The sequence below is a fragment of the Vipera ursinii genome (assembly GCF_947247035.1).
Source record: "Vipera ursinii genome assembly, chromosome: 1".
NCBI lineage: Eukaryota > Metazoa > Chordata > Lepidosauria > Squamata > Viperidae > Vipera > Vipera ursinii.
The window spans coordinates 9,696,232-9,840,410 of NC_139512.1; the positions used below are offsets into that span (position 1 = coordinate 9,696,232).

General features: G+C 45.7%; 3 protein-coding genes across 3 annotated transcripts in view; 2 read left to right on the forward strand and 1 right to left on the reverse strand.

Moving 5' to 3' along the window:
• Positions 1-20,701, forward strand: part of POLRMT (RNA polymerase mitochondrial) — a 70,338-nt gene extending 49,637 nt beyond the window's left edge. The window contains exons 18-21 of the mRNA XM_083363175.1: positions 3,745-3,817; positions 5,619-5,710; positions 10,043-10,137; positions 20,145-20,701. Of these exons, the coding sequence (XP_083219301.1) occupies positions 3,745-3,817; positions 5,619-5,710; positions 10,043-10,137; positions 20,145-20,194 (310 nt within the window). The 3' untranslated portion in view covers positions 20,195-20,701. The remainder of the gene's footprint in view (positions 1-3,744; positions 3,818-5,618; positions 5,711-10,042; positions 10,138-20,144) is intronic.
• Positions 20,702-34,307: 13,606 nt separating this feature from the next.
• Positions 34,308-116,098, forward strand: HCN2 (hyperpolarization activated cyclic nucleotide gated potassium and sodium channel 2; the record flags this gene model as incomplete). Its single annotated transcript, XM_083363396.1, has 8 exons — positions 34,308-34,684; positions 90,631-91,054; positions 104,092-104,253; positions 105,994-106,212; positions 110,643-110,789; positions 112,015-112,255; positions 112,738-112,902; positions 114,649-116,098. The coding sequence occupies 8 exons, from the start codon at positions 34,308-34,310 to the stop codon at positions 115,668-115,670; spliced, it is 2,757 nt and encodes a 918-aa protein (XP_083219522.1). The 3' UTR covers positions 115,671-116,098.
• Positions 116,099-141,171: 25,073 nt separating this feature from the next.
• BSG (basigin (Ok blood group)) overlaps positions 141,172-144,179 on the reverse strand; it is a 33,809-nt gene continuing 30,801 nt past the window's right edge. The window contains exons 7-8 of the mRNA XM_083364664.1: positions 144,054-144,123; positions 141,172-142,339 (exon numbers count right to left, since the gene is read on the reverse strand). Of these exons, the coding sequence (XP_083220790.1) occupies positions 144,066-144,123 (58 nt within the window). The 3' untranslated portion in view covers positions 141,172-142,339; positions 144,054-144,065. The remainder of the gene's footprint in view (positions 142,340-144,053; positions 144,124-144,179) is intronic.

Here is a 144,179-nt window from a genome sequence, read left to right on the forward strand (position 1 = left end):
ACCCGGTTACTAACTTATCAGCTGCAGTGATTCACTTAACAGACCTGGCAAGAAAAGTCTTAAAATGGGACAAAAACAAATTTCTTACTTAGCAACATAAATTTCGGGCTCAATTGTGGTCGTAAGGCGAGGACTTTCTGTATGTTCTGACACTTCTGGAACAGGAGCCGTCATTTTCTTTCACGTTTATAGTCCCTATTTTTCCCGCCCTCTTCTAAAAGAAGAATTAAGAGCAGGATTTTGAAGAGAGAGAGAGAGAGAGAGAGAGGGAGGGAGGGAGGGAGGGAGAGAGAGGGAGAGAGAGAGAGAGAGAGAGAGAGAGAGAGAGAGAGAACCAACCTTTATTGTCATTTTTTTCCTGTGGGCACAAAGGTACACATTAAAAATGAAATTTAGTTGCTTGCTCTCAAAGTATACACATAGATAACACACATTTAAAACATACTATATAGAACATATTAGGGACGCGGTGGCTCAGTGGGTTAGGACGCTGAGCTTGTCGATCGGAAGGCCGGCAGTTTGGCGGGTCGAATCCCGAGTGCCGCGTAACAGAGTGAGCGCCTGTTACTCGTCCCAGCTTCTGCCAACCTAGCAGTTCGAAAGCACGTAAAAATGCAAGTAGAAAAATAGGGACCACTCTGGTGGGAAGGTAACAGCGTTCTGTGCGCCTTTGGCGTCTAGTCATGCCGGCCACATGACCACAGAGACGTCCTCGGACAAGCGCTGGCTCTTCGGCTTTGAAACGGAGATGAGCACCGGCCCCTAGAGTCGGAAACGACTAGCACGCATGTGCGGGGGAAACTTTACCTTTACCTTTTTATATAGAACATATATATATAGACCTACACCCTTACATATAAGCATTAATCACTGGCCATCTTGAATACATAACGGAAGGAGGAAGCTTGAGAGTTCACAAGGTTAATATGGTATGGAACAAAATTGGGACTGAATCAGGATGTTCTGCTTCGGATACCACGGAGCCTCCTCATCCAAGAAGGTAACAAGATAAACAGGTCGTGAAGAGGATGTGTAGGGTCCCAGATAATCTTACGGACCCTGCTCAAGCAACACTTCTGTGCTATGTCCTGGATGGGAGGGAGGGAACTGCCAATGATTTTTTCTGCCGTCCTCATCACTCTCTGCACCGCCTTCCTGTCCGAAGCAGGGATGCTTCCAAACCAGACTGTGATGCCGTATGATGGGATGCTCTCCGTCATCTCCCTGTAGAAAGTGGTCAGGACAGGGGAAGGAAGATGGGCTTTTCTCATGCGAGGCAGAAAATGCCGGCGCTCCTGTGCCCGCTTCACCAGGGTCTCGCTGTTGAGCGACCAAACCAGCCTACTTGTTTATTTATTTATTTATTTTATTACATTTATATACCGCCCTTTCCCGAGGGACTCAGGGCGGTTTACAGGGTAATTAAAAACCAAAAATACAAAAGTTAAAAACCAAATTTAAAAAAGATTAAATTTATCCCTGTATAAATAAAACCCCAATTAAAATAAATTAGTCCTCAGCCTGGGCCCGAGAGCTCGAAGAGCCAGGTCTTCAGGCCCCGGCGGAACGAACGGAGGTCGGGGGCAGTCCTCAGCTCCACTGGCAGCTGGTTCCAGAGGGCAGGCGCCCCCACAGAGAAGGCCCTATCCCTGGGTGTTACCCGCTGGCAATCTCTTACCGGTGGCACCCTGAGCAGACCCTCCCTGTGGGAGCACACTGGGCGAAGGGAACTTGATGCCGGCAGCAGGTGTTCCCTCAGAGATCCCGGACCCAAGCCATGTAGGGCTTTATAGGTCATCACCAGCACCTTGAATCTCACCCGGAGGGCAACCGGAAGCCAATGCAGCTCGCGGAGAAGAGGTGTTACGTGGGAGTATCGGGAGACCCCCATCACAACTCGCGCGGCCGCATTCTGCACCAGTTGAAGCCTCGGAGTGGTCCTCGTATATACAGTTTATACAATCCTAGCAAAACAGCAGCCTTAATAACCATTGCGTATCAACATAGGAAAGAATGCAAGATCCGTGACCAGCCTTTGGCAAGGCAAGCTGATAAAGGCCCCTCGGGGTGGGTGGGATGTTCAGTAGCAATTCATTTCAATCGTGGATTTCCACGCTTATTTATCATCTTCCACTTTGCGCCCTCAGCCTGCAGCTAGCAGTAGCTAGTTCAGGGAAATTCAGTTGCCAACTCATCTGCTTAATTCTTTGTCTTTTCTGCTTATTTGAAAGCATTGAAAGAATAAATAACATAATTTTTTTTAAAAAAAAAAGAGAGAGAAAAAAAACATACGGCTTAACGACCACCGTTGGGATGAGAATCAACCAGCTGGTTCTGAAATGACTCGCGCGGCAGTTAATAAAATCTCTGCTGTTGTTCAGAGAGTCAGGTGGTCGTTAAATGAATCCAGCTTCCTCCCCTGACTTTGCTTGTCAGAAGGCAACTGCGAAGGTCGCAGATGGGGATCACATGACTCCGGGACAGTGCGACCGTCATAAATAGAGTCCTGTTGCCAAGCACCCAGACTTTGATCCTGCGACTCCGAGCATGCTGCGTCGGTCATAACTGTGCGGCCCACTTGCGAGTCACTATTTTCGGTGCCGTTGTAAATTCAAATGTCACTGAATGATTATAAGTCAGCATAGTTGCTGTATTAGCTGGAAAATAAAATAACAAGCGTTTTATAGGCCTCCTACAATTTAGAATCCATTATTTCATTGATTAGTTAATAGACTGTATCAAACTAAAGTCATCCCATCACCTTGAGAAACAATTGTAAATCTCTACAACGCCATAAACAGGGACCTATTGATGTCACCCCTGTTTAGCATGACTGTATTTTCTGGCATATAAGACTACTTTTTAACCCATGAAAATCTTCTCAAAAGTCAGGGGTCGTCTTATACGCTGGGTGCTGAAAATTTAGGGACAGGGCTGGCTGGAAAACCTGGAGCGGATCTCCCATTTAGTCTGCGCAGGGAAAGCGGGACCAATTGGAGAAGAAGCTGCAGTCTGTGATTTTTTACAGGGTTTATAGGGTTTCCTGCCTTAGCAGGGGGTTGGACTAGATGACCTCCAAGGTCCCCTCCAACTACTTCTTCTTCTTCTTCTTCTTCTTCTTCTTCTTCTTCTTCTTCTTCTTCTTATTATTATTATTATTATTATTATTATTATTATTATTATTATTATTATTTAATCCACTTGCACTGTTTTATGTTTACATGTTTGATGACAAACAGCCTTATGTTTATAAGTGACAGTTTTCCTACTAAGCACCTGCATGTCGTAAGCATTTGAATTAAAATTACCATATTAAAATCAAATCTGATGTTTTTTAATTTTTATTTAGTGTGCGTTGGAAGAGGGGTAGTCTTATACGGCGAGTATAGCCCAAACCCTATAATTTAACAGGAAATGTAGGGGGTCGTCTTATACGCCCAGTCGTCTTATACGCCGGAAAGTACGGTACATAAAATAAATCCCACTGATCCTATGTAAAGAAAGAAAAAGGACAAGAAAAGATGTAAACATACCAAAAGCAATTAGTCAAAACAATATTGTTCTAAATCTCATCCCATTGTACCGGACTGGTAACTACATCAAATTATTTATAAACACTGATCTTGTTTCTGGATACAGTACTGACTTTACATCAAATATTTCTCCCTTTAAAAAATGTTCTCTAAATACCGTATATAATTTTGCCTTATAGGGTGAAACTCATCTGTTTTTCTTCTTTTTCAGGGCCGGGATAACATTTGTCTCTGTGCATGACTGTTTCTGGACACACGCAGCAACGGTTGACTTAATGAATAAGGTAAGAATAATGGCATCCAAACACCTCTGCCTGTATCCTGCCTTGATGTAAGACAGGGCTCTTCAAACTTGGCCCTTTTATGACTTGTGGACTTCAACTCCCAGAATTCCTCGGCCAGACACACTGGCTGAGGAATTCTGGGAGTCCACAAGTCATAAAAGGGCCAAGTTTGAAGACCCGCTGGTCTAGGCCAGTGTTTCTCAACCTCGGCAACTTTGAGATGCGTGGACTTCAACTCCCAGAATTCCCCAGCCAGCCATGCTAGGCCGGGGAATTCAGGGATTTGAAGTCCACACGTCTTAAAGTTGCCAAGGAGGGGAAACACTGGCCTACATGACTGTAGCTCTCATCCTCAGATTCTTTTTATGTTAATTACATTTGCAAGTAGTCCTTGACTAACAGCCCTCATTTAGTGACTTCAAAGTTACAGTGGCACTGAAAAAAAGTGACTTATGACCAGTCCTCACACTTATGACCTTCGCAGCCTACCTGTTGTCATGTGATCAAAATTCAGGAGACCTTATACCAATGAGGCAAATAGTTGTGTGTGTGTGTGTGTGTGTGTGTGTGTGTGTGTGTGCCTTCAGCTTCTGGCGACTGCCTGGACTAGTCATTATACCAGGGGTCTTCAAACTTGGCCCTTTTATGACTTGTGGACTTCAACTCCCAGAATTCCTCAGCCAGCCTGGCTGAGGAATTCTGGGAGTTGAAGTCCACAAGTCATAAAAAGGCCAAGTTTGAAGACCCATGCCTTATACAGTTGTACCTTGCTTTGAAACTCATCGGATTTGGTACTCAACGCATTTTGATGCAAATTTTTTCTCCCAGTACTCATAGTTTGCTTGATTCACGATGCACAAGCTAGAACTAGTCGGTGTCTCTTGCCTTGTGACTCACTACATTAGTCCTTATGGGGAAAAAATTGGTTACAATTTTATTTCCAAGTCTGCTTTGGGAATCCCCACTGTCCTTTGAGAATGTTCCATTCTTGTTCTGATCGGAGACTCCCGAGTCCCATCAGCCTCCTCAAGCATGGCCAAGATTCGGGGTGTACAATCTGTGGAGCAGCTGGCTTGCACTTCTGCAGGCAGTCCTTGACTTAACCAGAATTGAGACCACAATTGTGGTTGCTAAGCAGGGTGGTTGTTAAGTGAGTTGTGCCCACGTTTACGACCACTTTTGCCATGGTTTTAAGTGAATCACTGCAGTTAAGTGACTCATACTGTCATTAAGTGAATCAGCCTTCCCTCTTAGACATTCTTGTTGAAATTAATAATAATAGTAACAACAACAGCTGGAGGGGACTTTGGAGGTCATGTAGTCCAACCCCCAGCTCAGGCAGGAAACCCTCCTATACCGTTTCAGACAAATGGCTGTCCAGTCTCTTCTTGAAAACTTCCAGTGTTGGAGCATTCACCACCTCTGGAGGCAGGTTGTTCCACTGGTTAATTGTTCTACCTGTCAGGAAGTTTCTCCTTAGTTCTAGGTTGCTTCTCTCCTTGACTAGTTTTCATCCATTGCTTCTTTTTCCTGCCTTCCGGCGCTTTGGAGAATAGCTTGGCTCCCTGGGAAGTTGGCTGAGAAGGTTGCAGATGTTGATCACATGACCATGGGGATGCTGCAGCGGTCAAAAGTGTGAAAATCGGTCATAAGTCACTTTTTTTTTTAGTGCTGTTGTAACTTCGAACGGTCACTAAACAAATGATTGTAAATCGAGGTCTGCTGTGTACTCTGTGGGGTTTTCCTACATGTTTCAGGAAGGACCAGAATGTCTTTAAGTGTTTTATTTTCTCAATCCTAGATATGCCGTGAACAGTTTGTAGCCCTACACAGCCAACCCATTTTGGAGGACCTTTCAAAGTTCATGTTGCAGAAATACTGTTCTGATACCACGTAAGTTTGTCGGGGCCTTTGGGATGTTTATTTTCTCTTTAGGTGAGATCAAAGGCATCTTTCCAGGGAGCCTCTGAAGCAAAATTAATCAACGGAACAATTAACCAGTGGAACAACCTGCCTCCAGAAGCTGTGAATGCTCCAACACTGGAAGTCTTTAAGAAGAGACTAGACAGGCATTTGTCTGAAATGGTACAGGGTTTCCTGCCTGAGCAGGGGGTTGGACTAGATGACCTCCAAGGTCCCTTCCAACTATAATAATAATAATAATAATAATAATAATAATAATAATAATAATAATAATAATAATAATAATAATTTTTATTTATTTTATTTTAATCCTATTTATATCCCGCCCTTCTCCGAAGACTCAGGGCGGCTTACACTCTAAGCACAAATCAATGTGCTTAGCAATAGCCTTCATTCTATGTATATGCCTGCTTATTATGGCATCATCATCATCATCATAATAATAATAATTAATAATAATAATAATGAATACCTGGTTGATACCTAGGATGCTGGCAACAACACGTGTCAACCATTAGTGCCAGTCAATTTGAGTGTTCAGTTGACTGAGTTTCATGTTTTATGAATAAAAGTTTTATAATAAAAAGATGGCCGTGTGAAACGCTGACTAGGATTCTGACTTTTCCCTATTCAGAAAACACCCCCCCCCCCCAAAAAAGGACTTTATGAGACAGCGGTGGCGCAGTGGTTAGAATCAGTACTGCAAGCTACTTTTGCTGACTGCCAGCAGTTCCGCAGTTCTAGTCTCACCAGCTCAAGGTTGACTCAGCCTTCCCTCCTTGTGAGGTCGATAAAATGAGGACCCAGATTATTGGGGCGGGGGGGGCGCAATATGCTGACTCTGTAAACCGCTTAGAGAGGGCTGTAAAGCACCGTGAAGCGGAATATAAGTCTAGGACTAGGTGCTATTCCTATTGCTATTTTTTCCTACACTGATGTGATGGAATGTAAGGGTCCAAATTCCCAGGAGGGATGGGTGCATTTCAGAGGACATGATATGTTGTGGGAGAGAGAGAGGGTGAAGACAGCCCCTCCCTAATAGGTCTCAGAATGCGGGCAGACCTTGGCTTACGACGGCAATCGTGGCCACAATTTCCATTGCTAAGCAAGGCAGTTAAGTGAATTGTGTTAATTTTACCTCTTTTTTTGCCGCTGTTGTTAAACGAATCACTTCTGTTGTTAAGCGAATCACGTGGCTGTTCAGTGACTCTGACCTCCCCCATTGACTTTGCTTGTCAGAGACCAGCTGGGAAGGTTTCAAGTGGCAATCATGTGACCTGGTAGACTGTAAAGCAGGGGTCTTCAAATTTGGCCCTTTTACGGCTTGTGGACTTCAACTCCCAGAATTCCTCAGCCAGCTTGCCTGGCTGAGGAATTCTGGGAGTTGAAGTCCACAAGTCGTAAAAGAGCCAAGTTTGAAGACCCCTGCACTAGAGCAATGTTTCTCAACCTGGAGGAACTTTTAAGATATGTGGACTTCAACTCCCAGAATTCCTCAGCCAGTGTGCCTGGCTGAGGAATTCTGGGAGTTGAAGTCCACAAGCCATAAAAGGGCCAAGTTTGAAGACCCCTGCTGTAAAGTCTTGAATATGTGAACAATTGCCAAAGCCGCAAAATTTGATCACTTGACCATGGGGATGCTGTGATAGTCTTAAGCGCGAGAACCAGTTTTAAGTCACTTTTTCCAGTGCCGTTATAGCTTTTGGCAGTCACTAAACAAATTGAGCACTTCAGTTTGGCTAGATTGATGTCGGGCACAAAACCCAAGAAAGACACGTGGTGATTCTTCCAAGCAGAATTGTTTAGATTCCCATAGCTATAGACAGAATTTTGCAACACTGAAAACTCTACTATATATATACTGTATATCAAGTAGTTCTTGACTTACAGCCCTTCATTAGTGACGATTCAAAGTTACAACAGCCCTGAAAAAAAAGACTTATGACCGTCTTTCACACTTACGACCATCACAGCATCCCCAGGGTCACATAACAAAAATTCAGATGCTCGCCAACCGACTCATATTTACGATGGTCGCAGCGTCCCGGGGTCATGCGATCCCCTTTGGCGACCTTCTGACAAGCAGAGTCAGTGGGGCAGACTTAACAACCGTGTTGCTAACTTAACAGCTGCGGAGATTCATTGAAGAAGTGTGGCAAGAAAGGTTGCAAGAAGGGGCAAAACTCACTTATCTTGCTTAGCAAGGGAAATTCTGGTCCCAGTTGTGGTCACAAGTCAAGAACTGCCTGTACTCTGAGAACTACTATATCTATCTATAACTATCATACGACATCACAGTCTGCTTTGGAAGCAACCCTGCTTCAGACAGGAAGGCGGTGCAGAGAGTGGTCAGGACGGCAGAAAAGATTATTGGCAGTTCCCTCGCTTCCATCCAAGACGTGGCACGTAAGCGCTGCTTAAGCAGGGTCCGCAAGATTGTCTGGCATGCTACACATCCTCTTCACAACCTGTTTTCCCTGTTACCTTCTGGGAGGAGGGGGCTCCGTGGTATCTGAAGCAGAACACGCAGATTCAGCCATAGTTTCATTCCATACAGCATTAACCTTGTGAACTGTCAGGCTTCCTCCTTCCATTATATATTCAAGATGGACAGCGATTAATATTTATATGTTACTTATATGTTTAAGGGGGTAGGTCTATACGTATGTTGTATATAGTATGTTTAAATGTGTGTTACGTATGGGTACGCTTTGAGAGATGCAAGTAAATTTCATTTTTAATGTGTGCCTTTGTGCCCACAGGAGAAAAAATGACAATAAAGGTTGTCTAATCTAATCTATCACGGAGGCACTGTCTTCACCCTCTTTCTCCCACAGGCAGCAAACATCCAGTCTGAGTTGCTCCTCAGAATTCACCCCCTTCTTCCTGGGAATCCAGATTACTACATTCCGTCATCACCTCTGCCAACGCAGCAGAGGTGGGGAACTGTGGCCATTTTATGACTTGTGGACTTCAACTCCCAGAATTCAACTCCCGGAATTCTGGGAGTTGAAGTCCACAAGTCATAAAGAGGTCCTATTTCTCCCCCTCTGCAATAGAGGGTTCTCCAAGCAGGAGTTCCCTCTGTGGATGCCTCATTTATTTATTTTTTCTTAATAAAAACAATGAGGCAAAAAGGGTTTTTTTGTGTGTTGTACGTTTATCCCTTCAACTTAGATAGATAGAAAGATAACCTTTACTGTCATTTTTCCCCCACTGTGGGCACAATGGCACACATTAAAAATGAAATGTAGTGGCTTGATCTCAAAGTGTGTACAAAATGTACAACTTCTGGCGACTGCCTGGACTAGTCCGTATAGCCAGGACTTGTCGATGTCGGCTGCCTTGTGACTCACTACATTATTCCTTGTGGGGGAAAAATGTTTGGTACTTATCGATTTTGGTACAGATAGTCCTCGACTTACAGCCACAGTTGAGCCCAAAGTGAAACATTTGTTAAGAGACTTTTGCTCCATTTTACAACTTCTTCCCACAGTTGTTAAGTGAATCGCTGAAGTTATTAAGTTAGTAACAGGATTGCTAAGCAAACCTGGCTTCCCCCTTTGGCTTTGCTTGTCAGAGGGTTACAGAAGGGGGTCACGTGACCCCAGGACGGTGCAACGGTTATAAATATGAATCAGTTCCTAAGCATCTGAATTTTGATCATGTGACCCTAGGGATGCTACAAAAAATTATCAGGGTGAAAAACGGTCATAAGTCACTTTTTTCAATGCTGTTGTAAACTTTGAACGGTCACTGAATGAACTGTTGTAGGTCAAGGACTACCGGTACAATCTTAACTCCAGTTTGCTCCAGAGTCAATTGTACTAAAAACAGGAAAGCTTATTCCATATTGCTTTTAGAGCAGGAGACATAGAAGCGTCCTTTTGCCTGAAAAAGAAGAAGAGGAACATTTTTTTTTTTAAGGTGATGCTTGCGCTCTGCAGTTTTTATAAACATTTAAAGATCGTCCTCGAGTTATGACCGATCACTTAACGACTGTTCAAAGTTGCAACTTACCTGTAATAACGGAGTTACGTAGTTCTGACGGTTATGTAGTTCAACTGGGCCCCTCACCTCACCCTTGCGGTCACATGAATACACTCCAGGTTCTTGGCAACCCCACTTCCATAATGGGTGTTACACTGCCCTGCGGTTAAACAGCCTCGTTTGATGAAGTTTTAACTCTTGGGCTAAAACGGCAGGTTGTCAGCTTCAATGAGAACCGATTGCATCCATGAGGTTGGGGGAAATTGGCATTGAGACCCTCTGTGGTTGACGTATTTCTTTCTCTTCCCAAAGTTCGTGTGAAAGCGATAAAAAGACCAAAGGCCAGAAAGCTGTCCAGGCCAGGATCCAGGAGCTGAAAGCTTTACTGCCTAATATCCCCAAGAAAGGTAAGAATAAAAAGCCCCTTGATTGGTGAGACCGAATATTTAGGCCAGGGGTAGGCAACCTTGGCTCTTTTATGACTGGTGGACTTCAACTCCCAGAATTCCTGAGCCAGCCATGCTGAGGGGAAAGGGAGAGGTTTCCAAGCTGAGCCATGCTGGCTCAGGAATTCTGGGAGTTGAAGTCCACGAGTCATGAAGGAGCCAAGGTTGCCTACCCCTGGCCTAGGGGATTCTGAAGGAAGGCCGTGCAAAACCTTGATGGATATCCCTGCTTAATTGTTTTAAAGATGAAAACCTTTACCAGTTGAAAACAATATTTGTAGCTCAGGGTCGAAATAAGGGGTCCTCAGTGCTGCCTGAGCTTGTTTTCTTTCAGACGTTTTATTACCCAACTAGGTAACATCATCAGTACTAGAAGGAAGTGGGTTTTGTGGAGTGGAGGAGGAGGAGGACTGTGGGGAATACTCCTGAGCTTGGTTTTTTCCTTGCAGACCTTTCGTTACCCAACTAGGTAACATCATCAGTGCTAAGAGTAATGATGTTACCAAGCTCAGAAGAAGGATCCCACAGTCCAACCTTGAAACTTTATTCAGCAGTAATCAACATTTTCATGGCAAATTGGATCCAGGTAGTCCTCAACTTACGCTCACAACTGGGACCAGAATTTCCATTGCGAAGCGAGGCAGTTGTTAAGTGAAACACGTGGCCGTTAAGCAAATCTGACCTCCCCCATTGACTTTGCTGTTGTTAAGTGAGTCGCGCTCAATTTTACAACCTTTTCTGCCACGGTAGTTAAATCAGGGCAGTGATCCCCTTACTCACTTTCTGTGCCACCCATCTGCCCTATAAGGCGATTCCGGGTGGCCTGCAGATTATAAAAAGACAAATAGGTAAATGATTAAAGCACTAAAACCATGCAATTGAAAAGTTGTAAAATGAGTCGTGGAGTCGTTAAGCGGATCTGGCTTTCCCCATTGACTTTGATTGTTGGAAGCTGGCCCGGAAGGTCACAACTAGCAATCACATGACCCTGGGACACTGCAGCCATCACAAATAGACGTTGGTTGCCAAGCACTCAAATTTTGAATTTCTTGACTGGGTCACTTGGAGGAATTAAGCTACTGATCGCGTGCAGCAACACACCAAAGTTGGCAGGAATCCAGGGTCAGTTCCTGGGACAGCCACCATGTTAATCCAGAGATGCTTCTCCTGGCATAACCAAATCAGAATCCACCTTGGAATCAGTTTTAGAACGGTGGCATTCCACACTGTAAGTACTGGTGTTTTTAGGAGAGAAATCCTCCTGCAGGCTGACGGGGCATCGCCACTTCTTCTGACCATCTCCAGTACTTTTTAATCTTATCTGCTTGCCTCTTCTATCACTGACGCTCTGTGGTTCTGCTTTGTTGATTGGTAACAGAGACTCACCTCTGGCTGTGTGATTAGTCAGATCCCAGCAACACTCAATTATTTCATGCTGCCCCAGACTTCAGTCCACCCGTCTAATCTCCAATAATTTTTCCAAAGAATAAGTTTTATAAAGGACACAAAACCTAACACAAACTAATAAAAAGAGAAAAGGAAAGAAAGTAAAGGTGTTGAAGCCACAGGAACCTTGGGAGGAAGTGATCATGCAATATTGGAATTCAACATTATGGAAGCACAAGCAATAGAATACAGTCAAACTAGACTGGACTTTAAGAGAGCTAATTTCAATAAACTTAAGAGAGAGCTTGGGAAGGATTCCATGGATGAGAATCCTCAAGGGGAAAACAACTCAAGAAGCTTGGGAAATTTTGAAAAGTGAGATAATAAAAGCCCAGTCTAGCACAATACCAACAAAGAGGAAAAACAACAGCTCTCAAAAGAACACTGGAAGTTTTTAAGAAGAGACTGGACAGCCATTTGTCTGGAATGGTATAGGGTTTCCTGCCTGAGCAGGGGGTTGGACTAGATGACCTACAAGGTCCCTTCCAACTTTACTATTATGATTATGATTAAGAAACCAGCACGGCTGCATAACGAACTCTGATAAATTGAAAGATAAAAAGGTCAAGTATAAAAAGTGGAAAGAGGGGCACATAACTAAGTCAGAATGTCAGCAAATAGCCCGTGCCTGCAAAGACGAAGTGAGGAACGCTAAGGCTCAAAATGAACTAAGGCTTGTGACCAAAGTCAAAAATAACCAAAAAAAGCTGCTTTCAACATGTAAAAAACAAAAAGTAAATGAAATGATTGGTCCAAGATCCTGGAGCACTGGGGAACTACCAGAGGACTGGAAAAGAATCCCACCAGAGGGATTCGTACCTGGCTGACAGGCCGTACTCAGCATGTGGTCCTCAATGGAACCGCATCTACATGGATGGAAGTGTGTAGTGGGGTGCCCCAGGGCTCTGTTCTGGGCCCAGTGCTCTTCAACATCTTCATCAATGATTTGGATGAGGGGATAGATGGGGAACTCATCAAATTTGCAGACGACACCAAGCTGGCAGGAATAGCCAATACTCCAGAAGATAGGCTTAAGATACAGGAGGATCTGGACAGACTCGAACACTGGGCGCTATCTAACAAAATGAAATTCAATGGTGAAAAAAGTAAGGCAAGAAAAACCAAATGTACAGGTATAGTAGTGGGTACCTTGCTCAATAGTAGCAACTGGGAGGGGGATCTCGGAGTCCTAGTGGACAATCACTTAAATAGGAGCCAGCCGTGTGCTGCAGCTGCCAAAAAAGCCAACACAGTGCTAGGCTGCATTAACAGAGGGATAGAATCAAGATCACGTGAAGTATTAATACCACTTTACAATGCCTTGGTAAGGCCACACTTGGAATACTGCATCCAGTTTTGGTCACCACGATGTAAAAAAGATGTTGAGACTCTGGAAAGAGTGCAGAGAAGAGCAACAAAGATGATCAGGGGACTGGAGGCTAAAACAGATAAGGAACGGCTGCTGGAATTGGTTATGTGTAGTTTAACGAAGAGAAGGGTGAGGGGTGACATGATAGCAGTCTTCCAGTATCTCAGGGGCTGCCTCAAAGAAGAGGGAGTCAAGCTATTCTCCAAAGCGCCTGAAAGCAGGACAAGAAGCAGCGGATGGAAACTAGTCAAGGAGAGAAGCAACCTAGAACTAAGGAGAAACTTCCTGACAGAACAATTAATCAGTGGAACAACCTGCCTCCAGAAGCAGCGAATGCTCCAACACTGGAAGTTTTTAAGAAGAGACTGGACAGCCATTTTTCTGAAATGGTATAGGTCCGTGGTGGCGAACCTATGGCACAGGTGCCACAGGTGGCACGCAGAGCCCTCTCTGTGGGCACGCGTGGTGTGGTGTTGCCCCAGTCCTAGGCCTTCAGCTGGGTTTTGTAAAACCTTTTCGCTTTAGGCCTCTGCTGCCATGTGCAAAAAACAAAAAAAGGTTCAATCAATCAATCAACTTCAACTTCTCGCGGGGGGAAAAAACGATCTCGCAAAGTTGGAATTGATGGATTGAACTTTTTAGTCCCACCCAGTCTGCCGTTACCACTGCAGCCACGCCCACCCAATGGGCCACGCCCACTCGGCACCCAATGATACATAAGTGGGTTTTGGGTTGCAGTTTGGGCACTCGGTCTCTAAAAGGTTCGCCGTCACTGGTGTAGGGTTTCCTGCCTGAGCAGGGGGTTGGACTAGATGACCTCCAAGGTCCCTTCCCACTTTACTTTTATGATTATGATTATAAATGGGTGAAGAAGGGAAGGGAAGAGAAAGGGGAGGGAAAGGAGGGGAAAGGGAAAGGAATGGGAAAGAATAGAATAGAAATAGAAATAGAAATAGAATAGAATAGAATAGAATAGAATAGAATAGAATAGAATAGAATAGAATAGAATAGAATAGAATAGAATAGAATAGAATAGAATAGAATAGAATAGTAGAACGGTAGAATAACTGAGATGGAAGGGACCTTGGAGGTCTTCTAGTCCAGCCCCCTGCTCAAGCAGGAGAACCTATACTGTCTTAGGGGAATGTCCAGTCTGTTCTTGAAAATCTCCAGTGATGGAGAAGAGGAAGGGAGAGGAAAGGAAAGGAAAAGAAAGGAAAGGAAAGGAATGTTAGATGTTTTGTGCCAGCCATGGCAGTTCCCCAAAAAGGTCATCAGATGGGAGCAAAGAGGCTTCTTTGCTCCCACTGGTGGGTCAGGGGTCCCCGGCCCCTGCAGCCCCATTGGCGAGAGAGTTTTATGGAAAGGGAGGGGCTGAGACCCCCCATAAATACCTCTGCTCAAGGGACTGCTCTTTGTCTAGCTATGCTTGCTTGCTCTCTGTTCTCCTTGTTCCCTCTTCTGCTAGCTTACAATCCAGGCATGGAGGCCTCCATGCCAGGAAACTCTTTCTATTTACTTTATCGCTAAATAAAGCTTTGAATGATTGCATCCCTGCGTGATGCCTTTTTACTTGGAAGCACCTTAACGATCCACAAGGAATACATAGAGAAGGGAGGGAAAGGGGGAAATGTAAAAAACGCTACCTGTGCCTTTTCCCCTTGAGAGCGAGAGCTCCTTCTATGCCTCATTGTTTGGAGAACTGACTGCAAAGTAGACCCTCTCCATTCATCAAGACTAATTAAGACCATTAATCAAAGCCTGGTTCTAGTCCCTTTTGTACAGGTACTCAACTTGCCATCACAACAGAGCCCAAAATTTCCCTTGCTAAGCAAGGCAATTGAGTTTTGCCCCGTATTGCAAACTTTCTTGCCGCCGCAGCTGTTAAACGAGTCGCCGCAGCTGTTAAGCGAAATCGTGCAGTCACTAAGTGAATCTAGCTCTCCGGCGCCCCCCCCATTGACTTTCTGGTCAGAGGCCAGCTGGGAAAAGTAGGAAAAGGGGATCGCATGGCCCCAGCGGGGACAATGCAACGGTCGGAAGTAGACGGGCCAGTTGCCAAGTGCCCAAATTTTGATCACAGGACTAGAGATAAGAGGCAGCTGAGCCCTCAGAAGGAAAATGAGGGTGAGAATCACCTCAGAAGGAACCCTCCCTAGTTTCCAGAAGTGGGTGGAGCTAACTGACTCATATTTACGACGGTTGCCGCGTCCCAGAGGTCACGCTATCCCCTTTGGTGACCTTCCGACGTGCAAAGTCAGTCCCAGATTCACTTAACAACCATCACACTAACTGAACAATTGCAGTGATTCAATTACGGCAAGAAAGGCCGTAAAAGAAAGAGGCCAAATTCACTTCACAAATGTGCCGCTTAAAGAATTTTTGGAATCCGTTGTGGTCGTAAGTTGAGGAATGTCAGGGGTGACATCCATTCGTGCAAATGTGACGAGCCTTGGTTACTTCCTTTTGCAAACGTTCATTTGGGGAGTTGACGGAGTTGTAGGAGATGCACAGTATGAAGGCGAGTATCTCAGTCCCTTTCGACTGTCGCCGGGGTGTCAAAAGCAGGTGAAAATTGATTGGTGAAAATTGATGGCGCTATATTGTTATTGTTTTTCAGTGGGAAATGCGTAAGAATTGTATCTGGAGCCTAAAATAGACACCACAACCAGCTGTGCTCACAAGCATGATGCCTTAACCCCCCCTTTTACAACCCCCCCCAATGTTAAGCGTGACTCGAATGATGCTCCTGTCCGCTGTACAACAGCAAGATTGAGCTTGGTGACTGAGCAATGAGTCATTGGCTTATCTCCTGTTGCTAAATTCCTTGGTCCAAGCCCATTGGCTTCTTACCTGCCTTAAGACTGAATTGATTGCATTGTTCTAGCACAGGGGTCTTCCAACCTGGCCACTTTCAGACTTGTGGACTTCAACTCCCAGAATTCCTCAGCCAGGCTGGGCTGGCTAAGGAATTCTGGGAGTTGAAGTCCACAAGTCTGAAAGTGGCCAAGTTGGAAGACCCCTGTTCTAGCAGTTCTAGCGTGGCTGGCTGAGGAATTCTGGGAGTTGAAGTCCACAAGTCTTAAAAGTGGCCAAGTTTGAAGACCCCTGTTCTAGCAGTTCTAGCGTGGCTGGCTGAGGAATTCTGGGAGTTGAAGTCCACAAGTCTTAAAAGTGGCCCAGGCGGCAGACCCCTGATTTAAGCAACAGAAAAGTAGAGTTATGGAGCGCAGATTATTTATTTATTTATTTATTTTAATTCCATTTATATCCCGCCCTTCTCCGAAGACTCAGGGCAGCTTACAAGCTTAGCAGTAGCCTTCATTCTATGTATATGCCTGCTTACTAGGGCTTTTTCACACACCCCCAAGCGGCATTATTACAAAGTCAGCTTAATTGCCCCCAACAATCTGGGTCCTCATTTTACCTACCTCGGAAGGATGGAAGGCTGAGTCAACCTTATGGTTGATTGCACAACCAGATGTTCAGACTGGATTCGGCCTGTTTATCTACCTATCGACCTGGAGTAGACAGAGGTGCTTTGCAACTATTTGATTATTATTTGCATTGATATGCTGCCAGCTTGTTTAAAACACGAGAACAAAAAAGGAGAAGCAAAAATGGATAGAGAGGGCAGGACAAAACTGGGTAGAGGTAAAACAAAATAAGCCGAGTTAAAAGGAGGTGTCGGTTGTCCTTACCCAAGGCCTCGGTGATCGTAGCCAGGGCTTCTTGCCCTTCCGAACAGCAACAGAGTGGATCCCCTTCAGAGGACAAGGGCTGCTTCTGAGGTCCCAATAGATGGCACTGTTTAATCATAAAAAGGGGCGAAACTCACTTAACAACTGTCTCGCTTAGCAACATAAATTTTGGGCTCAGTTGTGGTCGTAAGTCGAGGAGTACATTTTATCCTATTGCTATTATTTCTATAGCCCTAAGGCAGGGGTCTTCAAACCTGGCCCTTTCATGACTGGTGGACTTCAACTCCCAGAATTCCAGTTCGTTTACTGACTGTTCAAAGTTACAACGGCACTGAAAAAAGTGACTTATGGCCATTTTTCACAGTTACCACCTTTCCAGCATCCCCCGTGGCCATGGGATCAAAATTCAGATGCTTGGCACCTGGCTCATATTTATGACCGCTGCCGTGTCCCAAGGTCACGTGATCCCCTTTGGCGGCCGTCTGACAAGCAAAGTCCATGGGGGAAGCCGGATTCCTTGAACTACCGGGTTACAAACTTGTCAACTGCAGCGACTCGCTTTAACAACCGGGGCAAGAAAGGTTGTAAAAATGGGGCAAAATTCACTTTAATTTAATAATTTAATTTGTATACCGCCCTTCTCCCGAGGGACTCAGGGAGAAGGGCGGTATACAATGTCTCACTTTGTTGTTGTTAGTTGCGAAGTCGTGTCCGACCCATCGCGACCCTATGGACAATGTTCCTCCAGGCTTTCCTGTCCTCTACCATCTTCTGGAGTCCATTTAGGCTCACGCCTCCTGCTTCAGTTGGGCTCAATTGTGGTCATAAGCCAAGGGTTACCTGCAATTGCTATTAGTGGAACAATTTCACTTACTATACGCCGTTACAATTCAGTTACTACCACAATACTACACTCTGCAGTCATGCTAGTAGTGCATAACAATGCTTTCTTTCAGACCAACGTTGTTCTGCCTTAATTCCTCTCTCTGGCATTTCCTCTGCTTTTCTCTTCTCTGTTCCCGGCTGGCCTGCAGAGTATTTGTAAACTTCCACCTCTTGCTTTTATACCTCTCTTTTTCCTTCTTGCGTCTCTGTACATTTCCCCCTCCCCCATTCACTCCCACCGCTTTGTTTTACTCGGCGACTTTCTCCTGTTTGCTGGTGGCTGCAGTGCTTCCCAACCACATGTGGCTCCTGCAGTCTGCCGCTCCCACACCTGTGTCAAAGTTGCAGCTTTATTGGCAACTCTGCGGTGCTGACGCGGAAAAAGGCTTAAATGAGGAAGGAGGAGGAAAAGCAGCACAGGAGCCTGCAAATTTTCTCAGCAGCGTACTTGTCCACATAGCTCACCCTCCCACATTTCATTTCATTTCTTATTATATGTGTATGTACATAGATATACGTAGAATGAAGGCTACTGCTAAGCTTGTAAGCCGCCCTGAGTCTTCGGAGAAGGGCGGGATATAAATGGAATTAAAATAAAATAAAATAAAATATATCACCCTTATTTTTACAAATAACTTAAGGCCCCAAACATACCTAATATTCCTTCTTCCTGCCTCTTCCTCATTTCTCTACAACAACCCTTTGAGCCCAAAGTCACCCAGCCAAACTTTCATGGCTAAGGGTGGGACTAGAACTCACCATCTCCTGGTGATTGGCCCAAAGTGACCCACCCGGCTTTCATGCCTAAGGCAGAACTAGAACTCACTATCTCCTGGTTTCTAGGCCATCACCTTAAACAGTAGGCCCAACTGGCTCTCATTTATAGTAACAGTTCCAAACTTTATTTCAAGCTCTTTGCCCATCAAATCTAAGAAAAATAATTCTGGCTCCATTTTCATATTTATTGTAAGAATCTCCGGAATCAGAACAAAACTCTTATCCCAGTATTTCCCCTTTGGAAGGAGCAACGGTGTCCCAAAACGTTATCCAACCCTTGGCTTGTGTTGCAGTTGATCTCAGCAAAGCCTCGGGCACCAAACTCCTTCAGTTTGGGCCTGATGCCATATGATTTACCAGTTTGACCAACCGGCCACACCATGCTGCTCTCATCGCTTGTTTGCATTCTCTGCAAACCTGCTTTTGGCAGGGAAATTGCTTCTCAGTGTGTTCCGAATACCATCTCACCCAGTCCAGTCTGTGGCATTAAAGCAAGCCATGGGGGCCTTGTTGTTTGAAAGACAACGTTTGTGTCCTCCTAAGCATATCCTGTGGGGTCCCGGTGGTATTTCCGTTGGCAGACACGTACCCACCTGCAGAGAGAATCCGTGGCTCACTGCCAGAATCTGTCACTGATATATATATATATATATATATATTTGTCCCCGCTGGCTGAGGAATTCTGGGAGTTGAAGTCCACAAGTCTTAAAGTTGCCAAGGTTGAGGACCCCGGTCTAGTGATTAAAGCACCAGGTTAGAAACCAGGAAGGTGAGTTCTTTAGCCCTAGCTTAGCCACGAAAGCAGGCTGGGAAACCTTGGGCCAATCAACAGGACACTGTGAGTTCTAGTCCCGGCTTACGTATGAATGCCAGCTGGATCACCTTGGACTGGTCGTTCCCCCTCAGCCCAACTCAACTTCACAGGGTTGCTGTGGAGAAAATAGGAGGAGGAAGGAGGTTGAGTTATTTGTAAAAACAATAAAAGGCAATATAAATAAATAAAACTTTGAAACCAGGTGGTAAATAGCCATAGCTCCCTTCCCTTGTTCATTCATTCATTCATTCATACATTCATTCATTCATATATATCCAATAGCAATAGCACTTAGACTTATATACCGCTTCGCAATGCTTTAGAGCCCTCTCTAAGTGGTTTACAGAGTCAGCATGTCGCTCCTCAACAATCTGGGTCCTCGTTTAACCGACCTTGAAAGGATGGAAGGCTGAGTCAACCTTGAGCCAGTCAGGATCGAACTCCTGGCAGTGGGCAGAGTTAGCCTGCAATACAGGTAGTCCTCGACGTGTAACAGTTTCTTTAGTGACTGTTCAAAGTTACAACGGCACTGGAAAAAAAGTGACTTACAACCGTTTTTCAGAGTTACGACCTTTCCATGATCAAAATTCAAAAGTTTGGCAGCCGGTTCATATTTATGACCGTTGCTGTGTCCCAAGATCATTTTGCGGCCTGCTGACAAACAAAGTCCATGGGGGAAGCCAGACTCACTTAACAACCAGGTTACTAATTTATCAACTGCAGTGATTCACTTAACAACTGAGGCAAGAAAGGTCATTAAAAGGGGCCAAAAATCCACCGTACAGATGTCTCGATTAACCACAGGAATGTTGGGCTCAACTGCCTTAAGTCGAGGACCGCCTGTACTGCATTCTAGCCGCTGCATCACTAGGGCTCCATCCCACTCCCATTGATTGGACTCTTGTTGGCTTACATTTTTCCCAACCGGTATTCCTTCTTCACTTTTTCCTCAATCTCTCTTTTTTCTCCTCATCAGGTGACTTCAATCTAGAAAAGGTGAAGAGATCAGTCTACTTTTTCAACTGATTCTGCAAGGTCATCTTTGTCCTGATCCTCTCTACATTCGAACTTAGACCCGGCCGGGGTGTCCGGGGGGGCATATTGAGAAGGAGCAACTTCCCATTTTTCTTTCCAGTCTCTCTGAACGGGATTGAAAATGTACCCGGTTCCTTAAATTTGGTCCCTCTCTCAATGCTTCTGGAGGGAATCAGCCTGACAAGGAATTCCTTCCCCACAGAGGAGTTGGAAACGCGTCACCCCGAAAACCGGGTTTTTAGGCTTATCAGGGACACATGAGTGTGCCGACAGGATGTTTCTCCGTAGATCGTCTGGAGAAAGGACTCATTTTGGCCCCGCCTGTCTCTTCTGGAAGAAAATAGTTGTTGATATTGGTTTTCGCTCTTGGGGGTCCTCGGCTACCGAATCCAAGATTGCGTTCCTCTCCCCTTTTCAATTTTTATGCACTTTGTTCCTGTTGAGGGGACATCCCTCCATCCCGGCTATTTCCTCTGGCAATTGCAAATAAAGTAAGTATTTGAAATATAAGCCGAGCTTTTTGACTCGTCCTTCTAGGTTTCGCGACGAGGGGAAGTAAACTTAGGAAAAAGTCTTTGGCTGCAAAGTGTTGGTCACCACCATACCAAAAAAAAAAAAAAGACGCGGAGGCTCTAGTAAATGTTCAGAGAAGAGCAACAAAGATGATATAACGGCTCTGGAGGCTAAATCATATCATGATCGGTGGAGGGAGATAAGTATGTCTGCCTATCAAAGAGGAGAATTAGGGTTGACATGGCAACTGCCTTCCAGTACTTGAGGGGTGGTCACAAAGAAGAGGGGGGGGTCAATCTGTTCTCCAAAGCAGCTGAGAACAGAAGTAAAGAGAGAAGCAACCTAGAACTGAGGGAAAAGTTCACATCAGCGAGAACAGTGGAACGGCTTTTCTCCAGAAGTTGTGGGTGCTCCATCACTGGAGATTTTTAAGAAGAGACTAGACAGTCACTTGTCTGGAATGGTATAGGGCAGGGGTCTTCAAACGTGGCCCTTTTATGACTTGTGGACTTCAACTCCCAGAATTTCTCAGCCAGTGTGCCTGGCTGAGGAATTCTGGGACTCGAAGTCCACAAGTCATAAAAGGGCCACGTTTGAAGACCCTTGCGATACAGGGTTTCCTTCTTGAGAAGGAGGTTGGGGCTAGAAGACCTCCATGGTCCCTTCCAACTCTTGTTATTCTGTAATATTTATTTATTAAATATATATGCCACCCACAAGGCGACTCTGGGTGGCTTGCAAAAGATAAATACAAAACCAATTTAAATTTTTGAAAAAGCAACATGAGACCAAGGGGATGGTCTACATTTTTTTTTATATATCTGCTGCAGAATACCGACTCATACTCAGCTGGAGGTCTGTGGGTGACAGGACAGCAGTCTTGCAGTAATTGAAGGGTTGTCCTAGAGCAGGGGTAGGCAACCTTGGCTCTTTTGTGACTCGTGGAATTCAACTCCCAGAATTCCTGAGCCAGCATGGGGGAACTATGGCCCTTTCATGACTTGTGGACTTCAACTCCCAGAATTCCTGAGCCAGCATGGCTCAGCTTGGAAAGGGAGAGCCCTTTCCCCTCAGCACGGCTGGCTCAGGAATTCTGGGAGTTGAAGTCCACGAGTCATAAAGCGGCCTAGGCCTAGACCAGGGGTAGACAACCTTGGCTCTTTGATGACTCGTGGACTTCAACTCCCAGAATTCCTGAGCCAGCGTGGCTCAGCTTGGAAACCTCTCCCTTTCCCCTCAGCGTGGATGGCTCAGGAATTCTGGGAGGTGAAGTCCACGAGTCATAAAGCGGCCTAGGCCTAGACCAGGGGTAGGCAACCTTGGCTCTTCGATGACTCGTGGACTTCAACTCCCAGAATTCCTGAGCCAGCGTGGCTCAGCTTGGAAACCTCTCCCTTTCCCCTCAGCATGGATGGCTCAGGAATTCTGGGAGTTGAAGTCCACGAGTCATCAAAGAGCCCAGGTTCCCTACCTCTGTCCTAGAGAAAAGGAGGTTAACTTATTTTTCAAAGCACCTGAGAACAGAGCAGGAAGTAACAGATGGAAGATCATTAAAGAGAGAAGCAACCTAGAACTAAGGAAAAATTTCCTGACAGAACAATTACATCAATTGTTAATTAATCAATTAATCAAGAAACAGCCTTCCTCCCAAAGCAATGGGTTCTCCATCACTGGAGGTTTTCAAAAAATAGACCTGGCAACCATTTAACCAAAACGTTATAATCTCCTGCCTTGAAAAGGGGGTTGGGCTAGAAGACCTCTTGAGGTCCCTTCCAGCCCTACGATTATTATGTTCTAAAGAGGCTGCTACAGCAATGCAACATCCTCATAATAGCCCACCTCTTAAATATCGACAAAGAACAGGACAGTTTTCCTTCAGGGAGAAATGGGGATATTTTATGCTTTTCACACTCAAGTGGTAACTTTTTCTTGAAGGAAAGACTGAAAGAGACCTCCTCTTTGCAACACACAGAAACAAAGGGTGCCTCACCAAATGGATGCTTGGAAAACTTGACCTATCTATTAGATGGGGGGTGGGGTCCTCAACCTTGGCAACTTTGAGACTTGTGGACTTCCAACTCCCAGAAAGCTGGCTGAGGAATTCTGGGAGTTGAAGTCCACAAGTCTTAAAGTTGCCAAGGTTGGGGACCCTTGTATTAAATAATAGAATAACAGAATAAGGGAGTTGTAGGGACCTCGGAGGTCTAGTCCAACCCCCTTCTCAGGTAGGAAAACCCTATACCATTTCAGACAAGCGGTTTGTGGGCCTCCAGATGTTGACTCCACCATCCCAAAATCCAAACCAGAGTACAAGTAATTCAAATTAGCTGGTCTGGCCTGATGGGGGAATATGGGTTTTTAAAATTGTTGTTTTTATTATTGTATTATTGTTTTTATTTGGGCATTGGTTTAATCTTATTTTAACTTTTGTATCGTAATTATATATGCCCTGTGAACCGCCCTGAGTCCCTAGGGAGAAGGGCGGTATACAAATTAAATAAAACCTAAACCTAAACCTAAACCTCAGCCTACAACCACAATTGGGTCCGTAATTTTCACTTCTAAACAAGACAGTTGTTGTGAGTTTTGCCCCATTTTTGCGACCTTTCTTGACACAAGTTGTTAAGTGAATCGCCGCCATTGTTAAGTGAGAGCCAAGAGGGCTCCTTTCCAAGGGTTTTCCACCTGGCATCAGAAGATAAGCAAAGATCAGTGAATCTGGCTTCCCCCATTGAAGGTCGCAAAAGAGGATGACGTGACACCGCAACGGTCGTAAGTACCAACCAGTTGCCAAGCATCTGAATTTTGATCATGTGACCCTGGGGATGCTCCAACAGTCGTAAGTGTGAAAAAGTCAGTTATAAGTCAGTTTTTCCAGTGCCGTTGTAATTTTGAAAGATCGCTGAATGATGATAGGTTGAGAACTATCTGTAATACTTTTAAGGCAGAAAGCAAAAACTCTCCTTTCCTTTCCGGGTGGATGTGCATAGATGTGGAGGCAACATCTGCATGCTCTCAAGAGACTTCAAAATTAAGCGGCTTTGGAAAAGACCCATTTGGGTTCCATTTTGATGTATGCTGATAGGAATTTTACTCTTGTTCCGTGCCCCCAAATTCTCTCTACCTCTGCATGTTTTGATTCGGTAGTAGGGTCTCGATTTAGAATGCATCTGCTTAAAGGAAACACCCATTTGTTTGGGAAAATGAAATGATCTGAATGAACGTATCTTTCATACCATAATTAGATTTTTGCATGCAATTTAAATATATATATATATTTAAAAAAAACCAGCTGCTGCTACAGAAGTGGCAGCTTCTACATTGGCTTTCTCTGCAAGGGCCCACAGCTTAAAAGCAATTTAATTACTTATAGAGCTGTGCTTCCTAATACCGTTATACTCTTTATCTCTGCCAGTTGCTCAGATTCCTACAGCATGACCAAAAATAGGGTGGGAACAGGGAATTGAGCAGGTATTTGCAGTTCATTTATGATTTTTTTAAAAAAATGATGGAGTTTTTAACTCCCCAAGGAGAATCTGAAAGGCAATCAGCAAATGTAAGAACTACTATAAGAATAAATTGGATGGAGAAGGGATCAAGCTATTCTCCAAAGCACCTGAAGGCAGAACAAGAAACAATGGATGGAAACTTATCAAGGACAGAACCAACCTAGAAATAAGGAGAAATTTCCTGACAGTTAGGACAATTAAATCCGTGGAACAGCTTGCCTCCAGAACTTTTGAATGCTCTAACACTGGAAGAGTTTAAGAAGAGACTGGACAGCCACTTGTCTGGAATGGGATAAGGGTCTCCTGCTTGAGCAGGGGGTTGGACTAGATGACCTCCAAGGTCCCTTCCAACTCTGTTATTCTGTATTCCAGGCAATCAATCTCTCCTATTGATCTATCTCACAGAATTGTTACGATAGGTGTGGGAAGAAGAGGATAGCAAATCCTGTCTACATGCCGTGAGGAGTTTCTAGCAGCAATGACCAGGTGGAAATGGAATGATTAAAAATGCATGCTGTTGATGCGGCTGTGTAAGATTTATTTGCACTGCATATTATTAATGAATAATCATATATTGCTTTAAAGGCACTTGTCTCAAGTATCTTACCATCCATAGGTCTTAGCAGAAGAGAGTTCTGTTGGTGCATAAATGAAATAGAGGAGGGGAAACAGAACTGGGATTAAAAAGGGGGGGGGAATTTATTTCAGAGCTAGTGATAGTTGAGTACTGAATTCTTTCCTGAACTGATCTCATCCTTTATAAAGAGTAATCTCTCATCACATCACAGTTCCTCAAATTAACTTGCTGAGGAGGGGACAGAGCAGTGTTTCTCAACTTTAGCAGTTTTAAGAGAAGTGGACTTCAACTCCCAGAATTCCCTAGCCTGCATGGTTGGCTGGGGAATTCTGGGAGTTCAGGTCCACCTATCTTAAAAGTTGTCAAGTTTGAGAAACACTGGGTTAGGATTTCCTTTTATAAGTCCAAGATCACAGCTGACAATTCACAGAGAAGTGCAGGACTATCCGAGATGGTCAAGAAGATCATGCTCTGTCTGGGGGGGGGGGTTGGACTAGATGACCTCTATATTTCCTTCCTGGGACTCCAAAACCATCAATCCTTTTTAACTGCCCCCTGACACTTGTGCTTTCTAAATGAAACGCCTGCAGATTTACCTCAGCGATCTCCTCTCCCACCTCACTCAGATCCTGGCCCTTCTCTGCATCATCGACAGAAGCAATCTCTCCATTTCTCACAATCACACAGCCACAACCGTTACAGCCTCAGCCACACTACTCCCCTTGTCATTCGCCTCATTAGCCACTAGAAGCCTGGCTAAAACATGCACCAGGAGAGACAGTGCCCAAGGAAAGGCAGACAGCGGACGTGCCGAGCAAAGCCAAACAGATCCACTGCACTGCATATGCTGTTCGCAATTGAATGTGTCTTTTCTCACACAGAAGAAGGTTGTGGGAATCAGAGTTTGCTTGGCAATGGCTGTTTGGAAGTGAAATTAAGCCAGGGGGAAATCAAACTGTTAGCATAGCCTGGTAGAATTCACTGTCACAAAATGCAGGATCAGAAGGGAGATAATCTTATATGCTACAGGGGTAGGCAACCTCGGCTCTTTTATGACTCGTGGACTTCAGTTCCCAGAATTCCTGAGTCAGCATGGCTCAGCTTGAAAACCTCTCCCTTTCCCCTCAGCATGGCTGGCTCAGGAATTCTGGGAGTTGAAGTCCATGAGTCATAAAGTGGCCTAGGCCTAGGACAGGGGTAGGCAACCTTGGCTCTTTTATGACTCATGGACTTCAGCTCCCAGAATTCCTGAGACAGCTGACTCAGGAATTCTGGGAGCTGAAGTCCATGAGTCATAAAAGAGCCGAGATTACCTACCTGTCTTATCCTATCCTATCCGATCTGATGAGGCCTGAATTTAGGAATAGCGCTAGAAGGGACCTTGGAGGTCTTCTAGTCCAGCCCCGCCTTAAGCAGGAGAACCAACACCATCTCAGACAAGTGACTGTCTAGCCTCTTTTTTTAAAAAAACTCCAGTGATGGAGCACCCAGGATTTGCTTCACTGGTTAATTGTCCTCTCTGTTAGGAAGTTTTTCCTTAATTCCAGGTTGCTTCTCTCCATGTTCAGTTTCCAACCATTGTTTCTCGACATTCCCTCTGGTGCTCTGGAGAATAACGTGACCCCGTCTTCTTTGTGGCAGCCCCTCAGATATTGGAATATGGCTATCATGTCTCCCCTATTTCTTCTTTTCTTTAGACTGGCCAAACCCAAGCCCTACAGCCGTTCTTCGTATGTTTTAGTCTCCAGGCCTTGGATCATCTTAGTTGAATTTTTTCCAAACTCTCAACATCTTTTTTGTGATATGGTGACCAAAATTGGCTGCAGTATTCCAGGTGTGACCTTATTGGGGCTTTATAAAGCGGTACTAATACTTCCTGTGATCTTGATTCTATGCCTCTGTTTATGCAACCCGGGATTGTATTGGCATTTTTGGCTGCTGCTGCACACTGCTGGCTCATGCTTAAGTGATCGTCCACTTAAGAGATTGTCCACTTTGAGCATAATAGGATTCTGTCCAGAATGGGAACTTTTATTTCCATGTACAATCAGCTCAATGAAAACCCCAGCATAGCCTATGATCTGCAAGTTTACTCCTTATACAGGTAGTCTTCAACTTACGACAACTGGGCCCAAAATTTCTGTTGCTAAACAAGACAAGTATTCAGTGAGTTGCACATGACCCCAAGACAGTGAAACTGTCATAAATACATTTGCCGAACAGCTAAATTTGACTATTAACAGCTAAAGATATTTTTCCTGGGAGCTAAAAATGAAGTATAATATAGGCCAGGGGTCTTCAAACTTGGCCCTTTTATGACTTGTGGACTTCAACTCTCAGAATTCCTCAGACCCCTGATACAGGCAGTCCTTGACTTACAACCATTTGTTTAGTGACCATTCAAAGTTACAATGGCAATAAAGTCACTTTTGCTCATTTTTCACATACCGTTGCAGCATCCTTACGCTCATGTGATCAAAATTCAACTGCTTGGCAACAATTTATGATTGTTGCAGTGTCTCTGGGTCACATGATCATCATTTAGAACATTCCCCGCTAGATTCCAAAGTGAATGGGGGAAGCTGGATTGGCTTAACAACTGAATGTTTCACTTAACAACTGCAGTGATTCACTTAAAAAACAGAAAGTGGGACAACTTGTTACCTTTTGACAAGCAAAGTCAATGGGGAAAACAGATCCGCTTAACAGCCGTGTTACTAACTTAACAATTGCAGTGATTCACTTAACAACTGTGGCAAGAAAAGTCATAAAACGGGGCAAGACTCCTTAGCAAGTGTCTTGCTTAGCAACAGAAACGTTGGGCTCAATTGCAGCTGTAAATCAAGGTCTGCCTGTACACTTGTGGCATTTTGCATCTTCTGTTGTTGCAACCCTGGAAATCCAGAAAGAACCGCAAGGCAAGTTAGTGGAAGAACTGCAATTGTTACCTTCCTGCATCTCAGCTAAGGCATATAAGCCATTTACAAACCACAACAGCTGGATTCAATCGACCTGTTAAACCTTCACAGTCATAACCATGATTTAGGGAATTAAATCACAGGCCCTGGCTTTGCACCATACAACAAGCCAAAAACTGATCAACTTTGCCTCCCATTTTTGTAAATATAAAACCTATAACAAATCTTGGGAAATAACCTCAACTGTAAAGGTAAAGGTAAAGGTTCCCCCGCACATGCGTGCTAGTCGTTTCCGACTCTAGGGGCCGGTGCTCATCTCCGTTTCAAAGCCGAAGAGCCAGTGCTTTTCCGAGGACGTCTCCGTGGTCATGTGGCCGGCATGACTAGACGCCAAAGGCGCACGGAGCGCTGTTACCTTCCCACCGTAGTGGTCCCTATTTTTCTACTTGCATTTTTTACATGCTTTCGAACTGCTAGGTTGGCAGAAGCTGGGACGAGTAACAGGCGCTCACTCTGTTACGCGGCACTCGGGATTTAACACGCCAAACTGCTGACCTTCTGATCGACAAGAATTAAAGAGGAGATAAAAGGAAATTTCTGTGTGGTAAACATGGTAACGTTTTGGGAAATATGTAAACAAGAATAGAAACAAGAATAAGGAATAACACTTTCCCAAAATATATTAATGACTTAAGGCTGGCTTTTCTTTCGTTCTTTTTACTGTAAAATCAGAAAATGACTTCCCATTTGCATTTTAAATTTAGCTGGGTTTTCAGAGTATTATGGGTTATGACATTAACACAATTCTCGTTTGTCATCCCTGGGGCTGCCTAAATGAGAAGAGAACCATTTTTTTCCTTCTGGGGAGATATTAGCCAAGCCCTAAAAAGTCCACCATGGTTTTTGAGTACGAGAATGGTATATTCACTAAATCTGATCTCATGTTCATTTGCTCTCTCTGAACTTAATCCAATTTACCGACTTGCTATTTTTGGCACTGACTGCCCATTTAAGCTTCATTTTGGAACAAGGAGGAAAGAGGCAATTTCTCCCTAGGTTGGCTGTGGCTGATAGATGTGCTGGTCCAAACCTGAGTAATGCTTAATTCAGGGGTCTTCAAACTTGGCCCTTTTATAACTTGTGGACTTCAACTATTAGAGTTCCTCAGCTAGCGTGCCTGGCTGAAGAATTCTGGGAGTTGAAGTCCACAAATCATAAAAGGGCCAAGTTTGAAGACCCCTGGGTTAATTGAACCAATTACCTGAAGAAATGAGCTCCCTTTACTCTCAATGAGTAATCATGGTTAGTTGGCCTTAAGCTATTGGAATATCTTCCCTTCAGAAGTTATGAGTGCTCCATAACTGGAGGTTTTTACGAAGAGATTGGACAGCCATCTGTCTGAAATGGTATAGGACAGGGGTAGGCAACCTTGGCTCTTTGATGACTCGTGGACTTCAACTCCCAGAATTCCTGAGCCAGCATGGCTCAGCTTGGAAACCTCTCCGTTTCCCCTCAGCATGGCTGGCTCAGGAATTCTGGGAGTTGAAGTCCACGGGTCATAAAAGAGCCAAGGATCTCCTGCCTGAGCAAGGGGATGGACTAGAAGACCTCCAAAGTCCCTTCCAATTCTGTTATTCGGTTACAGGTACTCAACTTACAACATTTCCTTCTCTGAAGTTATAACAGCACCGAAAAGCAGAGTTATGACCTTTTTTCACACGACCATTGCACCATCTCCATGGCCATGTGATCAAAACCCAGACGCTTGGCAACTGACTCCTGTTTATGACCGTTGCTGTGTCCCAGGGTCATGTGATCACCTTGTTACCTTCTGACAAGCAAAGTCAACGAGGAAGCCAGATTCACTTAACAGCCATATTAGTAACTTAACAACTGCAGTGATTTGCTTTAAAAAGTGTGGCAAGAAAATGGAGCAAAAGTCCTTAACAACTACCTTGCTTAGCTACATAAATTTTGGGCTCAGTCGTGGTTGTTAAGTCAAGCATTACCTGTATTTGGGGAAATTGTCTGTTTTCATTTTTCTTCTTTCTATTCCCGTCCACCTATTTCCACAAATATTATCCCTTTTTAAGCTTCCTCCTTCTGGATCACTCCCTTGGTCCCTGCAATTTCATTTCCTTTATTAATTTATTCGCTTAAAACATTTCTATAGCCACCCACCCTTCAGGCCACTCCCAATCAAGTCACTTTAACAATTGTAAAACACAATCCATTAAAACATAATTGTGTTGCCATCTGTTTTTCGCTTCCTCTTCCTGCCTTCTTTTTTCAGCAATTGCTTCCTGCCTACTACCCTTTCTGGTGCATTCAGAAGAACCTCTAAAAACACTTGTCTAATGCAGTGGAATGTGTGGATGGCCTTGGGAGACAGGACGAACAACCACAGCCTAGCAACCATCATGCAAAAGGTCCTTTAGGCTCCAGAAGGAAAAGGGGGTGGTGGGTGGTGGGAAACATCTCACAAGCAAGCCTCCCCGTTTTTCTAGAAAGCAATAGTAAAGGAGGGCAGAGGTGTTTTCAGATGGACAAGATGCTGTTCATTGTAACCTTATAGTAAAGCTAGAGTTAGCACGCCACGTTCTGCTTCTCGTCTGGACTATCCCGGAAGGCTGACATCTGCCTTTTGGAGGTGATCATACAATGGTCTTTAATATCAGGGAGGGTTGGATAAGCCCCCTCCCAACCTGGAATTTACATGTTTCCGTGTTTTGGTTTTGCATTGTTCTTCTGTTACATGATCTCCTTAACGATTTGCTGCTGTTACTGATCACACACTGAGTGGGTGTGTGCCAAACAGGTGGCGGTATCATTAGTTTCAACAAACAAATGAAGGGGAAGCCTCCCAGTATTTCTCCTCTCATCCTTTTATTCCTTCTCTTTGCTCAGGGCTACCTTTTTCTCCTTCTGGCGCCTCTTCCCTGCCATTTCTTTTTCCCTCGACCTCCCTGTCCCCCCCACACACACACTCACACCTTCCTGATCCTGTTCTCTCTCTGTCCTTCACACCCACCTTTCCCTCCTTCCCTCAATCCTCCTCTCACTTTCCCCAGCTCTTTTCCCCCCCCCGCCCGTCTTCCTTCCCTCGCAGCAGCCATCGTCCCTTCTGTCTTTCCCAAAATTTCTCCCCCACTTCCGTGTGTGTGTGTGTGTGTGTGTGTGTGTGTGTGTGTGTGTGTGTGTGTTTGTGTGTGTCTCCCAAGAGATGCAGGCCACAGTTCCTCTGCGCTCCCCCCTCATTCAGGCTGGGGCTAAAATGCCTGCTGGGGCGAACCATGAGGAAACCAGAGGGGGAGTGAATGGTGAGCTGGCCTCCCCCTAAGTCTCCCTCTTGGGTCCCTTGACCTTTTTGTGCCCCTGGCCATCTCCCCCCTCTCTTTCCTCCCTCCCCTTTCATGTCCTCCTTTCTCCTTTAGAGTTGCCCCCTCCCCTCCCCTCCCCTCCCTTTTCCCCCTCATCCCCCCTCCCTCATTGCTTCTCTCCCTCCCACCCTGCTCTTCCCTCCCCCTCCTCCCCTCCCCTCCCTTTTCCCCCTCATCCCCCCTCCCTCATTGCTTCTCTCCCTCCCACCCTGCTCTTCCCTCCCCCTCTTCTCCTCTCCTCTCCTGCCTTTTCCCCCTCATCCCCCCTCAATTGCCCCCTCATCTCATCTCATCTCCCCTCCCCTATCTCCTTCTCTTCCTCCTGCTCCTCCCCCTCCCCTTTTCCCCCCTCCCCCTCAAACGGGAGTGCATGAGTGACTGTGCGCAAGGCATCCCGGTCCAGATAGGGCCGCAACTGACGCACCAGGCGAACCTGGGCGAAGGCCGCCCTAGTCACAGCTCCTATATGATCTTCCAAGGAGAGCTGTGAGTCTAGGAGGACACCCAAGTTGCGAGCCCTATCTATGGGGGGGGGTAATATCTCACCCCCCATCATCAACGGTGGAATATTCTGAATTTCCCGAGACGCTGGCACACACAGCCACTCAGTCTTGTCAGGGTTGAACCGAAGCCTGTTCCTCCCCATCCAGACCCGGACCGCCTCCAGGCAACGGGACATCATGTCGAGGGCATCACTGGGGTGATTTGGGGTAGAAATAAAAAGCTGGGTATCATCAGCATATTGATGGTACCCAACCCCAAAACCACGAATGATCTCACCCAGCGGCTTCATATAGATGTTGAACAGGAGAGGCGAGAGGACCGACCCCTGAGGAACTCCACAAACGAGAGGCCTCGAGGTCGACCTCTGCCCTCCTGCCAACACCGACTGCGAACGTCCCAGGAGGTAGCAGGAGAACCACCGTAAGACGGTGCCTCCCACTCCCAACCCCCGAAGACGCCGCAGTAAGATACCATGGTCGATGGTATCAAAAGCCGCTGAGAGGTCTAATAGGACTAGGACAGAGGAACAACCCCTGTCCCGAGCCCTCCAGAGATCATTCACCAGCGTGACCAATGCCGTCTCCATACTGTACCCGGGCCTAAAGCCCGATTGGTGCGGGTCCCCCCTCCCCCTCAATTGCCCCCTCATCTCCCCTCCCCTATCTCCTTCTCTCCCTCCCCCTCCTCCCTCCCCCCTCATCTCCCCTCCCCTATCTTCTTCTCTTCCTCCTGCTCCTCCCTCTCCCCCCTTTCCCCCGCATCCCCCCTCAATTGCCCCCTCATCTTCCATCTGCTTCTCTTCCTCCCCTCCCTTTCTTCCCTGCTCTCCCATCTCTGCCCCCTCCCTCCCCTCCCGCCTTTTCCCCCTCATGCCCCATTGCCCCCTCATCTCCCATCCCCTATCTCCTTCTCTCCCTCCGCCCCCTCCCTCCCCTATCCCCTCCCCCCTTTTCCCCCTCATGCCCCCTCATCTCCCCTCCCCTATCTCCTCTCCCTCTGCCCCTCCCTCCCCCTATCCCCTCCCCCCTTTTCCCCCTCATGCCCCCTCATCTCCCCTCCCCTATCTCCTTCTCTCCCTCCCCCATCCCCTTCCCCCTTTCCCCCCTCATCTCCCCTCCCCTATCTCCTCTCCCTCCGCCCCCTCCCTCTCCCTCTCCCTTCCCCCCTTTTCCCCCTCATGCCCCCTCATCTCCCCTCCCCTATCTCCTTCTCTCCCTCCCCCTATCCCCTTCCCCCTTTCCCCCCTCATCTCCCCTCCCCTATCTCCTCTCCCTCCGCCCCCTCCCTCTCCCTCTCCCTTCCCCCCTTTTCCCCCTCATGCCCCCTCATCTCCCCTCCCCTATCTCCTTCTCTCCCTCCCCCTATCCCCTCCCTTTTCCCCCCTCATCTCCCCTCCCCTATCTTCTTCTCTTCCTCCTGCTCCTCCCTCTCCCCCCTTTCCCCCCGCATCCCCCCTCAATTGCCCCCTCATCTTCCATCTGCTTCTCTTCCTCCCCTCCCCTCCCCTCCCTTTCTTCCCTGCTCTCCCATCTCCGCCCCCTCCCTCCCCTCCCGCCTTTTCCCCCTCATGCCCCATTGCCCCCTCATCTCCCCTCCCCTATCTCCTTCTCTCCCTCCGCCCCTCCCTCCCCTATCCCCTCCCCCCTTTTCCCCCTCATGCCCCCTCATCTCCCCTCCCCTATCTCCTTCTCTCCCTCCCCCTATCCCCTTCCCCCTTTTCCCCCTCATGCCCCCTCATCTCCCCTCCCCTATCTCCTTCTCTCCCTCCCCCTATCCCCTTCCCCCTTTCCCCCCTCATCTCCCCTCCCCTATCTCCTCTCCCTCCGCCCCCTCCCTCCCCCTATCCCCTCCCCCCTTTTCCCCCTCATGCCCCCTCATCTCCCCTCCCCTATCTCCTTCTCTCCCTCCCCCTATCCCCTTCCCCCTTTCCCCCCTCATCTCCCCTCCCCTATCTCCTCTCCCTCCGCCCCCTCCCTCTCCCTATCCCTTCCCCTTTCCCCCTCATGCCCCCTCATGCCCCCTCCCCTATCTCCTTCTCTCCCTCCCCCTATCCCCTCCCTTTTCCCCCTCATCTCCCCTCCCCTATCTTCTTCTCTTCCTCCTGCTCCTCCCTCTCCCCCCTTTCCCCCCGCATCCCCCCTCAATTGCCCCCTCCTCTTCCATCTGCTTCTCTTCCTCCCCTCCCCTCCCCTCCCTTTCTTCCCTGCTCTCCCATCTCCGCCCCCTCCCTCCCCTCCCGCCTTTTCCCCCTCACGCCCCCTCAGTTGTCCCCTCATCTCCCCTCGCTCAAGTGCTTCTCCCCTTGACCTTTGACTCCACACACACACACACACACACAGACACACACACACACAGACACACACACACACACACACACACACACAGACACAAACACCCGCTTCTCCCTCTCTCCCCCCTCCTCCTCAGCCCCTCCCCTCCAGGCGGCCGAGCTCCACCTCCGCCGCTGCCGCCGCCGCCGCCGCTGCCGCATCCCGGCGCGCAACCGGCTGCTCGTGTCGGGGCGCCTTCAGGTCCAGCATGCGGACGGGAGGCAGCGGCTCCGGCGGCGGCACGGCGGCCACTGCAACACCGCCGGGGGTCCCCGCCGCCCCCGGCCCGGCCGCCGCCGCGTCCTCGTCCGCTTCGCCGTCGCAAGAGGAGGGCGCCAAGGGGACGCTGCTCTCCCCGCAGCGCGGGTGCGCCATGGGCGGCCGCGCCGGCAAAGGGGGCTCCCCCAACGGGGAGTGCCGCCGCGGGGACGAAGGGGGTCCCGACCCGCCGCCGGGCCCGCCGCCGCCCTCGCAGCCCAAGGTCTCCTTCTCCTGCAGCCCCGAGGGCGGCGGCGGCTCCCCGAAAGCGGCCGAGGAAGGCGCCCCCGACGGGGCCGAGGCGGGGCCGGGCGGCGGAGAGCCCCGCGGCAGCCAGGCCAGTTTCATGCAGCGGCAGTTCAGCGCCATGCTCCAGCCGGGCGTCAACAAGTTCTCGCTGCGGATGTTCGGCTCGCAGAAGGCGGTGGAGCGCGAGCAGGAGCGGGTCAAGTCCGCCGGCGCCTGGATCATCCACCCGTACAGCGACTTCAGGCGAGGCTCGGCGCAGCGGCCGCGGGAGGGGTGGGCTGGGGGTCCGCGCCCGCCGCTGGCTTCTCCGCCGCTTTGGCTTTGCGGGCAGCTCCGGGGTTGGTGGAGGTGGGGGAGGAGGAGGACCGAAGGAACGGCCTGCGGTGATTTCCGACCAGAGAGAGAACTTCCCCCCCCTCCTTCCCAGAAGGTTTGACCTTTGGCCTTTCAGAAGGAGAAGAACATAAAAGAGATCCCGGAAGGGATCTCAGAGGTCTTCTAGTGACCAGCGTTTCTCAACCTTAGGAACTTGAAGATGCGTGGACTTCAACTCCCAGAATTCCCCAGCCAGCTATGCTGGCTGGGGAATTCTGGGAGTTGAAGTCCACGCATCTTCAAGTTCCTAAGGTTGGGAAACGCTGTATCTAGTCGAACCCCCTTGCTCAAGGAAAGAGACCGTATCGCAGCCCACAGTCCAGTCCAAAAAAGACAGGCAGTCCTCGACGGGCGACTTCAGCGGAGCCCAACCTTTATGTTGCTAAGTGAGAAATGGGTTAACGGCCCTAAGGGCCTTTCTTTCAGTGCCGCTGTGACTTCGAAGCAAACTGTTGTAAGCCGAGGACTACCTGTAGTTGCAGCAGCTTTGGAACAGGTGGAATTTTCTGATCCTGACCTTAAGGGACGTCTGGCCTCCCTCCCTCCCTCCCTTCTGCGGGATGTCTGGGGGGGGGGGGGAGAGGCGGGAGGTGAAACCGGGAGGCAGGATCAAACCCGGCTCCCAAAAGAGGGGAGTCCAGATTGACAGCCTGACATTGCATCTCCCCTTGGTTTCCAGCTAAGGGCAAGAGCCGCAGAGGGACGTCAGTTGCATCAAATCAATGCACCGTCTCCCTCTGGACATGGAGCGTGACAGGGAAAAATTGGAAGCGAATCTGTTCGGTCCGGTTGGGGCAAAGCAGAATTGCTCAGAAAGTGGGGAGAAAAACAGGGGTGGGAAGGATGAGTAGGAAAAGGTCCCCAACCTTTTGGGGCACCAGGGACCGGTTGCGTGGAGAGAGGTTTTTCCACGGACAGGAGACTGCGTGGTTTTGTGCGCTGCCTGCATCCCGCGGATGGGGCTTTGCTTGTTTGTGCGGACCGGTTGCTGGCATGCTGCGGCCCGGTCCTGGTCCCCAGATCTAGACTGGGGACAGTGACGGTTGGTCAGAGACGAAGGGAGGAAAAAACTCCTGGGATGAGTTTCAAAAGGGAAAGGCAGAGGAATCTTGGACAAAAGGAAGGGGAAAAATGTGTTTATTAGGAAGATGGTTGCACTGGTTTAACAGGTTGGCTGTTTTCCTTCGGACAGATATTTTAGGCAGAGGTCAAAAGCCTGTTGCTTTTGCCCAAGTCTTTTTGAACAATGGGATCGTTTTAATTTGTGTTTTGCATTTCGTGACTATTGTACGTCGTTAATGTTGTTTCCAAAAAAAGGCTCGGTTGTATCTTCAGAGAGCGGGAAGCATATTGCCTTTCTAAATAAATTATAGGTACAGGTTTCCAGAGCAACTTTCAGCTATTCCTGTGGGTGTTTTAATACAAGCCAAGAATGAAAGAAAATAACTGTCAGGACATCTAACTGGTGTTTGGCGCAAGTAATAGATCAGTGTTGAATGCTTTTAAGCTTTTTATCTCTAAAGGAACTTGAGAAATAACTGGGGTTGCAAAATGTCAGGTTCAGATTCACAATCGTAACTTAAGGGATGAATTTTTTTCCCCCCTTTGATCCTGGGAGTTATATATTCTTTGGATCGGGGCACGTGCAAAGGCCAGTTTTACTTCCAGAACTATTTACTAACTTGGAATGCATTGTACCATTTCGAGCTTGCTGTTTGTTTGTTTTTTTATTTAAAGAGTTTTACAAAAACAAGATTTTACAATATATCCCCAAATCCCCACCCCCACCCCAAACCCGCCCACTTCCCCCCCCCCACTTCCCAGAGCTAAATACAGGATTATAGTTATAATAATCATATTCTAAATAAAAATTATACATAATATACAATTAACCAAATTCATAATGTGCTTTAACTCCCCTTTAACATAAATACATACAAAGTACCAACACTAATATCAATAACAATATCCCTCTAAAATCTACTCATAAGCTAAATGGAACTTTTTAGTCCCATATTTATTCTGAATATAATCTATCCATCTCCTCCAAACTGAAATATATCTTTCTTGCGAGTGATCTTTCAAGTAAGCAGAAATCTTAGACATTCCTGCAAGATTCGAAACTTTAAACACCCATTCTTCTATAGTAGGCAAACTATCCTTCTTCCAATATTGTCCCACCAGTAACCGTGCTGGGCTTGCTGTTGTATAGTTTGGGTCAGGTTTCATGCACTGCATTCAACCATAGTTTGTTTTATTGAACGAACCTCCACTGAGCTGGCTTCCCAAAACAACTAAGCCATAAATCATGGTTTGCAGGCACGTTAAACTAGAACCAACGTCATGTGGCCCAGAACGGCAGGTGAACACAGTAACAGAAACTTTAAAAAGAGCATAAATCTAGATAGGATTAAAAAGAGTTTTTTTTAAAAAAATTCTGTTTTGAACTCAGGGCTGTGAATTTATGGGAGACCGAAAGTTGTTGAGATCTTGCCAGTTATCCTGATGGCTAGGTTGCAGTCAGTCTTCTGCATAGTGCTACTGAGTGCCGTAAATCTTGGGCATTAAGCTTGTTCGCTGTTGCTGGGTGGCAGACTTACAGCAAATCAAGCCTCAATTGGCAAGGTTCATTCCATAAGTATTCAAGCGAAGTGAAAAATAACCTTCTGGCATCTTAAAAATCAACACATATATTCCAAAGCACCTTTCTCCTTTCCGGTGCTCTTCAAACCTCCAAAGGATCCTTTGCTTTTGCAAAATCTGGGAATTATGGGGTCCAGAACATCTGAGAATAAGAAAAGGCTTTGGGGTACTGTAGTTAAGCTGTTAGGCAGGCTGGGGAATTCTGGGAGTTGAAGTCCACGAGTCTTAAAGTGGCCAAGTTTGGAGACCCCCGTTTTAGATGATTCTAAGGAAGCATTTTTAGCTGCTGATCAGAGTTTCTGAAGCTGGTCCAAAAGGAAAGCTGAGGATTTCTTTCGAGCCACATCTGGGGACGTGTATACTGACAAAAAGAGTTTGTGACCATTGTCCTCCTTTAGCTCAATTTTAGTCTGGGAAACATTAAACTTTGGCTTGCCTGGATGAGTCCCTGCAGTTTCCCTGGCAAGGTTTTAGGGGGTTATCCTTGCCTGCTTCTTCTTTCTGGGGCTGGCCCAAAATCACCCAGCCAGCTTTCACGCTTCAGGCAAGACTAGAATTCACAACCTCCTGGTGATTGGTCCAAATTTCCCCATCTGTCTTTCATGGCTAAGGCGGGACAAGAACTCACCATCTCCTGGTGATTGGCTCCAAGTCACCCAGCCCGCTTTTGTGCCTAAAGCACGGGTAGGCAACCTTGGCTCTTTGATGACTCGTGGACTTCAACTCCCAGAATTCCAGAGCCAGCCATGCTGAGGGAAAAGGGAGAGGTTTCCAAGCTGAGCCATGCTGGCTCAGGAATTCTGGGAGTTGAAGTCCACGAGTCCTAAAAGAGCCAAGGTTGCCTACCCCTGGTCTAGGCCTAGGCTGCTTTATGACTCGTGGACTTCAACTCCCAGAATTCCTGAGCCAGCCATGCTGAGGGAAAAGGGAGAGGTTTCCAAGCTGAGCCATGCTGGCTCAGGAATTCTGGGAGTTGAAGTCCACGAGTCATGAGGGAGCCAAGGTTGCCTACCCCTGGTCTAGGCCTAGGCTGCTTTATGACTCGTGGACTTCAACTCCCAGAATTCCTGAGCCAGCCATGCTGAGGGAAAAGGGAGAGGTTTCCAAGCTGAGCCATGCTGGCTCAGGAATTCTGGGAGTTGAAGTCCACGAGTCATCGAAGAGCCAAGTTTGGCTACCCCTGGTCTAGGCCTAGGCCGTTTTATGACTCATGGACTTCAACTCCCAGAATTCCTGAGCCAGCCGTGCTGAGGGAAAAGGGAGAGGTTTCCAAGCTGAGCCATGCTGGCTCAGGAATTCTGGGAGTTGAAGTCCACGAGTCCTAAAAGAGCCAAGGTTGCCTACCCCTGGCCTAAAGCAAGGCTTGAACTCACCGTCTCCTATTTATCAGCCTGGTGCTTTCACCACTACACCAAACTGTCTCCCTGCAGGAAGTTTACCTGCTTTGTTTTTCAGGTGCTTAATGCCCCCTTTTTCCAGCTGAGAAGCTGTTGGCTGGCATTTTTACAAATTGAAGCTCCAGTGCAAATAGATGTATGTTGCTTAGAATGTGGGTTAGAATTCCTATGCAGGTAGTCCTCGACTTGCAACAGTTTATTTAAGTGAACATTCAAAGTTACAGCAGCAGTAAGAAGTGACTTAAGACCTTTTTTTCACAGTTACGGCTTTTGCAGCATCCTCACGATCACGTGATCAAAATTCAGAAGCCTGGCAACTGGTTCATATTTATGACCGTTGCTGTGCCCCAAGGTCATGTGACACCCCCCCTTTTGCAATGGGGAATCCAGATTCACTTAACAACCGGGTGAGTAACTTATCAAGTTAAGTGATTCACTTAACAACTCAGGCAAGAAGGGTCGTAAAACGAGGCAAAACTCACTTAACTAACGTCTCACTTAACAGCAAAAATGTTGGGGTCAATTGTGATCGTAAGCTGAGGACTACCTGTACAGTTCAATTCTTCCCTTCATTGAACTGCCTCTCAGGTGTGTCGACAAGGGGGCCTACTGCTCAAAAGCCACATTGCCAATTTGCTGGCAAAGAACTATGGGAGAAGTAGTCCAAAGCTTTCAAGGCAAGGTAGATAGGTAGGGCTGTTTTCTGGTTGAAGCTGGAATTGTTAAGGTCGGTACAAGGTGACCTTATATGATAGGATGGGAATAAATGTGAAACTTACCCCTCTCAATGGGGTTCTGTGGCTGGCGGGGAAAGGATGTTAATTAAATGGATAGTTTTAAATGACACTCTGAGTGGTTACTGCAAAAAGCTGATTTGATGCAACTTTCAAATCAAATCTTTATTACTGCCGTAGACCAGCATATTAATGCAACTTTAATGTTTTAGTTATTATTGAACGGAAGTTGGTAATTTTATCATTAGGATGCACTGGAGTACTCAGAAGGCAGCATCACAAGAGGTAGTCTTGATTTTATCACCACAAAGGAGAATAGAAATAGGAAATGTATTTATTAAATGAGTCACATCCAATGTTATGCCTTTTAAAAAAAAAATATAGTCATTTAAGATGATGATGATGATGATGATGATGATGATGATGATAATAATAATAATAATAATAATAATAATAATAATAATAATAATAATAATAATAATAGTTGGAAGGGATCTTGGAGGTCATCTAGTCCAACTCCCTGCTCAGGCAGGAGCATTCACCGCTTCTGGAGGCAGGTTGTTCCACTGGTTAATTGTTCTCACTGTCAGGAAGTTTCTCCTTAGTTCTAGGTTGCTTCTCTCCTTGATTAGCTTCCATCCGTTGCTTCTTGTCCTGCCTTCAGGTGCTTTGGAGAATAGCTTGACTCCCTCTTCTTTGGGGCAACCCCTGAGATATTGGAACATGGCTATCCTGTCCCCCCTCGTCCTTCTCTTCATTAAACTAGACATACCCAATTCCAACAACCGTTCCTTATATGTTTTAGCCTCCAGACCTCTTATCATCTCTGTTGCTCTTCTCTGTACTCTTTCTAGAGTCTCGACATCTTTTTTACATTATGACCAAAACTGGATGCAGTATTCCAAGTGTGGCCTTACCAAGGCATTGTAAAGTGATATTAATGCCTCACGTGATCTTGATTCTATCCCTCTGTTAATGCAGCCTAGCACTGTGTTGGCTTTTTTGGCAGCTGCAGCACACGGCTGGCTCATATCTTATGCAATCCCTCGCCCAAAACAAGCCCTGATGGTTACAGGTAATCCTCCACTTACTGACTATTCAAAATTACAATAGTACTGGAAAAAGCAAATTGTGATTGATCCTGAGGCACTTTTGACCATCAGAGCATCCCACAGTTACGTGATGATAATTTGGGTGCTTGGCAACCAATATGTATTCACAATGTTTGCAGCATCACGAGATTGCCATTTGAGACCTTCTGGTGGTGGTGGTGGGTTTCCCCCCCAACAAATAGAGTCAATATAGCAAGCCAAATTCAGAGTGTCAAGCTATTCTCCAAAGCGCCTGAAGGCAGGACAAGAAGCATCGGATGGAAACTAACCAAGGAGAGAAGCAACCTAGAACTAAGGAGAAATTTCCTGACAGTGAGAACAATTAACCAGTGGAACAACCTGCCTCCAGAAGTGGTGAATGCTCCAACACTGTAAGTTTTTAAGAAGAGACTGGACAGCCATTTGTCTGAAATAGTATAGGGTTTCCTGCCTGAGCAGGGGGTTGGACTAGATGTCCTCCAAGGTCCCTTCCAACTTTATTATTATTACAAGGTGACTTCCTCAAAGTGTCCTTCAAGACGTATTGGATCCTGACTGGTATAATTTGCATCAAACAGAGCTGGAGACCTTTTAGGAGTTTGAACGAAATTCAGCAAAACTGAAATTGAAGTTCACAGCCTTTGAACTAAAAGTAGTCCTTGACTTAACACCCCGTTCATTTAGCAACTGTACAAGTTTACACCGGTGCTGGAAAAAATGACTTTCAGACTTAACAACCGTTGTAGCAGCCATGTAGTCCTGTGATAAAAATTCAGATGCTTGGCAACTGGCAGGTACCTATGAGTGTTTCACTGCCCTTGGGGGGGGGAGGGTTTGTCATGTAATCGCCATTTGTCAACTTTCCAGTTGGCTTCCGACAAGCCAAATCAATGTGGGAAGCCAGATTTGCTTAACGGCTGCATGATTCAGCTAAGAGTTGCAGTGTGATTACCTTAACAATTGTGGCAAGAAAGGTCTTAAAAAGAGGCACAACCCGTTTATTTATTTATTTTTATTTTTAATTCCATTTATATCCCGCCCTTCTCCGAAGACTCAGGGCGGCTTACAAGCTTAGCAGTAGCCTTCATTCTATGTATATGCCTGCTTATTAGGGCTTTCACACACACCCCAAGCGGCATTTTTACAAAGTCAGCTTAATTGCCCCCAACAATCTGGGTCCTTAGATTGTTGGTTTAAACAACCGTCTCGCTTAGCAGTGGAAATTTTGGGCTTAGTTGTGGCCATACATCGAGGACCTAACATGACATACGCTATCTAAAGTTTCTCTCAGCCCAAACCAGCTCACAGGACTGTTTTTGTGGGGCAAATGGGAGGAGGAAAGAGCATGAGATACGTTCAGTGCCTTGAGTGAAAATAAGCTTGATAAATAAACCTGAATTAAGCAAACACAGTTTTTCCGTATCACAGGCTAAAAAACTCAACCGTTAGTCTAGGTTAGCGTATTGGATGCATCCCGTCTTAATTTCATGCAAAAATCCATCCAATAATTACACTCAGAATAATTTCAGGCAAGCTTTAATCTGGTTAAGCACTCAATTCACTCCATGGATTGAAGACCTGATGGTACTTGACGCTTATGAGGGGATTGCCGATAAACAAAATACAATAGGTTAAAAAAAATGTGATTGTTATATAAGTGTCTTAGAAACACTTCAGTAATCTTTGCATTAGATAAGTATAGATAGCATTGTAACTTTTACTGTAATGATGTACATTATACTATGTACTCTATATTATTGATACATATTATGTTTTTTTTTTCTTTCTTTTTTCTTTGTTACATCTTTTTTGCTTTTTTGTTAAAGCACTTTTTTTGGTGTGTTTTTTTCCCCTCTTTGGCCAGGAATGTATGTATACGTCTATCCTAATTATCTTTACATTGGTCCTTTTCTTTTTTCTGTGTTACTTTTTAAAAGCATGAACTAAATAAATTAATTTTTTTAATCTGATTAAGCACTTTGGTAGTGGTTATGAGATACCCAATAAGTATTGGTGAATGTGGATGTACAGATATTGCTATACTTTGAGTAACTTAGCCCAGATTTGGGGTTTGGTTGAATTCTGAGCACCCTTTCCATATTCTGCCTGTCTGTCTGTCTGTCTGTCTGTCTCTGTCTGTCTGTCTATCCATCCCATCCCATCCCATCCCATCCATATCTCTCCATCCATCCATTCATCTATCTGTCTATCTGCCTGTCCTGTCTGTCCATCTCTCTCTCTCTCTCTCTCTCTCTCTCATCTCATCTATCTATTCCATCCATATCTGTCTCTGTCTGTCTGTCTGTCTATCTATCTATCTATCTATCTATCTATCTATCTATCTATCTATCTATCTATCTATCTCATCTATCTATTCTATCCATCTCTCTCTCTCTCCCATCCGTACTGCATGTCTGCCTCTATCAAATTTCTACATCACCCTTTTTCACTTCAGTGATTCTGTGTGGTTTACAAACAACATAATAAAATAATGTTAAAAAAAACCGGTTAAAAGCACAGTTAGAATTAAAATCAGGGTAATTTATACTAATGGGGGGAGGTGCTACATCCGCAGAATTGGTGAATCCTCCCTCGCAAAAAATTGAGACATGGGTTATCACTTGGGGAAATGAAGTACCTGCATTGGGAAAAAAAATGGAATAGTGCCACATCTGGACAGATGTCTGGAATAGTTTAATCTGCCAATTTTATTTCAAACGTCTAACCTGGGGTGTCCGTGAAAGGAAAACAGAGTTCAACAGAGTGCCAGGTTTTTCCAGCACCAGCAGCAGTGAGGGTCTACTAGCAAAAAAAAAAAAAAAAGCTTCAGCTTTGCCATTCTATTTTCTTTCCTTCCCCCCCCCCCACCTAAATAACTGGTTTGTGCCTAGGCGAACATTTTATCCTGAACGTTGGCAGATACTCGAGTAAACTTCAGGGGCCTGTTAGTGACATAACTCAGGCTGGCTGCTCGTGCAGAGCACAAGAGCCAAAAATATCCCAAGGGCGCCAACTTGGAGAAGTTGGGAAGAGTTCGGAACAGTTCTTGAGGCAGGACTAACCCTCTGACTTTGGATGAAGAGAAAATGCAGGCTGTTCTTTTTTAGGAAACCTTCAGAAAGCAGAGGGGGGGGGGAAGTGCCAGTTAAGTTACAGGGAGGACCACACGGTGGGAAAAGCGATGACTTGGATTAGCTGCTGAATAAAGTTGTTGTTGTTAGTTGCAAAGTCGTGTCCGATCCATCGTGACCCTATGGACAATGTTCCTCCAGGCCTTCCTGTCCTCTACCATCTTCTGGAGTCCATTTAAGCTCACGCCTACTGCTTCAGTGACTCCATCCAGCCACCTCATTCTCTGTCGTCCCCTTCTTCTCTTGCCCTCAACTTTTCCCAGCATTAGGCTCTTCTCCAGTGAGTCCTTCCTTCTCATTAGATGGCCAAAGTATTTGAGTTTTAGCTTCAGGATCTGGCCTTCTAAAGAGCAGTCAGGGTTGATCTCCTCTAGGACTGACCGGTTTGATCGCCTTGCAGTCTGAGGGACTCGCAGGTGTCTTCTCCAGCACCATAGTTCAAAGGCCTCCATTCTTTGGCGCTCAGCCTTTCTTATGGTCCCGCTTTCACAGCCATACATGGCAACTGGGAAGACCATAGCCTTGACTATACGCACTTTTGTTGACAGGGTGATGTCTCTGCTTTTTAGTGTGCTGTCTAGATTTGCCATGGCTTTCCTCCCCAGGAGCAAGCGTCTTTTAATTTCTTGGCTACAGTCCCCATTCTTTTTTAAAATAAATAAATAAATGACAGAAAGCACAATAAGGTCAAAGGTCTAAGAACTGTGTGCTTTCCTCCCCTCCCAATTGCAAAGCTGCGGTCCCACTGTCATCTGGCTATGTGTGTGGGGGGGCGGGGGGGGGGCGGGAATCATTGCAACCACCCTGGGGGAGGTGGATTATCCTCTCCCTCCCTCTATTGTTCTGCAAAAAAAAAAAACCGTTCAGCTGCGTCCCTGGCCTGGATTGCAAACCATCCCTTGACGATGGCAGTGCAAGCTTTGAGAGGATGGGTGCCCCTTTGAGGGGAGAAAAAGCAGGAATCCATTTTGAGGCGGCCTTGAAAGCAAGGACATTCCTCCCCCCCCCTTTCCCCCCCCCTCTTTCCATCCTTAGAAGGTGACAGAGCTGAGAGGCGGAGGAATAATGAGTAAGACTTTTGCTGCAAAGCAAATCAGAATTAGGGGTGGGGGGGGAGGAAGCTTGGCCTTGCTGTCAGTTTGGGGAGAAGAGCTGGGAGGCAAAGCGTGGTTCATTCTAAAATCAATTTATCTATCTATCTATCTATCTATCTATCTATCTATCTATCTATCTGTCTATCTGTCTGTCTATCATCTATCCATCTATCCGTCTATCCGTCTATCTGTCTATCTATCATCTATCTATCTATCTCCTCTCTTTTTCTCTCCTCTTTTTCTCTGTCTCCTCTGTGTGTGTGTGTGTCTCTCTCTCTCTTCCTCTCTCCTCTCTCTCCGTATCTCTCTCTTCTCTCTCCTCTCCTCTTTCTCTCTCTTTATCCCTCTCTGTCTTTGTGTGTCTCTCTCTTTCTTCCACTCTTCTCTCTCTTTCTCTTTCTGTCTCTTCCTCTCTGTTTTTCTCGTTCTGTCTTCCTTTCTCCTCTCATTTCTTTTTCTCTCTCTGTCTCTTTCTCTCTTTGTGTGCGTCTCTGTCTCTCCCTCTCTCTCTCTCTCTCTTTTCTTTCTCTCTCCTCTCTTTCTCTCTCTGTCTCTCTCTTCCTCTCTACTATCTACTTCTCTCTCTCTCTCTCTCTTCCTCTCTCTCTCTCTCCCATCTCTCCCCCTCCCTCCTTTCCCCCATCTTAAATTCTCCTCAACTGGCTGTAAATCAGGTTGGGTGCAGTTGGATTGATGGTTCTGATTGCCTCAGTTGCTATTTCTGTAGCAAAGGTACAGAAGTGCCAACTTTTTTGGCATCTGGAGCCCTTGTACATTCGCTGCACCTTTCAGCCGCAGCCACTGGGTTTTCTGGCCGGTAGGGAAGGGGGAGGAGAGAGGATTCTCCCAGGCCTACGGAAGTAGCCCCCCACTGACAGCCACAGTTGGGATCAGGATTTCCGTTGCTAAGCAAGGCAGTTGTTAAGTGAATTGCATTTGATTTTGTAGCCATTTTTGCCACGGTTTTTAAGCAAGTCACGGCAGTTGATTGCAGACCGTCCTGAGCCTATGACCACAGTTGAGCCCAAAATTTCTCTTGCTAAGTGAGACATTTGTTAAGTGAGTTTTGCCCCATTTTATGACCTTTTTCTGCCATTGTTAAGTGAATCACTGCCGTCGGCTGTTAAGTTCATCTGGCTTCCCCACTGACTTTCCTTTTCAGAAGGTCTGTAAAAAAGGATCACGCGACTCTGTGGACGCTGCAGCCGACGTAAATAGGAGTCGGTTGCCAAGCACCCAAATGTTTGATCACGTGACCGTGGGGATGCTGCAAAGGTTGTAAGTGTGAAGAAATGGTTGTAAGTCGCTTTTTTTCAGTACCGTTGTAACTGAACAGCTGTAAGTCAAGGACTATCTGTAATCACGTGGTCATTCAGCCAATCCTGCTTCCCCCATTTGACTTTATTTGTCAGATGCCAGCTGGGAAAGTCGCAAATGGGGATCACACGACCCCAGGGGGGTGCAACTCTAATAAACAGAGAAGAGCAACAAAGATGATTAGGGGACTGGAGGCTAAAACATATAAGGAACGGTTGCTGGAATTGGGTATGTGTAGTAGTTTAACGAAGAGAAGGACTAGGGGTGACATGATAGCAGCCTTCCAGTATCTCAGGGGCAGCCACAAAGAGGAGGGAGTCAAGCTATTCTCCAAAGCGCCTGAAGGCAGGATAAGAAGCAACGGATGGAAGCTAATCAAGGAGAGAAGCAACCTAGAACTAAGGAGAAATTTCCTGACAGGGAGAACAAATAACCATTGGAACAACCTGCCTCCAGAAGTGGTGAATGCTCCAACACGGGAAGTTTTTAAGAAGAGACTGGACAGCCATTTGTCTGAAATGGTGTAGGGTTTCCTGCCTGAGCAGGGGGTTGGACTAGATGACCTCCAAGGTCCCTTCCAACTTTATTGTTGTTGTTGTCGTTATATAAACATATGCCAGTTGCCAAGCGCCCAGATTTGGATCTCGTGACCATGGGGACACTGCAACAGTCATAAGTCTGAGGACCGGTCATGTCACACTTGCAAGTGCCGTTGTAACTTCAAACAGTCACTAAACAAATGGTTGTAAGTCACTCTAGGCCTAGGGCTACCTGTAACCAGCCCAAAAGTCTTGGGAAAGGACAAACTTTTGACTCAGCCTGGGTCATTTATTTCTTCATTGATTAAATTTATACGCCGCGCATCTCACAGTTCTGGATGCTCATACACTTTAATCTGAAAAAAAAATAGGGATGAAGCCAGTTCAAGGGAGCTGCTTCCCCCAGTTGTCTCCATCTTTGGGTCATCTGATCACCCCTCCACCACCACCCCCTTTGTGTTCTTCATCATCCCCTACTGTGCATCCTCTCTGCCTTGAATTTGGGGACCCTAAACAGGATATTTCGCACCTGGAGGGAGTTAGGGGTGAGTGATATTATCCGCCAAGGTTATTTGGCAGATCAAGAAACATCTCTGCCTTCCAGATTTAAATATTGCCAGTTTCCGAAGGGGTCCATGGGAAACTGCTCTGGGCCTGTCTATAAAATCAACCTTGACTTCAGACCGGCTTTAAAAAATTTGTTTTAAATAAACTCAGCCAGTTTAGAAAGAAATGAATATGGATTCTTATTTAAGTCAAAAATGATGGGGTGCCCTTGGGTCGGCGTGCCTTCCTTAGGGGGTTGTCGTGTGAGTAAATAAAGCCATCGTTCCTTCCTTCAGAAAAGAATTGGCAATAGTCACACCATTCCTTCTCATACAAATAGGGAAGGCGATGGTTAAATTGCCTTTGATCTTTTTTTCCTCTCAGAGATGAAGGAAAGCACCTTTTTATTTCTTTGAAATAGATGTCAAAGCCACTCTGCATGGGGTCAAGAATGCTCCCAAAGATGCATTTTTTTACGAGGCGAAAGTCCAGTTGCCGCATGAAAAAGCATCTTTGGGTTAACTATGACTTGGATGACTTGAGAATCTCCATAGAGATCAAGCATGCGCTTCCTTAATATTAATTTAGTATTGGGAAGTGGAGGTGTCGTGACTTCAAGATGGACACGCTCAATGTTTCTCAACCATAGCAAGTTTAAGATGTGTGGACTTCAACTCCCATGTTGGCTGGGGAATTCTGGGAGGTGAAGTCCACACATCTTAAACTTGGCCGTAGCTATAATCTCGATCCTGCATTCAGACAGGTGAAAGATTCAGCTGTGAAGCGTGGTCATTTGAAAAGAAAAAAAAAAGATTTGAGAATCACGGGGGTAAAACTATGAAGAAGGACATGCAGGCTAGTCATCAAAGGGATCTTTCGGATTGTAGGAGCCAGGGGAACTGTCTGCCACATGAAATAGCAATTTTCCCTTCACTGGAGAGGCTTCAGTGTAGCGTTTCTTGAACTTTTTCTTCCTTCTTGGGACACATTCCCACTTTTAAAAATTATGGAGCCGTCCAAAAGAGCTTTGGTTTGAATAGGTTACAGTTATCAATAATGTATCAAATGTAAAGGTATTAAAAATTAAAATGGATGCATTCAGTACTGCTGCTGCTTCTCACTATGGTTACATGGGATTTTAATACTATTTTTCCATATAGGCTGGCAGGTTATTTTCATTTTGTAGACCCCTGAGAAGGTGTTGGGGGATATACAGAGACCAAATATTAAGGAGCATGGCCCTAGGGCAGGGTTAGGCAACCTTGGCCCTTTTATGACTTGTGGACTTCAACTCCCAGAATTCCTGAGTCAGTATGGCTGGTTCAGGAATTCTGGGTATTGAAGTCCACAAGTCATAAAAGGGCCAAGGTTGCCTACCCCTGCCCTAGGGGATCCCACACTGGGTAGGGCTGGACTAAATGATCTCTAACATCTCATCCAGTTCTGAGCTTCTTGATGCTTTTTGCTGTACTGCAAACAAGAGATCAATAGAAGAAAATCTTTATAGCTCCTTGCAGATATTTCACTATCCAACTACTAGATAATACTCTAGACTCTAGAAAGGGTACAAAGAAGAGCAACAAAGATGACATGATAGCAGTCTTCCAGTATCTCAGGGGCTGCCACAAAGAAGAGGGAGCCAAGCTATTCTCCAAAGCACCTGAAGGCAGGACAAGAAGCAACGGATGGAAACTAACCAAAGAGAGACGCAACCTAGAACTAAGGAGAAACTTCCTGACAGTGAGAACAATTAACCAGTGGAACAACCTGCCTCCAGAAGCTGTGAATGCTCCAACACTGGAATTTTTTAAGAAGAGACTGGACAGCCATTTGTCTGAAATGGTATAGGGTTTCCTGCCTGAGCAGAGGATTGGACTAGATGACCTCCCAGGTCCCTTCAAACTTTCTTCTTCTTCTTCATTATTATTATTATTATTATATATTATAATAATATCATAATATAATATAATAATATCAGGGCTGGTAGGAAATAGAATTTGCACAAAGTTTATATACAAGTGGCTTCCCTGTCACCATTGCAGGAAGTTTTGTTTATATCTTGGTAATTCCTTGATTAGGCTGTTTGTTCACTGTTTGATTGTTTGTCCGAGCAAGCCACTTATATAAACAGAGAGCAAGCTCCAAGCTTCTAAGTGCTGAAAATGTTACCTACCGCAGGGCTTTTCAACCTTTTCACCCATTTTCACCCATTGTACCACTTTTAGGATATGGCAACATCCGAGTACCACCAGTCGCCTAGCAAGGTGTCAAAAACTTCATGACCCCCCCCCCCAAAAAAAGGAAAAAAGTGAAGTACAGGTAGTCCTCAACTTACAATAGTTCGCTTAGTGACTGTTCGAAGTTACATTGGCACTGAAAAAAGTGCCCCCCCAAGCTACAGCCAAGCAAGATATTTGCCTGCCCGCCCGGCAGCACTCTTCCTCCTGTCTGAGGTTTTCATTGTTTTGAGCATTTCTGTTGAGGATTGGCAGCGGGGGTGGGGTGGGGGAGTGTTTGGTTTTTATTCCCCCCTCCTAATCTGCTGGGTGGTTGCAGCAGATTTTGGTCACTTCACATGACCCTGGGACACTGTGACTGTCATAAATATGAATCAGTTGCCAAGCATCTGAATGTAAATCACAAGACCCTGGAGATGCTACAACATTCCAGCTGATCGGCGCTTCTTCTGGGCTCAGCAAAAGCACCGGGATCAGTGCCGAGCTCCAGGTGGATCCTGGCGCTGATCCTGGCGCTTCCGCTGAGCCCCGACAGCCCTGCAGCTCCAGCCGTCTCTCGCTCAGGCTTGTGCGGTGCTGCCACCGGTTCAGCTCATTCCCTTCCCCCACTACCACTTTTCTAGGATGGTCGTGTACCACCTGCCAGGTGCCAATGTACCACAGGTGGTACCCGTACCACTGGTTGAAAAGCCCTGACCTACCGTACTTGGTTAGTGAAACATCTTCAAGACAGCTATGCTGCGAGAGCACCAAGGATGCCACAAACAAGGGATCCTATTTGTACAATCAAGTTTCCCGATGCAGGAGACAAGATTTATATGCCAAGCCCAAGCTTTAAAACTTTTTCTTCTTTCTTCTCATGTTTGGAGCCTACAAATTCTTTGCTGTGCTTTTTTGCAGCCTTGGGAAAGGAAGATACTTGTGTTATTTTTACAGTGGGATCTGCTTGGCTGGAGCAGAGATTGTTCCCTTCTTGCTGCGTTCAGCCTTTAGGTGGGGAAAAAAATCCAGCCTTGTTGTATAAGTTGCTTAATTTATCCTCAGGGAAGACATCTTTTTTGGGGGGGTGGAACCCCACACACTTGTTTCTGTGGCTGTCATTGAGAGTCACATCCGTAAAATGGGCACAACATCGGGATGCTGAAGGGAGACCCCTTCGTTATCACATTTGAGAACCGTTGGATGCATTTGGCTTGTTTTCTCTTTCGGTTTATGAAAAAAAACAACCCAGTGTTTGGACCTGCAGATATTTATTGGTAGCCCTAAAAGCATTTATTGATGTTTTATGGACATTTCGGGAAAGACAGGAGATGCGTGCTTTTGATGGATGCAGCTTTCTCACAGAGATCACTTATGCAACAAACACAGTGCCTTCTCTGTGTTTTTTTTCTCTGTTTTTTTTTTATTTTATTTTACTGGCCGAGGGGAAAGTCAGAAAAGAGACAGTATCTCCAATATCTCAGGGGCTGCCCCAAAGAAGAGGGAGTCAAGCTATTCTCCAAAGCGCCTGAAGGGAGGACAAGAAGCATCGGATGGAAACTAACCAAGGAGAGAAGCAACCTAGAACTAAGGAGAAATTTCCTGACAGTTAGTTAGAACAATAAATCAGTGGAACAACCTGCCTCCAGACGCTGTTAATGCTCCAACACTGGAAGTTTTTAAGAAGAGACTGGACAGCCATTTGTCTGAAATGGTATAGGGCAGGGGTAGGCAACCTCGGCTGTTTTATGACTCATGGACTTCAACTCCCAGAATTCCTGAGTCAGCTATGTTGACTCAAGAATTCTGGGAGTTGAAGTCCATGAGTCATAAAAGAGCCAAGGTTGCCTACCTCTGGTATAGGGTCTCCCTGCCTGAGCAGGGGGTTGGACTAGATGACCTCAAAGGTCCCTTCCAACTCTGTTATTCTCTTATTCTGTTCTGTTAACAGCTTAGCCTGCAGTTGGATAATGGGCAAGGCAACAGGCTTGGACGGGACCATCCCTAGCTTCTGGGGCTCTAAAGGAGAAGGTGGGAAAACTTTATTTTCAGATTTGAAGGATTCTACCAATGTAGCCTTACAATAGAGCAGGGGTGTCAAACTCAATTTCATTGAGGGCCGCATCAGCATTGTGGTTGCCCTCAGGGGACCGGGTGGGTGTGGCCAGGGTGGGCGTGGCCTACTGGGTGGCCGTGGCTAGAGTGCATATGGCCTACTGGGTGGGCGTGGCCAGCTCTACATCGTTGGCATCAAGGGTACCTATGGGGGCCTGGGCAGGAATGGGACAGATCTGAGGGTCTCTGGCAGAAGGAGGGTCTCTGGGCCAGGGCCAAGGCAGTGGGGGCCGTTCCCTCACTGTTTCCAGGATGGCTTCGCGGGCCACATGAAACCATTTCGCGGGCCGCATCTGGCCCCCGGGCCTTGTGTTTGACATGTCTGCAATAGAGATAGTTCTCATCTTACAACAGTTGGCTTAGTGACGGTCCAAAGTTACCATGTCATGAAAAAAGTGACTTATGACCATTTTACACACTTGCAATCCTTGCAGCCTCCCCATGGTCGCGTGATCAAAAACTGGATGCTGGGCAGCTGGTTCCTGTTTATGAGGGTTGCAGTGCCTCGGGGTCGTGTGATCGCTTTTTTGTGATCTTTTGACAGGCAAAATCAATGGGGAAGCCAGATTCACTTAACAACCCTGTTATGGGTAGTCCTCAACGTACGACCACAATTGAGCCCAAAATGTATGTTGTTAAGTGAGAAATTTGTTAAGTGAGTTTTGCCCCATTTTGCGACTTTTCTTGCCACGTTGGTGAAGTGAAATCACTGAAGTTGTTAAATTAGTCACACGGCTGTTAAGCGAATCTGGCTTCCCCCATGGACTTTGCTTGTCAGAAGGTTGCCAAAGGGGATCATGTGACCCCGGGACACTGCAAACCGTCATAAACGTGAACCAGTTGCCAAGCGTTGAAATGTAAATCACTTGACCATGGGGATGCTGCGATGGTCATATGTATGAAGAAAAGGTCATTTTTCCCAGTGCCGTTGTAACTTTGAACGGTCACTAAATGAACTGCTGTAAGTCGAGGACTACCTGTACTAATTTAGCAGTTTATTTTATTTATTTTATTTATTATATTTTTATACCGCCCTTCTCCTGAAGGACTCAGGGCAATAAATACAAAACAGGATACAAAAGTTAAAAGCGATTAAATAATTGCCCAAGGTTAAAACAATAATTAAGACGTATTTAAAACCCCAACCCTAACCCATCAGACCAGGTCAGACTGCTCAAATAGATACGTTTTTAGATCGCGCCGGAAGGAGCGAAGGTTGGGGGCCGTTGCAGTGATTCACTTAACAACTGTGGCAAGAAAGGTCGGAAAACGGGGCAAAATTCACTTAACTGTCTCATTTAGCAACAGAAATTTAGGGCTCCATTATGGTCATAAGTCGAGGATAACCTGTAAAGTGGAACTAGCTCTCTCTCTCTCTCTCTTTCACAAGAGAAGATACATTTGCACACCAAAATGCACACCCGTAGGAATCATACAGGCACAGGGATTCGGAGAGCAATGTGCAAGGCCCAAACGGATGATCAAAAGCACACGGGGGTCTTGCACGAGGCAGCCACAGCACGATTACAACTCTGGGGCTGATCCTACGGAACGGTCATTTTGCTTCCTCCTTGGCTGGATGTGTGTGTTTGTGTGTGCGCGCGCGCACAAGGATGTGAGTATTGCCACACAACTGCCAATGGCCTGCTTCCTTCCAGGTCCCAAAAGAGCAGGGGTCTTCAAACTTGGCCCTTTTACGACTTGTGGACTTCAACTCCCAGAGTTCTTCAGCCAGTATGCCTGTCTGAGGAATTCTGGGAGTTGAAGTCCACAAGTCATAAAAGGGCCAGGTTTGAAGACTCCCTGCTCTAGAGCAATGTTTCTCAACCTGGAGGAACTTTTAAGATATGTGGACTTCAACTCCCAGAATTCCTCAGCCAGCGTGCCTGGCTGAGGAATTCTGGGAGTTGAAGTCCACAAGTCATAAAAGGGCCAAGTTTGAAGACCCCCCCCCTATTCTAGAGGTTGAAAAGATTACCTTCAAATAAGTAACAAACAGGGCACATGAAACTCTTTTTTAAAAACTGATTCTATCTCCCTTCCTCGATGTAAAGAGGAACAGATTGAGGATTTAGGCCGGGGAGAGATTGTACCATTTGAAACGGACAGATTTGAAAAGTGACACATTTGTGGGAAGGATTACAAGTCAGTTTTGGTGCTGTTTGTTGGCTCTGGGAAGCTAAAGTAATCTTTGAAAAAAATAAAAAAACCCACCAAATGAAGATTGACAGCCAAAATTGTTGGATATTCTTGGAAATCCATAGTCTCTCTCGAAAGTGGCTAAAATGAAACTCTCTACAGCGTTGGTCAGTGGTGAAGCATGTTTTAGCTCCCCACCTCTGCCCTTTCGCTAAAGCAGAGATAGGGAACTATGGCCCCTTTATGACTTGTGGACTTCAACTCCCAGAATTCCTGAGCCAACATGGGGAACTGGCCTCTTTATGACTTGTGGACTTCAACTCCCAGAATTCCATAGCCAGCATGGGAAATTATGGCTCCTTTATAACTTGTGAACTTCAACTCCCAGAATTCCTGAGCCAGCATGGGGAACTGGCCTCTTTATGACTTGTGGACTTCAACTCCCAGAATTCCTGAGCCAACATGGGGAACTGGCCTCTTTATGACTTGTGGACTTCAACTCCCAGAATTCCTGAGCCAACATGGGGAATTATGGCTCCTTTATAACTTGTGGACTTCAACTCCCAGAATTCCTGAGCCAACATGGCTGGCTCAGGAATTCTGGGAGTTGAAGTCCACAAGTCATGAAAGGGCCATAGTTCCTCACCCCTGCCCTAAAGCTTCAGAGGGTGCAATGCTAAGCAAGGAACCGTTGGTGGTGAGTCTGACTCTGTTGCTAGGAAGACATATACACACACACACATCACAGACCACGTTAGTCCCCTTTGTCACAGTTGTTCCTTCTGGCTGGCTGGGCTTTTCCACTAAAGTAGTTCACCCTAGGCTGGATTTGTCCCATGTTTTGCAGGGCTGGGGCAGTCTCCTGGGAGTCATCGGTTGAAGGACAGGAGTAGATGAGAGACTAGTTGGGGGACAATAGTAGGAGGACCTACTGGTGGTGATGGTGACCAATTGAGGAACAGGAATGGTGGAGAATTGGTGGTTGACCAACTGGAGGACAGGAGTGGGGAAATCTTCTGATGTCCAAGCTTGGGGACACTTGGGACAGGGGTGGTTGAGAATTCATGGTTGACCAATTGGGGGGACAGAAGTGAGAGGATCTTTTGGTGGCGATGGTGATCAATTGGAGAACACTTGGTGGTTGTCCAACTGAGTGACAGGGATGGAGGAATCCTTTGGTGGTGAAGGTCACCAGTTGGGGATATGAACGGTTGAGAATTCATAGTTGACCAACTGGGTGACAGGGATGGACAATTTCTTTAGTGGCGAAGATCACCACTTGGGGACATGAAGGGTTGAGAATTCACAGTTGACCAATTGAGGGACATGAGGAAGAGGATATTCTGGTGGGCGTGGTGATCGATTGGGGCACCAGAGTGTTGAGAATTTCTGGTTGACCAATTGGGGGACAAGGATGGAATCTTTTAGTGACCCTGGTCACAAATTGGGGGTCAGGAGTGGTTGAGAACTGGTAGTTGACCAATTGGGCAACAGGGATGGGGGAAATCCTCTGGTGGTGAAGGTCACCAATCAGGGACAGGAGTGGTTGAAAATTGCTGGTTGACCAACTGGAAGACAAGACCGGGGTGGTGGTGGAATTTTCTGCTAGCCATGGCCAATTGGAGGCCAGAAGCAGTTGAGAATTTAGTGGTTGACCGATTAGAACAGGGGTCTTCAAACTTGGCCCTTTTATGACCTGTGGACTTCAACTCCTAGAATTCCTCAGCCAGGCATGCCTGGCTGAGGAATTCTGGGAGTTGAAGTCCACAAGTCATGAAGGGGGCCATAGTTCCCCCATTCAGGCTGAGGAACTCTTAAGAGTTGAAGTCCACAGGTCATAAAAGGGCCAAGTTTGAAGACCCAAGGATTAGGGGACAGGGGTGGGGAAAATGTCTGGTAGCCAAGGTGGGGGGACAGAAGCGGCTGAGATCCCACTGCAATGTGGGGCAGGGCTGTTGGAAGAGGGGTGCCTTTTTCCTCTCCACTTTCTCTGGCGTGCTCATCGTTAGCCAGTTTCCTTCCTTCCCTCCCGCCCTTCTTGAGGCACCTATTTTAGAGCTCGCTTTACAGTGTTCATGTTTCCCCTCCTCAGCGTGACAGGTATTGTTAATTTTCAGCAGCTAAGGTCAGAGGAGCCTCCCTGATACTTTCACAGGGACTGCAATTAGCTGAGGAATGTTTGGAGCAAAGCAATGAATACAGGCCTTGAGGGAAGAAAGGAATGCCTGGGTGAGAACTGAATATTTTACCTGGAATGGTGAATCACAAAATCCTAGACTTGGAAGGGGTCCCAAAGAGCATCTAATCCAGGGCTCTTCAAACGTGGCCCTTTCATGACTGGTGGACTTCAACTCCCAGAATTCCTCAGCCACCGTGCCTGGCTGAGGAATTCTCCACCAGTCATAAAAGAGCCACGTTTGAAGAGCCCTGATCTAATCCAACCCTCTGCAAAAATCAATTAAATCAGCATTTCCCAACCTGAGCCATTTTAAGATGTGTGGACTTCAGCTCCCAGAATACCCCCAGCCAGCAATGCTGGCTGGGGGCATTCTGGGAGTTGAAGTCCACACATCTTAAAATGGCTCAGGTTGGGAAACGCTGAAGTAAATCTTCCTTGAAAAATGACTGTATAACCTTGTGACCTTTTCCAGCTGGCTTCCAACAAGCAAAATCATTAGGGAAGTCCAGATAATGACCGGTGATTTGCTTAAGGATGGCACAATCTGCTTAACAACCATGAGGATGTTACAATGGTCCTAAGTGCATTGATTGGAAGTCACTTTTTTTTTCAGTACTGTTGTAAGTTTTAACAGTCACTAAGTGGTCATAAGTCAAGGACTACTTGTACCATCATGAAGGTGGCTTGAGTTTAAAATAAATTTGAATTAACAATAGTTAGGTTCTGATATAAGAAACTGCTTTAAATCAAGCCAGATGGTCTGGGTCAGCGGTAGACAACCTTGGCTCTTTTATGACTCGTGGACTTCAACTCCCAGAATTCCTGAACCAGCATGGCTCAGCTTGGAAACCTCTCCCTTTCCCCTCCCCGTGGCTGGCTCAGGAATTCTGGGAGTTGAAGTCCATGAGTCATAAAAGCGCCAAGGCTGCCTATCCCTGGTCTGGGTTCTTACATTGTATTAAGCTGTAATATGGTTAGTGTAGCCCTGAGGTGTTCAGACCCATTTCCTGTGATTTACAATCATAACTTATGATTAATGTGCTATCTGCCCCAGATAACAGTGGTTCTTTCAACACACTATGATGAAATTGTGGCTCAGCTAATTGTCCAAATTTACTGAAATACTGAAGTAATTAAACACAGCTAACTGATCATTTCCCATGTATTTATTAATAATTCCCATTTTATCAGTTTTTTAAAAAATCTACTTTTGTGTGGCTTTTTGAAAGATGCCTGGGGAGGTTGGCCAAGACTTGAAAGTAAATTTAAAGACTTGAACCCTGGGCCCTCTCCAACAAAATGCAATTCACTGGTGAGAAGAGTAAGTTTCTTACACATAGGGAAGAAAAAACAAAATCACAGGTATAGGTGGTACCTTGCTCAATAGTAGCAGCTGTGAAAGGGATCTTGGAGTCCTAGTGGACAGTCACCTAAATATGAGCCAGCCGTGTGCTGCAGCTGTCAAAAAAAGGCAACGCAGTCCTAAGCTGCATCAACAGATGGACTGTTTCAAGAAAACAAGAAAATTGGCAATTATATGGTCTCCTTTATTTCAGATAACATATATAATAATAGATCTATTTGATGATCTAAAAGCACTGATATGGAAGCCTAGTTGGCAAAGGAAGAAAGCCAGAATAAGGTTGAAGAAAATTGGGGTTTTGACTTATTAGAGGGGATTTCATATTATTAATTAGAGGGTTAAAGGGAGATGTTGAGATAAGAAAACAAGAAGTGATATTACTGCTTTATACTTCATGGGGGAGACCATATTGGGAAAACCGTGTCCAGTTCTGGTCATCACATACAAAAAAGATTCAGAAACCCTAGAAAGAATGCAGAGAACAGCAACAAGGATGATAAAGGGTCTGGAGGCTAAATCGTATGGTCGATTGAGGGAACTAGGTATGTCTAGGGTTAGACTAGATGACCTCCAAGGTCCCTTCCAACTTTATTATTGTTGTTTGTTGTTGTTATTGTCATTATTATTAATTGTCCAGAGGTCCCCAACCTTTTGGGTACCAGGGATCGGTTCCATGGAGAGAGGTTTTTCCACAGACTGAAGTGTGCGTGGTTTTGTGTGCTGCCTGCATCTCGCAGATGAGGCTTTGCTTGTTTGTGCAGACTGGTTGCTGGCATGGCATGGTCCGGTACTGGTCCACGGACCGGGGGTTGAGGACCCCTGGTCTAGCCTAATGAAAAGAAGGGCTAGGGCAGGGGTAGGCAACCTTGGCTCTTTTATGACTCATGGACTTCAACTCCCAGAATTCCTGAGCCAGCATGGCTCAGCTTGGAAACCTCTCCCTTTCCCCTCAGCATGGCTGATTCAGGAATTCTGGGAGATGAAGTCCATGAGTCATAAAAGAGCTGAGGTTGCCTACCCCTGGGCTAGGGGGATGTCTGTGGAGATTCTCAGTCATCCAAATTATGGTTGTCCCAAAGGTTCATTTTTCAAGAGGCAACTGGGCTTTCTTTGTTGACACTTCTCTTCTTATCCCAGAAGCGTCTTCAGTTCTGCAAACTGAATGGCTGAACTGAAGAAGCTTCTTGGATGAGAAGCGAAATATCTTCAAGGAAAAACAGAAGAAGTCCAGTTGCCTCTTGAAAAAAAAAGCACCTTTGTGACAGGGACTAGTGGGCTGACATGATTGCTGTCTTCTAGTACTTGAGGGGTTCTCACCGAGAAAAGCGGGGGGTGGTGGGGTGGTGGAGGTGTCAGACCTATTCTCCAAAGCACAGGGCAAGAAAGAAAGATCCAACCTAGAACTAAGGAGAAATTTCATGACAGTGAGAACAATTAATCAGTGGAACTACCTGCCTCTGGAAGTTGTGAATGCTCCATTTGTGGAGGTTTTCAAGAAGAGATTGGACAGCCACTTGCCTGGCATGGTATAGGGTTTCCTGCTTGAGCAGAGGGTTGGACTAGAACAGGGTTAGGCAACCTTGGCTCTTTTATGACTCGTGGACTTCAACTCCCAGAATTCCTGAGCCAGCATGGCTCCGCTTGGAAACCTCTCCCTTTCCCCTCAGCGTGGCTGGCTGAGGAATTCTGGGAGTTGAAGTCCACGAGTCATAAAAGAGCCAAGGTTGCCTACCCCTGGGCTAGAAGATCTCCATGGTTCCAAACCATTTATTCTGTGTTTTCTGTTCTAATTTCCTTCTATCCCAAAGAGGTTGCTTTCTCCACGCTCACTTTCTGTGACAGAAAGAGATCTTCCTATTATCTGAATGCTGATTTTGAGTGAATTGTTAAGTCTGTGATTGCCAAACATCAGAAAGAGTTTGCTTTTCCATTTAACTTATTATATTAAAAAGCATAATCCTTCATCAGCAGCAACTTATGTCATAGAGCACATCTGGCTGAGCAGAAGTTGGATTTAAATTGGGAGAGTAGAGAGGCTGGCGATGCAGAAGATTTACCTTGCATGGAGGACAAAGGACAGTACTTTTTGAGTGAATAATTATGTAGTTGTTGTTTTAAAAAACATAATAGTTTGTTGAGGCCTGGGATAGCCTGAAGCTTGCTGATGTTGATGAATAAATAAAGCAATCTCTCGATCATGTTTCTGCTTTCCAAAATGGTTACTTATCCATGCATATGTGCATTCTGAACAGATTGTCTCTATTGTTCTATACCAGCCTGCTACCGGCCCTGCAGAAAAGGCAGGGACAACCCCTTTTACAAGAAGGCAAGAGGCTGGAATTAAGCCTGCCAAATTTATTGATACAAAAACAAACGGAACAAGACACGAACCAAGAAACAGGAGCTTTTCAAGCGGTTGCCTTCAGCAAACCAGCCCTCCCACGCATTCCCCTTTTATACAGTTCAGGGCGTGGCTTCTCTCTGCCTCCTTCCGAGGTGCCCCATTGCCTTCCTCTGTTTACTCCTGATTGACTGCCTCCTGCGTCGGGCGTCCTTGAACAGGGCCAGCTGTGGGTCATCTTCATCCACGCTGTCAGGCTCACACAGCTGGGTCTCCGTCGTGACCAGGTGGGAGGGGCCTGGCTGAGGGCTCTCATCAGCAAGCTCTTCAACACCCCCCTCCTCCTCTGAGTCGTCCGACCCAACTGCCGAACCCACAGGCTGACCCTGAATCACAACATCTATCTCCTTCAGTTTCTCCTCCAGCAAAGACCGGGTTGTCCTTTTAAATCAGTGTTTTCCAAAACTGACACTTTGAAGAGGGGTGGACTTCAGTTTTCAGAATTCTCCAGCCAGCCTGGCTGGCTGGAGAATTCTGGGAACTGAAGTCCACCCCTATTAAGGGGCCACGGCTGGAAAACACTGTTCTAAGCATTCTGTGTTGTTTTGGAATCAACGGTCTATTTTTGTTCAGAATTTGCAGAAAAATTTGGCTTATCGCTGATGAATTTTAAATGTGGTATTCTCTGCTGTCTACCAACTTGATGAATTAATCAAGAACAAACAAGATACATCAAAACTTCCATTCCCTCAGAATACGGCTCCTAGTTGTGGCCTGGCCAACAAACCAAGAATAGTAAACTAGGACGATTCAAGGAATGGAGAACACAGTTTGATATGGTGGTTAAGGCACCAGGATAGAAAGCAACAGACTGTGAGTTCAAGTCCTGCCTTAGCCATGGAAAGTCAGATGGGTGACTTCGGGCCCATCACCAAGAGTTGGTGAGTTCTAGTCTCGCCTTAGGCATGAAAGCTGACTGGGTGACTTTGGGTCAATCACCAGGAGTTGGTGAGTTCTAGTTTCGCCTTAGGCCTGAAAGCTGGCTGGGTGACTTTGGGCCAGGGGTCTTCAAACTTGGCCCTTTTATGACTTGTGGACTTCAACTCCCAGAATTCCTCAGCCAGGCATGCTGGATGAGGAATTCTGGGAGCTGAAGTCCACAAGTCATAAAAGGGCCAGGTTTGAAGACCCCTGCTTTGGGCCAATCATCAGGAGTTGGTGAGTTCTAGTTTCACCTTAGGCATGAAAGCTGGCTAGTACTTTGGGCTGATCACCAGGAGATGGTGAATTCTAATCGTGCCTTAGACATAAAAGCCATTTGGGGGTCAGTTTGGGCCAGTTCCTCCGTTTCAGCCCAACTTTTACCTCACAGGGTTGTAGGAGGAGGAAGGTATGTTGGATATATTCTCCGCCTTGAGCTATTTGTCAGAAATAATAAAAGTGGGATATAAAAATATATAAAGAGCAGGGGATGGGATTTGTTCGCTGGATTCATTTAGTCCAGGGGTAGGCAACCTCGGCTCTTTTATGACTCATGGACTTCAACTCCCAGAATTCCTGAGTCTGACTCAGGAATTCTGGGAGTTGAAGTCCATGAGTCATAAAAGAGCCGAGGTTGCCTACTCCTGATTTAGTCACACTCACTGTGGGAGGAGCCAAACAGGGTTAGATTGACTCCATTGCACGATCGCATTATTTCTGGCAAAGAAATCAGGCATTTTGGCTTGCAGTTGTCGTCCTGCACAACAGGCTGTAATAAAGAAGAAAGAAACGGGCTGTCCGGAAACAGAGTAATATTATGAGGCAGGCCTCAACAATCAGTAGTTGCCCCTTTGCAGCTAATTCTTTTCGGAATCTGAGCAGCATAATGGCACCTGGGATGTTTTTCATTCCTGCCCTTTAAAAAAAAATAAAAAGACAATAAAATTGGCATCCATGTTGTGCAGCCATTCAGAATCCTTACAGCGAGTGGCCTTGCTCATTCCCAGCATGGAATCAGGAGCTGTCCTTCTACCTCTCTCCAGGACTTAACATTTTCTGCCAAATGCAGCAAATTTAAACCTTAAAAAACAAACCGAACGCAGCATTATGAGCAAGCTGACAGATTAAGCAAGTATTATCATGCAGCAAGCTCTAAATCCAATTTGAAAGGGAGAAGGAGGGAGGGGATTCGATAATCACGATTATCACGAAGGGCTTCCTCGAGGGGATGCGACTGTAGGATTTTCGAGAGCATGTAAATAAATTTTAAAAAAGATGATCCAGCCCTATTTGATGCAGGAATTTTAAAAATGGGAGCATTTCCATCCGATGGCTACGCTGCTCCTTTCCTATCCACTTTCTTGTTCTGCAGAATGGAAAAATCCCCGAGTAATTGATTCGGTCAATGAAGGACATATAATCTGTCCTATAACTCATTTGCAGCACCAGAGATCAAAGGCTTGTCCTCTTCTGTCATGACCTTTTACAGCCATGCTTTTTTTTCAAACTTGGCCACTTTAAGAAAGATGGGACTTCAACTCCCAGAATTCCCCTAGCCAGCATGGCTGGCTGGGGAATTCTGGGAGTTGAAGTCCACCCTTTTTAAAGTGACCAACTTTCAAAAATGTTGCTTTAGTCACTTGTCCGAAATAGTATAAGATCTCCAGCTTGGGCAGAGAGTCGGACTAGAGTAGCACAGGGGTCCCCAACCCCCGGTCCATGGACCAGTACCAGGCTGCGGCATGCCAGCAACCAGTCCGCACAAACAACCAAAGCCCCCATCCGTGAGATGCAGTCAGCACACAAAACCACACACACTCCGGTCTGCGGAAAAACTTTTCTCCACAGAACCAGTCTCTGTTGCCCAAAAGGCTGGGGACCTCTGGACTAGAGGACCTCTAAGGTCCCTTCCATCTCTATTCTGATTGATTGAAGACCAGCGCTCCAAGGATTATGTTCTGTACCAGCCTGCTACCAGCCCAGCAGAAAAGGCAGGGACAACCCCTTTTTCAAGAAGGCAAGAGGCTGGAATTAAGCCTGCCAAATTTATTGATACAAAAACAAACAAGACACGAACCAAGAAACAGGAGCTATTCAAGCGGTTGCCTTCAGCAAACCAGCCCTCCCACGCATTCCCCTTTTATGCAGTTCAGGGCGTGGCTTCTCTCTGCCTCCTTCCAAGGTGCCCCATTGCCTTCCTCTGTTTACTCCTGATTGACTGCCTCCTGCGTCGGGCGTCCTTGAACAGGGCCAGCTGTGGGTCATCTTCATCCACACTGTCAGGCTCACACAGCTGGGTCTCCGTCGTGACCAGGTGGGAGGGGCCTGGCTGAGGGCTCTCATCAGCAAGCTCTCCAACACCCCCCTCCTCCTCCTCTGAGTCATCCGACCCAACTGCCGAACCCACAGGCTGATCCTGAATCACAACAGATTAAAGTCTAAAACTTGGTGGTGAAATGAAGCTTTGGCTACCGTTTCTAGTTCAGTTTTTGTGCCTTGTTCCCACTCTCATGGTCCTTAAAGGGAAAGACAAGCTTTTAAAAGAAGAAACAGCCATGGAGCAATTAGACATTATTGAAACTATGGCAGAGTATTTGATTTGTTAGTGTGTGCATCTGTGGAGCAGTTAAAAAGGCAGGAGGAAGGTGTCACACGCACACACACACACACACACACACACACACACACAGACCCCTCTTTCCCAGCGGAGGGAGGAAGCAAGTTTTCGGTGCCTCCTTCAGTGCTTTAAATGTTTCATTTGTCTGCAGCCTCAGCTTGATAGCTCTTATCCTTCCCAAGTTAATTTTAGAAAATGCACCTTTCCCAATTGGCAAATAGGAGACGGGCATAGTTTCTCCGCTCGGATGTCTTCTGATCTTCCTTGGCAGGCTTTCAACGCATAGATTTTTGTGTTCCATTAAGATGGGCTACAAAGAGGGTCTGCAGAGAGGTTTTATGCTGGACCCCGGAGCGCATTTGCCCAGGTAAATTTGACAACTTGTGGCTAAGAGTCATAAAATCGTCGGGTGGAGGGGAGGAATATCACAGCGGCTGACTCATCAAATCCCTCTACCACAATTTCTCTCACTCTGCCTGAATCTTACCAATGAAGGACAATTTATCACCTTGGAAGCAAAACTTTCCCCTGTCCTCACCACTTTCCACAGAGGGATGACGGAGAGCATCCTGTCATACGGCATCACAGTCTGGTTTGGAAGCAACCCTGCTTCAGACAGAAAGGCGGTGCAGAGAGTGGTGAGGACGGCCGAAAAGATCATTGGCAGTTCCCTCCCTCCCATCCAGGACATGGCACAGAAGCGATGCTTGAGCAGGGCCCGCAAGATTGTCTGAGACACTACTCATCCTCTTCACAACCTGTTTTCCTTGTTACCTTCTGGGAGGAGGCTTTGTGGTATCTGTAGCAGAACATCCAGATTCAGCCATAGTTTCATTCCTTGCAGCATTTCTTGTGAACTCACAAGCTTCCTCCTTCCGTTATATATTCAAGATGGACAGTGTTTAATATTTATATGTTATGCATATGTAGGGTGTAGGTCTATGCATATGTTGCATATAGCATGTATATGTTGTATATAGTATGTATAGTTGGGTGTCATGTATGTCTTTACTTTGAGAGCAGGCAACTAAATTTCATTTTTGATGTGTGCCGTTATGCCCACAGTAAAAAAAATGACAATAAAGGTTATCTTTTCTTTTATATATTGTCAGAAGACCCATATCATTATGGCTGTCCCACCATATCTGTCCCCAGTACACAAATACGGCCACTTTTGAGACCAAAATATCCATTGCTAAGCAAGGCAGTTGTTAAGTTGAGCTGTGCCTCATTGTATGATCTTTTTGACTCAGTCGTTAAGTGAATCACTGCAGTTGTTAAACGAATGTGCTCCCCCCCTTTGACTTTGCTTGTTGGAAGTTTACAAATGATGATCACATGACCCCAGGACAATGCAACTGTCATAAATTTACACCAGATGCCAAGTTTTTGATCATGCGACCAGGACGAGGCTGTCACGGCTGTAAGTGTGAGGACTGGCCACCACTCACTTTTTTCAGTGCCATTGTAACTTCGACCAGTCACTAAACAAATGGTTGTAAGTCAAGGATTACCTACACTTGCTCCACAGCTGAAACCCTATTTCTGTTGAAATTTCCTTCCTTGTGTTGCATTTGCCCAACATATCACAACCGTCAAGCAACTGAACCAGAATTTATTCAATGAATCTGGCTGCTTGGGTGCGTAGAACACACTTGAAATATCAAATACTGCAGGGTAGAATCAAAATGCAGGATACAAAGCGAATAATCAATGCTTACTGCAGCGATTCATTAGGCAGCACATCCCGGAGGGGGGGGTCTCCCCCAAGAGAATATTGGGAGATACACCCCTATAAACAAAGAGATGTACTTGTATTTAGAATAGAACAGAATAAAAACTTTGTCACTTTAAATGTACACTAATTAGCATACATTAAAATGAAATTTCGTTCCAGTCAGCTCAGGAAAAAAAAACCATTTTGCATATACTCATGTACACGTATGACACAGAGAAACATCACAGTCTAGTTCGAATGTATACATATAGATGGGGGGAAAAAATGAATCCTGCAAATTTACAAGACGGATGGCATAAGGAACAAAGCTGTTGCCGAATCTAGTACTTCTGCTATAAATACTTCAAATTTATAAGACGGGTGGCATAAGGAACGAAGCCGTTACAGAATTTAATAGTTCTGCTATAAATACTTTGAAACCTCCTCCCAGAGGGAAGCAACAGAAATAGACCATGAAGTGGTGTGTGTGTGTGTGTGTGTGTGTGTCTAACAATGCTCCGTGCTCTAAGCACATATAACTGAAATATTAATACCACTTTACAGTGCCTTGGTAAGGCACTTGGAATACTGCATCCAGTTTTGGTCACCACGATGTAAAAAAAGATGTTGAGACTCTAGAAAGAGTACAGAGAAGAGCAACAAAGATCATCAGGGGACTGTAGGCTAAAACATATAAAGAACGATTGCTGGAATTGGGTATGTCCAGTTTAATGAAGAGAAGGGCGAGGGGTGACATGGTAGCAGTCTTCCAATATCTCAGAGGCTGCCCCAAAGAAGAGGGAGTCAAGCTATTCTCCAAAGCACCTGAAGGCAAGACAAGAAGCAACGGATGGAAACTAACCAAAGAGAGAATCAACGTGGAACTAAGGAGAAACATCCTGACAGTCAGAACAATTAACCAGTGGAACAACCTGCCTCCAGAAGCGGTGAATGCTCCAACACTGGAAGTTTTTAAGAAGAGACCGGACAGCCATTTGTCTGAAATGGTATAGGGTTTCCTGCCTGAGCAGGGGGTTGGACTAGATGACCTCCAAGGTCCCTTCCAACTTTATTATTATTATTATTATTATTATTATTATTATTATTATTATTATTATTATTATTATTCAGTATCCTGAATCACAGGAAGTGAGCTTCCTATGATCTTCTTGGCTGTCCTCACCACTCTGTATGGACTTTCTGTTTGAGGCTCTGTTGCCACCAAAGCAGACAATGATGCAGTTTATTAACATGCTCTCAATTGTGCCTCTGTAAAAAGTGACCAGGACAGAAGGACAAAAGTCGTGCTCTCCTCATCTGACGCAAGAAATAAAAACACTGGCTTGCACGCTTCACTAAAGATAACGAATGAAGAGACCAAATCAGATTACTAGCAATCTGCACCCCCAGGTATTTAATACGATGGACCACTTCCATAACTTCAGCCTTGATGCAGAGTGGAGTATGATTGTGCCAGCTCTTTCTAAAATCAACAGTGATCTCCTTTCTTTTCTTAACATTCAAAACTAGCTTATTTTTTATTGCATGAGTCCAACAGTTCACCTCCTCCCTATAAGAATCTTCATGATCATCCCGGATAAGACCCATCTCTGCTGTGTCATCCGCCTACTTCTCATGATTCATAGCAAATTTATTAGAAGCAGTCACGGGTCATCAAGGTGAACCTGTGCTCAGAAAGATGGAATTGGAGACTTCTCTTCCAACTCGTACAGACGGGGGCCTATCAACATTTCGGCAAGAAAAACCAAATGCACAGGTATAGTATAGGTGGTACCTTGCTCAATAGTAGCAACTGTGAGAGGGATCTCGGAGTCCTAGTGGACAATCACTTCAATAGGAGCCAGCCGTGTGCTGCAGCTGCCAAAAAAGCCAACACAGTGCTAGGCTGCATTAACAGAGGAATAGAATCAAGATCACGTGAAGTGTTAATACCACTTTACAACGCCTTGGGAAGGCCACACTTGGAATACTGCATCCAGTTTTGGTCACCATGATTTAAAAAAGATGTTGAGACTCTAGAAAGAGTGCAGAGAACAGCAACAAAGATGATCAGGGGACTGGAGGCTAAAACATATAAGGAACGGTTGCTGGAATTGGGTATGTGTAGTTTAATGAAGAGAAGAACAAGGGGAGACAGGATAGCAGTCTTCCAATATCTCAGGGGCTGCCCCAAAGAAGAGGGAGTCAAGCTATTCTCCAAAGCACCTGAAGGAAGAACAAGAAGCAACGGATGAAAACTAACCAAAGAGAGAAGCAACCTAGAACTAAGGAGAAACTTCCTGACAGTTAGAACAATTAATCAGTGGAACAACCTCCCTCCAGAAGCTGGGAATGCTCCAACAGTGGAAGACTTTAAGAAGAGATTGGACAGCCATTTGTCTGAAATGGTATAGGGTTTCCTGCCTGAGCAGGGGGTTGGACTAGATGACTTCCAAGGTCCCTTCCAACTTTATTATTATTATTATTATTATTATTATTATTATTATTATTATTATTATTATTATTATTATTTATTATTAAACATTCATAAAACATGAAACTCAGTCAACTGAACACTCAAATTGACTGGCACTAATGGTTGTTGTTGTTGTTGTTGTTATTATTATTATTATTATTATTATTATTATTATTATTATTTCAAATATCCAGTTACGTAAGGAAGTATTAAAAACTAATAGACCCAGTTTGTTCACCAAATGCTGAGGGATGATTATGTTGAACCCTGAACTCATATCAACAAAGAGCATTTGTATGTGAGTATTCTCCTCCTCCAGGTGCACCAAACTAAGATGAAGCACGCAAGAAAGGGCACCATCTACAGAGCCCTTCTTCCGATAAGCAAACTAATGAGTCAAATGTAGTCGGTAGTACATTTGAAATACATACATTATACATTTCAGAAAGGAGGGGCAAATAAGGCATGCATAAATATTCATAAGTCATAACATAATATAAGGGTCTGCAAACTTGGGAATTGTAAGAGATGTGGATTTCAACTCCCAGAATTCGGGGAGTTGAAGTCCACAACTCTTAAAGTTGCCAAGTTTGCGGACCCTTGATGTGATAGATCTCGGGTTACTTCCTGCCCTTCTGTTAGCTACGATGATCTTAGTTAGAAGAAACATTTGCTTCTTGAGGCATCGGCGTTTAATATGGGAATGTTGTGACAAAATTTACCACGGGTCTCTTGTGATCTACAAGGATGCATCTCTTATGTCTGAATGTGTCTATGAAACAGTCCCATTGGTCCAACAACTGATTTTCCCCACCGTAGAAATGTAAACTGGGTTTGCTGAACACCCAAGCAAATGAGCCATCTCCACATTAGGCCTCCGTGTGAGCTGGAGTCCGCCATTGCTGGATCAAGAGAATCCATTTCTTCTGAATTCTCTTTCACATTTGAACATTAGAACAATTTTTGTTGTTAGCTGGGCAACTAAAGACAATACAGTATGTGATAGCCAGACCAAATCTTACTAGGGAGCAAAGGAAAGAAGGAAAGAAAGAAAGTGGAGATATTTTTTTTTGGATCATGATCTTTGTCCTATGGAACATGTTGATGAGTTAAGGATAGCGTTTTTCAACCTTGGCCACTTTAATATGTGTGAACATATTGTGTGAACTCCCAGAATTCCTCAGATAGTCGTGCTGGCTAAGGAATTCTGGGAGTTGAAGCCCATCCATCTTAAAAGTTGCTGAGATTGAGATACCCTGCCTGTGTGTATCAGTTTGCGTTCATTTGTTGTATTCTTGGACAAAAAAAAAAGTGCGCCACCTCTGAAATAATAGTAGTAGTAGTAGTAGTAGTAGATGATCAAGAAATTGCAGCTTCCTGCAATAACTCCAGCAAAGCTACAAAAAACTGCGCTACTTGGAACATCTTACATTTTAAGGAGATACCTGGTTGATACCTAGGATGTTGGCAGCAACCTGTGACAACCATTAGTGCCAGTCAATTTGAGTGTTCAGTTGACTGAGTTTCATGTTTTATGAATAAAAGTTTTGTAGTAGTAGTAGTAGTAGTAGTAGTAGTAGTAGTTGTAGTAGTAATGTTGGAAGGGACCTTGGAGGTCATCTAGTCCAACCCCCTGCTCAGGCAGGAAACCCCATACCATTTCAAAATGGCTGCAAGTGCTTTCTGAAGTGGCTTCCTGGTGGTGCTGGGAAATTCTGGGAGTTGAAGTCCACCTTTCTTAAAGGGGCCGAGGTTGAGAAATATTGCCATGTTAGAAGAAGGGAACTATGAATAACGTCGCCATCTTCACTTGCACGTCTGAATGAAGCTTCTAAGTCGGGTCTTGCTGCTCCTGCTTTAAATTCAAGATTGCTGTTTGTTCTAACTCACATTGTCTGCTAAATGACATGATTGAGTAAGAGTGCTGTGTTGGCTGCTGTGGTAGGATATGCACTATATATAGACCCATGTTGGCTTAACAAGACTTTATAAACAAATCCATCTCCTAGCCCCGTTTTGGCGGGGCGGGAGGATCTGGAGGACCTGAATTATTTTGCCTGCTCCACAACAGTCTCTATGCACAAACAGGCTGTGTGTCCCACAATGCAGCACCGTTCTCTTGTGGCTGAGTAATGCAAGGGGAGATTGTACTTAGACGCAAACTTGTGTGTCATTTCTAATCTCCGGAGCACCAGGATAGTTCCAAGAAACTCTCATGGGGCTGAATGTGATTTTGTAGGGGTTTTTTTAAATGCTTATCGAACACTCCGGAGAATATTTTAAAAGCGTAGTTAGCTGCTTTGTGCCAGAAATTTAACATGATAAAGGGAGCACTTATGCGTACGACATGGGGTCTGGTGTGCTATAATTCCATTTGGGTTTCAAATTCATATGTTTGTTAATATATAGCCAGTCCTCTTCTTATGACCATTGATTAACGACTGTTCAAAGTTATATCCGCGCTGACAAATATGTGACTTAAGACCATTCCTTGCACTTACAACCATAGCACTGTCCCCATGTTCATGTGATCAAAATTTGGAAACTTGTGAATCACATGTACAGATAATAATAATAATAATAATAATAATAATAATAATAATAATAATAATAATAGAAGAAGAAGAAGAAGAAGAAGAAGAAGAAGAAGAAGAAGAAGAAGAAGAAGAAGAAGAAGAAGAAGAAGAAGAGGAGGAGGAGGAGGAAGTTGGAAGGGGCTTTGGAGGTCATCTAGTCCAACCCCCTGCTCAGGCAGGAAACCCTATACCAGGGTTCTTCAAACCTGTCCCTTTTATGACTTGTGGACCAATTACCAGAATTCCTCAGCCAGTGTGCCTGGCTGAGGAATTCTGGGAGTTGTTCCACAAGTCATAAAAGGGCCAAGTTTGAAGACTCTTGCCCTATACCATTTCAGACAAGTGGCTGTCCAGTCTTTTCTTAAAAACTTCCAGTGTTGGAATATTCACAGCTTCTGGAGGCAGGTTGTTCCACTGGTCAATTGTTCTCACTGTCAGGAAATTTCTCCTTAGTTCCAGCTTGCTTCTCTCTTTGATTAGTGTCCATCCATTGCTTCTTGTCCTGCTTTCAGGCACTTTGGAGAATAGCTGACCCTCTTTTTCGGGTCAGCCCCTTAGACACTGGAACACGGCTATCATGTCCCCCCTCGTCCTTCTCTTCATTAAACTGGACATACCCAATTCCAGCAACTGTTCCTTGTATGTTTTAGCCTCCAGTCCCCTGATCATCTTTGTTGCTCTTCTCTGTCCTCAACTTAAGACCACAGTTGACCCCAAAATTTCGTTTCCTAAGCAAAGCAGTTGTTAAGCGAGTTTTCCCCGATGGGGAAAAAACTGTCATGAATACTGTCATTTGCTAAGTTCCTGAATTTTGAACATATGATCACGGCGATGCTGCAGTGGTCGTAACTGTGAAAAATGGCCATGTCACTTTTTTCCCCGGTCCCATTGTAAATTTGAACAGTCACCAAATGAATGGTTGTAAGTCCAGAATTCTGGGAGTTGAAGTCCACAAGTCATAAAAGGGCCACGTTTGAAGACCTCTGGACTGACTTTATTTATGGCAGTTGTGCTAGCTGGGGAATTCCGGAAGCTGAAATCCATAGGTCTTAAAGTGGCCAAGGTTGGAATGGACACCCCTGCTGTAGATGAAGCAGACATGGAAGATGGATCAATACCATTGTTTCTTCTTAGTATAATCACACATCTTTTGCATTTTTTTCTCTTTTGCCTTTGTTGCTGTTCTTCCTGAGTTTCCCCCCCCCCCCCCGTTAAGCTGAAGCCAGAGAAAAGCAGGCAAGTGTGCGTGCCTACAGTTTGGAGATTAAAAAATAATAATCCAGTTGCATCCTATGGAATTGGGGAGTTGTTAAGGCTTCCCAAACCTACAGATGTGGTCTTGATCAGCTGATGTGCACAGAGAAGTTGGGGGACCTGGACTTCGCATTTTCCCAAACTCATCTTTGTTTTCTGTATTTAGAAGTTTGGAAGCACGGTGAAACTCATTTCCCTTAAATAAATGAGGGGCTTAGCTCTGTGTTTCCCAACCCTGGCAACTTTAAGGCATGTGGACTTCAACTCCCAGAATTCCTCACCCGCATGCCAATGAAGCATACTTTTTTACTCCCTCAAAAAATAAAATAAACCAAGGCTCTGGTCCTCATGGAATAAAGGCAATTGCCTTGTCTTGGCATTGTCGGGAATAATCAGTGGAGTTCTTCAGGACATCAAAATGGGTCTCCTTCCTCCTCCCCCCCCCTCAGACTTGCTCAAAAATGCCTGCAAATCGAAGCTGGGAGCTGTTGAGGGATGACTGCATTTTTCCTGTGTGAAACATTTTGAGTTTGAACTGTCTGAGCTCAGGGTGAGCTGTTCCAATAAATCGGCAATGTTCTGAGCTTGTTAAGCTTGGGCATTTGTGTTGAAGCTGGAACAGCCTGTTTCAGAGCCACCGTGATTGTTGTTGCATCAGTCACTTTGCACCTTTTTCAGTGGTGGCTCTTTTTGAAAAAACTGAACAGCTCAAATTGCCCCAATCTAAATCTAAAGTACTTTGGTTTCTTAACCTCCTTTGTTAAGGGAAGGAAATAAAATTAAAGGGTATACCGTGCAGAGAGGCAACATGGAGACTCATTTAAGAGTAGGAGCTTTGGATTCACCCAAATTTCACATTTAACAGAATATCGGAGCTGGGACCTTGGTTGTCTTCTAGTGCAACCCCCTGATCAGAAAGGAGACCCTATACCAGGGGTCTTCAAACGTGGCCCTTTTATGACTTGTGGACTTCAACTCCCAGAATTCCTCAGCCAGGTCTGCTGGCTGAGGAATTCTGGGAGTTGAAGTCCACAAGTCATAAAAGGGCCACGTTTGAAGACCCCTGGGTTAATTGAACCAATTACCTGAAGAAATGAGCTCCCTTTACTCTTAATGAGGAATCATGGTTAGTTGGCCTTAAGCTATTGGAATATCTTTCCTTCAGAAGTTATGTGTGCTCCATAACTGGAGGTTTTTACGAAGAGATTGGACAGCCATCTGTCTGAGATGGTATAGGCAGGGGTAGGCAACCTTGGCTTTTTTATGACTTGTGGACTTCGACTCCCAGAATTCCTGAGCCAGCATGGCTCAGCTTGCAAACCTCTCCTCAAGTCATAAAAGGGCCAAGTTTGAAGACCCCTGTTCTAACTCCATTCTCCTTGTTGCATCATACAATCTATCTAACATTTGCTGCAAATTATATGGGTCCATAGCCAACAATATGCCACCATCTGTATGTTTTATTTCATCAGTCAACCCACTTCTAAACAATCTTTACATGTTTATCTGTCAATAAATTAAGCATTCAAAAGAAAATATTACATCCTTGGCTTAACTCCCAGCTCAATGCTTTCTAAGCATTCCATTTATTTCCATTCATGATTTACTTTGATTATATCCTGTTCTTACTGCATTCAGCAACTGAAGCTCAACTCTATATTCACACAAAACATTCCGATTTCCTTCAGGCCTATTCATTGTATCAAATATTATCTGTAAATCACCGAAGGATCAACTTTCATTTCTATGTCTTCATAGCCTCCTGTTTGTATGTGTGTGTTAGGAAATTGTATATACATCCAAATTAGAATGGTCCTCATTTAGTGACTGCCCCATTTAGCAACAATCTCATTTAGCAACCATTTCACTTAGCAACCTTATGCATGATGAAAAAGTAATTTTACAACCTCACGTTTATGACCTTCACAGGTCAGTAAAGCAAAGGAAAGCTGAAATGAGATCATAAGCGCAGTCGTGGTTTCACCTGGCAACTGCTTCGTTTAACGACCAAATTGCCAGTCCAAATTGTGGTCGCTAAGTGAGGATTGGTGAGATTCAAATACCAGTTCTTTGGCTTCCAGGATAAACTCTAGATTAGTTAGCTTGCACAGAGTAGTGTGAGCATGCACTACAATCTTAAAACACCTCTTATGGGTGAGTTCCAGTGAAGATAAATGCGGTAATTTATCTTTCAGGAAAAACTAGGACTGTCAACAAATAAATGAATGTTTGGGTTTTAATGGTTTCCGTTTTACTGCAAGCTTGCAGATCATTTTTGGGGCAAAAAATTAGAGCGGACACATACTTCTGCAAAAAAAAAAAAAAATGACCTCCATAAATGATTGGAAAAGAAACAGGTTTTGTAACGCCATTGAAATCTCTCCCGTGCAAAGTGGTTTTCTCCTTGTTATTCCAACACTATTGCAGAGGGAGCTGTCTGTGGTGCTGAAAACGGGTGAACCATTTTTCCTAGCAACGTTTGGCTCTGGTGCACTTTTTTTCAGCTTGTTGTTGTTAGTTGCGAAGTTGTGTCTGACTCATCGCGACCCCATGGACAATGTTCCTCCAGGCCTTCCTGTCCTCTACCATCTTCTGGAGTCCATTTAGGCTCACGCCTCCTGCTTCAGTGACTCCATCCAGCCACCTCATTCTCTGTCGTTCCCTTATTCTCTTGCCCTCAACTTTTCCCAGCATTAGGCTCTTCTCCAGTGAGTCCTTCCTTCTCATTAGGTGGCCAAAGTATTTGAGTTTCAACTTCAGGATCTGTCCTTCTAAAGAGCAGTCAGGGTTGATCTCCTCTAGGACTGACCTGTTTGATCGCCTTGCAGTCCAAGAGACTCTCAGGAGTCTTCTCCAGCACCATAGTTTAAAGGCGCTCAGCCTTTCTTATGGTCCAACTTTCACAGCCATACACGGCAACTGGGAAGATCATGGCCTTGACTATACACACTTTTGTTGGCAGGATGATGTCTCTGCTTTTTAGTGTGTTGTCTAGATTTGCCATGGCTTTCCTCCCCAGAAGCAAGCGTCTTTTAATTTCTTGGCTGCAATGTATTTGGTGACCTCCAAATACATTAACTGACACCTTTCAAAATTCCAGCAAGTTGGTCATGAAGCTCATGTGGAAGCATGTCACCAAACAGGAGGACTCTACATAACCTTTTTCTTTCTTCCAATACGCAGAATAGCGATAGCACTTAGATTTATAGAATGCTTCACAGTGCTTTACAACCTTCTCTTAAGTGGTTTATATTAGAATAGAATAGAGCTGGAAGGGACCTTGGAGGTCTTCTAGTCCAGCCCACCGCTCAAGCAGGAGAACCTATACCATCTTAGACAAGTGACTATCTAGCCTCTTCTTAAAAATGTCCAGTAATGGCGCACCTGTGATTTATAGATTCAGCATATTGCCCACAGCAATCTGGGTCCTCATTTTACTGACCTTGAAAAGATCAAAGGGTGAGTCAATCTTGAGCTGGTCAGAATTGAACTCCTGACAGTGAGCAATGAGTTAGCCTGCAATACTGTATTCTAATCACTGTGCCCCCACAGAATACGGTTACAGGTTGGTGATGTTACTCAGTTGGATAACAAAATGTCTGCAAAAAAACACACAACCAAGCTCAGAGAGCACCAAGGACCCCACAGTTTTTCTTCTTTCTCCCTTCTTTGTGTGTGCACGTGTGCATGAGAAGAAAAAAAGATGAGAGAAAAACAAAGCCCAACATGCTAAGCTTTAAACCAGGTTGATGAAGAATGACTTTTCAGTGTTTAATACTGAAACATGTTTGATGATGGCTTACTGTGAAGCTCTGCTGCACACAACATGCTAGAGCAGACATGTCAAACACAAGGCCCGGGGGCCGGATCCAGCCTGCTAAGTGGTTTCATGTGGTCCACCTGGAAATAGTGAGGGAACGGCCCTGGCCCAGAGACCCTCCTTCTGCCAGAGACCCTCAGATCTGTCCCACTCCTGCCCAGGCCCCCATAGGGACCCTTGATGCGAATGATGTAGAGCTGGCCATGCCCACCTAGTAGGCCATATGCACTCTAGCCATGCCCACCCAGTAGGCCACACCCACCCTGGCCACACCCACCCGGCCCCTTGAGGGCAACCGCAATGCTGATGCGGCCCTCAATGAAATTGAGTTTGACACCCCTGTGCTAGACCAATAGTTGGATTCCGGCCACAGGCAAAACCAAATTACCCAGCTTCATTTTAGCCTAATCTAGCAGATTGAGAGAACCTAGCTGGAGAATGAATGATGGTTTAGCTGAATTAGGGAGAAACTCCACTTTATCTGTTCATTTTCCACCAAAGGTTGTAACAAGCACTTAAAATAGAGTGGAGTGGAGTGGAGTGGAATGGAATGGAATGGAATGGAATGGAATGGACTAGAATAGAAATAGAATAGAAAAGAATAGAATTAATAGGATAGGATAGGATAGGATAGGATAGGATAGGATAGGATAGGATAGGATAGAATAGAATAGAATAGAGCTGGAAGGGGCCTTGGAGAACCTATACCATCTCAGACAGATGATTGTCCAGTCTCTTCTTAAAAATCTCCAGTGATGGAGCGCCCACGATTTCTGGTGGCAAGCTGTTCCACTGGATGATTCTCCTCACTGTCAGGAAGTTTCTCCTTAATTCCAGGTTGCTTCTCTCCTTGACCAGTTTCCAACCACTGTTTCCCGTCCTTCCCTCTGGTGCTCTGGTAAACAACCTGGCCCCCCTCTGCCTTGTGGCAGCCCCTCAGATACTGGGACACTGCTATCAACTTCTTTGACTTGAGAATTGCATTCACACAACAGGAGAATACCTCTTCAACGTGCAACGAAGTTGACAAGTGGTCTGGAGGTTACATCGTATGACAAACCACTAAGGGGGACAGCCTAACAAAGAGAAAGTTCAGGGGAGAAACGATAGCAGTCTTTGCACACCTGAAGGGCTATAACAGGGAAGAGGGTGTCGATTTATTCTCCATAGCACCAGAAGGCAGGACAGGAAGCAGGGAATGGATCTCAACCTAGAAATAAGGAAGAACATCCTGAGAGTAAGAACTGTTATGCAGTGGAGCAGCTTGCTATCCAAGGGTGCAATTTGTATCCTTTGGCAGCTTACAGCAGGGCTTTTCAACCTTTTCACCCATTGTACCACTTTTAGGATATGGCAACATCCGAGTACCACCAGTCGCCTAGCAAGGGGTCAAAAGCTTGATGACCAAAAAAAAAAAGAAAGAAAAAAGTGATGAAGTACAGGTAGTCCTCGACTTACAACAGTTCGCTTAGTGACTGTTCGAAGTTACAACGGCACTGAAAAAAGTGCCCCCCAAGCCAGAGCCGAGCAAGACACCTGCCTGCCCACCCGGTGGCGCTCTTCCTCCTGTCCGAGGCTTTCATTGTTGTGAGCATTTCTGTTGAGGATTGGCAGCGGGGGTGGGGGGGTGTTTGGTTTTTATTCCCCCCCTCCATCTGCTGGGTGGTTGCAGCAGGTTTTGGTCACTTCACATGACCCTGGGACACTGTGACCGTCATAAATATGAATCAGTTGCCAAGTATCTGAATGTAAATCACAAGACCCTGGAGACGCTGCAATATTCCAGCTGATTGGCGCTTCTTCTGGGCTCAGCGGAAGTGCCAGGATCAATGCGGAGCTCCAGCTGGAGACTGATGCTGATCCTGGCGCTTCCGCTGAGCCCTGACAGCCCTGCAGCTCCAGCCTCTCTCGCTCAGGCTTGTGCGGTGCTGCCACTGGTTCAGCTCATTCCCCTCCCCCGCTACCACTGCTCTTGGATGGTTGCGTACCATCTGCCAGGTGCCAATGTACCACAGGTGGTACCCGTACTACTGGTTGAAAAGCCCTGGCTTTACAGCACACTAGCTCTCCAAAATGTGGAAATGACTTCTCTGTGGAATGGTGACGGAATCCAAAGCCAATGACATTACTAGCAGTAGCCAAAACAAAAACAGTGTTAGGGTTGGCAAAAAGGCCATAGTTTAGCCTTGCAGATCTGGAGTTTAGCACCACCTGGTGCCTTCCCTACCTCGGGTAGCATCCAGATATGGTAGGACGATGACATCCAGAATTCCCAGCCAATCTCAAATTAGCCCCGGTGTGGAATTTGAGAAATTAGGGAAGACTGGAAAGCAAGCAAGAATCAGAGAAGAGGGTATAAAGGTAGCCTGACCTTTTGAAATTGGTCACATCCCAGACCAGTGTTTTTTTTTCAAACGTGGCCAATTTAGGTTGGGTGGCCTTCAACTCCCAGAATTCCCCAGCCAGCAAAGATCATTGGGGGCAATATGCTGACCTTGTAAAGCGCACAGAGAGGAATGTAAAGCACTATGGAGCAGCATATAAGTCTAATGTCTACTGCTGTTTATTTTATTACACTTATCCGTCACTCCTATCGCTTAGAGGTAACACTAGGGGACTTACAGTCATTAAAAAAAATACATTAAAACGAGAAATACTAAAACTAAAGTTATTCTTGGACGGAAGACCAACAAATACGTAAGATGTAGTCTCGACACCCTACTAAGAAGCTGTGGCAAACCACTTCCATAACATTTCCAAGACAACTGCACAGTTTGTCCCCTTTCGTTTCCTTAAGCCAAGCTGGACTTGGAGATTCCGAGTTTTTATCTTGATGGTGACCACTTTGCTTGCACTGCTAAGGCCACACTTGGAATACAGCATCCCGTTTTGGTCACTGTGATGTGAAAAAGATGTTGGGAGTCTGGAAAGAGTGCAGAGAAGAGCAACAAAGATGATTAAGGGGACTGGAGGCTAAAACATATGAAGAACGGTTGCAGAAATTGGGTACGCTAGTTTAATGAAAAGAAGAACTAGGGTAACACGATAACAATGTTTGAATATTTGAGGGGCTGCCACAAAGAAGAGGGGGATCCTCCAGAGCACCGGAAGGCAGGACAAGAAGCAACGGATGGAAACTTATTAAGGAGAGATCAACCTGGAACTAAGGAGAAATTTCCTGACAGTGAGAACAATTAACCAGTGGAACAGCTTGCCTCCAGAAGTTGTGGGTGCTCCATCACTGGATGTTTTTAAGAACAGATTGGACAGCCATTTGTCCAAAATGTTATAGGTCTCCTGCTTAAGCAGGGGGTTGGACTGGAAGACCTCCAAAGTCCCTTCCAATCCTATTATTCTGTATCCTGTAACTCGGATACCTATTGTAAGTGTCTAAAAGCAACATTGGCAATTTAACCCCTGATACGAACAGCGTTCCGTGCGCCTTTGGCGTCTAGTCATGCCGGCCACATGACCACGGAGACGTCCTCGGACAAGCGCTGGCTCTTTGGCTTTGAAACGGAGATGAGCACCGGCCCCTAGAGTCGGAAACGACTAGCACGCATGTTCGGGGGAACCTTTACCTTTACCTTTTTTATGATGTCTCCCACCACTTCTTGGCCTTGGGAGTTGAATCCTCTGGATTTCCTTGAGGTTTCGACTGGCAGCCTGGTTTTATAGGAGAGCCAAGAATCTTTTGCTCTCCCCGCCACCATCCTCTGCTTTAAGTGTCCTATTTTTATTTTCCTGAAATCTATATTCTGCTTCATGACGGTGATGGCTCTCTCTTTTCTCCTGGAGAAACGCCCGCCGGTTGGGAAGAAGCCAGAAAATAGCACAGTGAAACAAGAGATTTCTCAGCGGATTTGAGATGTCTGTCCCTGTAACTTGAAGGGAGATGCATTTTTAAGAGGAAATAAATTCGATCTTTTAGGCCCCTGTTCCCAGTCTTTTTCTGTCCCTTTGAATCTGGGCTTCCATCCTTCCCGGCTTACAGAAAAAGGCCGGGCAGCTGTTCTTTCATTTTCATGTCTTCCTCTGGAGCCAAGTGCGTGGGGGGCTTTGGGGTCATCAGAGCAGTTATATTTCTTGTGGGGTCTTCTGTGCTCTCTTAGTTTGCTGATAATTGATTGGAAAGTGGGCAAACCTAAAATCTCTGGTGAATCTCGCTCGGTCCAGGGGTGTCAAACTCAATTTCATTGAGGGCCGCATCAGCATTGCAGTTGCCCTCAGGGGGCCGGGTGGGTATGGCCAGGGTGGGCGTGGCCTACTGGGTGGGCGTGGCCAGCTCTCCATCGTTGGCAGGCCAGAGTGTGTATGGCCTACTGGGTGGGTGTGGCCAGCTCTACATTGTTCGCATCAAGGGTGCCTATGGGGGCCTGGGCAGGAGTGGGACAGATCTGGGGGTCTCTGGCAGAAGGAGGGTCTCTGGGCCAGGGCCAAGGCAGTGGGGGCCGTTCCCTCACTGTTTCCAGGATGGCTTCGCGGGCCGCATGAAACCACAGGCCGGATCTGGCCCCCAGGCCTTGTGTTTGACATGTCTGCCTTAGGAGGTGCTAGGCGCAGTTTTGACTGGCAGATCTTTAGAACCCAAACCCTGGTAGATTTGCACGTTCTTTACTATCTTGCCACATGGCTGGCTGTATCCCTTCCTCTCTCCATCTCCTTTCTCCCCCCCTCCCCCCTCCTCTTTCCTTCCTTGCTTCCTTCTTCCCTCCCTCCCTCCCATTTCATTTTTTTAAAAAAAAATTGTATTAATTTTTCTCGTACGTACATATGTTAATTTTTCAACCAGCGTGCCGTCTGGATTCAAAAGCGCTAATACAGAATCAATTCCTAATCCTTGGTTCGTTCCTCTCTAGCCATTTGTAGAATGACTCCCAGATTTGGTAATATTCTGTTTCTTCTTTATCTTTTAATCTCATAGTTAATCTGTCCCATTCCAATATTTTTTTAATTATTTTAATTTTAATTATTTTTAATTTTAATTATTTCTTCCTCGGGTGGTACTCCTTCATTTTTTTCCCAATATTGCGCAAAGATTATTCTTGCTGCTGTTGTGACGTGCAGGATCAAATATATAAGATTAATATCTTTTCTGGCATTCTACCTAATAAGAAAAGTTCAGGTTTCAATTCAACATAGTTTGCAATTGGGTTACCCTCCCTCCCATTTCCTTTGTCCTTCCCTCCCTCTCATTCATTTCCTCTCTCCCTCACATCTCTTTCTTTCCTTCCATCTCTTTCCTCCCTCCATTTCCTCCCTCTCATCTCCTTTCTTTCCACCAATCTCCTCCCTCCCTCTCTCCCATTCCTTCCTTCCTTCCTCTCTTCCTCTTTCTTCCTCTTGCATCTCCTCCCTCCCACTTTCTTCCTCCCTCCTAATGTCTTTCTCTTCCATCTTCCTTCCTTCCTTCCTTCCTTCCTTCCATCCTCCCTCCCTCCCTCCCTCCCTCCCTCCCTCCCTCCCTCCCTCCCTCCCTCTATCTCAGGGGTGTCAAACTCAATTTCATTGAGAGCCGCATCAGCATTGCGGTTTCCTTCAAGGGGCCGGGTGGGTGTGGCCAGGGTGGGTGTGGCCTACTGGGTGGGCGTGGCTAGAGTGCATATGGCCTACTGGGTGGGCGTGGCCAGCTCTACATTGTTTGCATCAAGGGTGCCAATGGGGGCCTGGGCAGGAGTGGGAGAGATCTGAGGGTCTCTGGCAGAAGGAGGGTCTCTGGGCCAGGGCCAAGGCAGTGGGAGCCGTTCCCTCCCTGTTTCCAGGATGGCTTCGCGGGCCACATGAAACCACGAGCCGGATCTGGCCACCGGGCCTTGTGTTTGACATGTCTGGCCTATCTGGTTCATTCGCCCAGTGGTCTGTCCAACACCAGCCTTTCTTTTCCATTCATTCTGTTTATCTGCAGGAATATATCTAACTAAGTGCCTGAAAGAAGGTGAGCTGGACAAACCAGGCTAAGTTTAAAGAAGGGAGCCAGCTGTATTTTGCAGCAACCCAAGGACAATTTGCAGCCATGACAGATGACTCTTATAAAAGAGCTTCTGACTTTTTTTCGCTTTGGTCTGATGCCGTGGGACATATTAAGTGACTCCTTGGGACCAGCTCATGTTCCCTTTGGGGAAGAGGCAGGGAAAGCAGAAAAGGAAGACAAAAAAGAGAGCGTAATGTACCTGTGGATTGGTGATAGTCAAATTCTGATTTAACCAGTGCTGGCACGGCTTGCTGGAATTGTTTGCGGTGCCTCAGTTTTCCTCATCTGTGAAATGGCATCCAAGGCAAGCATGCAGAGGCTTTGTAAAAAAAACCCTCCTAACTTAGAACAGGGGTAGACAACATTTCAGGGGGGGGCTACTGTGCCAGCTGAAAACTTTGCAACATTTCAGCTTGTTTTTTAAATTTTGAGAATTTCTGTTGTACAAGCTCAGGTTACATTTTGCCATCAGGAAAAGGTTGAGGGGTGGGTATAATGGGAGACATCCCACATAGGCTTCTTGCAATGTGTCCCCCTCCCAGTTTTTTTTTAGGGGGGGAAAACCCTGTAAAATGCAGTGAAGGCATGACAAATCTCAGTAAAGTGAAAGTGTTTTTTTTTAGAAACTTGGGGTTTTTTTTGGAAAAGATACTTTTTCTATTTCCTCCCAGCCCTCCCAAAACGGAATGATTTTGCATACAAAAACCAGCCCAGAATCAGTTGTTGTTCTTGTTGTTGTTAGCTGCGACGTCGTGTCTGACCCATCGCGACCCCATGGACAACGTTCCTCCAGGCCTTCCTGTCCTCTACCATCTTCTGGAGTCCATTTAAGCTCACGCCTACTGCTTCAGTGACTCCATCCAGCCACCTCATTCTCTGTCGTCCCCTTCTTCTCTTGCCCTCAACCTTTCCCAGCATTAGGCTCTTCTCCAGTGAGTCCTTCCTTCTCATTAGGTGGCCAAAGTATCTGAGTTTCAACCAGAATGAGTGGTAAGATTCAAATATGTGAACCACCGGTTCTCTGTCTGGATGCCGCTTCCCGAAGTCCATTGTGGGCCCGGGCAACAAAAAATTAGCTACCGGTTCTGCCAAACTGGTGCAAACTGGCTGAATCCCACCACTGGCCAGAATCCACCAGAAGAGGGAAGAGCCGAGATATTTCTCTGGAATTCAGACTGGAGAAGCACGCCACTCTCACTTATCAAGAGGGGGGGAAATAATGAAAACTGAAGGAATCAAGATGCCCTATGAAAATAACAAGAGTCTGGATGAAAGTGACTCCCTACAGATACCCGGGCATCCTTCAAACTGACCGCGTCACGCACACTGAAGTCAAGAAAAAAGGCTGCACCCCGCGAATGAAGAAGATCTTAAAAAGTCCAAACTCAGTGGAGGAAATGCCTTTTAAGGCAATTAACACTTGAGTAATTCCAGTCATTAGATACACAGCTGGAATAATGGACTGGACTGAAGCAGAACTAAAAGCCCTGGATAGGAAGGCCAGGGGAAAAAGAAATAGTGAGAATGAATCATACCCTTCATCCACGCAGCAGCAACGTTGACAGATTTGACTTACTCAGAGAAAAGGTGGGCGTGGAGTGTTGCAAAAGCACCAGACGGTTGAAGAATTTAAAAAAAGGCATTGGAAGAATATCCGAAGGGCAGTGAAGAAGATGCACTGAAGCGACTACATCTCGAAGGCTTGCCGAGTACCGGAGAGACCAAAGTGACCTACACGAATGGCCGAATGAAAAATACCAAACGGCAAGGCAAAGTATTAACACAGTCAGGATATAAAAAAAATAAATAAATCCAAAATTGAGAAGATAGCAACAGACAGCAAATAGCACTTAGACTTATATACCGCTTCGTAGTGCTTTACAGCCCTCCCTAAGCAGTATACAAAGGTCAACCTATTGCCCCCCAACAATCTGGGTCCTCATTTTCACGGCCCTCGGAAGGATGGAAGGCTGCGGTCAGGATCGAACGCCAGGCGGTAGGCAGAGTTAGCCTGCAGTACTGCATTCGAACCACTGAGTGGCATGGTGGCCTAGCAATGGAGAAACTCACTTCTTACTCAGAAGGTTGAAAGTTCAATCCTAGGTAGAGGCAGATATTTGTTTCCAAGGGTGCAAAGAAAAAAAAATATCTGCGGAAAACTCCGTGTGGCGTCAGGAGGGGCATCCGGCTAGCTAATTCTCAGCTCCATCCAGCGGCCCAAACTCTACCCTGAATTAAGGTACTTCAGAGTCAAAAAGAGAGTTACTGCATTTTAACCACTCTGCCACCACGGCCATCACCCGAAGCCAGTGCCGCCTCTGCAAAGAAGTTGAAGAAAGCAAGAATGGACCACCATTTTAGCTACTGCAAGAAGATCGCGCAGACGGACTACAAACAATGGCACGATGAAGTAACAACAATGGTGCATTGGAAGATCTGAGAGAAATACTATTTGCCAGTAAGGAAGAATTGGTGGGCCGCAAAAGAGACAAAAGTAATAGAAAATGAAGAAAGTAAGTTGCTCCGGGAATTCAAAGACAAGCACCTGCCTCACAACAACCCAGGAATAACAATTGTTTATTTATTTATTTATTTATTTATTATATTTTTATACCGCCCTTCTCCCGAAGGACTCAGGGCGGTGTACAGGGCAATAAATATAAAAAACAGAATACAAAAGTTAGAAAACGATTAAATATTTAGCCCAAGTTTAAAACAGTATTAAAAACATATTAAAACCCCAACCCTAACCCATCAGACCAGGCCGGCTTGTTCAAATAAATATGTTTTTAGGCCAAAAAAAAAAAGCCTGGATAGTGGACATGGCAGGACCCGAAGACAGCAGAAGAGAAGAAAAAGAACTGGAGAAAAAAAATCACAAAATACAAAGACCCGCAAACAGAAGCAAAATGACTGTGGCACAAGAAAAGCAGTGGTAGGACCAGGGCTTTTTTTGTCATAGAACGCTCAGAACGGAGTTCCGGCACCTTTTTTTAATGGAACCTTGTAGGGTAGGCAAGGCGGGTTGTATGACATGTGTGAGTTCCGGCACCTTTTTCTTTTACAAAAAAAGCACTGGGTAGGACCAATAGTGATAGACACCTTGGCTGAAATTCCAAAACAGCTGGAGCACCACTTGAACCCCATTGACAAAAATCTCCATCAGTCAATTGCAGAAGCTGAGATTCGGAACAGCTGATATCCTGCAACGAGACTTTCAACATCGTCAGACAAACAACATCTGCCTATCTCAGGGCCTTGGGAAGGACACGATAGGTGGATAAAAACACCAAACTCAGTCTAAACATCTGGCTGAATGTGCATCTAACCACAGTAATATATTACAAAAAATAACAACAAAGTTGCAACATGTCTCTATTTACTTCACTGCTTTGGCAGAATTCCTATCACAGGTAGTCCTCAATTTACAACTACCATTGAGACCAAAATTTCTGTTCCTAAGGGAGACAGTGGGTTAGGACGCTAAGCTTGTCAATCAGAAGGTTGGCAGTTTGGCGGGTCGAATCCCGAGTGCCGCATAACAGAGTGAGCGCCTGTTACTTGTCCCAGCTTCTGCCAACCTAGCAGTTCGAAAGCACACAAAAATGCAAGTAGAAAAATAGGGACCACTCCGGTGGGAAGGTAACAGCATTCCGTGCGCCTTTGGCGTCTAGTCATGTCGGCCACATGACCACAGAGGCGTCCTCGGACAAGCGCTGGCTCTTCGGCTTTGAAACGGAGATGAGCACCGGCCCCTAGAATCGGAAACGACTAGCACGCATGTGCGGGGGAACCTTTACCTTTACCTTTTTACGATCTCTTGCCACAAGCATGCAGTTGGAAAATTAGTGACATGGTTGTTAAGTAAATATGGTTTCCCCATTGACTTTGCTTGACAGAAGGTCACCAAAGGGGATCACGTGATTCCAGGACACTGTAGCTGTCATAAATATAACCCACTAAGTGCTTTTGCTATAAATCTCTTTTTTCAATGCTATCATAACTCCAAACGATCACTAAATGAACTGTTATACCGTGTTTCCCTGAAAATAAGACCAGGTATTATGATGATGATGATGATGATGATGATGATGATGATGCCTCCAAAAGAGGCACCAGGTCTTATTTTTGGGGTAGGCCTTACCTCCGGCACCAACAGCCCCACCCAGACAGTCCACTTCTTCTGGGGCCAAAGTTCTGCAGCTGCATTCGGGCCTGCATTTTGCAGTCTGGTCTTTCCAAAAGGCCTAAGCAGCTGAGTACCGAGCTATGGATTGAATCCATAGCACGGTTTCTTGGCTGCACAGGCCTTCCGGAAAGCCCTGTGACTGAGAAATGCAGGCCTGGCTGCAAAAGAGGCCTCAGAAGAAGAAGTAGGCCGGCAAGGAGAGTCCTGGCTGCAAGGTTAGCAGGTGTGGGGTGGGTGGGGCAGATCCACCCTCCACCCCTCACCCTAGCTTGTTTTTTAGGTGTGTGCCTCACCCCAAAACTAGGGCTTATTTTTGGGATAGGGCTTATATTATCCCCCCCCCCAAAAAAATCAAGCTAGGGCTTATTTTCGGGGTAGGCCTTACTTTCGGGAAGACACAGGTAAGTCAAGGACTACTTGTCTACCTGTAGCTATTGGGTTGATCTGAAGGGTATCCAGGACCCAACACAGCATTCCCTAAATCCTAATTTTCCTGTCTCTGAGATGACTGGCAGAATTTTCTCCTTCCACAGGCAGTCATTACAGGAAATCAAGTATGGCTGCTTCCCTTCATTGCTCCAGGCAAATATTTTATGCCCAACAGAGAAACAAACAGGAATGGCAATGGTGGGGGGTAAATAGAAAAACCACAAGCCACAGTTATTCCAATTGTGCATATTTCTTTCAACACCAGCAGCGGTGCCAGCTTGTTGGGGGGAAAAAAGCAACCGATGCCGCAAAAAAAATAAAAATTATAAACACTGGCGGGGAAATAAATTTTCCTCTCCTACAGAAATAAAAGACGGTCTTATTATAATGGCAGTGGGAGGGCGGTGCCAAAAGAAAAAAGTGAAAAGTCAGAGAATAAATAAATTATCATCTCTCTCGCTTTTCCCTCCGATTCATCCATATTTGTATTCTGTGCCTCTTGGGGTGGATTGAGGACAAGGGAGAAACTCTTGTTTTTGTTTTTAAAAAAATTCTGGCTGGAAAAATTGTGGAGCGACGCTAAAGAAGCTGTGGCTAAAGTGGAGCTCAAAAACCTTGGCTATCTGCTTTTGACCTTGCAGGCATCTGCAGAAGGTCACCCAGGCTTCCAGCAGGATGGAGAACTGGGACAGAATTCTGAAAATATACTTCCTGATTTGTGTGTGTTTGTGTGTGTGTGTGTGTGTGTGTGTGTGAGAGAGAGAGAGAGAGAGAGACAGAGAGAGAGACAGAGAGAGAGATTGAAAAGGGATTCAGGGTTGTTTTTTGCATTCCTCCTGTGAAAATCATCCATGGTAGTTTTGACCCCAGAAGATGTTTCTGTGTGGTGAGCTGCTGTCGTCTTTGGGATGACAAATATACCTGGGTTTATTTTATTGTACGTTTCTGTAGTTTAACATTTTGATAAGAAGCTTAGCCATAACGTCTATCTCTGAACCTCTAGATAGAGTATCCCAAGTCTTCGCTTTCTCCTGCATGCTTGCTATCTTGGGATTTAATAATAAAAAAAGAGGAAGGATCTGGGCTTCAAGTACCTTATAAAGATACCGATAGGAGAGAATATCTGTAGCTTGGGGTTGAAGTGTGGGGTCCTTGGTGCTCTCCAAGCTGGGTTATTTTTTTCTTGCGGATGCTTCATTAGCCAACTAGGTAACATCACCAGTGCTAGAAGGGAGTGGGGTTTGTGGGGGGGGGGAGGGAGGAGGGAGGGAAGAGGAGGAGGACTGTGGGGTCTTTGGTGCTCTGAGCTTGGTTGTTTTCTTGCAGATGTTTCATTACCCTGCTACAGGGGTCTTCAAACTTGGCCCTTGTATGACTTGTGGACTTCAACTCCCAGAATTCCTCAGCCAGGCATGTGTGCTGGCTCAGGAATTCTGGGAGTTGAAGTCCACAAGTCATACAAGGGCCAGGTTTGAAGACCCCTGCCCTATTAGGTAACATCATCAGTGTGTTCTGTACCAGCCTGCTACCGGCCTTGCAGAAAAGGCAACCCCTTTACAAACGGCAAGAGGCTGGAATAACGTCTGCCAAATTTATTACAAAAACAAACAAGACATGAACCAAGATACAGGAGCTTTGAAACACTATCTGAGCGGTTGCTTTCAGCAAACCAGCCCTCCCCACACATTCCCTTTATAAAGAGTTCAAGGCGTGGCTTCTCGCTGCCTCCTTCCAAGAAGCCCCATTGCCTTCCTCTGTTTACTCCTACTTGACTGCCTCCTGCGTCGGGCGTCCTTGAACAGGGCCAGCTGTGGGTCATCTTCATCCACACTGTCAGGCTCACACAGCTGGGTCTCCATGGTGACCAAGTGGGAGGGGCCTGCCTGAGGGCTATCATCAGCAAGATCTTCAACCCCCTCAGCAAGCTCTTCAACACCCCCCTCCTCCTCTGAATCGTCCAACCCAACTGCCGAACCCACAGGCTGACCCTGAATCACAACACAGTGCTAGAAGGGAGTGGGGTTTGCAGGGAGGAAGGAGGAGGATGAGGACGACAACTGTGGGGTCCTTGGTGCTCTCTGAGCTTGTTTGTTTCCTTGCAGACATTTCATTACCCAACTAGGTAACATCATCGGTGCAGTAATGAAACCTCTGCAAGAAAACCACCAAGCTCAGAGAGCACCAAGCTACAAATATCCTCTTCTATAAACAATAGGATTCTTCTCTCTTTTTTTAAAATGCCCCTGAACAGCAAAAGGAACATAGTAGGTCCTTGTTTGATCAGTTTGTATACAAGTGACTTGCTCTGACTCACCAGTGACAGGAAAGTCACTCGCACATCAACAGAGAGCAAAACCCCGCTCCCTTCTAGCGCTGATGATGTGGCCTAGTTGGGTAATGAGACGTCTGCAAGAAAACAACCCAGGCTCAGAGAGCACCAAGGTGCTTGAAGAAAAAGAAAGAAGAGTATAAACAAAAGATGGCTGCAAACCTTCACACCCTTGACCAGTTTGAACACCTTGCCCCCAGAAATTGTGGGCGCCCCATCACTGGAGGTTTTTAAGAAGAGACTAGACAGTCATTTATCTGAAATGGGATAGGGGGCTGGACTACAAGACCTCCAAGGTCCCTTCCAGATTCTATTCTATTCTATTCTATTCTATTCTATTCTATTCTATTCTATTCTATTCTATTCTATTCTATTCTATTCTATTCTATTCTATTCTATTCTATTCTATTCTATTCTATTCTTATTTCATTCTATTCTATTCTCCAAAGCACAAGAGGGAAGGACGAGAAACAGTGGTTGGAAACTGATCAAAGAGAGAAGCAACCTGGAATCAAGGAGTAACTTCCTGACAGTGAGGACAATCAACCAGTGGAACAGCTTTGCCTCCAGAAATCATGGATGCTCCAACTGTTGTGATTCAGGGTCAGCCTGTGGGTTCGGCAGTTGGGTCCGAGGACTCAGAGGAGGGGGGGGGGTGTTGAAGAGCTTGCTGATGATGGCCTTGAGGCTCCGCAGAGCCCTCAGCCGGGCCCCTCCAACTTGGTCACGACGAAGACCCAGCTGTGTGAGCCTGACAGCGTGGATGAAGATGACCCACAGCTGGCCCTGTTCAAGGATGCCCCACGCAGGAGGCAGTCAATCAGGAGTAAACAGAGGAAGACAATGGGGCACCTCGGAAGGAGGCAGAGAGAGGCCACGCCCTGAACTGTATTTAAGGGGAATGTGTGGGAGGGGTGGTTTGCTGAAGGCAACCGCTTGGATAGTTCCTGTTTCATAGCTCCTGTTTCATGGTTGGTGTCTTGTCTTGCTCTGTTTTATGTTAATAAATTTGGGAGGCTTTATTCCAGCCTCTTGACGTTTGTAAAGGGGTTGTCCCTGCTTTTGCTGCAGGGCCGGTAGCAGGCTGGTACAGAACACCAACACTGGAGATTTTTAAGAAGAGACTAGACCAGGGGTGTCAAACTCAATTTCATTGAGGGCCACATCAGCATTGCGGTTGCCCTCAGGGGGCCGGGTGGGCGTGGCCTGGGTGGGCGTGGCCTACTGGATGGGCATGTCTAGAGTGCATATGGCCTACTGGATGGGCGTGGCCAGCTCTACATCGTTCGCATCAAGGGTGCCTATGGGGGCTCGGGCAGGAGTGGGACAGATCTGAGGCTCTCTGGCAGGAGGAGGGTCTCTGGGCCAGGGCCAAGGCAGCGGGGGCCATTCCCTCACTGTTTCCAGGATGGCTTCGTGGGCCACATAAAACCACTTCGCGGGCCGGATCCGGCCCCCGGGCCTTGTGTTTGACATGTCTGGACTAGACAGTCTCTTGTTTGAAATGGTATAGGTTCTCCTGCTTGAGCAGGGGGTTGGACTAGAAGACCTCCAAGGTTCCTTCCAATTCTGTTACTATTCTGTTATTCAGTTTCCAACCAACGTGCTGCGTTCACACGACATGCGGAACTTGATGGTTTTAATCTGAGCTGGGCTTGGGGGAGGCCTTAGCATGTGCGAATGCAACCCAGTCAGCCAGGAATCCAGCAATTTTCCGACTGAACTCTGGGGATTTTAAGTTGCCCCTCCTGTCTAAAGTGAAGCATCTGGGAGCAAACATGATTTTCTGTGGGCAAAGTAGGCAGTCTTCTACTAATCAAGAGAAATATATGATCCTTTAGCCCAATTTTGCCCACTGTGGTAGAAGGGAATGGGGTTTTGAGCACTGTGGTGGATAAAGCTTTAATGAAAAGAAGGACTAGGGGTGATAATGATAGCAGTATTCCAGTATTTGAAAGGCTGCCACAAAGAAAGAGGGTCAACCTGTTCTCCAAAGCACCTGAAGGCAGGTGCAATGGATGGAAACAAATCAAGGAGAGAAGCAACCTAGAACTAAGGAGAAATTTCCTGACAGTGAAAACAATTAAATAGTGGAACTGCGGACGTTGTGGGTGTTCCATCATTGGAGGTTTGAAAGAAGAGACTGGACAGCCATTTGTCTGAAATGGCATGGGGTCTCTTGCTTGAATAGGGGTTGGACTAGAAGATCTCCAAGGTCCCTTCCAACTCTGATTATATTCCATGTTCTATGTTCTAACACAGGGCTCTTCAAACTTGGCCACTTTCAGACTTGTGGACTTCAACTTGGCTGGCTGAGGAATTCTGGGAGTTGAAGTCCACAAGTCTGAAAGTGGCCAAGTTTGAAGAGCCCTGTTCTAACACAAGACATAAACTATCATTCTTGGATTGCACAGTAAACCCTAGATCCTCTTGGGAAAAAAAGCAAACTTAAGGTAAATGCAGACTAAATTTAGTATACTACCCGAATACATCCACTCAGTGTCTTAAGTTTGTGGTGGGCAAAGACAGCAATAACCTAGCTTTGACCCGATAGGGCTTGTTCCGATGTTCTCCCACGTCTTGATTCCCACCTTTTTCCTTTCATTCTAGGTTCTACTGGGACTTCACCATGTTGCTTTTCATGGTGGGCAACCTGATCATCATTCCTGTGGGCATCACCTTCTTCAAAGAGGAGACCACAGCTCCCTGGATCGTCTTCAACGTGGTCTCGGACACCTTCTTCCTCATGGACCTGGTTTTGAACTTCCGGACGGGCATCGTCTTTGAGGACAATACGGAGATCATTCTGGATCCTGAGCGGATCAAGAAGAAGTACTTGAAGACCTGGTTTGTGGTGGACTTTGTCTCCTCTATCCCTGTGGATTATATCTTCCTCATTGTGGAGAAGGGCATGGATTCTGAGGTCTACAAGACCGCCCGGGCCTTGCGCATCGTCCGCTTCACCAAAATTTTGAGTCTCCTGCGACTGCTGCGTCTCTCCCGTCTTATCCGCTACATTCACCAGTGGGAAGAGGTAAGAGACATGCTGGAAGCTGTGGGAGATCCACCAAGGATGAAATTTTCATAGATCCTTCAAAGAAGAGCCTATGTTCCTTTTGCTGTTCAGGGGCATTTGAAAAAGAGAGAAACGTCCCTTTATTTATATTTGTAGCTGTGGAGTCCTTGGTGCTGTCTGAGCTTCGTGGTTTTCTTGCAGAGGTTTCATTACTGCACTGGTGATGTTACCCAGTTGGGTAATGAAATGTCTGCAAGGAAAAAAACGAGGTCAGAGAGCACCAAGGACCCCACAGTCCTCCTCCTCTTCCTTCTCCTCCTCCTCCTCCTTCCTCCCTCATCTCTGCAAACCCCACTCCCTTCTAGCACTGTTGATGTTACCTAGTAGGGGTCTTCAAACTCGGCCCTTTTATGGACTTCAACTTCCAGAATTCCTCAGCCAACGTGCCTGGCTGAGGAATTCTGGGAGTTGAAGTCCATGAGTCATAAAAGGGCTGAGTTTGAAGACCCCCATAGTAGGGTAATGAAACATCTGCAAGGAAACCACCAAGCTCAGAGAGCACCAAGGACCCAACAGTCTTCCTCCTCCTCCTCCTCTCACCCCATATAGTACTGATGACGTTACATAGTTCGGTAATGAAATGTCTGCAAGGAAACCACCAAGTTCAGAGAGCAGCAAGCACCCCAACATCCCATTATTCTTTTGTTTTGGGGGGTTTTTTTGAGTTGAGGGTCCTATCTGGAATTTGGCAAGCATGCAGTGGGCGTGTTCCCAAAATGGCCACCATAGTAGTTGGGGCCATTCAAGAGTGCATCGAATAGAACAGCATTTCTCAATCTTGGCAATTTTAAGGTGTGTGGACTTCAACTCCCAGAATTCCCAAGCCAACTTTAAGATTCATGAACTTCAACTCCCAGAATTCTAACTTTAGGGTGGGTGGGCTTCAACTCACAGAACTCCTAAGCCAAGATTAAGATGGGTGGGACTTCAACTCCTAGAATCCCCATGCCAACCTTAAGATAAGTGGACTCTCAAAATTCCCCAGTCAGCCATGCTGGGGAATTCTGGGAGTTGAAGTTCACCTATCTTAAAATGGTCAAGATTGAAAAACATTGTACTGGAAAAATCCTGTCATCTAGGATTCTGGCTCACGTCAGTGGGATATTTTGGGGACCCCAAAGCATTGCTGAAAACATGCGCAAAGGGAGAACCTGGGGGTTTGATTTTCAGCAGCTCCCCTTTGCTATTTTTTTATTTTTCTTCAAAATACTTTTTTTTTAAAAAAATCTGACTTTAACAGAGAATTAGGCAATCCTGTTCATTCACCACCATGCTCTTAGTCCTGTTGAGAAGGTTATCATTAAAAAACATCTCATTTCAAAAAGCACGTGAGTTGAGTGTGTTGAACTTGGGGAAACGAAGATGCAAGAAAAAGATTGGCCTGGCAAAAAAAATATTAAAAATAAATCAGGAGTTAGGAAGCACCTTTTCAAATTAACTTTAATGTGGTTAAAAGGTCTACGTTTTTGAAAGCTGCAACTACAATAACATGGGTGAGTCTGAAAAGTCGCTAAGAACCAATTCCTCCCGAATTGTTTATTCCTATTTACTGAAGTAGTTCCCATCGTCCAGTCTGTCCCCTTTTGTCAAAAGATGCTTCAAAAGATCGGAGTCTTTGAAGGATACAGCGGCAAAGAGAACAGAACAGAACAACAGAGTTGGAAGGGGCCCTGGAGGTCTTCTAGCCTGCCCCTCTGCTCAAGCAGAAGACCCTATATCATTTCAGGCAAATGGCTCTCCAGCCTCTTCTTAAAAAGGCTTTTTTTTCAGTGCCATTGTAACTTCAAACGGCATCTAAACAAATGGTTGTAAGTTGAGGACTGTCGTGCCCAGCTTGCTGCCAGATATAGATACTCCTCAACTTACGACCACAATTGGGACAGGGATCCTGCTCCTAAGTCACTGCAGTCGTAAGTCGAGGCACCGCACGAGCAGACCCAACTTTTCTGACCGTTTCGTAATGGCGGTTCTTAAGCAAATCTCGCAGCGGTTAAGTCTGAATCCACTCTCCCAAATGGGCATCGTTTTTTTACATTAAACAACTGGTCGTAAGTCGAGGATTCATTATATTGACCTTGACTTTCAGACTTTTAAACCGACCCAAGGAAATGAGCGGTGTACGCAGGAGACACTGTGCAAAAGCTGCAGCACGGGAGTTTTTAGGGACCCACAACGCTTGGCACTCCTGCTTCTGGCTGAAGAATGCGTGCAATGTGGTGCCTCCCACACCGATGGGGTTCGCAAAACACAGGCGGCTAGTTTTCAGTAGGGCTAGCTGAGTCTTGGGATAACTCCACCGTTGTTATGTTGTGTTGCGTTGAGTCACAGCTGAGGCTTATTTCCTTGAGCCAGCTTGTGGGATTTAACCTGCTGTACAAGGAAAGAGGAGGATTTAAGGTAGGGATCTTCAAACTTGGCTACTTTAAGACTTGTGGACTTCAACTCCCAGAATTCCCCAGCCAGCTATGGCTGGCTGGGGAATTCTGGGAGTTGAAGTCCACAAGTCTTAAAAGTGGCCAAGTTTGAGGACCCCTGTTCCAAAGACTGAAAAGATGTCCTCTCTTGCACCAACTGATCCCTATCAACTCGGCAGCCCACATCCTTGGCCCACAATCCCCCTGACTCTCAACAGATTTTACTATTTATTTATTTAATTTACACAGCCCCTCCCCCATTTCACATGAGTGGCAGCCTCCAATCAAATAGAGGTAGTCCTTGAGTTAAGATCACAAATGAGCCCGGAATTTACGTGGCTAAGTGAGGAATTCACGAAAGTGAGTTTTGCCCCATTTTTATGACTTTTCTTGCCACCTTCGTTAAGCGAATCACTGCAGTCGTTAAATCAGTAACACGGCTGTTAAGTGAATCTGGCTTCCCCCCCCCCCCCATTGACTTTGCTTGTCAGAAGGTCGCAAAAGGGGATCACGTGACTCTGGGACGCTGCGACCGTCATAAAGCCAGTTGTCAGGCATCCAAATGCAAATCACGTGACCGTGGGGATCCTGCAACGGTCGTTAAGTGTGAAAAATGCTCAAAAGTCATTTTTTTCCAGTGCCGTTGCAACTTCGAAGTTACCAAATGAACTGTTGCAAGCCGAGGACTAATTGTAGAGGAAAAACAAAATACAGTTTTTAAGAAGAGACTGGACAGCCGTTTGTCAGAAATGGTATAGGGTTTCCTGCCTGAGGGAGTTGGACTAGATGACCTCCAAGCTCCCTTCCATCATCATCATCATCATCATCATTATTATTACTATTATTATTATTAAAAGACATCCTAGGAAACAAAAACAGAGCAGCAGCTGTAAGACAGCACCATTTCCCCCTGAAACTTCTCAGATTTTTTTAAAGGTTGCAATAATTTTAACTTATTGTAAGAGTTGTGGGCATTTTGTTTAATCTCTTTTAATTTTTGTATTTTGTCTTTTAACATATACCGCCCTGTTCACCGCCCTGAGTCCTTCGGGAGAAGGGCGGTATACAAATAAAATTAATAAAAAATAAAATAAAATAATTGCCGAGGCTGCTCTGTGCAGAAGGCAGAAAACCTCCCAGTGAACTAGTTCTGTCATCACCCAGATTTTCCAGGAAATGAGGGTTTCAAAAAATTGGTCTTTTTCTACAAGGTTCAGTGAACTTCTCTTAGTGTAAAAAAAAAAAGTTTGCTCTGCGCTCTGCATTACTACCCAGAAAAAGGACAAGCAACAGATGGAAACTAGTCAAGGAGAGAAGCAACCTAGAACTAAGGAGAAACTTCCTGACAGTTGGAACAATTAACCAGTGGAACAACCTGCCTCCAGAAGCTGTGAATGCTCCAACACTGGAAGTTTTTAAGAAGAGACTGGACAGCCATTTGTCTGAAATGGTACAAGGCAGGGGTAGGCAACCTTGGCTCTTTTATGACTCGTGGACTTCAACTCCCAGAATTCCTGAGCCAGGCATGCTGAGGGGGAAAGGGAGAGGTTTCCAAGCTGAGCCTTGCTGGACTTCAACTCCCAGAATTCCTGAGCCAGCCATGCTGAGGGGAAAGGGAGAGGTTTCCAAGCTGAGCCATGCTGGACTTCAACTCCCAGAATTCCTGAGCCAGCCATGCTGAGGGGAAAGGGAGAGGTTTCCAAGCTGAGCCACAATGGCTCAGGAATTCTGGGAGTTGAAGTCCACGAGACATAAAAGAGCCAAGGTTGCCTACTCCTGGTATAGAGTTTCCTGCCTGAGCAGAGGATTGGACTAGATGACCTCAAAGGTTCCTTCCAACATCATCATCATCATCATCATCATTATTATTATTATTATTATTATTATTATTATTATTATTATTAATTATTAGGCTTGCTGGCTGCTGAGCTTACAGTTGCAACACCGGTAAATTGAAAGTAAAGTGGAGAGGAAACAGGCAGTTTTAACCCTAGCAGGGTGAGATCTGCTGGGCGGGAGGGACAGACAGGCTTCCTGCATGTTTACAGGCAGTTCTTGACTTACAACAGTTCATTTAGTGACCGCTTGAATTTACAACCCTGAAAAAAGTGACCTATGACCATTTTTCATACTTGTGACCATTGCAGCATCCCCATGGTCATGTGATCAAAATTTGGACACTTCATATTTATGACGGTTGCAGTGTTCCAGGATCATATGGTTGGTAGATAGATAGATAGATAGATAGATAGATAGATAGATAGATAGATAGATAGATAGACAGACAGACAGACAGACAGACAGACCTTTGTCATTTTTTTTACTGTGGGCACAATGGCACAGGTTAAAAATGAAATTTAGTTGCCTCTTTCAAAGTGTACCCATACATAACACACATTTAAACATACTATATACAACATGTATAGATCTACACTCTTAAACATATAAGCAACATATAAATATTAATCACTGCCCATCTTGAATACATAATTAAAGTTCACAAGGTTTATATTGTATGGAACAAAACTGGGACTGAATCTGGGGGTTCTGCTTCGGATACCACGGAGCCCCCTCCTCCCAGAAGGTAACAAGGAAAACAGCTTGTGAAGAGGATGTCTAGTGTCCCAGACAATCCTGCCGACCCTGGTCAGCTTCTGACAAAGTCAGTGGGGAAGCCTCGGTTGCAGCATCCCGAGGTCACGTGATCCCCTTTTGCGACCTTCTGACAAGCAAAGTCCATGGGGACCTCAGATTCACTTAACAGCCGTGTTACTAAGTTAACAACTGCAGGGACTCACTTAACAACTGTGGCAAGAAAAAATGTAAAATGGGGCAAAACTCACTTAGCAACTGTCTTGCTTAGCAACAGAGGTTTGGGGCTCAATTGAGGCCATACATCAAGGACAACCTGTACCTCTTGAGCAGGGGCCTTCAAACGTGGCCCTTTTATGACTTGTGGACTTCAACTCCCAGAATTCCTCAGCCAGGAATTCTGGGAGTTGAAGTCCACAAGTCATAAAAGGGCCGAGTTTGAAGGCCCCTGCTCTTGAGTATATATGGTGTGTGGTTCCTTGATTTGGCATCACAAGGCTCCTTCCGGCTTCGAACATCTGTGACGTTGATCCTGATGGAAAGGCTGCTTTTAAGAGCCTGGCGGGGTACATGTGAATTTAAACGTATGTCCAGTTTAATGAAGAGAAGGACGAGGGGGGACATGATAGCAGTGTTGCAATATCTCAGGGGCTGCCCCAAAGAAGAGGGAGTCAAGCTATTCTCCAAAGCGCCCGAAGGCAGGACAAGAAGCAACGGATTGAAACTAACCAAGGAGAGAAGCAACCTGGAACTAAGGAGAAATTTCCTGACAGTGAGAACAATTTATTTATTTTATTTTATTTTATTTTATTTATATTTAATTAATTTAATTAACCAGTGGAACAACCTGCCACCCAGAAGCTGTGGGTGCTCCAACACTGGACGTTTTTAAGAAGAGATGTTCTGTACCAGCCTGCTACTGGCCCTGCAGAAAAGGCAGGGACAACCCCTTTTACAAGAAGGCAAGAGGCTGGAATTAAGCCTGCCAAATTTATTGATACAAAAACAAACGGAACAAGACACGAACCAAGAAACAGGAGCTTTTCAAGCGGTTGCCTTCAGCAAACCAGCCCTCCCACGCATTCCCCTTTTATACAGTTCAGGGCGTGGCTTCTCTCTGCCTCCTTCCGAGGTGCCCCATTGCCTTCCTCTGTTTACTCCTGATTGACTGCCTCCTGCGTCGGGCGTCCTTGAACGGGGCCAGCTGTGGGTCATCTTCATCCACGCTGTCAGGCTCACACAGCTGGGTCTCCATCGTGACCAAGTGGGAGGGGCCTGGCTGAGGGCTCTCATCAGCAAGATCTTCAACCCCCTCAGCAAGCTCTTCAACACCCCCCTCCTCCTCTGAGTCGTCCGACCCAACTGCCAAACCCACAGGCTGACCCTGAATCACAACAAGAGACTGGACAGCCACTTGTCTGAAATGGTATAGGGTTTCCTGCCTGAGCAGGGGGTTGGACTAGATGACCTCCAAGATCCCTTCCATCTTTACTATTATGATTATGATTATGATTGGCAAATTTGGGACAGTTGTGGAATTTTAATAACCGGGTTTCAAAACAGCTGCTGGGTGGGAGGTTTGCTTACTCAGAAAAAAAAGACTGCTGTAGAATGTTGTTGTTGTTGTTAGCTGCGAAGTCGTGTCCGACCCATCGCGACCCTATGGACAACATTCCTCCAGGACTTCCTGTCCTCTACCATCTTCTGGAGTCCATTTAAGCTCACGCCTACTGCTTCAGTAACTCCATCCAGCCACCTCATTCTCTGTTGTCCCTTTCTTCTATTGCCCTCAATCTTTCCCAGCATTAGGCTCTTCTCCAGTGAGTCCTTCCTTCTCATTAGGTGGCCAAAGTATTTGAGTTTTAGCTTCAGGATCTGGCCTTCTAAAGAGCAGTCAGGATTGATCTCCTCTAGGACTGACCTGTTTGATCGCCTTGCAGTCCAAGGGACTCGCAGGAGTCTTCTCCAGCACCAGAGTTCAAAGGCCTCCATTCTTTGGCGCTCAGCCTTTCTTATGGTCCAACTTTCACTGCCATACATTGCAACTGGGAAGAGCACAGCCTTGACTATACACACTTTTGTTGGCAGGGTGATGTCTCTGCTTTTTAGTGTGCTGTCTAGATTTGCCATGGCTTTCCTCCCCAGGAGCAAGCGTCTTTTAATTTCTTGGCTACAGTCCCCATCTGCAGTGATCTTGGAGCCCAGGAAAATAAAATCTGTCACTACCTCCATTTCTTCCCCATCTATTTGCCAGGAATTGAGAGGGCCAGATGCCATGATCTTGGTTTTCTTAATGTTAAGTTTCAACCCAAGTTTTGCACTCTCCTTCTTCACCCGCAACAAGAGGCTCTTTAGTTCTTCTTCACTTTCTGCCATTAGAGTGGTATCATCTGCGTATCTTAGGTTGTTGATATTTCTTCCGGCAATCTTAATTCCAACTTTTGATTCATCTAGCCCTGCCTTTCTCATGATGTGCTCTGCTGTAGAATAGGAGTTTTCAAAACCATTGAGACTGAAAGTCTCAACGTTGCTGCCATCTAGTGGTGGGATTGAGTTTTTCAGTGAACATTGGTCCCCTGCAGCTGTTTTGCCTACTGCTGGTTAGGAGGTGATCCTCAATACAGGTAGTCCTCGTTTAATGACCACAACTGAGCCCAAAATTTCCCTTGCCAAGCATCAGTTGTTAAGTGAATTTTGCCCCATTTTATGACATTTCTTGCTAAGCAGGGCCTTAGTTAGTAATACGATTGTACAGCTAGTGCTCGGCTTAGAGCAGCAAATGAGGACCAAAATTCCTGTTGCTAAGTGAGACATTTGTTAAGTGAGTTTTGTCCCGTTGTACGACCTTTCTTGCCACAGTTGTTAAGCGAATCACTGCAGTTATTAAATTGTAATTTGGTTCTTAAGTGAGCCTGGCTTCCCTGTTGACTTTGCTTGTCAGAGGGTCGCAAAAGGGGATCACGCCACCCTAGGGACACAGCAACTGTCATAAATCTGAGTCAGGTGCCAAGCATCTGAATTTTGATTATATGACCACGGGAAGGCTGCAAAGGTCGTAAGTGTAAAAAAAAAGATATCATAACTCACTTTTTTCAATGCTGTTGTGATTTCAAATTGTCATTAAATGAACTGTCATAAGTCAAGGACTACCGGTAAAGTGAATCTGGTTACGCCATTGATTTTGCTTGTCATAAAGTTACAAAAGGACCCCGGGACTCCGCAAGGGTCATAAATACAAGCCAGTTGCCAAGCATCCAAACTTTGATTATATGACCATGGGGATGCTGCAACGGTCTTAAGTGTGGAAAACAGTCATAAGTCTTTCTTTTTTTTCAATGCTTTAACTTCAGTCACTTAATAAACGGTTGTAAATTGAACTATACTTGTATCATTGTGCAAGATCTGGGCTGCCTGGGAATCTCACAGCAAACTCTGCAGGAAAGCAAGAACAATCTAATCGTTGTCAGGAGTAATAAAGCACCCAAATTACACAGCCAAAGCAGCCCAATTGCTTCTTCATTTAAGCCCCTTGAAGGCTCCATTCAATCAAAAGAAACATTTTGTGCTTGCAGCTGACTTGTAAAGGTGATAAATTATAATTATAGGAAGTTAATGCGTCTAGAGTCAATATACAAGGACAGATGTAAATCGGCAGGGAATATTTTTCTTTCCCCCCCAGGAGATTACAAAAAAAAAACGGAGTGTAGGGGGATGAAAATATAAATCGAAAATAGGAAGGCAATGTTAATTTTCATTATCGATTTTTATTTTTGGAGACCTTTGTACTTTAGCATCGTATGCTTGAGATCAATTGTTGACGTTTTTTACTGTTAACTGATATCCTTCTTCCATCCACTGAGTCAATAAATCAGAAGGTTAGAATTGAGCTTTCTCCGTTTATCACCAGGCATGAATTTAACTGCCAGGTAGAAAAATAGTTAAATTGCACCGTTCAATGGTTATTCTCAGCCTTTAGCAGAGTTTTCAATTGTCGGCAGTAGAGTTTAATTGGCCATAGATCTTGCTTCTGGGAATTGGCTTTTTTTTTTAAAAAAACAACACAATCCTTCTGGCCCTTGAGTTTTCTACAGATAGTCCTTGATTTATGACCACGTTTGGGACTGGAGCCCCTGTTGCTAAGTCAAGTGGACATAAGTAAGTTGGACTTGGATTAATTAACTATTTTGCCAAGATCGTTAAGGGAATCCAGCTTTCCCCATTGACTTTGCTGGCTGGGAATATCCCATATGGAGATCACGTCACACACACACACACACACACACACACACACACACACACACACACACACCGGGTTTCTGCAACCGTCATAAATACATGCTGGTTGCCACTGCCTGAATTTTGGTCATGTGATCACGGCGACATTGGGATGGTTGTAAGTATGAGGACCGGTCACAAGTCACTTTTTTCAGCCAGGTCGTAAGTTTGAACGGCTGTTAAACCAACGGTCATAACTTGAGGACTGCCTGTACAGGCGGTTTCTTCTCCTAAGATGTGATCCTAGAAGCGCGATGCTCTTTTGCTCCACCACATACAGGTAGTCCTCAACTTACAACAGTACATTTAGCGACCGTTCAAAGTTACAATGGCACTGACAAAAGTGACTTGTGATTCTTTTTCTCACTTTTAACTTGAGCATGCTCACGGTTATGTTATCAAAATTCAGATGCTGGGCAACTGGCATGTGCTTAGGACAATCGTAGCGTCTGTGGCAACATGATCCCCTTTTGTGTCTTTCTGACAAGCAAAGTCAATATTTTGCTAACTTAACAACCGCAGTGATTCTTGCCACTTTTCAGTTGTGGCAAGGAAGGTCACCAAACGGGACAAAATTCATATGACAGTTGTCTCACTTAGCAACAAAAATGTTGGGCTCAGTAGTCCTCCATAAGTCGAGGACTACCTGTATCCAGTTGAAACAGCCTTGGTGGAGCAGTGGGCTAATGCCTCCTTAAGTAACACCAGCTGCCTGCAATTAGTGCAGCTTCGCATCCCACCAGGCTCAAGGTTAACTCAGCCTTCCATCCTTCCAGGTAGGTAAAATGAGGACCCAGATTGTTGGGGGCAATTAAGCTGACTTTGTAATAATGCTGCTTGGGTGTGTGTGTGTGAAAGCCCTAATAAGCAGGCATATACATAGAATGAAGGCTACTGCTAAGCTTGTAAGCCGCCCTGAGTCTTCGGAGAAGGGCGGGATATAAATGGAATAAAAATAAAAATAAATAAAAATATCCCTCAACCAAAGATCCTGGCTTTGAAATTCTCCAGTCACGGATGGATGCCTGCAGTGTGCCGTCTGCAGATGTGCTTCGCATTTCTCCAGGCAGCTTAAGGGAGGCAGAAGAGAGAAAAAAAATTTTTTTTTCCTCTTCCAAATCACTGAGGTGACCATTTCAAATTTGGCTTCAGCTTCTGCGTAGGGAGGTAAACAACCTCTTTTCCGATGGGATTGGTGAGCAAGCTGCAGACGGATTGTGACTCTCTGACTTTGGTTTTTGGTCTTTTTTTTAAATTACGGTAGTTCCAGAGCTTACAACATTATGCTGCTAAATTACGGAAGCGTATTTTTTTTCCCCCATTGTTGTTGCTGAAAATAAGACGCGTTAGGCTCAGCCTTCGAAGTGCGGTGGGTTTCTTGCTTTGAAAATGCTTCAGTTCCTGATTGGTATCCTCCAATTTAAAACGAGCGAAATAAAATTATCTCGTCGTTTCTGCTTTAGGGACATTTTGCAATATTTTAGTGGGATTTGCAAGTTGCTCATCGGAAGCACCAGGAAAGGCTTCTGTGCATGGTGCAAGAGATCTTTTCATGTCCTGGATGAAAACGGTCACAGAAGGAATGCAAAATGCATTATCATTTTGTATCAGTCTGGCGAATCATTTTTGCTTTTAAGTGCCCATTGTCTTACCCCGTTGCAAGAATAAAAAAGGATGTTTCATTAAATCACAATGCTTTAATGTTTTAAAGAGATTTAAAACTTAAGAATCAGTTTGGCCTAGTCAAGTGGTTAGGGCCCTAGAAACCAGGAAACTCTTGAGTTCTAGTCCTGCCTCAGACATGAAAGATGTTTGGGTGACTTTGGGCCAATCACCAGGCGACAGTGAATTCTAGTCCCGCCTCAGGCATGAAAGATGGTTGGGTGACTTTGGGCTAATCATCAAGATACGGTGAATTCTAGTTCCGCCTCAGGCATGAAAGATGGTTGGGTGACTTTCAGCCAATCACCAGGAGACAGTGAATTCTAGTCCCGCCTCAGGCATGAAAGATGGTTGGGTGACTTTGGGCCAATCACCAGGAGATTGTGAGTTCTAGTTCCGCCTCAGGCATGAAAGATGGTTGGGTGACTTTCAGCCAATCACCAGGAGACAGTGAATTCTAGTCCCGCCTCAGGCATGAAAGATGGTTGGGTGACTTTGGGCCAATCACCAGGAGATTGTGAGTTCTAGTTCCGCCTCAGGCATGAAAGATGGTTGAGTGACTTTGGCCCAGTTCCTCTCTCAGCTCAGTCCACCTCACAGGGTTGTTGTGGGGAAAATAGGTGGAAGAACAAATATTAGGTATGTTCCCTACCTTGAGTTATTATTATTTTTATAAAATATACAATAAATAACATAAATAAGCAATATATATAAAAATATTTATAAATGATAATAAATAATAATGTATCTAACAAGTATCTAGCTCAGGGATGTCAAATGGCTGGCCCGCGGGCTGGACGCTTCATGACGAAAGCACACGGCTCCGATACGTCGCGTAACGTCACGTGACGTTGCGAGTTTGACATGTCTGATCTAGCTAATCTTACAAGTGATTTGCCCTGGCCACTTGTGGCTAGTTAAAATTTGGGTGAAAATTAATCAGTAATGGAGAGGAGAAAATATAAGTGGGCTTATAATTGTTGGAAAGGAAATCAGAAGCCATTCCTTTAGATCTTTTTTTCTTTTATTTCTTATTAACTTCTCTTTATTTTTACTTTCTTTTGTCTTTAAATTTGAACTGGCTTCATCCTGTACAATTTTTTAAAATAAAAACTAATAATTAAAAATCCAGTTTCGGTTCTCACCAAAACTGGAAAATGAAGGGGAAAAAAGACATCTGAACACAAGCCAATCCCAAATCTTCCCCTTAGCGGTACCAAACAAATACCATGAAATCCTGAAGAGCAAGCCTTGGCTCAGAGTTGGAAGGGACCCCGGAGGTCTTCTAGTCCAACCCCCTGCTCAGACAGGAGACCCTATACCATTTCAGACAAATGTTTGTCCAGTCTCTTCTTAAAAACCTCCAATGCTGGAGCACCCACAACATCTGGAGGCAAGTCGTTCCACTGGTTAATTGTTCTCACTGTCAGGAAATTTCTTCTTAGTTCTAGGTTGCTTCTCTCCTTGGTTAGTTTCTATCCGTTGCTTCTTGTCCTGCCTTCAGGTGCTTTGGAGAATAGCTTGACTCCCTCTTTTGGGGGGCAACCCCTTAGATATTGCATGACTCCTATTATGTCACCCCCAGTCCTTCTTTCCAGCAGACTAGAGGAGAATGGACTTTTCTTCAACCCAAATTTGGGGTTCAAAACAACAAAAGAAAGATATGTTTTAAAACCTACCCCACTTCCCATCCTACCATCTAATTCCTGGCTTCTACAGTATGACCCTTGCAGTTTTAATAAAGGAATAAGAGTGCCTCATAGCAGCCTAGAAGCTTCTCTTCATCCTATTCTTGGACTGTAATATTAATTTATTGTAATAATGTGGGTACTCTCTCAGCTTGGTTGTTTGCTTGCAGATGTTTCATTACCCGGTTAGGTAACATCATCAGCGCTAGTGAGTGTTTGCAGAAACTGTAATAACAATTCATTAAACCTGCATGACTCTCAAATCTGGGTGGTTCATAGCAATCTCAAAGAAATTTACAGTGCTTTGCTTTCTCGAAAACGGGAATTCTTTGCAATTTGACGTGTTTCTCTTTTCCCGCCGCAGATATTCCACATGACGTACGACCTGGCTAGTGCGGTGATGCGCATCATTAATCTCATCGCGATGATGCTGCTTCTCTGCCACTGGGATGGCTGCCTCCAGTTCCTCGTTCCAATGCTGCAGGATTTCCCTAGTGACTGCTGGGTCTCCATCAATGGGATGGTGGTGAGTCAGGAGGAAAGAGGAGATGGTGTCCTGGTCACTGTGAAGACCGCTATTATTAGAAACAGGGGAGACATGATAGCAGTAATTCAGTATCTGGGGGGCTGCCACAAGGCAGAGGGGCCAGGTTGTTCACCAAAGCACCAGAGGGAAAGACGAGAAGCAATGGTTGGAAACTGATCAAAGAGAGAAGCAGCCTGGAACTAAGGAAAAACTTCCTGACTGTGAGGACAATCAGCCAGTGGAACTGCCTGCCTCCAGAAATCGTGGGTGCTCCATCACTGGAGATTTTCAAGAAGAAACTGGACAGTCATCTGTCTGAGATGGTGTAGGTTCTCCTGCTTAAGTGGGGGGCTGGACTAGAAGACCTCCAAGGTCCCTTCCAGCTCTATTCTATTCTAAACAACAACAACAACGACAACGACAACAACGACAACAACAACAACAACAACAACAACAATAATAATAATAATAATAATAATAATATATTATTAACAATCTTCCTGGAGGGCCTCCAACAAGCAAAGTCAATGGGGGAAGCTGGATTCGCTTAATGACTGCATGATTCACTTAACAACTGCAGTGATTTGCTTAACGGCCATTGCAAAAAAAGGTCAAACTCTGCCTCAGTTCTGACTTACAATTGTGGTTGTAAGTCGAAGACTATCTGTGGGTTGCAGCGTTTGTAACTTCACACAGTCGTTTGTGTATGGGCTTTTCAAGTGACTGAGGCACTGTTTACCTTAAAAGTCCTTTATTTAGCCTAATACACCGGCAAATGCTTGCTTGAAGGAAGCTGGAATCTGAAATCTCCGCCCCCTTGCACAATATATTAAACGCAATTCTCCACCTTTCTAATTTTGTCATTAATCATATTCTCCAATTAATTGAAAGAATCAGTTTCCCTTCCGTTAGAAAACCCGCCAAGGTCTTATCTTCTTTAGTTAGAGATGGCCTTGAAGGTCCAATCCTCCTCTTTCCCCCTCCCAACCTTAAACTCAATCTCTTAAAGCAATACACAAGTTTAACATACCGTATTTTCCGGCGTATAAGACGACTGGGCGTATAAGACGACCCCCAACTTTTGAGAAGATTTTCATGCTTTAAAAAGTCGTCTTATACGCCGGAAAATACGGTATGAAATGGCTACTTCTGCATCTCTTGTCAAGCAAGAACATTCGATGTTAGCAGCGTTGACACGTTAAGCAAATGGTTGCAAGTTGAGGACTCCCTCTATTTTACTGTTTTGCCTAAAGGAGAAAAGGTATAATGAGAAACGGCTGCCTTATCCAAAGTTATGTTTCAGATGTGCTCAGAAACTAAGGGTAAATATCTGTTCCCTGAGAATGGCATGGACAGCATTCCAGAAATTGGGCAAATTTGGGAAATATGCATTCATTGTCATAGTAAAGGTGCTGAGCTAGAAACCTAGAGAGCATCAGTACCAAATTTTCTTTACACATGAAAGCTGTCTGGGTGACTTTGGAACAATCGCCAGGAGACTGTGAGTTCTAGTCCCACCTTAGAAATGAAAGCCCAGCTTCCCGCTTTCCTTCAGTTCCTTTGATCTCCGATGTCACCCTTCCTGACCCATCTTCAGAATTTTGGATCTTAATAAAAAGAAAGATTCAACGTCGAAATAACATTGGCTTAGAATGAATTTTTTTAGAAAAACGGGCATGGACCTAATTCTCTTTGCAGGACAGTCTTTGTAACCGGAGTTGTGTCCTTTCTCTGTTGTAGAACGATTCCTGGAGTGAGCTGTACTCTTTTGCGCTCTTCAAGTCCATGAGCCACATGCTTTGCATCGGATACGGGCGCCAGGCGCCGGAAAGCATGACAGACATATGGCTGACGATGCTGAGCATGATCGTGGGAGCCACTTGCTATGCCATGTTCATTGGCCACGCCACGGCCCTCATCCAGTCTCTGGATTCCTCTCGGCGCCAGTATCAAGAAAAGGTACAAGAGGCTTGGGGAGTTGTCTGCTTTTTTAAGTAATTTCTTTTCATTTTCCTCCTTTTTCCCTTCTCTTTGGTTCCTTTTTCTTTCCCAACCTGTATTCCCCCCCCCCCTTCTATTCAGTCGTGTCCTATTCTCGGATACTGCCTGGATAAGTCCCTGCAGTCTTCTTGGCAAGGTTTTTCAGAAGTGGTTTGCTATTGCCTGTTTCCTAGGACTGGAAAAGGGTGACTGGTCCAACAACAGCCAACTGGCTTTTAAGCCTAAGGCAGGACTGGAACTCACCATCTATTGGTGATTAGCCCCAAAACACTCAGCCTGCTTTCGTGCCTAAGGCGGGACTAGAACTCACCATCTCCTGGTGATTGGCCCCAAATCACTCAGCCTGCTTTCGTGCCTAAGGCGAGACTAGAACTCAGCATCTCCTGGTGATTGGCCCCAAAACACTCAGCCTGCTTTCATGCCTAAGGCGGGACTAGAACTCACCATCTCCTGGTGATTGGCCCCAAAACACTCAGCCTGCTTTCATGCCTAAGGCGAGACTAGAACTCAGCATCTCCTGGTGATTGGCCCCAAATCACTCAGCCTGCTTTCGTGCCTAAGGCGGGACTAGAACTCACCATCTCCTGGTGATTGGCCCCAAAACACTCAGCCTGCTTTCGTGCCTAAGGCAGGACTGGAACTTACCATCTATTGGTGATTAGCCCCAAAACACTCAGGCTGCTTTCATGCCTAAGGCGGGACTAGAACTCACCATCTCCTGGTGATTGGCCCCAAATCACTCAGCCTGCTTTCGTGCCTAAGGCGAGACTAGAACTCAGCATCTCCTGGTGATTGGCCCCAAATCACTCAGCCTGCTTTCGTGCCTAAGGCAGGACTGGAACTTACCATCTATTGGTGATTAGCCCCAAAACACTCAGCCTGCTTTCGTGCCTAAGGCGGGACTAGAACTCACCATCTCCTGGTGATTGGCCCCAAAACACTCAGCCTGCTTTCGTGCCTAAGGCAGGACTAGAACTCAGCATCTCCTGGTGATTGGCCCCAAAACACTCAGCCTGCTTTCATGCCTAAGGCGAGACTAGAACTCAGCATCTCCTGGTGATTGGCCCCAAATCACTCAGCCTGCTTTCGTGCCTAAGGCGAGACTAGAACTCAGCATCTCCTGGTGATTGGCCCCAAATCACTCAGCCTGCTTTCATGCCTAAGGCGGGACTAGAACTCAGCATCTCCTGGTTATTGGCCCCAAATCACTCAGCCTGCTTTCATGCCTAAGGTGGGAGTAGAACTCACTGTTCTTAGATAATTGGCCTAAAGTTAGCTGGTCTACTTTCATGCCTAAGATGAAACTAGAACTCACAGTTTCCCAGTTTCTAGTGTGGTGCCTTAACCACTACAACAAACTGGGTCTCTGTACTGTGTATAGACACCAACAATATAATGGAGATTTTTAAAATGTACAGTTTAAGTAACTTCATGGCCATTAATATAAACTACACCCACCCCCAATATATCTTAAAAGGTTTAAGTTATCTAAATCATGATCGTGTTAAGAATCAGGTTAATATTATAAAGTATAATTTGTTTACTTTACTTATTTATATTTCACATTTCTAAATAATTACTGCTACACCCAAATAATATAATGTATAACCTATAATACAGGTAGTTCTCAACTTACGACACTTCATTTAGTGACCATTCGAAGTTACAACAGCACTGAAAAAAGGGACTTATGACCATTTTTCACACGTACGACCACTGCAGCATCCCCATGGTCATGTGATTTACATACGGATGCTTGACAAATGACTCATATTTATGGCAGTTACAGTGTTCCGAGGTCATGTGACCACTTTTTGCGAACTTCTGGCAAGCAAAGTCAATGGGGGAAGCCAGATTCAGTTAGCAACTGTGATGCAAACTTAACAACTGGTGTGATTCACTTAACAACTGTGGCAAGATGGGGCAGTTTCTACCTGGGAAGGATAAGCGAGAAACTTAAGATGTGGACAGCATTCTTGATTTGCCATTTTTCTCCAAATCAAATCTCCCTCCTTTCCTTTTTTTGGACATCATTTTGCAATTATTTGAGAATTTCGGGTAATCTTATTTGAAGCAAGGGTCACCTAACTTTGTCTCTGACCACTCCCCTCCCCAATTAAAATTAACAGACCTTGGGAGATGAGTGGGGGATTGCCTAGAGCAGGGGCTTCCAAACTCGGCAATTTTAAGGCTTGTGGACTTCAATTCCCAGAATTCCTCAGCCAGCCATGCTGAGGAATTCTGGGAGTTGAAGTCCAGAAGTCTTAAAGTTGCCAAATTTGGAGGCCAAACCGGCCTTAGAGAACAATCAGATTAAGAGAAGAGGAGGGGGAGCCCAAAGCTGCATAACAGGCAGAGAAAGAAACTCAGAAGGAATCCTCCCTAATAATTTATCAGGCTGTGAAAAGGGACTGTGGGAGATTTACACTTACAGACTTGAAAGATTCTGTTAATGTAGTCATGCAATAAAGCAGAATTAGCTTATGTGGTCAAGTTTCCTGTCTGCTCTACCTGGGAAGGCTGATGTTTGGTAATACTCTGCGTAATCTTTTTTCTTTTCCTTATCTGTTTAATTAGTAGTAATTGTTCCCCTTTTCACTTGGATGGCCCATGGATTAAAATATTCTTTCCCCCCCCCCCCACGACACACACCTAGATCAGGGGTAGGCAACCTTGGCTCTTTTATGACTCGTGGACTTCAGCTCCCAGAATTCCTGAGCCAGCGTGGCTCAGCTTGGAAACCTCTCCCTTTCCCCTCAGCATGGCTGGCTCAGGAATTCTGGGAGTTGAAGTCCACGAGTCATAAAGCGGCCTAGGCCTAGACCAGGGGTAGGCAACCTTGGCTCCCTCATGACTCGTGGACTTCAGCTCCCAGAATTCCTGAGCCAGCATGGCTCAGCTTGGAAACCTCTCCCTTTCCCCTCAGCATGGCTGGCTCAGGAATTCTGGGAGTTGAAGTCCACGAGTCATAAAGCAGCCTAGGCCTAGACCAGGGGTAGGCAACCTTGGCTCCCTCATGACTCGTGGACTTCAACTCCCAGAATTCCTGAGCCAGCATGGCTCAGCTTGGAAACCTCTCCCTTTCCCCTCAGCATGGCTGGCTCAGGAATTTTGGGAGTTGAAGTCCACGAGTCATAAAAGAGCCAAGTTGGCCTACCCCTGCCCTAGAGGTTTGAGTAGGGGGTAGTCCTCAATGTACGGCCACAGTTGAGCCCAAAATTTCCATTGCTAAGCAAGACCGTTGTTGAGTTTTGCCCGCTACAGCTTTTCTAGCCACAGTTGTCAAGTGAATCAGTTAGCAACAGGGTTGTTATGCGAATCTGCCTTCTCCCATGGACTTTGCCTCTTAGAAGGTCGCAAGAGAAGATCGTATGATCACGGGACGCTGCAATCATCATAAATATGAAACAGTTGCCAAGCATCTGACTTTTGGTCACGTGATCAAACGGTCCTAAGTCACTTTTTTCAGTGCCCTTGTAACTTCAAATGGTCACTTAAACAAATGGCTGTAAGGCAAGGTCTGCCTGTATCTTGGATTCCAACTCTTATAATTACCTGATTTGGCCTCTCGTTTTCTCTTTTAAGGTAGCTACTTTTCCCTGAAAAGGGACGCGGTGGCTCAGTGGGTTAGGACGCTGAGCTTGTCGATCAGAAGGTCGGCAGGCAGTTTGGCGGGTCAAATCCCGAGTGCCGCATAACAGAGTGAGCGCCTGTTACTCGTCCCAGCTTCTGCCAACCTAGCGGTTCGAAAGCACGTAAAAATGCAAGTAGAAAAATAGGGACCACTCCGGTGGGAAGGTAACAGCGTTCTGTGCGCCTTTGGCGTCTAGTCATGCCGGCCACATGACCACGGAGACGTCCTCGGACAAGCGCTGGCTCTTCGGCTTTGAAACGGAGATGAGCACCGGCCCCTAGAGTCGGAAACGACTAGCACGCATGTGCGGGGGAACCTTTACCTTTACCTTTTACCGTACTTTTCCCTGTCTTTAGTTTTTTGGCAGAAGTCTCTTTTCCTGAGTCTGCTCCCTTTTCTCCTTGGCTCCTGAGCAGCCAGGGAAGCAGCTGTTGCCAGCTGTGATGCAATAGACCAGAGGTCCCCAACCTTTTGGGGCACCACGGTTGCGTGGAGAAATGTTTTTCCACGGACAGGAGACTGCGTGGTTTCGTGCGCTGCCCGCATCCCACGGATGGGGCTTTGCTTGTTTGTGCGGAATCTGTTGCTGGCATGCCGCGGCCCGGTACAGGTCCACAAACCGAGGGTTGGGGACCTCTGCAACAGACCTTTCTCCAACTTGGTTTGATTTCCCTCTTCTTTGCATTCCTCAAGTGAGACATTCTGCTTAAACTCTCCCACTTTATTTCTCCTCTCCACCTTCTGCCTCCTGCAGTACAAGCAAGTGGAACAGTACATGTCCTTCCACAAGCTGCCCGCTGACTTCCGGCAGAAGATCCATGACTACTATGAACATCGCTACCAGGGCAAAATGTTTGATGAGGACAGCATCCTTGAGGAGCTGAACGAGCCTCTGCGAGAGGTAAGACTCAGCCATGCACCGTAAGGGGATGGACCATGAGAAGGTGGACAAGCAAGGGGTAGATCTTGGCTGAAGGTTGTCAAAGTCCAATCGCAGAGTTTAACAGAAAAACAGAGTGGGAAGGGACCTTGGAGGTCTTCTAGAATTTAGTCCAACCTCCTGCTCAAGCAGGAGTCCTTGTATCATTTGAGACAAATGGCGGTCCAATCTGTTCTTAAAACCCTCCAGTGTTGGAGCACCTGCAACTTCTGGAGATAAGTTGTTCCACTGATTAATTGTTCTCACTGTCAGGAAATTTCTCCTTAGTTCCAGGTTGCTTCTCTCCTTGATTAGTTTCCATCCGTTGCTTCTTGTCCTGCCTTCGGGTGCTTTGGAGAATAGCTTGACTCCCTCTTCTTTGGGGCAGCCCCTGAGATATTGGAACACTGCTACTCCTTCTCTTTGTTAGACTAGACTTATCCAATCCCCACAATGGTTCATCAGACTGAACTTGAAAACAGAGCCTCCATATTTAGGCATCGCGTAGCAGAGTGAGTGCCTGTTACTCGTCCCAGCTTCTGCCAACGTAGCAGTTCGAAAGCATGTAAAAAAAATGCAAGTAGAAAAATTGGGACCACTACGGTGGGAAGGTAACAGTGTTCCGTGTGCCTTTGGCATCTAGTCATGCCGGCCACATGACCACGGAGACGTCCTCGGACAAGCGCTGGCTCTTCGGCTTTGAAACGGAGATGAGCACCGGCCCCTAGAGTCAGAAACGACTAGCACGCATGTGCGGGGGAAGCTTTACCTTTACCTTACCTTAGGCAACCTTGGTATGTCATTTCATGGGTTATCTCTTTCTGGGATCTGCTAACTAAGGTTGGTTGGTCTAAATCAGTGTTTCTGAATCTTGGCAATTTTAAGATCTGTGGACTTTCAATTCCCAGAATTCCCCAGCCAACAGCAATTCCATACAACGTAAAATTACAAGGTTGAGAAACACCGATTTAAGATTCCAACTTCCTATCTTAAAAGGACCCCAAACTTCAAAAAATTGGGGGGGGGGGTTTAACACAAAAGTCTGAGCCCGCCCTTTTTTAAGAGAACATGGAGGTCCCACAAACAGCACTGTGGCTTATTAATGAACAGTTGTCCTCTCTTGACACAAAGGAACGTGTAAGAAAAAGCTGAGCGATTTTTGCAATAAATCATGTTAAGACATTTTTTTTTGTCTGTCGCTCTTCAGGAGATCGTCAACTTCAACTGTCGCAAACTGGTGGCCTCCATGCCACTCTTTGCCAACGCCGACCCCAATTTTGTCACAGCTATGCTCACCAAACTGAGATTTGAAGTATTTCAACCAGGGGACTACATCATCAGAGAAGGGACCATCGGGAAAAAGATGTACTTCATCCAGCATGGGGTGGTCAGTGTCCTTACAAAAGGCAATAAAGAGATGAAGCTTTCAGATGGTTCCTACTTTGGAGGTGAGATAAATCAAGGCCATCTTCATTCATTTACATATCTGTGGCATTCTAAGGACAGGTTTCGTTGCCTTCCTAAAATGAGGTACCGTTGGCATGTGGAGAACATAAGTTTGGTGCGGTTTCAAAATGGCTGCCACAGAGGACTTGACCATTCCCAAAATGGCTGTCAAGATAGGCATGAGCAAGTCTCAAACTGCCCAGAGGACAAAATGGCCGCAAAGAATTTTTTTGATCTTCGGGTTGAGGAAAGAAAAAGATAACTTAATTTAAAATTATGGCACTTATAGCAACCGGCTTGACTGGAAATAGTTGAAGGGGGAAAAAAGACAACATTGGATCCGGTAAATATCTAGGTAGGCTTTGTGCACAACAGGAAGAAGTTGGGTTTAACCCTACGGGGAATGTATTCCTCTATCATTAAGGGGAAAGTCATTGGGAATCTAATTTGTGGATTTGAATTCACTTTTTCATCTTTTCTCCAGAGATTTGCCTCCTGACCAGAGGGCGTCGCACAGCGAGTGTTCGCGCGGACACCTATTGTCGCTTGTATTCCCTCTCTGTGGACAATTTTAATGAGGTCCTAGAGGAATACCCCATGATGAGGCGGGCTTTCGAAACCGTTGCTCTGGATCGCCTGGATCGCATTGGTATGCTGGGAGAATTGGCATGGGGAGGGAATGGGCGGGGCTGATGGGCCATAGTGTCCCAGCTGAACACTCTGAAAAAAAGGCATCCAGATTTTATTTGGAAACTATGAGCTGCCCATTAGAGGTACGATATAGGTCAGGGGTCTTCAAACATGGCCCTTTCATGACTTGTGGACTTTGACTCCCAGAATTCCTCAGCCAGGCACGCTGGCTGAGGAATTCTGGGAGTCGAAGTCCACAAGTCATCAGAGGGCCAGGTTTGAAGACCCCTGACATATATAGTCCTCAACTTATGACCGCAATTGAGCCCAAAATTTCCGCTGCTCAGCGAGACATTTGTTAAATTACTTTTGTCCATTTTACAACCTTTCTTGCCACTGTTATTACATGAATCACAGCAGTTGTTAAGTCAGACAGTTGTTAAATGAATCCAGCTTCCCCCTTGATTTTGCTTGTCAGAAGATCGCAAAAGGGGAATCACGTGACCCCAGGACACGGCAACCATCATAAATATGACTCAGTTGCCAAGTGCCTGAATTTTGATCATGTGACCCTGGGGATGCTGTAACAGTTGTAAGTGTGAAAAATGGATATAAGTCCCTTTTTTCAATGATATTGTAACTTTGAATGGTCACTAAATGAATGTGTGTAAGTTGAAGACTACCTGCATTCAAGATGTTTCAGGTATTTGAGCCTAACTCTTCCATGAAATGTCCCATCTCATGTAGGAAACCCACTTAGTTCAAGCGCTTTGTTTCAAGTGCTTTGAAAATATTTATTTTCATTGGTTGATTGATTGCTTGGTTCGTTCGTTCGTTCATTCGTTCATTCTGCTTCTCATCTCCCAAAGTGACCCTGGGCAGCTTGAATATCTCAAAAGTCAGAGCTGCAATTTAAACAACCTTTTTCGTAGTGGTCGTTAAGCGGATACCACCGTCATTAAATGAACCCATGGTTTGCTATGGGTGCAGTTGTGTCGAGAACTGGAAGTAAATGTCGGTTTGCGGCAAAACCATCTTAAAACACAAGTCATGTGACCGCGGGATGCTGCAAACAGCCTTAAATGCAGCCCAGCTGGTGAGCGTCCGAAGTGTGGTCATGTGACTGGGGAGCAACCATTGGAACTTTGAAACTGGATTGTAAGTACCTTCCCCCCAGGTAGATCCATTGTAACTTCGAACAGTCCCCAAGCAACTGGTCGTAAGTTGAGGACTATCTGTAGTTTTCCATGGGTACGGGAGGTGCTATGCAAAGACGTCAGTGGACCTGCCTATCTATGGAGGTTCCCAGTCATCCCGGTCATGGTTGTCCCAAAGTTGCTTTTTCTAAAGGCAACTGGACTTTGTTTTTTCCTTGAAGACGTTTCTCTTCTCATCCCAAGAAGCTTCTTCAGTTCTGAGTGAATGGGGGAGAATGGAAGGATTTATTTTCCTTTGCAGTCATCTGGTCGTTCGCGTTCTCTCTGAGGACTGACCTTTCAGCAGTTCCCTGAGGGCACAGATTAAACCTCCAAGTGTCCTCAACGATTCTCAGAGAGAGCGCGAATGACCAGATGACTGCAAAGGAATATAAGTCCTTCCATTCTCCCCCATTCAGTCAGAACTGAAGAAGCTTCTTGGGATGAGAAGCGAAACGTCTTCAAGGAAAAAAAAACAAAAAAAGTCCAGTTGGCCTTTGGGAAAAGCAGCTTTGGAAGGGTGGACCTGGACTGCAAGGAAGCCATTGTCTTCTGCTCTTCTCTTGCAGGGAAGAAAAACTCCATTCTCCTGCACAAGGTGCAGCACGACCTCAATTCCGGCGTCTTCAACAACCAGGAGAACGAGATTATCCAGGAGATTGTCAAGTACGACCGGGAGATGGTTCAGCAGGCCGAGTTCCATCAGCACACCGCCGTGTACACCCCCGCTCAGCCCCAGGTCACTTCGGCGATCGCCACCCTCCAGCAGGCTGTGGCTATGAGCTTCTGCCCGCAGATGGCCAACCCACTAGTCGGCCCAATCAGCCTCGGCTCCCCACGGATGGTCCGCCGGCTCCAGTACCAAGGCGGTCTCCCAGGGGCCTTTGCCATCTCACCAGCCTTGCTTCAGCAGCATCACCAGCAACAGCTGAGCCTACAGCAGCAGCAACAACTGGGTGGCCCTGTGCTCCAGAACGTGCCGCGGCCCCTGCAGCCCAACGTCCCACTCCAGCAGCAGCACCCCCCTCCCCAGCCTCCGCTGGCCTCTTCCACCGGCCCCTTCCCCTCTGTGGTGTCCAGTCCCTCTTCCCAAAGCCCTCACACTAGCCGGACGTTCCCATACGGGGGTGCCAAGGGTCAGTCAGGGTCCCAGCTCTCGCTAACTCAGCAGAAGCCGCCCGGGTCGCCGCAGCGGCTGGCGGCTCACAAAAGCACCCAGGCCCTTCACACGAGGAGTCTCAGCCAGGAGACTCGGCCTCTTTCAGCCTCCCAGCCCTCCCTCCCCCACGGCGCTCCTCAGACGCCGGGCCAGAGCCCGCCGTCCTCGGCTCACGAGTCCACCGCTTCGATCACCCCTGGGCAGGGGGCCACACCGTCGTCGCCTGCCACTTCGACCCAGAATGCTGGTAACACCCCGCCAGCCACATTGCGGCCGGCAGCCCGGGTGCCCCACCAGATAACCATGGCCGCCGCATACCCTGGGACAGCCGCCTCAGGCATTCAGCAGGACTCAGGCACTGCCCGCAAGGATTCCATCATTAGCGCCCCTGATACGGACTCAGCAAAATCTAGACTTCCGTCCAATTTGTGACCCTCGATTTAATCTGCAGGAGGCAGGGGGATCTGGTCGGGCCAGGAGGATAGGACGCCCCTCGCGCTAGCTGTGGGGCAGCGTGAACTGGCAAAGGGGCAGTTCTGTGGTACTTCTCTCGGCTCTTTTTCTGTCATGCTGACCATCACTTGCTCTGCAATATTAGCGGGGAAGAAGGGCCCGCACAGTCGTGTGCTTAACCAAGTGGGGCTGGGGCACATGGGATACGGCGTCAGGGAAGCTTGGCGGGACTTCTGCCTCTGCAGGAGGAGCAGTGCGCTTGGGGTGGTTTTCCCTAGCCAGGAGACAGGGTGCCAGGGACGAAGGAGCCGCCCTCTTCCTCCCCCAAAGTTTGGCTCCTGTGTGGCTGTTCATTCTTCATCCCGCCTCGCCCTGCTGTGTCCATTCCGTGAAAAGCCATATCTAGATTCTCATGCAATTTAATCCAGTGTGTGTAAAATATATACATACTTATATATATAGATATATATATATATACATATATATAAAATACAGAGAGAAAAATTATATATATTTAGGAGTTAAACCGCATACGCAATGCCTTATATGCCACGCACCGTGCTGAACCCAAAGGGGAGAGGCCTGTTGAGGGGACATCAGGAAGAATGGGGGTCAGTCTTTCAGGCCCATCTTTGCTCATCCCTAGGACAGTGTTTCTTAACCTTGGTCGTTTAAACTGTGTGGACTTCAACTCCCAGAAATCCCCAGCCAGCAGGGGGAAATCAACAGGCGGAATTCTGGGAGTTGAAGTCCACACATATGAGTTGGGGAATTCTGGGAGTTGAAGTCCAGACAACATAAAACCATGTGCAATGTGAAACATTGCCACGAAGGACCAAAAGTGTGTTGGCGCTCAGGATTAAAGCCGCCATTTTGTGGAATTCTCTTTATTTCAGACTGATTTCTATTAAGTGACAGATCAGTTTGCATTTTGCTTCCCTGGAGCAATGACTTAGGGATAGTCCTTGACTTACGATTATTTGTATAAAATGAAGGTTCAAAGTTACAGTGACCTCAGAAAAAGTGGCTAATGACCTGTCCCTGACATTATGACCTGCATTACGTCATCCCCATGGTCGTATGATTGCTATTCAGGCACTTGTCAACCAGCTCGCAAGTATGATGAATGCGACATCTTGCGATTACGTGATTTGATTTACGACCTCCCCAGATGGCTTCTGACAAGAAAAATGTCAGTTGGGAAGACTGGATTCACATGATTCACTGAATAGCTGCAGTTAAAATACTGCCCCCCCTCAAAAAAAATGGATCCAGTGACATGATGACTCACTTTATGACTGCCTGTGATTTTCCCCCCTCCCTTTTCCCTATGGTGCCTTCTTCTGTGGATCCTTGGGGGGAATCGGGGTAGAGTTGCAGAGATCATTAATCACAGATCCCGTGCCTTTAGGTCAACCAGTGAGACACAGAAAAGCAACTGTGAATACTTTAGTCCAGGGGTAGGCAACCTTGGCTCTTTGATGACTGGTGGACTTCAACTCCCAGAATTCCTGAGCCAGCCATGCTGAGGGGAAAGGGAGAGGTTTCTAAGCTGAGCCAGGCTGGCTCAGGAATTCTGGGAGTTGAAGTCCACGAGTCATTAAAGAGCCAAGGTTGCCTCCTCCTGCTTTAGTCAGAGGTTTTTGTTGTTTTTTTAACAACGAAGGAAATGTGCTTTCTGGGCTGGCAGCTCTCTTGCATTGCTCTGATGATCCTTTTGAGGATTAGCGTCGTTTTTAAAGCGTTAGACCTGGTTTTTCCCCCCACCAAGCCGTGGCTTGGCCTGAGAGGGAGAGATGGGCCCAAAATCAACCAGTGAGTTCTGGTGGCTGATGAGGCCCAGGAACCGGCGTCTCTGTCCACCTCTAATCCAGCACCACTACACCACTCAGCCACCAAGCACCCTTAGGCAGAACCTCCTGTCTTTTCATTCTCCAGGGTCTGGGAAAGCACCCAGCCAGGCTTCTCCCTATGAAAAGGCTGGTTAGGAAGCAGACTAAACAACATCTGTTGTGTTTAGTCTGTGGTCTCGTTGTGCCCCTCTTTATCACTTTACGGGGCGTTGTATGGGGTCAATTGGAAGGTGGATGGATTCTGTAATGGAGATTGCATGGTGGGCATGCAGTCATTCAGGCTATAACTTTCCAGTGATTCCCAGCAGATCGTAAGAGTCGATGCTGGGGCCCTGATCGTCTTGAATATATACCTTGGGTATATATATTGGGTATATATATTGGCACAAGTAGTTCTTGCCTTACAGCCACAATGGAGCCCCAAATTTGAGTAGGGGACTGGAAGCTAAAACATACAAAGAACGGTTGCTTGCTGGCTTGGGTATGTCTAGTGGTGAGTTAAGGACTATTTGCATTGCACTCTAGGGAGTAGGCAACCTTGGCTCCTTTATGACTCGTGGACTTCAACTCCCAGAATTCCTGAGCCAGCCGTCCTGAGGGGAAAGGGAGAGGTTTCCAAGCTGAGCCATGGCGGCTCAGGAATTCTGGGAGTTGAAGTCCACGAGTCATAAAAGAGCCAAGGTTGCCCACCCCTGGTCTAGTTTAATGAAAAGAAGGACTAGTAGTGACATGATAGCAGTCTTCCAATATCTCAGGGCCTGCCCCAAAGAAAAGGGAGTCAACCTATTCTCCAAAGCACCAGAAGGCAGGACAAGAAGCGATGGATGAAAATTAATCAAGGAGAAAACCAAGCTGGAACTAAAATAAAATTTACTGACTGAACAATTAATCAGTGGAACGACTTGCCTCCAGAAGTTGTGGGCACTCCATCGCTGCAGGGTTTTAACAAGAGATTAGACAGTCTGGGATGGTACAGGGTTTCCTGCTTGAGCAGGGAGGTGGACTAGAAGACCTCCAAGGTCCTGTTGTGATTCAGGGTCAGCCTGTGGGTTCGGCAGTTGGGTCGGACGACTCAGAGGAGGAGGAGGGGGGTGTTGAAGACCTTGCTGAGGGGGTTGAAGATCTTGCTGATGATAGCCCTCAGCCAGGCCCCTCCCACTTGGTCCCCACGGAGACCCAGCTGTGTGAGCCTGACAGCCTGGATGAAGATGACCCACAGCTGGCCCTGTTCAAGGACGCCCGACGCAGGAGGCAGTCAATCAGGAGTAAACAGAGGAAGGCAATGGGGCTTCTCGGAAGGAGGCAGAGAGAAGCCACGCCCTGAACTCTATATAAGGGGAATGTCTGGGAGGGCTGGTTTGCTGAAGGCAACTGCTGGGATGGTTCATGTTTCTTTAAGCTTCTGTTTCTTGGTTGTGTCTTGTTTGTTTTTGTTGCAACAAATTTGGCAAGCGTATTCCAGCCTCTTGCCGTTTGTGGAGGGGTTGTCCCTGCCTTTTCTGCAGGGCCGGTAGCAGGCTGGTACAGAACAGGTCCCTTCCATCTCTGTTATTCTGTTATTTCCATTGCTAAGAAAGACAGTTAAGTGAGTTTTGCCTCACTTTACGAGTTTTCTTGCCACAGTTGTTTATTGACTAACACATTAAGGGAATCTACTTTCCTCCTTTAACTTTGGCTGAAAGAAGATCGCAAAAGGCACTCATAGGACTCTGGATCACTGCAGCCGTCATAAATGTGAGTCAGTTGCCAAGCATCCAAGTTTTGATCATGGCATTGGTCATAAGTGTGAAAAAATGGTCATTAGTCACTTTTTTCAGTGCCGTAACTTGAGCGGTCACTAAATGAATGGCGTAAGTTGAGGACTACCTGTATTGCAGAAAAGTAGGCAGACACTAGGCCAGGGGTAGGCAACCTGGGCTCTTTTATGACTCGTGGACTTCAACTCCCAGAATTCCTGAGCCAGCCATGCTGAGGGGAAAGGGAGAGGTTTCCAAGCTGAGCCATGCTGGCTCAGGAATTCTGGGAGTTGAAGTCCACGAGTCATAAAAGAGCCGAGGTTGCCTACCCCTGCACTAGGCAAAGTAAAGAAAGAAATTTTTATCTACCACCCAGAGTCTAGTGGATTCTGAATGGTATGTAAAACTCCCTTTACTATTTTGCTGCAGCCACTGGCTGCCTACTTTTTTGGGCAGCCAGTAATCTTTAAATAGTAATACAGGTTGTCCTCCTTTAGTGACCACCATCAGGACAAGCAGTTTGGGTTATTAAGCAAAATGGTGGCTGAGTAAAACTGGCCGTGTTTATCGTCTCGTTCAACTTTGCTTTACAGACTTGCGCAAGTTATAAAACCAAGGATTGGTTGTAAAGTTACTTTTTCATCCCAGTTGTAACTGCAAATGGTCGGTAAGCAAGGCAGTCGCTAAATGAGGACTGTAATAACGATTACTCTTTGCTGCTGTGAATGGATTTGAGCATCAGTGGCTGGAACACAGGGTTTCCTAGGTACGTGTGAAAAGTCCTGTTCATTTTGGCAGCTGCGACTCTCAGTAACATTTTGTAGGGGGAAAAGACCATTAAGCAACCCTGAAACTTGAATCGGGAAGGATAGGAAAACCCAACTTTTGCAGGCAGGCCTCAAGTTACAACAGGTCATTTAGTGACCAAAGCTACAACGGCACTGAAAAAAGTGACATGTCAATTTTTCACACTTAAGACCGTTGCAGCATCCCCATGGTCACATGATGAATAGAATAGAATAGAATAGAATAGAATAGAATAGAATAGAATAGAATAGAATAGAATAGAATAGAATAGAATAGAATAGAACTGGAAGGGACCTTGGAGGTCTTCTAGTCCAGCCCCCTGCTCAGGAAGGAGAACCTGTACCATCTCAGACAGGTGAATGTCTAGTCTCTTCTTAAAAATCTCCAGTGATGGAGCGCCCACGATTTCTGGAGGCAAAGCTGTTCCACTGGTTGATGGTCCTCAGGAAGTTTCTCCTTAATTCCAGGTTGCTTCTCTCCTTGACCAGTTTCCAACCACTGTTTCTCGTCCTTCCCTCTGGTGCTTTGGTGAACAACCTGGCCCCTCTGACTTGTGGCAGCCCCTCAGATACTGGAAGACTGCTATCATGTCTCCCGCAGCCGTTCTTTGTATGTTTTAGTCTCCAGGCCTTTGATCACCTTAGATGCTCTTCTCTGAATTTTTTCCAAACTCTCAACATCTGATCGATTCAGACACTTGGCAACTGGTTCATATTTATGACGGTCGCAGTGTCCCAGGGTTACGCAATCCCCTTTTGCGACCTTCTGACAAGCAAAGTCAAGGGGAAGTCAGATTCACTTAACAACCGCGTTACTAACTGTAATGATTCACTTAACAATTGTGGCAAGAAAGGTGGTCGTATGGGCCCCAACTAACAAATTTTGAACTCGGTTGTGATTGTAAGTCAAGGACTGCCAATACTGATCAGAATCGAGCTTCGTTTTTCCCCCCTCCCGCAAATATAACGATCATCGTGGATGCCTTTGTCTTTAGAAGATTATTTGACAATCTTTCATCAGTGATCCCAGTTTGAACAGTCCTGGGTGCCGTGCATGAGCAGTCCACAGACGTGCCATGAAGGTAGTCCTCGTTGAGGGACTGTGGCCGTTTTCCGTTTTCATTGAAGGTAGTGAAAAAGTAACTTTGCGACCAATCCTCACATTTGTGACCCTCGCCGGCTGGTAGAAGCTGTAGTATGATCTCAAGTACACGCATGGTTTTCACTAGCTACTGTTTTGCTTAACAGCCAAGTTGCCAGTCCCAATTGTGGTTGCTAAATGAGGATGACACATACAGAACTGATGGAAATAGGCTGTTCTTTTCATATGCCACCTTGGAGGTGGTGCCAAGACAGCATTTTTTTAGGTTCTTGCAGAAGAAAGTTTGAATAAATCTTGAGTTTGTGTTGGAAGCCATAAAAATGGCTGTACGCATGGTCCCCGGCTTACAACCATTCATTTAGTGACCGTTCAAAATTACAACAGTACTGAAAAAAGTGACACGATCGTTTTTCACACGATCGTTGCAGCCTCCCCAGGGTCAAGTGATCAAAATTCAGAGACTTGGCAACTGGCTCCTATTTAGGACCGTTGCAGCATCCCGGGATCACGTGATCCCCTTTGGCAACTTTCTGACAAGCAAGGTCAATGGGCGAAGCCAGATTCACTTAACAACTGAACAACTGCAGTGATTCACTTAACGACTCTGGCAAGAAAAGTCGTAAAAATGGGGTGAGACTCATTTAACAATGGAAACTTTGGGCTCCGTTGTGGCTGTAAGGACTAGCTGTGATTGAAAGGATGCCCAAAGGCCCTATATCCAGTTCTTTATTCCTGCTCTAAAAATGATGGAAGCAGAGAAAAGATTTCCGGAAATAAGTTGGCACAATCAAAGAGGAACCCCTTCCTCTTCCTTTGTAACTTTGGATTAAAAAAAAACATGTTACGGGAATATTTCAGGTGCAAAGTCTACAAGCCCCTGGCTTTCCTGCAGTAAACTTGTCAAGTTAAATAGGGGTAGGAGGCAGAAAATCTTTTCAGGCAAAGTTTGCAATAACCTTGATTTGCTCGAAAATTCTGCCTCTGCAAAAAAAAAAAAAACAGAAGAAAATTCCCCAGGAAATAAAAGGAAAAAAAAGCCAAATAACTGACAAGGGAGAGAACCAACTTAATTGTGCAGCAATAATGGGTTATTATTATTATTTATTATATTTTTATAATAGCAGTTAGCAGTTAATCCTGGCTGAAGCTTGTGAGTTTTGCACCGGGAATGGGCAAGGGAGAAAATCAGGATTGTTGTGTAAGACGACTTGGGATTTATATAAGTGTGTGGAGGAAGTTTACTCATTGAATCAATTGGTTCATGGCAATCAGTCTCACTATTGCAATTCTGGATGGTGAACAAGAAATTAGAAGACAGAACAGTTCAGTTAATTACCGGGAAATTACATTCTCAGTCAGAGAATGTATGAATGTATGACATGGTAGAGAGCTGAAAGAAATTACCTTACAGTCTATGAATAGACATCAGAGAGACAGACAGACAACTAAGGAACGGTTAATGAATTATCCAGAGATAGATAGTAGAAGATGATTGATAGATGATTAGGTAGATGGGTGGATAGACAGAAATAGATAGATAGATGATAGACAGAAAGACAGATGATGGATGGAGTGAGTATAGATGATAGATAGATAGATAGATAGATAGATAGATAGATGATAGATAGATAGATAGATAGATAGATAGATAGATAGATGATAGACAGACAGACAGAGACAGATAGACACAGACAGACAGGGTGAATGGATGGAGTGAGTAGAGGGATAGATTGATAGATATAGATGATTGGACGGAGTGAGTAGAGGAATCAATTGATATAGATAGAAGATAGATGATGGGATGGATAGACTGAGTAGAGAGATAGATGGATAGATATAGATCAGACATGTCAAACCCAAGGCCCGGGGGCCGGATTTGGCCCGCGAACTGGTTTCATGCGGCCCGCGAAGCCATCCTGGAAACAGTGAGGGAATGGCCCCCACTGCCTTGGCCCTGGCCCAGAAACCCTCCTTCTGCCAGAGACCCTCAGATCTGTCCCACTCCTGCCCAGGCCCCCATAGGCACCCTTGATGCGAACGATGTAGAGCTGGCCACGCCCACCCAGTAGACCATATGCACTTTAGCCATGCCCACCCAGTAGGCCACGCCCACCCAGGCCACACCTACCTGGCCCCCTGAGGGCAACTGCAATGCTGATGTGGCCCTCAATGAAATTGAGTTTGACACCCCTGATATAGATGATTGGAGGGGTGGATGGAGTGAGTAGAGGGATAGATTGATATAGATAGAAGATAGATGATGGATAGACTGAGTAGAGGGATAGATGGATATATATAGATAGATGATTGGAGGGGTGGATGGAGTGAGTAGAGGGATAGATTGATATAGATAGAAGATAGATGATGGATAGACTGAGTAGAGGGATAGATGGATATATATAGATAGATGATTGGAGGGGTGGATGGAGTGAGTAGAGGGATAGATTGATATAGATAGAAGATAGATGATGGATAGACTGAGTAGAGGGATAGATGGATATATATAGATAGATGATTGGAGGGGTGGATGGAGTGAGTAGAGGGATAGATTGATATAGATAGAAGATAGATGATGAATAGACTAGTAGAGGGATAGATGGATAGATATAGACGGGATTGGAGGGGTGGATGGAGTGAGTAGAGGGATAGATTGATATAGATAGATGATTGGATGGAGTGAGTAGAGGGATAGTTTGATATAGATAGAAGATAGATGGTGGGATGGATAGACTGAGTAGAGGGATAGTTGGATAGATATAGATAGAAGATAGTTGATGAGTGATTGACAGACAGAGTGGATGGATGGATGGATGGATTGGATTGGATAGAAAGATAGGAACTTCTACTAGTTCCTTAGTAGTAGGTCCTGGGTAGTTTAATCCAGACCTGAGTTATTTGCTTATTTATTTATTTAGATTTCTATGGTTGCCCATCCGCTCTGGGTGGCCAAACAGAACTACTTTGGGAATATCTCTCCTACAATTCGTAGTTTCCAGGTTCTCCTAATTTCACATATTTCTCCAGGCCTCCCCATTTTCTCTCTCTTCTCCAGGGGCTCACAAGAAATGCCAATCAGGGTTTTCCCTAAAGTATAAATCCCCTCTTTACTATTCCTCCTGTAGTCTGAATCCATTTCACACCAATCTTCCATTGGGCAGGATTGTAGCAGAAACAGCAAAGAAGCCACAATTAAACCCTCTTCCTGCTTCTCTTAAGTATCTCCCCTCCCCCCAATCTTCCCTCAAGAAAAAGGAGTCTGATTGGGCTGCATGTGAATTAAAACATCTTTCCAGGATGTTGTCTATAGTTCAGGGGGAAAAAAAGAGATCTATTTATTTATGAAAGGGTTCTATTTTTCCAATGGCTTTCCCTTAAAAGATTTTTTTTAAGTATAATTGTTTCTATTTTATTCTCCCAACAACTCTAGAGGTGGGCTTAACTGAGGGATGAGCCCCTTTCTCAGGTTTTCATGAACTTGGAGTTCTGTAGTGCAATAAATTAATCCAGTGTTTCTTAACCTTGAGCACTTTTAAGATGGGTAGGCCTCAGTTCACTGGCTGGGGAATTCTGGGAGTTGAAGTCTACACCTCTTAAAGTTCGCACGGTTGAGAAACTGTGTGTTAATCATAGCATCCCTTTGCTGATTGTTCTTCGGCAGGGGTCTTCAAACTTGGCCCTTTCGTGACTTGTGGACTTCAACTCCCAGAATTCCTCAGCCACATGCCTGGCTGAGAATTCTGGGAGTTGAAGTCCACAAGTTGTAAAAGGGCCAAGTTTGAAGACCCCTGCTCTTTTGGGACCTGGAAGGAAACAGGCCATTGGCAGTTGTGTGGCAATACTCACATCTTTGCACGCGTGCGCGCCCACACACACACACACACACACACACATATATCCAGCCAGGGAGGAAGCAAAATGATGGTTCTGTAGGATCAGCCCCAGAGTTGTAATCGTGCTGTGGGTGCCTCGTGCAAGACCCCCGTGTGCTTTTGATCATCCGTTTGGGCCTTGCACATTGCTCTCCGAATCCCTGTGCCTGTATGATTCCTACGGGTGTGCATTTTGGTGTGCAAATGTATCTTCTCTTGTGTGTCCTACTGTTTTGCAGCTTTGGAATTGCGGATGTGGTTTTTGTAAGTGGAACAAGGGGTATTTTTGTGGGGGTTTGAGAGAAGATTTATAATGGATGGAATTTATTTATTTATTAAATTTATAAGCCCACCTCGCTGTCCACTGACTCTGGGAGTCTTGCAATGTCATAAAAGCACAATATAAATCCATCAGAACCTTAAAAACATGAAGACATTAAAAGTTAAGAGTTGGGGATGAGCTACGAGAGAGCTGGTCTGTTTTCTGATGTTTTCGGCTGGGCCTTTGATGGGCGAAGGGGCTATGCTGGCCACAGTGCTCAAAATGGTGGGTTGGGACAAAAGAAAAAGCATGGGAGGTAAAAAAAAAATTTCATTTGAATTTTAAATACAATTAAACTCTGTAGGAGAAGCAAAGTGGGCTTGGAGCGGAGCCAAACTGGGAAATATGGCTAGTCCTCGACTTACAACAGTTTAATGACCAATCAAAGTTACAAAAGCACTGAAAAAAAGTAGTTTACAACCATTATTCACACTTAACAACGGTTGCAGGATCTCCATGGTCTCAGGATCAAAATTCGGATGCTTGGCAACTGATTCATATTTATGACGGTTGCAGTGTCCCTGCATCTTGTGACCACTTTTTTGCGAACTTCTGGCAACCAAACTCTACAGGGAAGCCAGATTCACTTAACAACCATGCTATTAACTTAACAACTGGAGTGATTCACTTAACAACTGTGGCAAGAAAGATCATAAAAGGGAGCAAAACTCACTTAACAAATGTCTCACTTAGCCACAGAAATTTTGGGCTGGGTTGCAGTTGTTATGTCGAGGACTACCTGTACACAAAGGCACAATGGGGATTTTAAAAAATGGATTGGATTTACCATTTCACTGGGATGGTAATAAGGACACCTGCTTTTAGCAGGGGGTTGGACTAGATGACCTCCAGGGTCCCTTCCAGCCTATGATTCTTCTATGTTCTGTGAATCCATCCAATTTTTCTCAGCGACAAGCCACACGCGATTCGCCGTTGCCTCCCACCCAAGGTTTATTTTTACAACTTCTAGCCTAGTTCATCGAGACCAATTTTCTGCTTTGCTTTGCTTTTTTTTTTTGGAGGGGGGAGTCGTGTCATCGAACTGTTGGCATGTTTATTCCCGTGTCTTTAATACATTTTCTTTATGTGAGAATTCAGCCACAAACGTTTTTTTTTTTTTGCTCAAAGCTGTGTTCAAATGCCTCAGATTCTGGGCTTCTTATCTTAGAGGGAAGTTATTTTCTTGCTATTCATAAAATTCATCACTTTGAATGAGTCTTAACAATCTGCACCACTGGAAAACTCATCCAATCCTCCTCATTCCTGACAGCCAAGATGCTTCCATCTTCCAGCTAATAATAATAATAATAATAATAATAATAATAATAATAATAATAATAATAATAATAATAATAGTAATTTATTAAATTCATAAGTCACCTGGCTCAGCAACTCTTGAGTGGTTTAGGAATGGTTGAAAGGATTTAAAAAAACAAGAAACAGTGCAACGAAACCACAGTTACAAAAGAACAGAGTTGGCCAAAGATATGCGGATGGGAAGAAGGAAGAGGTGTCGGCGTCTTCATTTTATCTTCTTAAGGTAGTCCTCGACTTATAACCGTTCGTTTAGCGGCCACTCAAAGTTACAACGGCACTGAAAAAAGTGGCTTAGGACCGATTTTCACACAACGATCGCAGCCTCCCCATGGTCACGTGATCACAATCCAGACTCTTAGCAACTGGTTCCTACTTAATGATGGTCGCAGCATCCCCGGGGGGGTTCATGTGATCCCCTTTGGCGACCTTTTGACAAGCCGAGTCAATGGGGAAGCCAGAGTCACTTAACAACCTTGTTGCTAACTTAACAACCGCAGTGATTCACTTAACAAGTGTGGCAAAAAAAAAACACACGAGGCAGAACTCATTTTAACAGCTGTCTTGCTTAGTGACAGAATTTTGGGGGGGGGGCTCCATTATGTTCATAAGTAAAGGACGACCTGTATTTGCAGAGAGAAATAAGTATTGCTAAACAGGAGGATGTGCTTAAAGCCCACTTTTGAGGTGTGTGTGTGGGAGTTGTGATGTGAGGACACACAAAATGTCCAGCACCTAGTGTAAAACTGAGAGTGAAGCTTATGGTTCTTGTGTATGCTGCACCCTCAAAAGGGGGTTAGTTTAATAACCTGAGCTAAATTACGTTGGAGAAACCGTGACACTGTGTTTGTGTGGAAATGCAGGTTTTGCACGACTGTGGGACTTTTGCAATGCAAGGAGTAGGCAGGACAAAAGGCAGAGTCTGAAAAAGGCTTGCATTCCCCTAAAGAAAAATATTAAAAAATTAGATTTATTGATTAGATTTCTATTCTAACTTTTCTACAGGGGCTCAAGGCGGTGTAGATTTGTTTTTTTTTTGTTTTTGTTTTTTCTCTTTTTGCCTACAATAATTATCGGTATGTGAGGTAGGCTGGGTGGAGGGAGAGGTGCCAGGCCAAACCTGTCCCCCGAACCTCCGTGAGTGAGGGTGGATTTGAACTCAGGTCATCCCGCTTCTACTCCAGCCTCTCAGAACTGAAAATCATCATAAATCGTAACGGATGGCCAGCCTGAATCTCATCCCTTCATTGAACGATTGAAGATAGTTGGGAGATCAACTTGTGGTGATACTTGCAAGATCGACTTTTGGGGAGGAGGCAAAATCAAATTTGAGACCTCAGTCAACTTTGGGAGGGGGGGGGCGGGAAGAGTGAGAAGAGGTAGGAACCAGAAACAACTTACCAATCTGGAGAATGTGTTGAATCTCTGCACGTATCAGGCTGGTTTAAGTTTCATCCCAAGCTGTGTTCGCTTTTGGTGAGCAATTGTCGTTTTCGCCGCCTACAACTCAAGATTAGGTGTTGGGAATAATGGATTAAAAAAAACAGCTTTTAAAGACACACACACACCCGCCCAAAATGAGGCTTATTTGGGATATGTTAAATTCTGTGTGTGGGGGGGGGGGTTTCTCTGAAGATTGGATTTTGAAATGTGGCAGGGTGTCCCTTCCACCCCACCCTTCCTCCCCGTGTTGTGCACAATGCACACCCCTTGGGCCCTGCCCATTTGGCCTTCCAGCCTGCTGGGGAAACAGATAGCATTTCTCTCTTTCCGAAATATTTTTCTGCCTCCAGAAAGGACAGGATACAGGACGGAGAGCTGTGTCCGGCTGCTGCAGACAGCCAATCCGATCTCTCCTATGGAAGCCAAACTAAAGCCCTTGTCTTTGGCAGCCCTCGTGTGCATTTGTGTCCGTTTGTATGTTGAATGTATACCCAATAAATGGACGATGACTTAACTGACCAAATGTTGCGGTTGGTTAAGCAGTAGGGGCTTCGGTTCCCCGCAAACTGGCTGCTTTCTGACCTTGAACGGTTTGTTCATCTGGACCCATCTTATGTAATAAACATGACCAAGCTGAATGATGCATTACGGTGTTCTCTTTCATTCTTCCAAACGAGAGCGTGGGACTGTGACACGGTATCCCCGTTTCTAGAAAAATGGCGCCCTCTCTGGCCTACACACATACATGCAGGCACCTCAGCTTAGCACAGTTCGTTTGCTGACCGTTTGAAGTTACGACGGCACTAAAAGTGACTTATGACCGTTTTGTTTTTTACACAACCGTGGTAGCCTTCCCATAGTCCCGTGATCAAAATTGGTAACTGACGTCTTTGTGGTGGTCGCAGTGTCCTAGGGTCATGTGAACCCCTTTTGAAAACTATCTGACAGGCAACGTCAATGGGAAAAGCCGGGTTCACTTAACCATGATGTAACTAACTTAATTCCACCAAAGGAATTAAGGAGGCAACTGGACCTTCTTTGTTTTTCCTTAGAAGACATTTCGCTTCTCATCCAAGAAGCTTCTTCAACTCTGACTGGATGGTGGGGAAATGGGAGGATTTATACTCCTTGCAGACAGCTGGTCATTTGCCTTCTTTTAGTGGGTCATTGAGGCCACTTGGAGGCTTACCTGTGACCTCAGGGTCACCTGAGTGGTGTGAATGGGTGTGGAGCCTTCTTGGAGCTGCTGAAAGGACTGTGTTGTAGACTGGAGATGGATGATGTCGTATCCCTTCCCCTCTGTTCAGAGAGGGCTGTTCAGTTTGGACAGAGATGGCCTCTTTGACCCCTCTTTCAAGCCAGAATGTGATCAGAATGTGGAGCTTGCTGTCCAGAATGCGGACTTTGCTGTCTTCGAAAGAGTGGCTTTTGTCTTTCAAATGCAGATGGACTGCTGACTCTTGTCCTGACGGGTTTGTTCTCCTGGGTTGTGCCATACTTTTATGAAGTGATTGTTTTGTTATAAACGTATGGCACATGGAGAAATCCTTCCATTCCCCACCATTCAGTCAGAGCTGAAGAAGCTTCTTGGATGAGAAGCAAAATGTCTTCAAAGAAAAACAAAGTCCAGTTGCCTCCTGAAAAAAAAGCATCTTTGGTGCAATTTAGTTACATTATGGTTAAGCACCTTTGGGACAACCATGACCTGGATGACTGAGAATCTCCACAGACGTTTAACTTAATTGCCGCGATCCACTTAACAACTATGGCAAGGAAGGTCGTAAAATGGAGCCAAACTCACTTAACAACTGCCTAGCTTCGCAAGGGAGATTTTGTGGCTCGATTGTGGTGAGTTGAGGACTATTTGCATTGCACTCCAGGGAGTAGGCAACCTTGGCTCTTTTATGACTCGTGGACTTCAACTCCCAGAATTCCTGAGCCAGCCGTGCTGAGGGGAAAGGGAGAGGTTTCCAAGCTGAGCCATGCCTGGCTCAGGAATTCTGGGAGTTGAAGTCCACGAGTCGTAAAAGAGCCAAGGTGGCCTACCCCTGTGCTAGCCAAAGCCCAAATCGCCTCACAAAGTTTTTACTGTGGGGAAAATAAAGAGGAGGAAAATGTGTGGGATCCGTCCACTGCTCTGAGCTATCTGTAAAAATAACAAAAGGCGGGACAGAAGAAAACAAGCAATCCAAGCCAAATCTCCCTGGGGGGGTCCTTCCACCTATTTTGCATACCTGGTGTTTGATGCACAAGAAGTCAACCTTTAAATGAGATTGCCACAAAGAAGGGGGAAGGGGAAGACTGGAAGGAGGCATAAACCCAGGCCTGTCCGGGGACCTTGTTTGGTTAATTACAAATACAAGCAGCCTTTTAATTATCAACATGTTCCTGGCCACAGTGTAACAGGCATCTCTGGGGAAGCCACCCTTGTTATTTCCATATGCAAAGTAAGTGATCTGGGCTTTGCTGAGTTATGGACCCTCCACACGGCCATCTGGCTTGGAGACCTGAAACGCTGCAACCGGCTTCAAGGAGCAGATTGTCCCAGCTGGTGTCCAAACAGCTGCGATGGGGCTTTCTGCCAAGCCCTTGTTGGCATGCCAAAGCTGTCCTCTGCCTCCCAGTTTCAGTCCTTTGTGGATGCTCCAACACCAGAGGTTTTTAATGAGAGTCTGAAACAGTACAAGATTTCCTGCCTGAGCAGGGGGGGTTGGACTAGAAGACCTCCAAGGTCCCTTCCCTAACTCAGTTATGCTGTTATTTCTTCCAAATCCTTCCAGCTGCTCCAGGCAACAGAGAATAGCTTGGGGGGGGGGGGTCTTCAAACGTGGCCCTTTTATGACTCGTGGACTTCAACTCTCAGAATTCCACAGCCAGCATGCCTGGCTGAGGAATTCTGGGAGTTGAAGTCCACGAGTCATAAAAGGGCCACGTTTGAAGACCCCAGTGATAGACCTTCAAGTGTTTCAGTTTGTATTGTGCAACTTGGTTAACCTTCTAATGCACCTGCTTGTTTATGGTTGACTTTCATGGAGAAGTTTTAGAATCCTAAAATTAGAAATTACCCTTAAGAGCATTTAGTCTGACCCGCTACTCAGTGCAGGATTTCAAATTCAGGTTCCTCCCCCCCACAATCCCCTGAATGCATCCATCAAAGGGAATCAAAGGGTTTTCTAGGGCAGTGGTCTGCAACCTTGACAAGTTTAAGTCTTTGGACTTCAGCTCCCAGAATTCCTCAGCCAGCATGTCTGGCTGAGGAATTCTGGGAGTTGAAGTCCACAAGTCATAAAAGGGCCAAGTTAGAAGACCCCTGGAATAGCTGACAAAGAGATGGTGAGGATTTAGCTCAGTTTTTCTCATGCTTGGCCACTTTAAGATGGGTGGACTTCAATTCCCAGAATTCCTCAGCCTGGGTGATGCTGCATCTGGCATGCAGGCTCCCTCCAAGCATTCTGAAGCAGGATAAAGATGGGGATGATATAGGCAGTCCTCGAGTTATGACCGCAATGGACCCCACCCGTGATGGTTATAAGTTGCGACAGTTTGGTCATGAGATCAACCCAGTTTGAGATCTTTTTTGTCGTGGCCATTAAGCAAATGTTGCGGTCATGTTTTGCTATGGGCCAGTTTGTCAAAGAGCAGAGTGCCAAAATAGAGCCTATAATGGAGATTTGGCTGATTTCTTGGCTGTGACAAATGAAACAAAAATTATATTTGTAATCTGGCAGTTGACTGCTCTTTCATAATAGTAAAGTTGGAAGGGACCTTGGAGGTCATCTAGTCCAACCCCCTGCTCAGGCAGGAAACCCTATACCATTTCAGACAAATGGCTATCCAGTCTCTTCTTAAAACTTCGTGTTGGAGCATTCACAACTTCTGGAGGTTCCACTGGTTAATTGTTCTAACTGTCAGGAAGTTTCTCCTTAGTTCTAGGTTGCTTCTCTCCTTGATGAGTTTCCATCCGTTGCTTCTTGTCCTGCCTTCAGGCGCTTTGGAGAACAGCTTGAACCCATTCTTTTTTGTGGCAGCCCCTCAAATATTTAGAATAGAATGGAATGGAATGGAATGGAATGGAATGGAATGGAATAGAATAGAATAGAATAGAATAGAATAGAATAGAATAGAATAGAATAGAATAGAATAGAATGGAATGGAATGGAATGGAATGGAATGGAATGGAATGGAATGGAATGGAATGGAATGGAATGGAATAGAATAGAATGGAGCTGGAAGGGACCTTGGAGGTCTTCTAGTCCAGCCCCCTGCTCAAGCAGGAGAACCTATACCATCTCAGACAAGTGACTGTCCAGTCTCTTCTTAAAAACCTCCAGCAATGGAGCCCTTTTGGAAGACTGCTATCATGTCACCCCTAGTCCTTCTTTTCAGTAGACTAGACATATCCAATTCCTGCAACCGTCCTTCATGTGTTTATCTTTATCGCTCTTCTCTCTACTCTGTATTCGCCAGTGAGGGGGGGGAAGAAAGCCTTGCCTATTTGTGATCTCCAACTTTCAATACTCTAGCTCACTAGTGTGTTGTCCGGAGCTGCTTCCTTGGATGCAATCCCAAAACATCTGGAGCATCCACTTCCACCCCGTTGGCATTGACAAAATCCTCACCTGGGAATGGCAAAAGGCAGCTTTAATCAGAACGGCTGACATCCTGCGATGAAACCTTTTAACGCCATCAAATGACATCTGCCTACCCCAGGTCCTTGAGAAGGACTCGGGTGGATAAAAATGCCAAATCCAGTCTACACATCTGGCTAACCAGGCCGTGGATCACAGTAGCCTTAAAAGCATCCAGCACCTGCTTTTCTTTTTCTTTACAAGGGGGAAGCAGAAACGGAGGCGGCAGAGAGGAAGGACGACTCGGAGGTGGAAAATTGTGTTATCCTCCCATTTGGGATGACATGTGCAGGGAAAACGGCAGCCAAGCTGGGCAAGTAAATGCCAATGTGTGCCCTCGGCGCTGAGTCAACCCTTCCTTGTGTGAGGGGCACCAGCCCGCTGCATTTTTCTGAGTCACCGGTGAAGATGCTTTGCGAAGTTGATATGCGGGTTCTGAGGTTTCGCTGGTAAAAAATACAGGAAACCAGAAGTTGCCTTCCAGCTTTACGTTTTTATTCAGCTGAACAAAAAGACGGGCTCCTCTACAAGAGAACAGCCCCGAAAGACAAGAAATCCTTGTATTTATTCGTTCTGGTTACATAAGCAGGCCATCCAGCAAAGCTGAGACGCATACGATAAAAGATTTCACCCAGTAGGTCTGGCATACTGTAGATAAGAGAGCAGAAGGAACTAAACATCTTCCCTTTTGGGGTGTTTCCCTAAAGATATTGTATGTTCGTGGGTGGGTTAGGACATTGGGTGTTTTCCTTGCTGGCCTTTCATGACCCTGCATCCAGGACTTTGCAAGAGCCCAAAGACAGTAGGGCCATCTGCACATTCACCATTGCTATTTCTTATACCCTTGGTGGCGAACCTATGGCACGCGTGTCACGGGTGGCATGCAGAGCTTTCTCTGCGGGCACACGAACCGTCACCCCAGTCCTAACCCTTCAGCTGGGTTTTATAAAAACCTTTTCGCTTTAGGCCTCCGCTGTCGTGTGCACAAAAAAAATCAATCAAAAATTAATTAATAAATCCATTTCAACTTCTCACTGGAAAAAAAAAAGATCATGCAAAGTTGGAACTGATGGATTGAGCTTTTTAGTCCCACCCAGTCTGCTGTTACCACCGCAGCCACACCCACCTAATGGGCCACGCCCACCCATTGGGCCACACCCACACAATTGGCCATGCCCACCTGACACCCAACGATACATAAGTGGGTTTTGGGTTGCAGTTTGGGCACTCGGTCTCTAAAAGATTCGCCATTGCTGCCCTATACTGTCCCCTAATTCCGGGTCAACAATGTGGCAGCCTCTTCCTAGCTCAGCGCTCAGAGTTTCTTTTCTCCATGCTGTTCAGCAGTGCTTCCAGTGGGGACCAAGAATTAGAGGAGGGGGCTTGAGAGAGAGAGCCCAGGAGTTGGAAGGCAGGACTATTATACTAAGGGCAGCGAGACATTCTGAGTCCCCCGTTTGCTTGGGGAGAAAGGCTGGTCTCAAATGGGGCTGGGTGGGAAAGCAGAGGACATTTAGACAACTATGTGTTCTGTCCCAGCCTACATACGTCCTTGTTACTTCACAAGGACAACCCCTCTTTTAACAGTAGACTGGAAAAAAATAAACCCTTTTTATTTGAGTTACAGACCTGATCATTGTCCCAGAAAAACAAAAGCAACAGAACACTTTTCCAACTGAGGCCTTGTCCAAAAGCAACACGGAGCACTGGCAAAATAAACATACCATGATCTCTTGACACTGAAGTCCTTTGCAAATGGTTGCCTCCAGCAACCAGCCCTGCCCACGCATTCCCTTTTCGTTACGCAGCCAAGGCGTGGCTTCTCACTGCTTCCTCCTTCTCCCCTGGAGTCGCCCCATTGCCTCCCTCTGTCCTACTTGTGTGACCTGTCTGCGCTTACGAGCGTCTCTGAGGTCTTCCAGCTGTGCTTCCTCCGAGTCCGACTCAGCCTCCCAGCACAGCTGGCTCTCAGCTTGATCACAAGTAGAGGGGCAAAGTTCTTCCTCACTTTGTAAGTCCTGTAGCTCATCAGAGCCTTCCTCTGACTCTGAGGGCTCCCCAGGCCCCTCCTCCTCCTACTACTCTGATTCCCAGGATCACAGCCTGGCATAGAATCACAACACTATGAAACAACAGCCTATCCCAGCATGTGCAGCTGCTAAAACTCACAGAGGTTGTTTCCCAAATTAGGGAGAGAAAATATTGCTCATACCATCAGCATCAGAAATATGCTGACCATATATACGTACAGGTTATAACCACATATATAAAATCAGGTGCAGTCACCTGGTGACCTGCTTAACAACCGTTGCAACTTATGTCTGTAACTCTGGGCTTAATTACAGTTGTAAGTTGAGGACTACCAATTATAACGTACGTCAGTTTGGGGTTTCTTTATGGAAACGCTAATATGTGAATCTTGATGCCTGCTAGAAAAAGGGGAAATTATGGCTAGGATGCTTCCAGGTGATCCGAAAAGAGACTGAAAAGGCATTTAGTGTGTTTCATTGATCACAGATTGTCCCCTGAAAATGATCATAAGCCAGCAGATCTGGGATCTCTCTCTCCCCTCGCCCCTTCCTCCTTCTCTTTCTCTCTCTCCCCCTTGAATAAAAGATACAAGGGGGGAAAAAGACAGGAAAACAAAGAATGTAACAAAAGCTGCACCTATCCTGACTTTTTGCTGCCATCTTGTGGTGTCTGGATTTTTTGGCCCAAATTTTACAAATAGCCCAAGGCGGTGAACATATCCAACATGCCCTTTTCCTTTTTTTCCTCATAACAAAAACTCTGGGAAGTGGGTTGCAGTGAGAGTGACTGGCCCAAGGTCGCCCACCTGCCTTTCATGGCTAAGGTGGGAACTAGAAGTCACTGTCCCCTGGTTTCTAGCCTGGTGCCTTAACCACTGGACCAACCTGGCTCTCATTTCGTATAGTCTTCACTCTAAAGGAATAATAATAGAATAGAATAGAATAGAATAGAATAGAATAGAATAGAATAGAATAGAATAGAATAGAATAGAATAGAATAGAATAGAATAGAATAGAATAGAATAGAATAGAAATTGGAATGAAAGAATAGAATAGAATAGAATAGAATAGAATAGAGTAGAATAGAATAGAAATTGGAATGAAAGAATAGAATAGAATAGAATAGAATAGAATAGAATAGAATAGAATAGAATAGAATAGAATAGAATAGAAATTGGAATGAAAGAATAGAATAGAATAGAATAGAATAGAATAGAATAGAATAGAATAGAATAGAATAGAATAGAATAGAATAGAATAGAAATTGGAATGAAAGTATAGAAAAGGATAGGATAGGATAGGGATAGGGATAGGGATAGAATAGAATAGAAATTGGAATGAAAGAATAGAATAGAATGGGATGGGATAGGAGCTGGAAGGGATCTTGGAGGTCTTCTAGTCCAGCCCCCTGCTCAAGCAGGAGAACGTATGCCATCTCAGACAAATGATTGTCCAGTCTCTTCTTGAAAATCTCCAGTGATGGAGCACCCCCGATTTCTGGTGGCAAGTTGCTCCACTGGTTGATTGTCCTCACTGTCAGGAAGTTTCTCCTTAATTCCAGGTTGCTTCTCTCCTTGATCAGTTTCCAACCATTGTTTCTCGTTGTTCCCTCTGGTGCTTTGGTGACCAATGTGACCCCCCTCTTCCTTGTGGAAGCCCCTCAGATACTGGGACACTGCTATTGTGTCTCCCCTATTTCTTCTTTTCTTTAGACTAGATAGGCATCCACTGCTATTTTCCCAGGACTTTTGACTGCCAGACATTTCTCTGGCACCCGCATTTACGGGGAAGAAAGTGATCCTTGCACCTGGCTGCTGGAATCTTCTAGCTGGAGAGATTGCAGGTTGAAGCTGAGCTCATCTTAGAATCAACCGATCCTTTCTGATCTTGTGCTGACCGCCACCATACCCTTTGCTGTCAGCCTGATGGAGATGAAAGACTGGATTGGAAAAAGAGGGGGGAAAGAGAAGGGGTGTGTGTGGAATTTTGGAAATAGATAGCTGTCCACAGAGAATTACTCTCAACCCTTCTGAATGACAGAGTCACCAGCTTGCAAGTAGGAATGGTGATTCCTCAGTGGTTGTTACTGACCAGGGACAGTCAATAAAGCCATGGAAAAAACGATGCTTAGTGTAGCAAAACACTGAAGCCTCGTAGCTGATGTGTTGGGTTGCAAAGAGTTGGCAGATCAATGCTGTTTTATTTTGCACAAACTGTTCCAGTTCAGTGAAGACAGCACTGGCCTCTTGTTTCTGCCTTTACTGCTTTCAAAAATAAGCCACCTTATTTTCACAAGCCTGACATTTGGAATCAGGTTGGTTCAAGGTCCTACTCAACGGCTTCCTCTAGTAAGCCAAGTAGAACCTTAGGCATTCTTCCCAGATAATTGGGAACTGGTTTTGGATACAGGGAAGGTAGGTATCCCTAGGGAATTTAATTGCTACTGTGTCATTGTATTAACAGCTAACCAGCTTATGTAATGTAAGATGGGAATGACTCAGCAGGGTCTGTGTCTCTTTAAGAGCCTTTGTATAAAGGGAAGGCTCTGCTGATGTGTTCTCTCTCTTCCATTTCCTGCTGTAACTGTGGTTTGTTGGATCCTGCTGTATTAGCACGTGTATGTATATCGTTCCTGGTGTATGATATTGTAGATAGTGTAAGATAAACCACCATTTAGACTTCTGGAGAAAAAAGGAGGAACCTGCCCCACTTTACATCGGGGAGGACTGTGTGGAGAGAGTTTCCTCCTTTAAATTTCTGGGAGTCTACCTCTGTGAAGATCTGACCTGGAAAGTTAACACAACCCAGGTGGCTACAAAGGCCCAACAGAGGCTTCACTTTCTTAGGGTCTTGCGGAAGAACAGGGTAGAACAAAGGGCTAATGACCCTCTTTTACCGGACTACTATAGAGAGCGTCCTCTCGTATGGTATTGTGGTTTAGTATGCTGGTCTGACAGCCGCGGACAGGAAAGTATTACAGAGGGTAGTGAGCACAACACAAGACATTGTGGGCTGTCCCCTGACACCACTGGATGACCTCGCCAGGGCTCGTTGCCTTGGAAGAGGAAAATTCTCAGGGACGACTCACACCCTGGACGGCATCTCTTTACTCTCCTACCATCGGGTAGGAGATACTGTATAAGAGTATAGCCATCGTACCAACAGGCTGAAAAACAGCTTTTATCTGTGGGCTGTTAGGCTTCTGAATGGGATATAACCTCTGTGAACTTATGCAGAATTGACTTGGGAGGCCGGTGTGTGGTGTAGTTGGTTCACATGGTGTGGTAGGATGGAGGGTTTGTTGTCACTGTGTGTTGGGGGGAGGGAGCACGGGGAGAGGCTCAGCTAATCTCATTGTACACATGTTGTACTTTGACAATAAAGGTTTATTATTATTAACATTTAATACAGACCACTGATTACTGGGTTTACTCCTGGGTTTACTCCTCGTGCAATAAGACTGTGCACGCTCTAACATACTGTTATGTGTATTATTTGATTCTGATAACTGTCCACATCTGGATGTTAAGGTTTATAGAACTACAGCTAGTCCTCAAGTTATCACTATAATTGGGACCAGGATTTCAGTCGATGAGCCGAGTTGAGCCGCTCCCAATTTTCCTATAATTTTTGCACGGTTGTTAAGTGAGACATTGCAGTTGTCAAGTGACTCAGGCAGCCATTAAGTGAACCAGGCTTTCCGTATTGGCTTTACTTGTTGGAAGCTGGCTGGGAATGGTGATCACATGACTGCCAGTTGCTGCAATTGTAAATAGATGTCAGTTGTTCATGTAGGCATGGGAACGCCACAATGGTTGTAAATGTAGGACTGGTTGTCACTTCGTTTCAATGCTCCGGTAACACAAAAGTGCTGATTGCTAAATGAACGGTTGTAAGTTGAAGACTATTTGTAGAAGGTAATTTAAGTTCAAAGTAGCTGTACTCACCCATGGTCCCAAGTACAAAATTAGTTGTTCATAGCTAGTAGGGCCTTCGTTCTGAAGAGGGGAAGGAACACCACTTAGAGATGACCCTCTGGATTAGGGGGTCTTCAAACTTGGCCCTTTTATGACTTGTGGACTTCAACTCCCAGAATTCCTCAGCACAGCACACCTGGCTGAGGAATTCTGGGAATTGAAGTCCACAAGTCTTAAAGTGGCCAAGGTTGGAGACCCCTGGACTAGACAGCCATTTGTCTGAAATTGTATAGGGTTTCCTGCCTGAGCAGGCGGTTGGACTAGAAGACCTCCAAGGTCCCTTCCAACTTTATCATTACTACTACTACTACTATTACTACTACTACTTTGGACTGTGTTCTCATCAAATCTTCCAATTTACTCAAAGCAGGTGACATTAAAACCAGACAGATATAAAGCCCAGGGATGTCCAACCTTGGCAACTTTTAAGACTTGTGGACTTCAATGCCCAGAGTTCCCAGCCAGCAAGAATTCTGGGCGCTGAAGTCCACAAGCTGCAAAAGTTGCCAAGGTTGGACACCCCTGGTCTGTATCGTGTTTTGTCACTAAAACCCCACCAGTAGTTGCCTGAGAAATACAGATCAATGAAGGGACTATTATCTGTGTTCTCCGTGTGTTTTGGGCCAACTGCAGGAAACACGTGTACCGTGTTCCATACTTGCAGGTTTTACAACTTAACTGCAGGGGGCAGAGCTGCTTAAAATAATCCCAAGTTTCTCCTTTGACCTGGTTTTCCCTGGTTGTTTTGTTTTGTTCCCTCTTCAGGCACGCAGGCATGTGTGTCGTTGTGTCACAGAAAACACTAAGCAAATTCCCTGGGAGGCTGCTGGAGGGTTACCAACCACACAAAAGGAAGCCGACTTTCTTCTGAACTAAATTTGACCAGAACAAACTTGGGATGTTTTGTTGTTCCCTTATAAAAAGAGAAATGGGCCTCCGCTCATTTAATCTGAATAACAGCTCCAGGCACTTGGCACCCAATATTTCTTGTTGCAAAATTTCAGGCAGTATAAAAAACATAATCCTGGTGCCTTTAAAAGAAAAGGTGACGTGTAAGTATGTTTGTGTGGGATTTTAAGCACCTACGGGTAGTCCTCAACTTTACAACTGTTGAAAGAAAAATCTTCATCAGGGTCCAGTCCAAGTGGTATTAACACTTCACGTGATCTCGATTCTATCCCTCTGTTAATGCAGCCTAGCACTGTGTTGGCTTTTTTGGCAGCTGCAGCACACGGCTGGCTCCTATTGAAGTGATTGTCTACTTACTAGGACTCCGAGATCCCTCTCACAGTTACTACTATTGAGCAAGGTACCACCTATACTATACCTGTGCATTTGTTTTTTCCTGCCTAAATGTAGAGCCTTACTTTTTTCACCATTGAATTTCATTTTGTTAGATAGCGCCCAGTGTTCGAGTCTGTCCAGATCCTCCTGTATCTTGTTCCAGAATACCTGCCTCTCCTTACAGAAGAGGGGATGGCTGCTCCCCCCCAATCTATATTCAGACATTGCCCTGTTTCTGTGTATCGGTCACTCATTTTCTTACGGTCCGGACAGGTTCAGCTCTGGTCTCGATCATTCACAGCCAGGTGATGGAGTAAGTCTCTCGGGTAAGCAATGCTCTTGTTACAAGGTTTTTAAAACCTGCAGGATCCTGGCTTTGCACAGACGTGAGTGACACTGTGAAGAATATCGTCAAAATCTACAAGCAGAAGAAAGCTTTGGTTGACTTGTTTAAGAGATGCAGCTGAAAAATGAAATGGATCAACAGGCTTGTTGGGACGTAATTTGTATATATTTGGAGATCTAATAAAGTGGGCTGGACTACTGTAATGGACAATTTGCAGAGCTGTCTTCAGAGCAAAAAGTGCCACCGGGGCCAAACTAAGTTGGGGATGTCACTTAGCACAGCGGTCCCCAATCCCCGGTCCATGGACTGGTACAGGGCCACGGCATGCCAGCAACCGGTCCGCACAAACAAGGAAAACCCCATCGGCGGGATGCAGGCAGCACACAAAACCACGCAGCCTCCGATCCGTGGGAAAAAAAACCTCTCTCCACGGAACCGGTCCCTGGTGCCCAAAAGGTTGGGGGCCTCCGACTTAGCAGGAGAAGCCCAATGCTTGTTTCACAGTGAGAGTGCAGCCACTGGCAGGCGACAAGGTCCAAACCACAACGCTGACAACTATCACATACAGCAGCAACTCAACCCCCACCTTCTTCCCCCCCCCCCCGGTCGTCAAACTCCACACCAGCCTTGCCTGTCGCGAGGTAACTCTTCAAACAGGGTTTTTTTCTCAACCGTGTCAACTTTAGGATGCCTGGACTTCAACGCCTGGAATTACTCCACAGCCAGCACTCAAAAAACGAGGAACGAGAATAAGGAAAGAAACCAAAAAACAACAACCGAGTTGGCTTTATTGAGAGAAAGCTGGCTTATTTAAAACAATGACCTATTCCAACAGTCACCAAAACTAAGGGTAGCCCAACGAGCTGTCAGGACATTCTCTTCCTTGGCAGAGGCCGACGGGTGTCGGGACAAGATGAAGGCGCTGCGCTAAGAGTTAACATGCCGGCTTATCGTCTGGCCTTTGCAATTAATTGCCATCTACAATGTCCCTGGACTAAAAGGAGACACACCACCAGATAAGCTGGAAAGACGACCCTACGTATGAGCTTCAGACTCTTGCCTCCATCTTGGCTGGATGCTCTGAGGTCGGCGAGGTTGGGGGGTGGGGAAGGGAGGCAGGAGAAAAAGCCGCTGTCCTCGTCTCCTGAGCAATTACGGCACCGTCGTCGCTCTTTGTGTCTAGAGGCGTCTCCAGGGAGCCCCAAAAGGCTCAGGTGGATGGAGAGAGGAATGGCAAAAGGCGGCCAAGCTTGGCCATCTCTTCCAGGCTCGAGAAGCCAAACACCAACACACAAGCAGCAGCCCTTGTTTCGTGGTATCTTCGCTCTGGGGTCTGGAGAAAATGGGCGTGCGAGATTTGGGAGTTTCTGCTCCAGGGAGAAACAAATAAGGAAGAGAAGGAGAGGCAAGCTCTTCTACTGGCCACACTTATTCAGGGCTGAAGCACTGCCCTTCCTAAAGCTGAGGGTGACTTAAAACTCTGGACTGCTTCATGCTACTGCATCGTTAAATGGGACTCATTAAATGAGTCTAGGGCCTGCTACTAAAAAGAGAGAGAGAGGAGAGAGAGAGAGAGAGAGAGAGAGAGAGAGAGAGAGAGAGAGAGAGAGAGAGAGAGAGAGAGAGAGAGAAAACACAGCACATTCTTGAGTGAGGGATGGTGGATCTTAAACTAACCGGCAACACATTCTTGAAATGTACTTTCCCCATTTCTTCCATTTCCTTTCCCCAATTCTCAAGATTCAGCAGTGAGGACGAGACGGAAAAACTTTACGTGTGGTTAAAACTTAAAAAAGGCTAAAAGATTTCTCACTGCTTTTTGTCTTCCTTTTTTTAAAAAAAAGAAAGGATGCAAGGGTGTTCTGGAAATATTCTTGGTTTTACAGCAGGAAAATGTCAGAAGAAACATCGAAGCCCTCTGCTTAGGTCTCATGTCACCTGAGAGAGAGATGGAGGGAGAAGGAGGGGAAGGGAGGGAGGGGGGAGGGAGGGAGAGAGAGAAAGCGACAGGGGGAGAGGGGAAAGGAGGGAGAGAGAGAGAGGGAAGGAGGAAGAGGGGAAGGGAGGGAGAAAGAGGAAAAGAGAGAATATATAATTAGGCTCAACTCACACATTGTAATGTTGGTGTTTATACAAAACAAAGGCAAAATATAATTATGACAAATCCAAATATTCCCTTCAGCAAAGAACGATCTCAAAGCAGGGCATGAAAAGAAGCTAGCTGGGAAATATGCAAGTCTCATTTGCACTAAAGAAAGTCCAATTGGGAGAAAGCAATTTTTTTTTAAAAAAAAAAATTGAATTGCGACAATTCTCTTTTTGTGGACAGGCTCCGGGCAGCACCGATGATGGGATCATTGCACTGCGCTCGTATATAAACAGAGTGAACCCCACTCTCTTTTATTTTTTTATTTTATTTTTAATTCCATCTATATCCCGCCCTTCTCCGAAGACTCAGGGCGGCTTACAAGCTTAGCAGTAGCCTTCATTCTATGTATATGCCTGCTTATTAGGGCTTTCACACACACACCCCAAGCGGCATTATTACAAAGTCAGCTTAATTGCCCCCAACAATCTGGGTCCTCATTTTACCTACCTGGGAAGGATGGAAGGCTGAGTCAACCTTGAGCCTGGTGGGACTCGAACCTGCACTAATTGCAGGCAGCTGGTGTTTTAGCACTGCTGATGTTACCTAGTTGGGTAATGAAAGTTCTGGAACAGGGGTAGGCAACCTTGGCTCTTTTATGACTCATGGACTTCAACTCCCAGAATTCCTGAGTCAGCATAGTCCATGAGTCATAAAAGAGCCGAGGTTGCCTACCCCTGGTCTGGAAGGAAACAGCCCACCTGAGAGAGAACCGAGGCCTCCACACTTCAACCCTGAGCAACAAATATTCTCTTTGATCTTCCCAGTATTCCGAGGAGGGGAGCAGGATGGAGCAATAATGCCTAGTGGGCATTACCTGGCTTGAGTAGATACCATATGCCAATGGAGGTCCAAATTGGGCTTAGGTGGTCCTGTCAGATGCCCCGTCCTTTCTCAACTTGGTACCCCCCCTGCAGATGTGTTGGACTGCGACATTCATCCCTCTCGTGCCAATAATGGGAGTTGTAGTCCAAGCACTTTTAGGGATATCAGTACATAGAATAACAGGGTTGGAAGGGACTTTAGAGGTCTTCTAGTCCAACCCCCGGCTCAAGAAGGGGTCTTCAGACTTGGCCCTTTTACCACTCGTGGACTTCGATTCCCAGAATTCCTCAGCCAGGAGGGTGCCTGGCTGAGGAATTCTGGGAGTCGAAGTCCACGAGTGGTAAAAGGGCCAAGTTGGAAAACCCCTGTGATAGACCTTCAGGATAAATGGCCACCCAATCTCTTCTTGGATGGTAATAGGACAACTCACAACTTCTGGGGGCAAGTTATTCCACGCCGATTAATTCTTCTGTCATTTATCATTCAGGACTCTGACATTCCCTGACCCAGAAGAGGCCGGCTCCCTTCTCCGTTCCTGTCAAGTTTCTAAAGCAAACCCAGAATTTCAAGAACGGTTTATTATTAATTCTCCCCCGCCCCCCCATCTTTGGACGACGGGTGAAACACGGGGCACATTTTGGGTCTCCCCCTGCCTTTGCTCGTCCTTCGCAGAAAGCCTACCTTGCTGTGGGCTTAATTGGCGTTCCTCTGACGCACGTTCTTGTCCGTGTTATTTGCAGCGTTGCCTTTTCTGGGGGGGGGGGGAAGGAAGGAAAAGTCGGTCAGGTTCCAGAACCTTTGTCAAAC